Below are 144,179 nucleotides of genomic sequence, written 5' to 3'. Positions count from 1 at the left end.
TGGTCGCGACTCTCAAGCTCGGAGTAAACCATTTATGTAATAAAAAAAAAAGAACCCTGGTGAGAGGTAGTACCTGATACTTGATACTGATACTTGGTTTCTCTCGGGCGAAATGCTAGGAAAATCTGTCTTTTAAGCCCAACTTATGTAGTTTGCACTCAGCGACAATTTTTTCTGCAATGGATTCAAAGTTATGGAGTCGGAACACGCCCTTACATTCTAGGAATTCGCGTATAGTCGTTGCATATAGTTATTAGTTTTCTCTTCAAATACAGTGTATTGCGTATATATTCGTTCTTTAAGGCATATTTCTAAAACAACTTCCAGCTACCGATCTCAAAAGGGTAAAAAAAAAGTTTTCTAGATTGCAGCGAATTTTCTGGGCAGGACTTCTTACAAGAACCTTCCATAGATGGCGCCAGCTACCCCAGAAACGTAGGGTCGAACCACGGAGAGAGAAACGCGAACAGGCGCATGGTGGAAGTATCTGGTGGAACCACACAGTTAGGGATGCTCCGTTTCTGCTGCATTCCCTACCCTGCAGAGAAAAGCTCTCACCGAGTATTGCACAAGGTGCAAAAGTTGTACGAATTCCAAAGGATTGTAAAGAATGCGGAGGTCGCAAAGAAAAATTAAGGCTATATTTGCATTACAGGCTACTTGCGCAGAACCGTGCCGGAGTGCGGGTTTTTGCGAGTGCTGCAGTAAGTTCACTTCAATCGCTATCAGTTTAGAACGCTAGATGTCAGAATGTGAGCGACGCTGAGATGAGCTTTGAAGACAGCCTTTTTTGTGCGCAGTAATCTATAGGAACCCGCCGGAAATGAAGTGGGCAGATCAAAGGACACTTGTGATGTCCGCTTATTGGCCTGTCGAGAAATGAGCGCAGCGTAAATGGGGGGGGCTCGTAATGTTTCGGGTTGCACAAAAAGCTCACATTCCCACTCGAGGCTCGAGAGGACCGTGATGGAGCGGCGACCATATTCAGATCGGCGGCAGGTGCTTGCACCGGGAGAGACTCTAGGCTGAACAACGTGTGTGTACTTGGCGATTAATTATTTATGCACTCATTATCAGCAACGTTCAGAGTCCTTTCGGTTCCATTTTGTGGCTCTGCATTTCAAGTCTCCTTTTCAAATTCTCTTTATTCATGCAACTCTCGCTTTTCGGAGTAAGACGAAAAAATATACATATTATTCTAGATGGCTTTGTGTGATTCTAATGCCCTTGCTTTGCTTTTACTTAGCAAGCGCACCGGCTTTAGCACCCGAAATGACTCACAGAATACGTGCTTTCAGCCGAGATAGTCTCCTATGACGCGCGTAATTAATATGGTGGGAGTGAAGAATCTTCCAAAAGTAAGAACAGGAATTATTGCACGCTCAGAGGACTCATTAAGGTACCGCTCGAGACTCTCAAGACCGTGGACATGGGCTTGCTGGAGCGAAAAGGACATTAAAAGTGTTTTGTTTTTGTTATCTCTCTTCCGGGTCTGGTATGCATTAGATTAATTTTTTATTTAAGTTAAGCTGTGGCCGCAGAAATTGCCCGGCAACTGGTCGAAGTGCACAAGGTGCACTTCGCCCAGTTGCATGCATGCTAGAGCCTCTTTGTTTTACGTATCCGTATTTGGAAATGGCTTCACAAGTAACAGTGAGAGATGGTGTACTCGCAGGCCTAACGAATATCACAAAGCGGAGGAGAAAGTATGGATTATCATGATGTATAGTCCTTGGTATAGTCGCCGTTAATGGGCCCTTCAAGGCCCCTGCAAGCAAAAACAGCTATCGTAGTGAGATCAACAACCTCTCTTGCGGCCTGCCTTAGCTAACGCAGGCATGTCGCAGTTTGCGGGCTTTCCCTGCATGCATTATAAAGGCAGTATTTGCTTGCCTTCTTCACAGGCAGTACTTCATTGAAGCTTCCAAAACAAAGCTGGCGAAGTTTGAGCTGGATGTGCGCAGATAATGCAAGTGAGTACGACGGCGTGCAAAGCCTCTGAAAGGTAGTACGGTATGAGAGAGACATTTGTTGAGAAATATCTCAAAGTGGCGGCTTTTGAAGTGGTGTGATTTTAAAGCGCACGGAAGGCCTAGCAGTCTTAGGGTCTCCCGAGACCCTCTGTAGGTGGCGGAGGCGTACGAGTGTCGTGATGATGTTTTATTAATGAGTTATCATTAGAAGAGTCCGTGCACGCAGAAATGGCGACCGCCGCCTGTCTGTAACAAGTCCAGTGGCACGAGCAGGGGCATTTTTTTCTTATTTTTTCTTCTTACAGTTGGCACCTGCCCACGGGGCTACGAACTATCTTAGTATACTGTCTATGCGAATTTAGTTTACTACCTTGAACTTTCGTATCTGAACCTCGCTTGTAATAAACTTAGTGTCTAGACCTCGGATACGACGAGCGTAAGTGTGTCAACCCGGATATAACAAACTTTAGTGTGTCAGCCCCGGATACAACGAACGTTTGGCTGCTACAGCATTGAAACGATCCTCCGAGAATCACCTAAGAGTTTTTTCTAATGAGCCCTTTCCTTTTATTCCCTGCGTGTTTGCGTGTGTTCATGTTCATAATATGCAGCGTACTTGAGTTCATAATGTGCAGCGTACATCAGTCTTGTAACTTTACGAATCTCTTCCTAGGCAGTGAGAATCGACGCTTGTGCACTTCTTGCCCAATTGCGGAGACTCTGGAGTGAGGCTTGTGAAAAACTCATCTTGTGCTCAGGTAAACATTGCGCTCAGACTGGCTATGTTGTTTTCTTTAATTTTTTTTTTTAGTGACAGAGAGACGTTTACATAACTCAACCAATGTCACTTTCGACTGACGTGGGTGTAAGTAACTTCGGACGACTAGCAGTTAACCTTCAGACTCCAGCGCCACCTCTGACATGATTCTGGGAAGTCCAGCGCTAGCTCAAACACACTAATCGTCGTGTACTGGACCGAGCTGGCTTTATATTAATGCGCTTTAGAAATTCAGTCCCGGCAACGTTCATGCCCTCTATGCAGTAAACTATGATCCTCTGCTACATCCGAAGAGACGAATAATTTAAAAGAAGATATAATTGTCAAATTAGTCAGGCTTTCTTTTTGTTTGCTTTAAAAGTGCATATTTATGGTCGGGAAATGGAGAGGCTACGTAACGCTGAGGGGCAAGAATTTGCCATCTTCTTCCTTAGAAATGCAAACCTTCTGTGAATTGGTTGGTTGGTTGGCCTCAAATAAAATAGAGTTCGCGAGTAATGTACTCGTCATCTGTTAGAGAAAAATGCTAGACTATTCATTCGCTTCTTTTTATCGCTCTTCAAAGCAGCCCTAGACGCCCTTTGTTGGTGCTGCAAATCAATGTTTGTAGGGGGTACGGCGGTGCGAATATAGAACGAAAAAGGTAACTGCCCTTGGGTGGAAAAATCAGTACCGCTTAATGTGGGCAGTTAGGTAAGGGAGGTCATGGTTGAAACGTCACTTTTTTAAATATTTAATTCGGAGAATAATAAAAGTAGGAGAAAGATCAAAGCCACAATTTAATAAACAATTTTTGTAGCTCAAACTTCGTATTGGCAATAAACAAGTGATTTCTATGGCCCGCATTTCTAATTTTGTGGTCTGAGTCGTCATATCTGTGGCTCAACTGTGCCTGCACTCATTATATAGCTTCTTCTAAATCACCGCCGGAAGAGAACACATTGTTACGGCAAGACGCTTCTTCGACCAGCGTACAGAGGCCACTCTGAGTGAGGCCTCAAAATTCCGTCGCGGTGGTCGAAATCGCGACGACAACCAATGTTCGTTCGGAAAAGCTTGAGGTCGCCTTACGACGTCGTCAAAGCGACACGGAGTCACGTAGTACGTGCTCAACCGTTATGCGCTGCAATCAGCATTTTCATTTTTATGCGAAGCATACTACTTTAGCTACCACTTCAGCCCTTCACCGTGGTTATGCGCCTCCAAATCGCGTGATACATGACGTCACACCACGTGACACGATGACGTCACGACAGTGCAGAAACGGGGGCCCACCTCACGCCGTCGCTGTGGTTGTGCGCCTCCAAATCACGTGATACATGACGTCACCCCGCGTGACACGATGACGTCACGACAGTGGAGAAACGGGGGCCCACCTCGCGCCGTCGCTGTGGTTGTGCGCCTCCAAATCACGTGATACATGACGTCACACCACGTGACACGATGACGTCACGACAGTGGAGAAACGGGGGCCCACCTCGCGCCGTCGCTGTGGTTGTGCGCCTCCAAATTACGCGACACGATGATGCTTCGCATTCTCCAGGCTTAACCAAATTAAGCCTCAGCCATTTTTTTCTCTACTGTGACCCTGGCGATGAGTTTATATTCTAAGTATTATTTTTTCAGTGAGAGGAATGTTAGCGAATCCGAAGAATTCAAAAGAAGAAACGAACGAAAAACACTAATCCCCTGGGCAAAGTTATCCCGGCGCATGCAGAATCTTATAGGGTTGACCTGCATCCACAGTCTCTTCTTTGACGTGTGAAAATACATCTCTTAATTGATTTGATATTTGTTTTGTTTTCTTTGTAGGCTTCTGCATCAAATTCTGCTTTGTTGCCCTGTATGACTTCGATACTAAACCCATTACGCTCTGCTTTCCGAGGGAGTACGTACAGCATCTGCTGTTGTGCTAAATAATCAGGCGCACTCAGGCGGCCTCATTTTTTTTTTTCGGGTGTCTAGGCCTATCACGAAACGCATGGTAATTGGCCAGACAAGAGAGCACGCAGCTTTTCATTAGTCTGTCGGCAGTCGCGCAGCACTGAGACATCGTCGCACATGCGCTCTAGCCAGGCACCAGATCTGATGAGAGCATTACCGTGTGTGCGATTGATGCCACACCCATCTTTAAAGAACCAGGCTACTGTGTGAAGCCATTCTAGCGGTGGTTGAACCCAGCCCCGCCAGCCCTGCCAAACTTCAAATATCAATTACCTGCATTCACACGCCAAAGTCTGTTGCATGCACTTCTCGGAACTGTTTTTTGCCGACTTGGTTATCGGTTACTCTGGCTCGACATAGAGAACTCTGCATAGAACTAGCGATGCGTAGTTCCGAGCTACCGAAGAGAAGTTAAAGGGTTCCCAGCCAGTCGAGGCGCTTGACAATGAAGGCGATGCAAAAGTGTGTTGTGCCTTCGAAGAAGTGTCGATCCCAATTCTATCCCACTAGGTGCTCCGTCTTTCTTTGTGTGAGTTAGGAAACACTGAAGTGACGAGCTTCACTTCGAAAGCACTTGAGTGCAGGGCGTCGGTCCCGAAGCGCCCATTGGCTGAAACGTGTGGAAATCGATATGGCTTTAAAGTATAAGCGGGGCCTTGCGTAAACAGCCACTTTCTCACCCCGCATTATTCTAATAGAGGGATAGAGCAGCTTTCCTTCTTTCTCTCTCTCTCTAGCTTGAATACTGCGGATGAGGACGTATCGTGGGCTCCAGTAGCAACTGCGATAAGAAAGCTGCCTAAGGGCACAACTGCAGCCGGCAAGTTCGTGTGAGTTGACGGAAAGTACGACAAGTAGACGTAGGTTGTTTTTTAGTTGTTTTATTTTATGAAGACTCTGAAGAAAGCTGACTCCAAGGTATAGAAAACCACGCTCAAGTCTAATTCATTCACGAGTCGACTATCTGATTTTATGAAGTTTTGAAAACCTTTTGTAACTTCTTTATCAACTTTTTTAAATGTGTAAACTTTTGAAGGGTGCCACATTCTTCATCATCAGAGCGTGTTCTGAGCTGCGATCAGGAACAGGCAGCAGGGCCATGACCGGAAGACAGGAGCGTGCTACAAGAATAAAGTGACGGAGGCTAACAGTCACCGAAACCAAGGAGCATTAGAAATGTAGTTTTTAATATTATTAATTTTCTAGTTTTTATCAATCAAAGATTAATAAAAGCGGAAGAAAAACAACCAAATGCCTCTGGTGGGATCCGAAACCACGACCTCCGCGTCATGCACACTGTATACACTTTCTAGCAAGGTTCTCGATGTGCACCAGTTCCATTCAAGTGCTGGTACGAAAGGAAATGCGAGTCTAATGTCTGCAAAGGTTCCACGGTGCTAGTTATTCGAGCATAGAAATTTTGGCAAATACAGATGTCCCATCTAGCCTTGAGTTCAGTCTTTGTGCTTCTGAGCCCTGCAGTGCGGCTCCTCTTGCATACTCAGGGACCCTAATCTCACGAAGGCGGGAGGGACTTAAGTCCTCAAGCCTCCCAAGCTTATGTCTGTCAAGTGTGCTAAAGAGCCCCGCTATACGGTTTGGACGCAAACCCCTTGGGCTATATATTTATCACAAAAACTGAACAACCAGACATTTACTTTCACTATAATATTGTGCGCAAGCGTCGTTGATTTGCAGGAAGTGTTATTAAAAACCATTTTTTTCGTGTCTTATGAGCCTTCTCTATTGCGTTTATTAATTTTTTTTTTAAGTCGAACTGCGAGGCTTGTCATTGGAGGACAGATCTATTCCTTCGGTCTTGCATGAACACTCAAAAATTCGTTTCATCATCACTTTTTCACACCTCTGACTATGCTGTGTAGCTATTGCGTTGCTTTGGAGAATTAAACAGGAGCTGAAAGGGGTGCGGACGACTTCCTCCAATCAAATTGATCGGAGAACATGAAGGGAACGGAAAGGCTATGCTGATGTCATCTCAGTCTGTTGAGACGGAGTGGTTGAGCGTGTCGACTGAGTTAATGACTGAAGACCGGTGAATGAACCTCGCACGAGGTGTCTTACAGCACTCTACGCATCTTAATGAGTAAATCGGACATGCACTCCTCACAGTTCGCTCGGGGATCGATCAATTTTACCACCACTAGCAATCAGTGTCGCAGATCGTTCATTTTGTTTTATTTCTAGCCACGAACTACACGGCCGCGTTGGCTGTCAGTAGCAATAGGCGTGCTTTGTTTTCGTCGGACGCTCTTGCTAGGAATGTAATTAGTTCGCTACTGGCAAGACATGCGTGGTGTGTGAAAACAAGGGCTCTGCCCTGCCGCCCGCTCATTAAGGATTGAGTGCTAAACAACGTCAATGCCCACATTCGCTGTGCCTTGAAGTCGGATGAGGAAGCAGCAAAACAAAGCTTCTTACCCTCTGCTCAGGTTCGGTCGTTAATGATTTACGCTCTAATCGGCGGGAGTGAATTCTTTGCAACATGGACAACGAATGGAAGCAAAGGAATGACCATAGGAATGATTTCTTCTGGGAAAACACAGTGAACGGTAGACACACGGGCACACATCAGTCCTTCTGGGCCCTCTTCCTTGTCAAGCACACACTCAATACTAGAAATTCACGAAAATTAACGGAACCACTAATGAAATGTTAGCCTTACACTGTACTGACCGTAGTATATGCCACAGCGAAAAGGCAATCTTCATAGCAGGACACTTTCGAGCGAATTCGCCAGGGTCCGAGGTCACATGAGAAAGGCAGCCAACAATGACGTGTTTACTACTGCTCTGGTCACGGTGTTCCGCAGCTGAGAATCAGTTCGCACGCTCGATTTCGGCCGCGGCGGTCGGACGTTAATTGGAAGGCATCCATGTATTGGTTAATTTGGTTAAGTTTTATGCAAAAACCGCTGATGCGAGGACCTAATGCGAAGGCCTCCCATCTATACGAAACGACTGGTTGTTTACAGTGTTACCCTAGACAAAACACTTATTAATCGAACAAGGCCACCATCTCTTTAGTGAATGATAGCCCGAGTAGGCGAAGGTAGACGATTGAGAATGAGGCACAGAATTATATTTCCAATTGTTGCGTTTATTCACCCCAACGTCTCATTTACGTGGCAACAACATCGCGTGATTTACAATGGGACCGGCCTGGCGTCTTGGTTCCGTACTCGTCGCGATGCTGCGCCTCTTAGGAGAATTGTCGTCTTGCTTGATGGCGCTAGCTGCTGAAAAGGCGGCGAATCATTTCTCCATAAAACGCCGCTTCAGGAACAACACAGAATATAATTCTTGTCCGCATATTCCCTGCATTGTGGTGCAAGTTATGTGATGCCCTCTCTCACTCCCTGCATGAGCAAAGCAAGCATTAAGGTTATTCATTCATCAATAATTCGAAGTGGGAACAGTGTTGGTCAAATATTTAGGGGAATCCCTCAAGCTCGAGCAGATATGTAACGAGGAAGTAGTTACTCACTGGAATCCACCCAAGCGCAGCCAAATGGCCACAAAAGAAAGCTATACAGCTTCCTCACAAAACTTCGAAGTTAAAGAAAAAAAAAGTGTTATTGATAAATTCCTTCTCGCCGTACGATAAGCTTGCCGTCCCGGTTAGCTCAGTTGGTAGAGCGACTGCTACGGTGAAGTGGTGGTCCCGGGTTCGAATCCCGGACCAGGAAGAATTTGTATTTAACTACAAAGTTTCTGAGAAAGCTGTATAGCTACAGCCCTATCTCAGGGCTCTGGAGGGTACACTTTGTCCCCCAACTTGCCCCCGCTCCGCGCGCGTGAACCGCAGAGCACTACGCACCGCATTCATTTCGGAGCTAACGCGGTCCGAATTGATCGCAAATGCTATTAGCCTCTGCTCAACCGCAAATCGATGCCCGGCAAATGTCAAGCGCGTAGCGCGTCGGTGGCCTACGCCGAAACGATGAAAAAGAAAATAAAGGCGATGGAAACGAGCTACTCTCGCCCTGTCCAGGGCCAGTGTTTACACAGGGTGGCGCTTTGACCACAGCAGACGCGGCGATAAAATTTTGTGCGCTGTCGGGCTCTCCCAACTTCCGGCTCTTCGCCCGCACTGTTAAGGGTAAACATGTCAAGAACTTCAGCTGGAAGATTTCGATTTTCTTCGGCGAACAATATTTCTTTCTTTCTTTTGAGTTTTTTCACTTAATATTCAGGAAAGGTCAGCGCAGATATCTCACTGGGCCTATTGAAATCCATACCACTTTCAGGCGCGCCACTTTCCTGCGGGGTCGATTTAATAAGAGTGGTTTCCGCGCGGTGTCTGGTTTTCATATATGAGCCGGGATATATGTAACCAGACCTGCTCCAAACCCGGTGTGCTGGGAGTTCACAGAAAGTTTTGCCGCGAACTGGAGCCGTGGTAAGTTCTTTTTTTTTTTGTCTTCTGCCGATGGCGTGCGGTTTGGTTTTAACGCCTCTTGATTTAATCTTTCTTATGGCTTCTTTTGCAGTGTTTGTTTATACTTTCTTTGTTATGGAAAGAAATTGAAGAAGGCGAGTTTTTCGGCAGTGAACTTTCTCTCCACTTGACCCAGTGGGGAAGCTCTATTCGTGAGATCGCTGCTCAAGGATTCGGCAGCATAAAACCAAAGTTGGGGTGAGGCAAACATTGTTTTTGAAGCTCCGATAAAGTTCGCTGTGAAGCCGGTTATGCGAGTAGCTGTGCTGGATGAGGCCATTTTTTGGGCTGTCCCTTTTTGTTTTCAGGATAGGCAAGTGTCAATGTTTGAAACAGAACGGAATCATTTACAGCCGGCACATATGACGACGGGACTGCGAAGTCGCTAGAGTACGCTTGAAAACGGCAGACTCCGAGCTCTCGGCTTCTAGCATTAGTGCGCATTTCCTTACCAACACACTGTTTTCGACAAGCAGGTGCAATCGAAAGTGCGTCTGGCGTAGAGTCCAGACGTGCGTTAGCGCTAAATAAGCCACTGCCCGTGTACCTACTCAGCAGATGTAATATTCAGTAGTGATACAGATGACAAGAGGATATGTAGTACGTAACCAACCGTTTTAACAAGCTTGGGCAAAACTAGGCTGCCATCGAAAAAGAAAATATTGGTTCTAATGAGCAAGTAATTTCATCGCCTGATTCTGCAGCAGCGAGTGTGCACAAAGTTCGTTCAAGAGCAAGGCTCTTCACGGGAACTACGCACGTTCTGCTCAACTTTAGTTCCGGGCAAGAGATGCATTACTTTGATAGTATTTTGTCATGGCTGTGAATCCGGTAGTATGGACTCAATTTATAACTGGATTCAATGGTGTCGCTTTTTTTATTGTGTAACTTAATACAAAAATCACGCACGTTTATCTCATTCTTGCTTTATTCAAGATAATTCAAAGTATCGATCAGAAATCACGCAATGGCTGCAAACTTTTTGGAGTTAGGCGTCACTTCTTAAGTTCCCGATTATTACATGGTCTGGAACCAGTAAAACTGGTTATTTGTTTCATGAATACACGAACACATCGGCACGAATGAAGGCGAATACTTGATTGATTCTGGAACGTTGAGGGCTAAAAATAGAGCATATCCGCAAGCAAGAAGAACATTTAGCAATAAAATGTAGGTAACCGTTTTTAGTTGCTCTAGAGGCTTAGGTAAGCTTAGATAAAAATATATATGCACGAAGAATTCACCTTTCTGATCGAACTTTGCCGCCCAGGTAACCCGCTGGACTTAGCACCGGAAGTGATTTGTTTACGCAATATTCCGTACGCACTCGACCCGTTCCTGGTTTTACCATCTCTCCGGGCTTGCTCCTGCATTGAAATACAGGCCATATGCGTATCTCCTATCTTCAGTCATTGAAATCTACTAGCACATGGAAGTGAGATAAAATTCAGTTGCCATATGAAAGGTTCGTGCACTTAGATCGAAATACACCTGAAGACAGCTCTGATTTATGTCACTGAAATTCTGCACTCGCTAGCAGTCTATCCGAAAAATATTTAAATGCACTTTTGCTAAACATAATTTAAAATTCATTTTGCTAAATATAATCTCTGCCCAGCACCGCACAAAACATTTGCGTCAACAGTCTTTCACGAAACTTTGAAGGCTGGGGATGTTGCCTGAGCATAGTCTGAGCCAACTACTAGACATGGCAATCTTGTGAAAGCTCCAGCCATGAGCAGCCTATAAAACATCAAATTCATGGCCCCAAGTACAGTCTACACTGCAGGTACAGTATAGCAGTGGCCAGTAATTCAAGTGTTCTCTTTCGGTTTGTTTCATGGTTTCGGTGGTTTAACATCCCAAGGAGACTCAGGCTATGAGGGACGCCGTATTGGAGGGCTTCAGATAATTTCGACTATTTTGGGCTCTTTAAGGTGCACTGACATCGCACAGTACATGATCCTCTAGCGTTTTTTGTCCATAGAAATGCGACCCCGAAATGGATCGAGCCCGCGTCTTTCGGGTAAGCAGACGAGCACCATAACTTCTGAGCCACCGCTGCGGATCATGTTCCCTTTCATATTGCCACTTTGCGTGTTAAATGGGAACGCTGTACTTGTGAGTTCTGTTCTTGGTTTTGCTTGAAGGTCAAACGAGTCAGTCCTACTTTCCCGCTATTTCTTCAACGCTCTCATCACTGCCAAAACAGAGAGAAGACAACAGCTGCAAGAAGCGGAAGAAAGTTCAACGTGCACTGGGAGGAGAGAGAAACATAACATAATTTGGATACCAGGCCACGCGGGGGTCTGGGGCAACGAAAGGGCGGACCAACTAGCTCGAGGGCTTACTATCCGAGCTGGGGGGTCACAAGCCCCGGAGGAGCTCTGGACTAGCCTAGGGGCTGGGTACTCTGAAACACTAAGTTTATACAGGGGGCTAAGATACAAATACCCCCCACCACGCAAAGAGCTAAGCAAGGAAGAAGCCGCAAAATGGCGGAAGCTACAGACAGGCTCCTTCCCCAACTTATATATGCTAAGCAAGATGTTCCCGACACAATACCGCGCCACATGCCCTTGGTGCGAAGCGAGGCCAACACTATACCACATAACATGGGAATGCGATAGAAACATACCGTTCCACAAACACGACACACCAAGTGCGGAGCAATGGGAGAGCCGGCTCACCAGCTGCGAGCTAGAGGCCCAAAGGGCACTCATAGCACACACCAGCGAGGTGGCCAGACTCAGTGGAGCCCTGGACTAGGGGACCACCCAAGGCTAAGGAGGCAACCTCAAGACTTGAAGAGAAGACTTGAAGACGACCTCAACCGCAGGCTAAATCTTAGAAATCAATAAAGTTTCTACTCACTCACTCACTCGACCACCTGGGGATCTTTAAAGTGCACTGACATCGCACAGCACACGGGCGCCTCTTGCGTTGCGCCTTCATCGAAATGCGGACGCCTCGGTCGGGTTCGAAGCAAGGTACTCCGGCTCGGTAGGCGAGCGCCTTAACCACTGAGCCACCGCGGCGGGTATCTTCCTTTTGCGCATTTCGCCGTAAACCTCATTATGTTTATCATTTTCGGCTCTATTGCCGCCGCATTACCTCTTTTTATAAGATGGTTGTTGGAGGAGCCCTTGCAGCATTAGACCCTCTTTTGAGCTGTCCGCTCTTGCCGTCATTTGGCGCCACCACACTTGGTTTCAGCCGCAGATCTCTTTGTTCTGCCGTTCAAAATTTCTTGCTGGAATCTCAATGGCTGCCTTGCTAAATTTTTCTAATATCGCCTTTTCTGTCTTTATTGTTACATTTTTAATTAGTTAGTTTTTCTTTTTCCTTTTCAGTCTGTAGACTGAAAAATTTATGCAGTCTATAGACTATCCACAGATTATTGGTTATAAAGTCTATTGGCTTTCAGTAGACAATTCCTATAGACAAGCCTAAAGGCAATACAAACCATGTAGACAGTTTATAGCCAGTCTATAGATTTATGGCCATACACTTTTAGTAGACTTTGTCTACATACAGTCTGTAGTCTAGGAATAGACAAAACGATGTGTCTGCTATAGGAAGGCTACAGAGTCTACAAGAAGTCTATAGACAGTCTATAGACCACTTTTATAAGGGTATGCCCAACTTGAACTAGGACCCAACGGTGTTTCAGTCCCGCGTGCGTTATCATGTGCCTTTTTTTTTCTTGGCCGCGTAAACATACAGCTAGATAGCTATCTATGCCTCCCGATTGTTGGCCACTCCCACACTGTGAGTGTATGCCATGTGTTATTAGGTGAACGACAACAACGTCCTCGTGCTGTTTTCTAGTGCGTTGGTATCCGCTATGCACCCTGGCCAATACTCCGCCGTGGGTATGTGCCATTAAGCCTGAGGACATCATCATCATCATCTCGCCGGCTCTGCCTCAATACCGAACACGGGCGCGCGACTCAAGTCTCGTGCCGACCAGTGAAGAAAACATCGCCCTGTGGACGTCCGCAGTTGGCATCTTTTCGCAGGATTTGGCATGGAGCTATTCTGTCCACATCCCAGATTATATCCCCATATACTTTGCGGAATTCTTTGCTCTTGGAATGGCCCTGCACAAAATTCCGTGTCATGTATCTCACGTTATCATCCTGGCTGATTGTTTGTCAGTTTTAGTCTCCCTTGAAACTTCCCAAAAAGATTTTTTGTGCGGCTTCCTGCGATTTTTTGTCCCGTCCACTTTAAAGGAGGTCCGTTTTGTCTGGGTTCCTGGTCATGCAGGCATTCATTCCAACGAGGTGGCTGATTATTTAGCAAGGTCAGCTCGACGGGCCAGTAACGCATCCTGTCCTGAATTTCAGTCTGCTGGCGATCTCCAGGTTTCAGCGGTTTCAACACATATCAGCCAGGTTACGCGATCCCTTACTAAATACTACTGATTATCAGCACTTATAGCGTATAAATGGAACGTCCGTTCGTGTAAAATCGGGCAGTGTGAGGTATCAATGACGCGTTTGCGGTGCAGGATTCCCAGTTTAAATTTATACCTATGCAGATGTGGGTGGTCACAGACAAACCTATGTGACTCATGCGGGGACGTTGAATCTGTGGACCATTTCCTGCTCTACTGTCCAAAGTTCGCACTTCAGAGAAAGATTTACCTGCAGGTCCCTCTCTCCAGGTGAGGGCTCCCGTTATCTCTGCCAGTGTTGTTATCGTTCGGAGCGAGCGCCAAAGGATTTGCATTGGGTTCAATTTGTGGGAATCTCCATGATTACATAATTGCAACTGGTAGGTTGATTTGCTAACTCCTTTAAAAGTCTCGGAGTTTTTTTTATTATTATTATTATTCTCGCCAAAATGTTCTTTCTTATTTCACTTCAAATATTCTTCTGTCGTTTTTCATGAATACATTTTTCAAAATTCACGTTTGGCTCCGATATTTTGTCGTAATCCTATGAAAATTCCCTTATGTATACCACTATACCTTGGCCAATCCCCCCACGTGGGTATGTGCCATTATAAAGAGGTGAAGAAGAAGAAGAAGTCCGCTTTACGAAGGACGCAGGGTTAGGGTTACTGGGCCGTGAGTCTAGCCACGAACCGGAACTTGACCAGGTCAGTATGTCGACCTCGCGAACATTGGCCCGCTTTGTGCAGGGTATACCTTCACGACGCCAGAGCCGCTGTAGCCAAGCTTTGAGCGTATTATTTTTGTGGGTGGGCTCCGCCATCCGACCTTCTCGATCCTGCTCATGCTGAACCCGTATAAAGCACAATGGGATTCATTGGGAAAGTACGTATCATGTGCACGTCCCCAGTGCATGCGGACCTGGAAGGCCGAATTTTTGGTGTGAGAGCACTTAGGCCGCCGCGGTGGCTCAGTGGTTATTGCGCTCAGCTGCTGACCTGAAGGACGCGGGTTCGATCCCGACCGCAGTGGTAGAATTTTGACGGAGGCGAAATTCTAGATATCCGTGTACTGTGCGATGTCAGTACACGTTAAAGAACCCCAGGTGGTCGAAATTTCCGGAGCCCTTCCCCACGGTGCCTCTCATAGCCTTAGTCGCTTCGGGACTTTAAACCCGCATCAACCATCAACCATTTATCGAGTACTTGTTATGTTGTTATCAGTAGTTTTGCGGCTCTGTGGAATTCTCGACAGCATAATCTTGAGCGGTTGAGTTTCTTTGGAGGAGAAATTCTAGAGGCCCGTGTACTGTGCGATGTCAGTGCACGTTAAAGAACCCCAGGTGGTCGAAATTTCCGGAGCCCTCCATTACGGCGTCTCTCATAGCCTTAGTTGCTTTGGGACGTTAAACCCCATAAACCAACCAACCATAATCTTGAGCAAAGGATGCGAGGAAATTCTGGACCGGTATGCTGCATACGTCTCTACAGGAAGACTTGACCCACTAAAATCTTCTTTTATCGAGATGCATTATGAAACATCGAGCTCAAAAACACGGAATGTTATTAAAGGACACGATGCGCAAGTTAGTGCGCTTTCTGCGTTAGTCTATCTTTTTGTGCGCTGTGTGTTAGTCCTCTTGTTCGTCGTGTCCTATGTGTTGTTCTACCTTTTTGCGCGCTGTGTTATTACCAACTTGCCCAACGTGTTGTAAGTTACCGATCTTTTCGGGCCATTAATCAGCACTGCCTGTGCACCGCCCCCCCCCCCCCCCCCCCTTTCCACACAAATTTTATTTAAACTGTTGCTCTCAATAGACTCAGCGGCCGTGTTGTGCTCCTTTTGAGGACGAACGCTCGTCGTTCGAATTAACAGCCGCATTTCGGTAGAGGTGAAATCGAAAACAGTGCGCTGAAGCTTCGTTTGCGGCATATGTCGTCTCAGGAATTGGTCGGCAGTCCAGCATTACGTCGTTGCTTTTTGCGAGTGTGTGACTTCGGAACGTAGGAATTCTGAACGCTTGTTATATTTTTTTACCAAATGCTGTACTCCTTTGCGTTTGTTCACTACGAAGCTACACTACCTCCTCAAGCCTTCTACCTCACAGCATCTTAGACATTTTATTACCTGTCCATCGAACTCTCTCTTCTGTCCTGTTCAACTTCCTTGCGCACGTCGAGTCGTCGTTCTGCTATGTTCTGTACCGTGAAACCCCAGTGGGTCCGGATTCTCCTGATAATGGAAAGTGATCTGAACTTCTGAAGCCAAATTTACGAATGTCGTATAGAGAAATTCGAATAACATCATCAGTTCCCGCTTTTCTTCATGGCTACTGTGGTGGGGCGAAGGCCCCGAAGGAACGGAGACGAGGCTCATTGCTCGAGTGGAAGACAAAAGACTTTCTTTGACGAGGACGCCGATAATTGTCATTTTTGGCCACATAACAGTCAAAATCATCATCATCAGCCTGTCTACGCCCACTGCAGGACAAAGACCTTCCTCATGCCTCTCCAATTAACGCTGTCTTGTGACAGCTGCGGCCACCCTATCCTAGCAAACTTATTAATCTCACCCGCCCACCTAACTTTCTGCCGACCCCTGCTACGCTTCTGTAACCAGCGGTTAATCTTGCCTTCGCATTACATGCCCTGCTCAAGCCCATTTCTTCCTCTTGATTTCGACTACGATGTCCTTAACTCGTGTTAAGGACACATCTGCACTGATCTACAGAGAGAAGTCACAAAAGAATACACTAAACTGAAACCAAAACCACATATAAAACAACTACCATGTCTCGGCTTTCCCTACCCATTGCCAGTAATGGGCTAGGCTTCGCGCGGTTGCCGCTAAAATAGTGCGTAGCGCTCTTAACAGTTGAACGTGGGCATGATTTGCCTTCTGCGCAGCCCAACGTGCCTCGCCTTTCGGCCCACCCTCTGACAGAGTGGGTCGTGGATGGAACTGTTCCGGGGCAAAGTGCTGTTGACGAAGGACGGCACCAGCATCTCGGCCGACGCGGCCCTGCGCAACAAGCGGATCGTCTGCCTCTACTTCTCGGCCCAGTGGTGTCCGCCGTGCTGCTCCTTCACGCCCCTGCTGGCCCAGGCATACCGGGAAGCCAAGCAACTCGGACTCCCTGTCGAGGTACGTGTATGCGCGCCCGAAAGCTTAACTGCGCCGCACGTCTTGGGCTCAGGTTGGTAACTTGGTGACAATCAGAGAAAACGACGCAACTAAAGACGAAGATTAGTAAGGTGTGGGTTTGGGCTAGTTTGTAATCCAATCCGTGGCACAAAATGCGCATAAAACGCAAGGACGAGTATAGCGTTATTGGTAAATCACCAGGCCATATGACAAGCGCAGTTTTGGTGGCGGCAGAAGTGGTACTCCAGGGGAACAAGTGCTTGAACGCTTCCTCAGAGTCCCGGTCCAATTCGTCTCAAGCGGTCACGATGCATTTGGGTTAGGTCTACATTGCATGTGAACATATAGGCTGCCCTTTTGTGCCTGGACTTGCCGTTCCTCCCCAGTGAATTGTTGTATTAGCAGCGCCACCTGAAGGGTTAGTTTTTGTATCCCTCGTTCAATCTGCAACGAAAGACAGCTAGGATTGGAGCACCACATACCGCCAAGTTCCTTTCGGCCTGGTAGGCATTCGATGCAAAATCGGCACGGCTTCCATTCAGCGGGTAGCTATACTGGTGCAGGCAAGGACCCGTGAAGATTGAAGGCCAAGTGAATGATCGCTATTGAAACTAGTTAGCTAGTAGCTTGCGCTGATACCCGCCATGTTGCTGGAGCAAAGAGCAATGCACAAGATTGCGCTTATTATCGAGCCGTGCACCACCGTGGTTAGCGATAGTTCAGTGGTTAGCAAGGCGTTAAGAGCAACACCGGTGTAAAAGACACGTGGCTGCTCGGTGGGAATTGGCGTGGTTTCGACGCGGCAGGCAGCCAACGGGAGACTGTTCTCACCAACGCAGGTCGTGTTCCTCTCGCAGAACCGAACTGCGGAGGAAATGCGGGACGACCTGAAGAACCACCACGCAGAATGGCTTTCGCTTCCCTTCGGCGATAATCTGCAGTTGTGAGTGACGCGCTGCTCAATGTTTTTTAATGTAAAATACATCGTTGGTCATAAAACTCGCCCATTGACTGGAGGAAAGTGACGTCACCAGACCGGAAGTTCCGTCATTTCCGGTAAAGGCATAAACCGTTTCTAATGCTATCGTATTACCAACATAACATGTTAGGTTTTTTTCGCACTCATTATTTGTGACTCCGAATATGCACGGGCTAATTAATTAGTGACTGAAGAATGACCATTTTGGCTTACGGACCCGTCGCGGTGACTCAGTGACTAGAGCTCTCGACTACCGATCCATAGGACCCGTTCGACCCCGGCAGCGTCGTCTGCGTTTCGATGGCGGCGAAACGCAAGAGGCGCCCGTGTGCCGTGCGATGCCAGTGCACGTTCAAGATCCCCAGGCGGTCGAAATTATAAGTTTCGTTATCAGGAAATGAGTGGTGCAGTGACTGTCTCACATATCTCGGTGGACACCTCAACCGTGCCGTGAGGGAAAGAAGGAAGATGGGAGTGAAAGAAGATGTGTCGCAGTTAGAATGCTCCGGAATGATCTTGAAAACAGGGACCCCCCCCCCCCCCCTTAGTTTTTGTGAGGGCCGGCCCTTAAGAGTCGGACCAGTCATAGCTCTCTGTACCAATAAGATCCTTTTATCATCATCATCGGGGACCCAGAACGATTGTTTTTTGCCTGTCTGTGTCTCTTCCTTCTGGCCGGCAGGCCAGGAGTTTGTTTTCTATGAGGCTACCCTTATTGTTTTGGATGGCTCGACTGGCTGCTTGTGAGTCTGATACTACCCAGTAACTGTTTCGTCTTCTGTTGACTTCCGAGATTGCTAGGGCTATCGCCACCTTTTCCGCCGTCCGGATGCATTTGGTTGGTATAGTTACTCCGTATATCTACTGCGGCCGCCTCTCTGCCCTTATACCTCAATGCATCCACGTACCCGCCGCGGTGGCACAGTGGTTACGGCGCTCGGCTGTTGATCCGAAAGACGCGGGCTCGATCCCGGCCGCGGCGGCTGAATTTCGATGAAGGCGAAATTCCAGAGGCCCGTGTACTGCGCGATGTCAGTGCACGTTAAAGAACCCCAGGTGGTCGAAATTTCCAGAGCCCTTTACTACGGCGTCCCTCATAGCCTGAGTCGCTTTGGGACGTTAAACCCCCATAAACCAAACCAAACCAAACCAAAGCATCCACGTACATCACAAACTGGGCCTTTTTTAGATGTTCGTCCAAGATTTTAGCTCTGTGGCATTACTTCAGCCCTCGTGGTTGGCCGGGTCGATACTCCTGAGCAGCGGTCTAACCACGAAGGTGTCTGATTTCTGGAGCGATGTTTGTGGTTTGATCGCTATGGTCTTCTATAGGTTGAGAAGTCTGAGTTTAGTGAGGAGAGTGCGGCCCGTCCTGATCAGTTTAAGTCTCCTGATCTGGGAGTCGAGCAGATAGATTTTTTACGTTCTTCGAAAGCCCAGTAGAATCCCAGACCGTCCAAGTACTTCCTCTCTGAGACGCATGGGGTTAATCTTAACACGATGTTATGAAGCACTTGTGGTAATCTTAACGCCAGTCTAGAGGCCTTTCTAATTAGCGCGTTTATTTTTCCGTTCCGTCATGATTGATATCGGTTACGGGTGGTGGTGGTGTGACACTTATATTAGAAAATCCTTTCTATTGGGCGTTCAATAGGTCCTGAGCCAAGGCGACGAGGACACGTTGCAGCTTCAGATCTAGGGAGGCGAGCCAGATGAGCCACGGTTGGGGGGGGGAGGGGGGGGAGGATAGGCGGGGGACTGGAAGGCTGCGTGGCACTGAGTAAGGCAGTGCTCTATGGCCGCATATGTGTGTGGACAGTTTGGGAACTGAGTTGTGGAAGTGCGCCGGTATAGATGAAGTTTGGCTGGTGTACGTAGAAGATTAAACTGTATTCGGCGAAGAATGCGAGCCACACGGATCGATAAGGATTGGTGTGGTGGCGGTAAATCAGCTAAGTCCAGTTTTCGCTGCGTGTAGTATTCGTCGACAGTGTGTTTGTAAGCCCTGACCGCCTGCTCCGTCGGTGGACTCGTCCATGGGATCCCCGGCGCCCGGTGTATAGTATCGCAGGCAAGCTGGTGAGCCAGCTCATTGTTACGGGAGAGGGTAGTTGAGGTGCGGCATGATGGACGCTGTCATTATCCGAATAGCCTCTTTCCTTATCATTATCCGCCTTATTAACGCGGCCGCCACGGTCGGGTTCGAACTCAGTAGGCGAGCGATAGGAAGGAGTTTGTGCATAAAGGTACAAATGTAGCCAGGATATGTGCATCTTATACACGTGTATAAAAACTGTCTCGGGACAGAGTAATGGAGGCGAAGTTACTTTGTTCGCAGGACGCTTAAGACTCGCTACAAGGTGGCGGGCATACCAACGCTGGTGGTTCTGAAGGCGGACGGGGCGCTCATCTGCGCCAACGGAAGGCCCGACGTCCAGACCAAAGGCAGCCAGGCCTTCAAGGACTGGCTCACTTGCATATGAACAAACTCGTCAAACAAATGCAACAATTAGCGCGCTTACTTGGGACCAACGCGTTCAACGTGCCCGCGAACATTGCGTAAGGTGTAATGAAATGCGTTGCGTCACCTGTATATCAACAGAGCAGATGTACATGCAATGACGCAACTGGGTGACGCGTTATGTACACCTTGTATTTGGCAAGTATAGTAAACAGCATAAAAACAGCACTTTTTCCTGTACGTCATCCGGGTTTTAACGTACAAAACTCGCGAAGCCTGCATAGTGGTAGAACTTTTCCTAGGTTTCTGCGAAAGCTTACAGTCGCAATCTTTGTACCCAGTACTATCGAATGTGCTTGTGTACGCATTTTTCATATCCATTTGCACAGCTCGACACTGGCTTTTGTATACCTATAATATATTGCCACGCGCCTAACGCGCCGCGCGGCCTCCGCGCTGAGTCGAAGACGACGACGAAGCGGCGGTGGGCTCTCGAGGCGCGCTTGTTCTGTTCGGTGTCCTGGAACCTGGCGCTGTAATTAAAAGAAGGCTCCCAGTCTTGGCTTCTTCCCGACGCCTATCTCCACGGCTTCTCTGGTCGTGACACTGGTGGAGGTGCGGCCGATGCTCCCTACTCCTGAGGACGACTCGACACGTCCGCCTCTTGTGACCACCCCTGTCCATCGTGCCAGCCGGAGGATCCGAGGCTTGTCCCCCGAGGCCCTCCCTTTTGTCGGTGAGCCCTCGACTACCCCTCCACTCATGGCGACGCCAATACCCGCCCTGCCTCCGACTGTCCCTGCCGCCAGCCCCACCTATCTCACTCTTCAGACCCCACGAACGCCTAAGCCCTTTCGCGGTGACCTGTTTGAAAATGCCGAAGATTGGTTGGCGCACTACGAACGGGTTGCGACTTTCAACTGCTGGGACGCCGCTACAAAGCTGCGTAACGTGTACTTTAGCCTTGAGGACTCTGCGCGCACATGGTTCGAAAACCGTGAGGCTACTTTCTCGACGCGGCAGGACTTTCGACGTCAGCTCCTGAGTACGTACGCCAACAGCGACCGCCTGGAGAGCGCGGAGCGCACCCTGTCCTCTAGAATTCAGCTCCCCAATGAGGGTGTTGCCATGTACGTCGAGGATGTGACGCGTCTTTGTCATCGCGCCGATCCGGCAATGCCTGAAGAAAAAAAGCTGAGGCACCTCATGCGCGGCGTGAAAGACCAGCTCTTTTCCGGCCTCGTGCGGAACCCGCCCAACACCGTCGCGGAGTTTCTGGCCGAGGCCGTCCACATGGAGAACTTGCTGCAACAGAGATCCCAACAGCACGCCCGGCAACTGCGTCCGTCGTCGACACTGTCAACGTTGGACCGATTCGACCATGATCCCAGGGCGAATCCGGACTCCCTTCGTGAACTCATCCGTTCAGTGGTCCGCGAGGAGCTGCAGCACCTTCAAGGAACCTTTGCCCCTCGCGTCGATTCCGTCACCAGCGTCATCCGCGAGGAAGTCCGGCAGGCCCTCAGAGCACCAGACGCTGCAGTTGTGCCGGCGCCGCCACCGACCCCATACGATCCCGCGTCGTACCCGACTCCGGTCCAGCCAGTCACGTACGCGGACGTCGTGCGCCGCGCGGCCCCATCTCCTGGGCCTTTGCCTTACACCGCACCATTGGTCTCGGTGCACTCTGCTCAGCCTACTCCTTACTGGGCGGATCGGCGCCAGGCACCGCGGAAGACTGACCTCTTGCGCACCCCGGATCAACGACCGCTCTGCTATCACTGTGGTGAGGCCGGCCATCTCTACCGGCGGTGCCCCTATCGCGAAATGGGACTACGCGGATTTTCTATCGACAGCCCCCGTCCACGGCCTGGAGAGCACCCTCAATACATCGCCGAGTATGTCACCCGCCAGCGCAGTTCGCCGTCTCCTCCGCGCCGCGAGTCGCGATCGCCTTCTCCACGCCGGTCTTCCCCCTCTGGGCTCCGTTTCGCCTCAGGACAACGCGGTTCCTCGAGCCCTCGTCGGGAAAACTAGCTCCGGCGGCCTTTGGAGGCGAGGCCGCCGAACGCCGATCCGCCGCAAAGCTTCCACCGCCGCAGCAACCGAACAGCCCCGACGTCGGATGCTGCAACGCTGCGCAGTTTTCCCCGACGCGCCTTTCGACTCGCCGCGATGCCCTAACCCCAATCGCCGACCCGCTTCCGCCGCCGCACCGACCCAATCGCCCCGACGCCGAACGCCGCATCGCCGAAGAGTTTCCCTCTACCCGCCGCTTGAATCGCCCCGACGACGCAACCCCAGTCGCCGACCAGTTTCCGCCGCCGCACCGACTGAGTCATCCACAACAGCTATCGACGGGCCGCGCTGAACGAAGGGTCTCTTTGGATATCCCTGTTCTCGTCGACACAAAGGAGGTTAGCGCGTTGGTCGATACGGGCGCTGATTACTCTATCCTTAGCGGAGGGATTGCGACGGCCCTGAAAAAAGTGACGACACCCTGGGACGGCCCCGACATACCTACGGCCGGCGGGCATCTTGTCGCACCACTCGGTATGTGTGCGGCCCGGGTTACGGTCCGAGGCTGCAAATTCGTTGCCACTTTTCTCGTTCTGCGCGAATGTTCTCGCGATGTCATCCTTGGCATCGACTTTCTTCGCGAGCACGGTGCTATCATAGACCTCCCGAATCGCTTGGTGACATTTTCGACCGCAATGGCCACAGAAGAACCTGCGCACCAGGGTTCTCGATCCGCCCTGCGAGTTGCCGACGATACCGTTACGGTGCCACCACGTGCCAGCATTCTCGCAAGAGTTACCTGTGACGAGCCACATAGGGGACTGCGGGTTGTCGAGCGTAATGTCTCCCTCGTAGTCACTAAGGGAGTTGCGGTGGCACGAGGCCTTGGATCCCTTCATGACGGTTGTACAGAGGTCCTTGTCACCAACTTCTGCAATGAGCATCGACATCTTTTTCGTGGCACAGCCATCGCTTACGTCGACTATGTTCAGGAAGTGGCCGAATGCTTTGCTTGCGAGGAGGGCACACCTGGAGCTGACACTGAAGCGGTCACCAACGTAGACATCAATCCAGGCCTTCCGCCCGCTGAAAAGAGGCAACTCCAGGACCTCTTGCGGGAGTTTGGTGCGTGTTTCACGTCGTCGTCTAAAGTGCGACAAACGTCGATAGTTAAACACCGCATTATCACGCCTGAAGGAGCACGACCCATCCATCAGCAGCCCTGTCGCGTGTCCCCTCGTGAGCGAGGTGCTATCCAAACACAGGTAGAAGAGATGCTCACAGACGGCGTCATCCAACCGTCAAGCAGTCCGTGGTCGTCTCCTGTCGTGCTCGTGAAAAAGAAGGACGGGACACTACGATTCTGTGTCGACTACAGGAAGCTGAACAGTGTGACCAAGAAAGACGTGTATCCGCTCCCGCGTATCGACGACTCCCTCGACCGACTTCGTCAAGCCAAGTACTTCTCTTCGGTCGACCTCAGAAGTGGTTATTGGCAGATAGAAGTTGATGAGAGGGACCGTGAGAAAACCGCCTTCATCCCACCGGACGGGCTGTATGAATTTCGCGTCCTCCCATTCGGGCTCTGCTGTGCTCCTGCCACGTTCCAAAGAATGATGGACACCGTGCTAACAGGTTTGAAGTGGCAGACCTGCCTTGTTTATCTTGATGATGTCATCATTTTTTCCGCAACGTTCACGGAACATCTGCACCGTCTCAGGACTGTCCTCGAAGCCGTTCGATCCGCCAACCTCTCCCTCAAACCAGAAAAATGCCACTTTGGGTTCATCGAGTTGAAGTTCCTCGGGCACGTCATTAGTGCTGACGGAATCCGAGCTGACCCAGAGAAGCTTGCTTCCGTTGCTGCCTTTCCGGTCCCCGTCCACAAAAAAGCAGTCCGACGCTTTCTGGGCCTGTGCTCCTATTATCGCCCCTTCATTAGAAATTTCGCGCCGCCGCGGTGGCTCAGCGGCTATGGTGCTCGGCTGCTGACCCAAAAGACGCGGGTTCGATCCCGGCCGCGGCGGCTAGAATTTCTTTGGAGGAGAAATTCTAGAGGCCCGTGTACTGTGCGATGTCAGTGCACGTTAAAGAACCCCAGGTGGTCGAAATTTCCGGAGCCCTCCACTACGGCGTCTCTCATAGCCTCAGTCGCTTTGGGACGTTAAACCCCATAAACCAAACCAAACCAAACCAGAAATTTCGCCCAGCTCGCCAGCCCTCTGACGCTCCTAACCCGTGATGACACGTCATTTTCCTGGGGCAACGAACAGCAGGCTGCCTTCGACGAGTTACGACGCCGACTCCAATCACCGCCCATCTTGGCACATTTCGACGAAGATGCCGACACAGAGGTGCACACGGATGCTTGCAACGTCGGACTTGGCGCTGTTCTAGTTCAGCGGCAAAGCGGTGTCGACAAAGTAATTGCCTACGCCAGCCGCGCACTGTCGCGCGCTGAGTTGAACTACTCTACCACGGAAAAAGAATGTTTAGCGGTAGTCTGGGCCGCCGCTAAGTTCCGCCCATACCTGTATGGCAGACCGTTTTGTATCGTCACCGACCACCACTCGCTGTGCTGGCTGAAAATTTTCAAGGACCCTTGCGGCCGCCTCGCACGTTGGGCATTACGCCTGCAGGAATTCGATTTCACCGTCACCTACAAGTCAGGCCGGAAACACACCGACGCTGACAGCTTGTCCCGCGCTCCCGTCGAACCTCCCCCACAAGACACCACCGACGATGATAGCTTCCTTGGAGCGGTCAGCACGTCTGAGCTCGTTTCCAGACAGCGTGCCGACGCCGTGCTGCGTCTGCTCATCGATCATCTCGAAGGTGGGTGCCCTGAAATACCACGATACCTCGCTCGTGGACTGTCGTCGTTCTGCCTGCGGAGAGGAGTGCTTTATAAAAAGAACTCTGCCTCAAATCCGACAACTTACCTGCTCGTCATACCGTCTTATCTACGGGATGAAGTCCTCCTTGCCTGCCATGATGAACCAACTTCCGGCCACCTTGGAGTTACACGCACCTTGTCCCGAATCCGGCAGAACTATTACTGGCCCAACCTTACTTCAAGTGTAAAGCATTATGTCCGGACATGCCGGCAATGCCAGCGGCGGAAAAAACCCGCGCTCAAGCCTCCTGGACTGCTTCAGTTCATCGAGCCGCCACAAGTACCATTCGACAAAGTTGGCATGGACCTTCTGGGGCCATTTCCTCTCTCGTCGACCGGCCACAAGTGGATCGTAGTCGCCACAGACTACTTGACCCGCTACGCTGAAACGAAGGCCCTGGCGCGAGGTACTGCCGCCGAAGTTGCCCACTTCTTTATGCACGACATCGTGCTTAGACACGGCGCCCCATCGGCCATCATTACTGACCGAGGCAAGGCGTTTTCAGCCCGACTCCTACGTGACATCTTAGCGCTTAGCCATACTGCTCATCGACCAACAACAGCGTATCATCCCCAAACCAATGGTCTAACAGAACGGCTCAACAAAACATTGGCGGACATGATCTCGATGTACGTAGACGTTGAACACAAAACCTGGGATGAGGTCTTGCCTTACGTCACCGTCGCATATAATACTGCGACGCAGGAAACCACCCAGTTCACCCCGTTCCGTCTCGTGTATGGCAGAGAGGTACGCATGATGCTAGACGCCATGCTGCCGTACGGCGACGCAGAGCTCCCCCCTGAAGCAGGCCACTTCGTGGAACAAGCAGAGCAGGCCCGTCAGCTGGCCCGCTTGCACATCAAGGACCAGCAATCCGCCGATGCCCGACACTATAACCTTCGGCACAGGGACGTCCACTACGAACCGGGAGACCACGTGTGGGTGTGGACACCAGTGCGCCGGAAGGGATTGTGCGAAAAGCTTATAAATAGGTATTTTGGCCCGTACAGAGTCCTGCGCCGCCTGAACGGCGTCAACTACGAAGTTGTCCCCCGTGGAACTGTGATCGTCGGCCCTCAGCGTCAACGGCCTGAAATTTTGCATGTAGTGCGCTTAAAGCCGTACTTTTCGCGTGACTGAGCGCTGTGTTCACGCTGTGTTTCTTACCTTTTTCCCCTTACCCCACGTGTGACCTTGACTCTCGCCGCATCTCATCTAGCGCACATTGTGTAGTTCACCTCACCCATATTCTTCTTGTTTTTGCTCCTCCTCCTCTCACTGCAATACCCCATTCCACATCGAGACGATGTTTGCTTTCGCGGGGGGGGAATAATGCCACGCGCCTAACGCGCCGCGCGGCCTCCGCGCTGAGTCGAAGACGACGACGAAGCGGCGGTGGGCTCTCGAGGCGCGCTTGTTCTGTTCGGTGTCCTGGAACCTGGCGCTGTAATTAAAAGAAGGCTCCCAGTCTTGGCTTCTTCCCGACGCCTATCTCCACGGCCCCTCTGGTCGTGACAATATTTTACATGTTTTGCGATAAAATGTCTGCGTGTCGGTCTTTTATCTGTTTGTACATCGCTGATAAATGTGTTTAAAATGTGCCCATAATGTTGAATAAACAAACGTTGCCGCATAAAATCAGCAGTCTGAAACTTCGTCACAGCGCATTTTTAATGTTCGGAAGGAGTACGAGGCTAGCAGACGTTAAAAATAAAAAAAAGTCTTGGGTTCAACGTGGCTTGATCCTAGTTACAGCTCTATTAAGCATGACCTCCATTGTCTGAAACCAAATTTCATGGTCAAAGGTCAAGGCCAGGTACCAAGTGGTCAGTCATGTGATCACGTGGTCATACTACCGTAGCTTGGGCCATACCACCACGCAGTCAAGTTCGGTTTGACCTTGTGACGCATTGAAGGTCGTTGTGTTATCCGCATTGAAATCGGAAGCTGCACCCCAAGGAGCAGAGTTCCCACTCTAAAACGCAGTGTGTGTGTGGTTCCTTGTGCGTGTTTGCTACACTAATTTATCCACCTTCTTAGAGCGAAGACAGCGTAGATGAAACAAAAAAAATGACGCGCGATGATCAAACATCTAATGCGACAATTCTGGTGGGTGATGTTGCCTAAGCTGATGCTTCGGCCACCCGGGCCGGCTGTTTCGCAGAGACAGTAGCACTGCATCCGCTGCAATAAATTACTACAACGGCTTATCAACTAACACGAACAATTCAGTGAACAGCTACCCCCGCTGCTACGTTCCGGCAGATGTTTGGCTTTGCGAGCACGGCGTTCACGCGCTAGCACACGTTTAGCAGGCGGCGGCTCCGTATACGGACCGGCCACGGCCAAGATAGCTAGCTGGTAAGGATGCTTCTCTCTTACTCTTGCGATCATCATCATCATCAGCCTGACTACGCCCACAGCAGGGCGAAGGTCTCTCCAATTAACCCTGTTCTTTGCAAGCTGCGGCCACTGTGTCCCCGCAAACTACTTCATCTCATCCGCCCACCTAACTCTGCCGCCCCCTGCTACGCTTGCCTTCCATTGGAATCAACTCCGTTGCCCTTAAAGGGCAACTGCACCACTTTGAGAATTTCGCAATGTTCAAGAATTCAAATCTGTATGGGCTGTAGGCAAATCATACCAAGTTTTGTTGCACTAGTATTTCAAAACGATGACGCAATCAATTTTGCGCTTCTCCAGAAAGCACTACAGGAATGCGGGGAAATTCAGTGGGGTGTCACGGAAGGTATGATTTCAAATTACTGCTGCCGTCAGCCAAACCCTGTTGTGCCTCGTTGGATGCTGCCAAACAACGTTCGGCGGACTGTGCCTTCGATTGCGTCGGTTTTTGCTTCAAAGCAGGCGTTTGTGCGTTGTAAATGTAGTGATACCTTCGATGACGTCATCATGCCCCCCCTTTCCCCTCCCCCATTTGGCGTTGTGCGCTGCGGAGAAGCTTTAAGGCTGTCGCTGTTTGAATCGTCGATGACGAAACCACTTCAAATGCTACCCCCAAAAGGACTTCGCATGCTTTACCTGCAAGTTTCGCACATTCGACCCTCTTAATCTCGTCGATTTCTAAAACCTCTGTAGTTGCCCTTTAAGGACCAGCGGTTATCTCGCCTACGTGGACGACGCCCACGAGCACACCGAATCTCGGCTCCTTACTGCTGCTGAGACAATTTGTCTCGCATCTGCCATGGCGAAGGAGCTTCACGCCACCCACCGCGCAACCTCTGCTCTGAACCGCAAAGACGAAGCAGCCACGTACTCGTGAGGAGTGTAGCTTGAAAGCACGAGCTGATGGGCGAGTTGGTTGTACATGATATGATTGAAACAGCGCAAGGCCGAAGGCCAAAAAAAGAGAGCAGAGGAAAGGAGGAAAAGGACAACACAGCGCTGAACTAGCAACTGACATTTATTTGGCACGCTGCGCGTATAAATACATTCAGGCACCAAAATAGAAAACCACGCATAGAGCAATTCATGCACCAGGATCCCTTCAAGCATACACAAACTAAGAAGTGCGATTCAGGAAGCGAAGTTCTTTTTGTGATAAAGACACTGATGCAGCACTTACACATGTATCACCATACTTCTTGATATTCGAAGCCTCGATAATTTCCCGGCAAAGCTGGTCTTTGTTCCTAGCAACAACTCGGCAAAAATTAAACTGTGGGGTGCAATCACATTCACGGCAATGCATGCTAAGGTTACGAGACTCTTTGTTATCTACATTGTTGCGGTGCTGCCTGAGCCTATCATTTAAGCACTGTCCCGTCTGGCCAATATAAAACCTATTACAAGTGAGAGGAATGGAATACACGACATTTTTTTGACACTTCACAAATTTGCATTCATGGTTTTTGGGGCAATCGGGGGAAGTTTTCCCTGGGTTGTTGACCCGCGTACACAAGCTAGATAACTTAACGGGGGCCGAAAAAACAACATCCACTCCGACTCTTTTACCAACACTTTTCAAATTATGTGATATCTTGTGGATATAGGGAATGGCTGCTACTCGCTTACTTGTTTGACGTTCAGAACTGGCGGAGCATTTCAGTTTCTTCAACAAAACTTCGGCCACAGAAGAAAGCACGTGAAGCGGAAAGCCACTAGCAGTAAGCCTCTCTACCTGGTTACTAAAGCTGCGTTCGGTTAGATGTAGACAGGATTTTGTAAGTGCACTCCTGAAGCTTGACATGACAATTCCTCTTTTAACAAGCTTCGAGTGCGCGGAACTGTAAGGTAGCAACGGTTTATTGGCCCTAGGCTCGAAGGACCAGCACACACTGCAAGGTGAAAACTTCAGGCTCAAGTCTAGAAATCTAATTGTGTCCTCTACAGGAACTTCATGAGTTACGTCCAAAGGGGCAAGAACAGCGGAAAATACACCACAAACTTTGGACACTTCCCTAGTAAAAGCTTCGCGGTCACAAGTCAGTAAAACAAGATAGTCATCCACAAAGCGACGAACTGCCGCAACAGCTGTGCCATTTAAGCGGTTACTTAATTCTCTGTCATGCATTGCTAAAAACAAATCACTCACTGGACAGTGCTTAAATGATAGGCTCAGGCAGCACCGCAACAATGAGATAACAGTCTCGTAACCTTAGCATGCATTGCCGTGAATGTGATTGCACCCCACAGTTTAATTTTTGCCGAGTTGTTGCTAGGAACAAAGACCAGCTTTGCCGGGAAATTATCGAGGCTTCGAATATCAAGAAGTATGGCGATACATGTGTAAGTGCTGCATCAGTGTCTTTATCACAAAAAGAACTTCGTTTCCTGAATCGCACTTCTTAGTTTGTGTTTGCTTGCAGGGATCCTGGTGCATGAATTGCTCTATGCGTGGTTTTCTATTTTGGTGCCTGAATGTATTTATACGCGCAGCGTGCCAAATAAAAATCAGTTGCTAGTTCAGCGCTGTGTTGTCCTTTTCCTCCTTTCCTTTGCTCTCTTTTTTTGGCCTTCGGCCTTGCGCTGTTTCAATCATATCGTGAGGAGTGTATCGTCCTTGAGTGGGATAAGAATGAACAGCCAGGTTGCCAAAAAACAGTGAACCCCCTCATTTATTGTTCGGTGTTATTTATACCCGAAGGTGGAAGGCGGTTAGTGCACGCAGAGGGCGAGGAAAACACGTGGCACTGCACAGTACTGTAATGATCGGAGGCCCAGCCAGCGGAGAATGGCGAGCCAGTCAGGCGCCGTCAGGTAAACGGCCGAAAGCGCTGCTGTTCGGAGGAGACGAAAGAGACACTGCCTGGGGGCGGCTTCTGGCGACGGTGTTGGCGTGGACAAAGGCTCTAATCCCCTTCGCCGGCGATGCTGAATGCGGCTCTGGTGCCGGACTGCGCTCCTGGGGACTGGCAGCGGAAACAGGCGAGCCAATCGGGCGCCATCAGGCCACTTTGGCCGAAGCGCTGCTGCTCGGGGAAGACAAAGGAGACACTGCGTGGGGCAGCTACTGGCAACGGCGTCGGCGTACACAAAGGCGTCTAATCCCCTTCGCCGGGGAGGCTGAGTGCGGCGCTTCTCCCGGACTGCCGTGGACCGACGGACGAGACCCAGTGGAGACGACGGCGGGGCGACGGCGCCGCCAACTCAGTGCCCGCGTGCGCCCTGAGGAGCCGACAAAGCGGAGAGGCGACACGGCTGATTTGTCCCTCCCACCGAACTGAAGAGGTCACCGGTGAGCGGTCAGCGCTCGCGTCCCCATCAATCAAGGTCATCACACAGCAGCAACGACCTTTGGACCTGGTCGGCCCGCGGAAAACCAACAGTTCGCGACTGAGAGACGCCAAGTTCCTCCTTGCCTGTGTGTGTGTGTGTGTCTGTGCGGTGTGCGCGGCCACGTGAGGAGGGCGGAGCCTAGGAAGACGCTGGCGGCCCATTGGACGCTCAACCAGACATCAGATTCCCTAGCCGGGTGCCTGGGGAATGTGAACTGCATTTAAGTAGCAATCTGTGGGGTGCCAGGGATCCTCCCCCATTTTCTGACTTTGGTCTCCTTGCTACTGTACATGATGTAAAATAAACCTTCAAGCTTGCTATTCCTCCCGAAGGCTTCTCTCCGTAGTCTGCTTGCTTCGCCCTAATGCGGTGAAGACCCTGGTCCCGATCCCCGAGCACATGAGTACCCAGATAACTTGCAGACCACGATCTGGTATGATACATCCTCCGGCTCAACTGTTCAGCACCAAACTCGACATCGTTGGCTTGTCTGCCTTAATCGCTGGTAGTAACGCAGACGCTCCGGTGGCCGCATTTGTTGTGTCGTCCTTCGCGGTGGTTGGACCGATGGCCGCTGAGCTATTTAAGCCGGATTGCCCGTTGCCAATGCCTCTTTATGCTGCAACGAGAGCGTCGGTGTTGTCGGTGTAGGCGCAGTGACTGCTGTCTCCAGCCCTTGTGACGAACTGATATTACACCGTTCCCTCGTTGCCAAAAGGTGCCGCCGGTTGCGCCGAAGAGCAGCACCGTTTTCTGTGCGCACATAAAAGACTCGTGGCCGGACCGGTCCAATCACGTTTTCTTTCCGTGCCCAGGACTTTCCATTCAAACGCACCAAGTCGTTGCTGAGGCGAGGTACAGCGCACTCCTTGCGACTTATCCGGCTGCGTGTCTTCACCTGTATCACCGGCATGGGATTGAAGTCCGGCACTGGTGTGCGCAGCCGCCTCCCTTGCAGCAGCTCGCCTGGAGACCGGCCATCTTCGGTGGGACTGGCCCTGTAATTCAACATGTCCATCCAGAAACACTCATTTGCCGCTTTCGATTTCATCCGAATCCGCTTCACGATTTGCACACCCTTTTCTGCAAGCCCGTTAGGTTGGGAATATTCCTGGCTAAATTTAACATGCTTGCAATCATAAAGCCGTGCAAAAAGAAAAAACTCGTCAATGCTGAACTGTGGGAAAAATTAACATGCAGAAAACGAAAGTAATGTTCAACAGTCTAGCAAGAGAGCAGCAGTTCGCAATGGGTGGCGTGGTGCTAGAAGTAGTAAGGGATTATGCCTATGTGGGGCAGGTAGTGACAGCTGCTCTGGATCATGAGAGGGAAATAATTAGAAAAATAAGAATGGGGCGGAGAGCATATGGCAGGTTCTCTCAGATCATGGATGGCAGTTTACCCATATCCCCCAAGAGAAAAGTTTACAACCGCTGTATCTTACCGGTATTCACCTATGGGGCAGAAACGGGGACGCTAACAAAGAGGGTTCAGCTTAAGCTAAGGACAACGCAGCGAGCTAATAAAGGAAAATGATTGGTGTAACGTTAAGAGATCGGAAGCGGGCGGAGTGGATGAGGGAACAAAGCGGGTTAATGACATCCTATATGAAATCAAGAGGAAGAAGTGGGCTTGGGCAAGGCATGTAATGCGAAGGGAAGATAACCGCTGGTAGCTAATATATCTGTGGCATTCGGTTTGCAGCCTTCGGGCTGCGGCCGTGTATCTGTATTTTTCAGCCAGCGTCCGTTCCGGCGGACGCGGTTGTTGCGACGCGCGTCTTTGCTCTGTCCTCTTATCTTTCAACTCTCTTCTATCTGCACGTGGCAGCGGTGGTGGCTCGGCTTGAGCCAGTTGGCAGGCCCGTGCACTTTCCTTTTCATCCTTCTCTCAGTCGCAACCAACTAACCAACCCTAAGGGTAACTGAGTGGATACCAAGAGAAGGCAAGCATAGCAGGGGGCGGCAGAAAGTTAGGTGGGCGGATAAGATCAAGAAGATGCCGGTTATACGGTGGCCGCAACTGGCGAAGGGCAGGGTTAATTGGAGAGGCCTTTGCCCTGCAGTGGGCGTAGTCAGGCTGATGATGAATCTCTCGATCACCGAACTGGCTGTCATGTCGGGCAGCAACTTAACACTTCTAACTTTGAAATCACGGTAGCGCAGTCTTCCTCGCTTTCTTCTCGTGTGAACACGAAGTTGTTGAAAACGTCCAAGCCTTCCTCACCCGCAACGCTGAGCAGCAGGACCGTCTTTGAGGCCTCTGATCTTGGTTTGTCATCGCATGTCATGGCTCGAAGAAAAAATTCGTACTTCCGACGAAATAGCTTCCAATTCCGTCCTCCGTCCGTTGTCAAACGCAGGGGTTCCGACTGCCTTACTTGCTCCATTGCATCCCACTTCTGGCGCCATGTATCGTCCTTGAGTGGAACGACAAAAGTGAACAGCCAGGTTGTCAAGAAACAGTGAACGCCCTGATCTATTGATCGGAGTTATTTATACCCGAAGGTGGAAAGGGGTCAGTGCACGCAGATGGCATGGGAAAAGCACGTGGCAATGCATAGCACCCAGATGATTTGCAGGCCACGATTTACGATCTGATATGATACAAGGAGTGCTCCAGCTGGTGCTGTGACGGTAAGCTAAATTAAGTCCATAGCGGGTAATCTCAATGTAACGGCTTTTCGTGTAATGTGATCTTTCTGACGGTGTCAGTCCGACTATATCAAGTCGACGAGGGCTGCGTCACCGCCGGAAGCGGTCTTGCTGGAGCCAGGGTGAAAAAAAAAATGCCCTTGGACCTATTTACCTATTACATTTACCTATTATTATTAACCAATTTACATGGTTAGCAATGCGGCAGCATTAAAAGCTGGTGGCGTGTTTACTGAAAGTGACGTAACTTCTGGCTGGGGACGTCACTTCTGTCCAGTGGAAATGTTCCCGTCTTGTGAAGTCAGTTTCCTCCAGCCAATAGGAATGCTGCTGTAGAAGCAGCACTGGTCTCGCGCAGCACCGGTGGCAGCGGCCGTCCAGGAAGACAACACCTAGCAGCATCCTGCCTGGGCTCCCTCCTCGCGCTGGACCCTCGCGTATGTTCCTGCTGGCTCAAGGCAGCGCATTGAACCGCGACACTACTGCCACTAAATCAGTCCATGTTTTCCTCATCACGGCCTCATACTTGTTGACGCGACTCTCCCCTATGGTGACGTCAATTCCTTCCAGCCAATTGGAATGCTGCCGTCTGGTGAAGTCGGTTCCCTCCAGCCAATGGGAATGCTCCCGTCTGGCGACGCCACTTCCCTCCAGCCAATGGAAACGCTATGGTCTTGTGAAGTCACTTTTCTGCAGCCAGTGAGAATCTTCATCATCATCAACCTTAATACGCCTACTGCAGGGCAAAGGCCTCTCCAATGTCAGTGGAAATGCTCCCGTCTTGTCACGTCGGTTCCCTGTAGCCAAAGGAAATGCTCCCTTCTGACGACTTCACTTACCTCCAGCCAATGGGCATGATCCCGTCTTGTGACGTCACTTCCTTCCAGCCAATAGCAATGTTCCGGTCAGGTGATTTCAGTTCGATCTCAAAATAGGAGAATTTTTTTACCAGCGAAGCATTTTAAAACTCGCGGGCGATCATACGATGTGACGCTGAAAATGGGCGTTCGCAGTATTGTTTGTACATTTCATTTTTACATTGCCGCCTTCACATTGCGTCTTTGAACTTGACTTCGCCTCCGTTTTCGTTCCGCTTCTTCGTGAGCTTCTGGTGGGTGAAGGTTTTTCTGACCGCTCACCCACCGGCGGATGTTGGTGAGCTCCATTTACTTTTAACGCTAACGCTCCTGTTTTGTAGAAAATCCGGCTTCGTCGTTGGTGTCCTCGTCGGCACCACTTTTTCGCCCAGGCCCACGCCGTTGGGTGGGTGGGTGGCGCTTCTGGAAGGTGGCGATTTCTCACCCCGAGGCTTCAGCCCACCACCGTTTCGCAGGGAATGTCGCAAAGCAGTGGCGTCCCTTCCGGCCGAAGAGTTCTTCATAAACGTCTTCATGGACAACATACATACAGTATTTCTCAAAATTATGCAGCCCATCACCGCGAAGCGGCTGCTTGAGCCGATGGTGGCGCCCGTCTCCACGCGCACTTGGCACCTGGGTATAGAGCGTGAGGGTGAAAGACTTCCGCGCTCTTGGGCGGGCGAGGAAGTCTGAGTCGCGCTGGCTGGACGACAGTAAGTGCGGCGTTCGCGTTATTACTTCGTTCGCAGCGCCTGTGCGGGGGCGCTTGCATTGGTGCACAGTGGAGACTGACCTTCGGGCCGCGCTTCCAAGCGGGCGCGCGCGGTGCGAGTGGCGAATCTGTTCCGGGCGCTCAAAAATAAGCTGTGGCTTCGACCTCGTGCTAGTGCCGACTATGCCTGAAGAAACTACGAAGATCGAGAATATTCCACGCGTGCTTCGCCAGCGAAAAAAACGAACCAGGGTTCAAGCCCACTTAGCAAATTTCAGCCGTCCATGCGCTGCACTCGATTTCTTTCAGGCTCCTTTTCTGTGGTTTGCGTCAGTTGTCGTGAACTTTTCATATCTTAGCTTCCCGCAGTGATCCTTTCCAACTTACTCTGGTGCATGCCCATGTGCACTGCACGCAATACAATCAGTTACTGCCGGCAGCCTGCTGAAACCAATGAGTGCGAAACTCCTTATTTTCACATAGCGAATAAACAGTGGCCACACTCCGTTAACGTAGTTGGGAACTCTCGTACCATTTTTGCCGCGAAGATGAATGAGAACCTTGGAAGGAAAAGCGTGGGCGTAAGGCACAAGCGGAGACTGGTTGCCACGGGAACCGCCTGGAAGGCAGTTACTCCGGAAGAAGGGGGAGAAGGATGGTTACCGTAGAAGGAGAGAGGGTAGTGTGGCGAGAGGGGATGAATGTAGCACGGTCCTGCTGCTAAACCAACACCCTCTTGTCAAAATTCTTCAGAGGGTGTTGGCTAAACGCGCCGCCTGAGGAGAAGGTCACTGGTGACGCCGAGCGCCTATATAGCGGCGGACTGGACAGGACCGCTAGTCGAACAGGGAGTATGCGTAATAAACATAAAAGAGCGCTCTGGAGCAATACAGATATATGAAGTCACTCTCGTATTCTCTACCTCAACATATCGTAAAATATACCATCGTGCGAGTTTTCTTCTCCGTCTCTCTCCTAATGTAGTTTTTGCATTTGGAGGCTGCTTACTTAGAATCTCGGGGCGCGTAATTCACGCTAATGAGATATTTGCGAATACAGGACCTATCTGCCCAACGAACGTTGTGGAAAGCGGGAATGCGCTCAGAGTGCACACGCAGTATTGTCGCCTCTGCATGCAGAACAGCGCCGATAACAAGAGACGATGATTATAAGTTTACAGCTTCGTGACTATTGCGCAGAATACGGTATACAGCCGCGTTTGGGCCGTGCGTGTAAATGCTGTTCCCCCCAAAATGGCACCCGGGCAACTGAAAGAAAGCAGGCATACAGCGCTGACATTGTGTATGATTTTCCTCGTCAAGCACATTCCGCATGGAGCAACAAACAACGCACTCTTCATAATATGATGAAGATGCCATATTTCCTGAGTTCCTTCATCAGCGAGCGGAAAACAGGGCCAGATGAGAGCCTCCTCTCAACTACGGCCGTGGGTCCCACGAGCGAAGCACCGATTCGAGCCGTCAGCCAAACCGTGATTATGGTCCAACGACAAATCCCACCACTATACGCATATGCCTTCGCTTTAATTCTAAGTGAGAACAACTTGAGGTGACGCGACCTTCGGCAATAAAGGGATCTACCAGTCTGGTAAATTTATTGGAAGCAGTTCTGGCTGGACGTCGCACATAATCCATAATTTCAATGGGCTCTCTCCGTAAAGGGTCCCCCAGACCAACGCTGAATCGTTTTAAAACAAGGGTGGCCGCACAAACAGTATACACATGCATAATCTCGCCTACACTGTAATCGCTAAAAATGAGTAGAAAAATTACGCTTTCTTGCAAGAACAGCACCCCGTCAAAATCCCGAAAAAAAAAGTGCGGCCTCGACGCACGTGTCTACACACGCTTTACTTAAGGTTTGGTGCTGCTGGCAGTAATGTTCTTTCTCTTTTTTTGGGGGGGTTAACATATTCAAATGCTCTGCCGCAATTCATTTCCGCAAGAAGAGCGGAAAAATATATGCGCATAGCTGGCCCCTAACCTTCGTTGCACTGTTTAAGGAAAGTGATCTTCACTCTAGAAAATAGTAGTTCGACCGCTAGAGGTCTGCCAAAGGTCGAAATGGATATTTTTCAACCTTCCTGCCACTGTTCTCGTGATAGTATGGTAACGCTACGGAATCCCCAGTCAAGCGGACTAGCAGTTTCGGCGACAGCCAAGCATGCTCTGTTGCCGTCTTTCCAATCGCGGCGGAAAGGTTACGTGGCACTGGTATGCTCCCGTCTGCTAAAAAGCAAAGCAGTCGAGCGCGACTGAACGTGAGCTTCAAACCGAGATAAAACAGTGCAGTCTGAAAACTAAAAAACACGAAAACAAAAGAGTCGCTGCGGCCTCAGCTGAAGCACGCGCTATCAACTCTGCTATCAGGCCTCCCGCTTGTTCCCGCCCGGCGGACGAGAATTAGCGAGACTAGGCCTAAGCCTACCTGGCCGAGACAAGGCGGCGGTTTCGCCGTTACAGCGGTGTTCGGATGTCATTTCGTTAATTACTTGTGACGTAGTTCGAAACTGGCATTAATTATTGGACTAATGCGCCCTTTATGTATCTCGTCGTAATGTGACCCCAGCCTCTGTTTGTCATTTCTGTCAAGTTATGGCTTGAAAAATTCTGAAGCTCCAGCTACCACCGGCGCCTGACAACGTCGTGTTCGTGTGAGCTGTTCGCCTGACCGTCGCCATTCACGGTGGATATTCTGTTCTGCGGCGGAAGAAAGAACTCTTGCCAACGTGCCAGTGCCGGCTTGTCTTCGAAGTGCGGTGTTGTTGGCGTGATATCTTCAATGTGTGAACACGATCGGTTTGCGTGAACTAAGCCTTCCCCAAAGCTTCAACCTCAGCAGCAAGAGTGGTAAGTGCGATGGCATCTGGTCAGTTCTGTAATTGGCATTGCTGAATACGCGAGTCTTGCAACAATCGAGAATTTTATTAGCGTAGAAAGTGCTTTTAGTGCTCACGCGAAGAACCCGTAACGACCTATATTTACTCCGTGAGATTTGTTGCCCAAATCGCAGAAGCACTGGTGAAAGAAAGTGACAGATACAGTCATATGCCGCTGAGGGTGGTCGCGTGGCTGTGGCCGATGTAGAAGTGAAACTCAGGCCTTGACGCGATCACGGCTCGCCTCTTCTAGAAAGCACGGATGGAAGTAAGCGCCGTAGTTCTTCACTCAGCGAGTACTGCAGGTTTTCAATTTAGAAGCACTGTTCCTGCCGGTGTTAACACCGGGAAGGTTAAGGATGTTTCAAGCGAATGAGTGGCGCGACGCCGCGAAAACTTTCGTACTTCTCGGAATATCGTCACATTGGCCCCTGTAGCTGTCGCGGCCGCTCGAAACACGTTTTTCTGCTTCGGGGACAGAAATCGCAAGCGTTTTCGCTTGCATGCATGTGAAACAGGCTTTAACTGTGTGAAGAAGTCATTTTGTTATCCGGTACTGAGGGAGAAAAGATTGTGTTTTCGAAAGCCATTTTCATCCACATCGAAGAAGCCTTCAATTTTAAGTTCAACCACCGGCGCTCGCTTGAGCCGCATCTGCATGCGTTCTGTTACTCACTCTTGCATATCGCTCGCAATAGCGCGCATATGTTGAGAAGCAGGGTCTTTGTTTCGCCGAGACTTGAGCGTACTGATGTTACTGCTGACTACCTGCCTAAATCTGATGTTTCATTCTAAGTGCACGCCACTGAGCACGCATCGCAATTATCATCCAATAATTAGTATGCGCACGCAGAGAGCCTTCGCGACGTTCTCCCAGTTAAGTCCTTGTCGTGAAATTTCCAAGAGTTTGGCGATTGCACACATGACCGTATCCTATGTCGCGCAAGGTGGCATTGAATCGTCGCGTTAGAAAAGATTTTTGGACTCGTAATTTTTTTTTATTCCTTTTGAGTTCGGTCGCCTCAAGAAGCAGAACTGCATTCATGCATGTTATCGTAGATGCGATGGACTGCCAACGCTGTTGGGATTCATAAGATTACAGAGAAGCTTAGTGGCGTTTATCTTCACCCTCGGCATTCCTATTCATCGCTGCACGTGCGGCCTTTGCGTTGTCATTCTGCCACGCCTTTCATGCACCCGCCAGAAGAAACCAGGAGGCTGGCAAGGTATCGCAGTTCTTCGCAGGTGATTACGCTTTTTTCGGGACTGTTCGCGAAGGTGTAGAGCCTTTGTCAAAAATGCACACCCCAACGGGTTTGCTTCCTTGCCACGCAGTATGGATCGCTCGTGCAATCCAAATCTTTCTTGGGCAAGGAGGAATCTCGCCTTCGTCTACCCGAATTTCTGGTTTTCCTGGAATGCCAGGGGGTCCACTACTCGGCTTAGAAGCGCACCTTTCCTGCTGGATATTCATCGGCGTCGGCTGTACAGTATAACGAAACATGAGGGTTCGCTGTCGTTTAGGCCAAACTGCACCAAATTTTTGCTGCTTTCATGTTCACTTAAGCTCTTCAGTAAAAATGGCGCTGCAGGATAGTGCGGACCGTGGGGTGATGGTCCAGCGTCTAGCTAAGCTCCCGCGTATTGGTCAGTCTTCCTGCGATATTGAACCGCGTTAGAGTACTTTAGATTAGGCCTCGAGCAATCATCTTCGGACTGTGTACAACATTGTGTTCGGCGCGTGCATTCGGCGTCGCGACCATGCAGTGGCATGCGCTTGGTTGGTTCGCTTTTCGGGAAAGGAAATGGCGCAGTGCTTTTCTCACATCTCGGTGGACACCCGAACCGTGCCGTAAGGTATGCGGGTCGTATGCAGTCCAAGTGAACGGACTTAAGGATGTTTCAGGCCGCTCTGAATGGGCCACAAGCAGCTCCGGCGGGTACTGCCGCTCGCTTGCGCCGAGGATAGAGGGCGAGAAATCGATGCCGCTCGCCCTCGGGTGGTCAGCGGTAACCAGTGAACACCAGTGTTGTCGGTAACGCGTTACAAGTAACGGCGTTACCGGTAACGCGTTACTTTTTTCGGTAACTTAGTAACGTACTCGTTGCCATTTCGGACCTGTAACGGGCAACGTACTTACGTTAACATTTTTCGGTAACGTGACGTGTCACGTTACTAGTTACTTTTTATTTCAATTGTTCCCCTCCGCCTCTTTTTCAAAAAAAAACGCCGAAAATGATGGTGCAAATAAACAAAATCTACCGGTGCTCTCGACGACCCTTGTTGCTGCTCGCATGCATGCCAGAAAACACCTGCCCTTGACGACGCACTCAACTAAAAAAGAAAGCACGAACACGCAGTCACCCACTTGTATTCACCCCCAAACCACCCACACACACAACTCTCTAAAGAGTGGACGCATGCCAAGCCACCAATGAACCATTTGGAGAAATCTAAGTGAGTTTCTGCGTAAGCTTGTTTTTCAACCAAAATGTATCGTTCCCAGGCGACACTCTCGCATTCTTGGTGGAAGCAGTTCCCTCTTGTGAGCAAACTCATGAATGTCGCCAGTTCACTTCAAGTTGGCCCCAAGAGAGCCATAGAAAGAGTACAATGATACAGCACAGAAAAGGGGATTGCAGTCAACCATTTGTTTCTATCTGCAACTGCGGCTAAGTTTTGCGAGCGAAGCTGACCTGAACACCTTGACGCAAAGACTCAGCATTTTTGCAATAATTATGCAGGTTCAAGTAAAAAAAATTGTTTGTGTGCGCAAATATATTTTTCTGAACTATGACATTTAAGCATTTCGTTATTGCTACACAATTTCCGCGTAATTTCGTAAGCAGAAGCACACCAGAATTACTGTAAATTTGTTCAGTTCAGCTATGTTTTCTTTGTGAAGTTGGAATTATATGAAGTATGAGCTTTATAAAATTGTTATCTTGAGTTCTTACAGCGAGGAACCACTGATTAAAATTTATGGCCATGGAGTAACGGCAAAGTAACGTGCGATCCTTTTTTCGGTAACGGTAACGGAAATGCGTTACCTTTTTTTGTAGGTAACGTAGGGCGGTAACGCGTTCTTTTTTTGTTAGTGTAACGAGTAATGCATTTAGTTACTTTTTTTCGGTAACGCCTACAACACTGGTGAACACCTAGTGCGGCGTTCGCTTTGTCCGCTGCGTCCATGTCTTGCGGCCGCCGCGCTACGGCGCTTTGCGCGAGTGAACACAGTGGCCAGGGCGATGCTGCCCGGCGCTGTAATGATTTCTAGCGGCCGTGAACATCCACGTAGCCGCTGCAGCACAGATCATCGGAGCGCTATTTCATTACCTTCTCATTTTTGCATTCCGGGCTCATTCACATGGCTCGTCTACGTTTATACACTTTTTTGTTTTTCAAAAGAACGGAAAGGAAAAATTTAACGTCCATTACCTCGCTAACAGGGACGCGTTCATCACCTCGCATCTCGTGGCCGTGGCCTTTACGCGATTCCGACTTAGCGGTTAATGTTAAGGGTGATAACTTTCACGTTACCGTGGACCCTAATGAGGACAGTATCCACTTGTGCCTCGACAGTGTGTACATTGAAGTTGGCACTAAAGGCATGAGACAGCATTGTCGACGTCATCAAAAGAGGCCGATGCTGTGGCGCCATATGCTCTGTGTCGCTCCGCTCCCGCGTAACATGGACATGACTTCACATAAAGGCAGACTACAAGCCCGGGTTCGCACGCTTGAGAGGCAATATGGATCTAAACAGGGCGTCTACTACGCAGACATCACAGGGCCGTCGGCCGCGGGATTCTGCACGGCTGTCGTAGTCCCCCGGGGAGTGAATGTCGATGGCCTATCGTTTAGGGCCCCGAATTCAACGCGAGCGGAGGAAATAGCAATAGCTCTCGCTGCCACCGATCCAAAATCGAGAACGGTTAGCACAGACATTCGCCGGGTCTGTGAACGCTACCTTGCAGTGGAAATATCACCTCTTGCCTCCCAAATTGTAAGACGGGCTCTCGCCGATCCAACTCGTTCAAATGTAATCTGGGCTCCTGGCCACCAGGGTCTACGAGGCATTGAGGCCGCTGATGCGGCCGCCCGAGCGATCACACACCGGGCTCCTCATTCTAGCTCTCCTGGCTGAGTAGCTCATAAACCGCTTCTGCGGTCCCGCGAAATCTTAATTCATTACTGCGACAGCCACCGTCTCTACCCAACACCTGCCAAGGGGCTGAGCAAAGCGGAGGAGCGAACTCCACGGCACCTGCAGTGCAGACAGGAACTCTTCTCTGTTCTGCCATCGCCAAACACTTTGATCCGTACATAGATGGGCGCTGCCCGCACTTTGGGGAGATATACGATAGCTTTGACCTGGTGTGGCCATGTGCTCAGAATCCTCACCTTCCCCCACACCCACCTGAGAGGCATGGGAGACTGCCCTGCGTTTAAACGTGTCAAACTGTTCAGAGTGGAAAGCCTAACACACTACGCTATGGAGTCGTACACTTTTTTGCTAAGGATCCGTCGGATAAGGTGTGTGAGATCACGGCAGTCTTTTATAACAAAAGCTTAACGGCGCCGGAGCCTCGAGAGGAGTAGCAGGCGGTTAGCAACGGCGTGCCTAGACAACGGATATGCGTCTGGAAACAGGTGGTCGCAGCGCCGAGCTCCGCGCTTGGCCGCGGAGTAGCGCCGCAGGATCGCTAGTCTTATTGCATCTAGGCGTGTACTAGTTACTGTGGTTGACCATGATGACGTCATAGTATAGTAATGACAATACATTGGAGTAAACAATGTCCACATGTAATGCATCATTGTAAAGATGAAGTTTTGCCTAATTAACATTAATTATACAATTTAATTGCAACAATTAATGAGTTGATATGTTTCTATAGCAGTGGATAACTACAAGTGCTAAACACGATGTGACCTTCTGCTTGACTTTAAAAAATTTAGCAAAATGTAAGAATAACAATGGGTGAATGGATGACGTCATATACCCTATAACAGAGTGCAAGTCACGTGACCTAGCATAACGTCACTCTGCGCGTTGAAAAGGTGCCTACCGGGACTGATCTCGCCGCAGACGGCGCTGACGTGGAAGGGAACGAAGACGCAGCCTCTTCGACGAGCTCCCGTGCTGGTGGTTGTCCGGAACGTTCTCAGCGTTACTGACGCCAAGCCGCTTCTAGTTACTCGGTACACTAGAGCTTTCACTCTCTAACTAGGTTGAGCAGTAGTTAAACCACAGCTAATTTACTTTTTTCAGTCCCACCTTCCCCTACGGCGTGGTTGAGGTGTCCATCGAGGCGTGAGACAATGACCGCGGCTTTCACTTCCTGATAACCAGTCATTAGCCTGGAGCTGCATAGGCATGATGCCACTCGCGGTCACTGAATTTCCGTTCGCAGCGCAGTAGCCCTGGCTTCAACTGTCTTGCGTTCTCATCCTGTGAAGTTCATTGCTCGAGTATCGTTTCATAAGAAGTAGTTCGAAGAAGTGCGTTTGGGCGCTGCATCAACCGCACCGTATGGTTTGTTTTCCGTGACCCCAGGTGGTCGAAATTTCCGGAGCCCTCCACTACGGCGTCTCTCATAGCCTCAGTCGCTTTGGGACCTCAAACCCCATAAACCGTTGTTGTTAATGTTTCGTGCTCCTTCAGTCATGTGGCTCACGCATTGTGCGGTACGAATAGGAAAACTTTTTTGAAATTGTACAAGGTTGCAGTTTGTATTGTCGTAATCGTGTATTAGGAGTCCGAGTATTCTACACGCTGTCACCTTTGGTACCTGTCTGCCGAGTAGGGTGAGTTGTAACAGGGCGGTGGTTTTGTTTTGGTATTGCATTCGATTCATCAGGAGGAATTCCGACTATTCTGCTGACGGTTTGAATCCGGTTACGTGGAAGTGATCCACTATGGTGTGTATGCTTTCCTGGAGGGTCGTTTCAACGTCCCCTGGACATCCGGATTCGTTCCACAAGGTAACGGCGTAGAATGTGGGATGACGGTTTCAGATCGTGGATAGAGCTCTCAGGCATATATTAATGAGGGTTGGAGATATAATGGATCCTTGAGGTGGTCCACGGGCAATGTTGACTGGGGAGGAGAGAGAGACGGCGCTGCCTTGAAAAGGGCTACCCTACCTTTGAGAAAACTGCGTATGTAATTGTACATGTTGGGGCCGCATCGTGTGTCTTGAACGGACTTGAGATCATGCGTAACATTATCGAGGGTCTTTATATGTCTGTTGCGAAAAGTGCCTGTGTCTGTGCTGTCTTTGGCTGCAGAAGCGTGCTTTGTAGTATGAGAAATACGTCCTGCGTGCCAGCATTATAGCGGTATGAGCTTGTGCGGAAAATGTTTCGTGTTTCCTAGGTGTTCTCCTTGCCTCTTTTGCGACTGAGAAATGTACGCCATGTTTTCGCAGCTAAAGTTTTCATTTGGGAGAAGGCGTTCAAGCATGCTCTGGCGTGTTTCGTTGCGTTCGTTGGCTGAGTCAAGTTTCTTTGCAGTGTCAGTCAGGCGGTGAAGTCTGTTCAGTCTTTTCAAAGCACGTTAACGGGATCTCTGTTTTGTTCATATCAGATTCTAGCATTGACGGTATGTGTTGGATATGTTGTTGATATTGTGGAGCTGCGTAAATGGTAGTAGTAGTGTGTGGTTGTAACATCGAAGAAGGAGTGCTTGGCTTACCAGTCGGCGTAGCTGTGTCAGTTTTTCTAGATGCTAGGCTGCGCACAGGGCCTTTACTCGAGGCACATCGTTGCAGGATGTCAGCAGCATTTGCCGATGCCATTGGCTACGACAGTGGTGCGTTAGGCTGCTTGTCCTGTGCTTCTGAGACTGCGGCGTCTTCGCTGTTTGCGATGGCTATTCTAGATGGTAATCGGGTGGCGTTGCGTTGCTGGGTGTGCTGCAATAAAGTGGAGTCTGGTGCTGGTTGCGCATTTTGATGCGTTGTATATAGATTCATTCAGTCTGCTTATGGTTTTTATGGATCGTTGGCTCTATGATCTCCGGGGCAGTGCAGGCAGAGGAGAAAGTACTGGGTCTTCAGAGTGGCCGAGTTAGATAAGTGAGACGTCACGAGAAAGAATATCGTTCAGGCGTGCTACCGGCATCATCATCATCATCAGCCTGACTACGCCCACTTCAGGACAAATGCCTCTGCTATGTCTCTACAGTTAACCCTGTCCTTTTCCAGCTGCGGCCACCGTATCCCCGCTAACTTATTTATCTGATCCGCCCACCTAACTTACTGCGTCCACTGCTACGCTTGCCGTCTCTTAGAATCCGCTCCGTGACCTTTAAGGACCAGCGATTATCTTCCATTTGCGTAACATGCCCTGCCCAAGCCCATTTCTTCCTCTCGATTTCGACTAGGATGTTATTAACCCGCATTTATCCCCTCACCCTCTCTGCCCACTTCCGGCCTCTTAACGTTACACTATAATTATTCTTTCCGTAGCTCACTGCGTTGTCATTAACTTGAACTGAACCCTTTTCGCTAGCCTCCGCGTTTCTGCCCCGTAGGTGAGTGCCGGTAAGATACAAGTGTTGTATACTTTTCTTTTGAGGGATATTTGTAAACTGCCATTCATGACCACAGAGAACCTGCCATATGCGCTCTGTCCCATTCTTATTCTTCTAGTTATTTCCCTCTCACGATCCCGATCTGCGGTTACTACCTGCCCTAAGTAGACGTATTCCCTTACTACTTCCAGCACCTCGCCACCAATTTCAAACCGCTGTTCCCTTGCTAGAGTGTTGAACATTCCTTTGGCTTTCTCGTTGTAATTTTTAGACCCAATTCGGGATACCGGCATGGATGTGGAAAAAAACAGAGGTGCCCAAATCTATATCTTCCCAATCGGAAGTTGAGGATAGCTTTGAATAGTTCGTACAAAGCAGGTTTTGAGACAGAAATGAGCTAGGCGAGCCTGAAGGCAGTCAGGAAGATGCGCCAACGGCAGAGGACAATCATCCAGCTTATATAATCGACATAAGCTAACATAATCAAGTTAATAAGGGAGTAATTACTCATTGACGTCCACCCGAGCGCAGCCGTACGGCTACAAAGGAAAGCTATACAGCTTTCTCATAAACTTCGTAGTTAAAGAAAAATTCGTCCTGGTCCGGGGTACGAACCCGGGACCACCGCTACACCGGAGCAGTCGCTCTACCAATTGAGCTAACCAGGACGGCAAGCTTGGACCTCAATGAGTAATTACTCCCTTATTACAAATCTACTCCACCTTGGGAGATTCTCCGAAACATTTGGTCATAATCAAGTTAAATTTGAGTAACTTCGTTCTGTTTCATTACCCTCACAAATTACTTCCTCGGTATTTTATGCTGCCGCTTCCAATCGCTTTTACGAGTTAAAGTTCCCATCTAGTTGTTCATCTTGCCTCATTCATACATTATTTTGTTTGTTTGTTGTTCTTTAACGTGCACGGGGCTTTAGCATCTCGCTCCCATCACCGCAACGCCACCTTGAGTCTCAAGGTGATGGTGCTTGGTGCCACCACGGACCCTTAGCCCCCTTATACGGAAGCTGTCATCCGCTCCGTGGCGATAGTTGTTAAGGTGAATGTTAGAAACCATGAACGGCGGCGGTTGGAGCCACGGTCAAGTTCCGGCCGACGGGCTCCCCGTCTGTTTACGAGTCAGGGGCTCCGGGACCTTTCTGTAAATAAGAATGGGCAACACAGGCGACATTTCAGGAACCGTCAGCATACCTATATCGCATGAGTTCCTCTTCCTCCAAAAAGCCTGATGAATTCCTGAAAAGCAACTGCACCGTAGAAGGCTCCACTAGAAATCGACCGCACTGTGACTACTTTCCTCGTTTCCTGATATTTTTTAATTATTTATTGCAAGTACCTACAGCGCCCATGAGGCATTATGGGGGGATATTACTACATACAATAACACATGCACAGAAGATATTGGGAAACACGTCAGCAAGGATAACACAGCATACTAAGAGAAGACTAAAGGAGTTCACAAGTAGTATGAATGGTAACACATCGGCAAAGCGCTGGTAAACGCATGAGACCTGGAAGAAATACATCAGGTTATCATTTCAACAGCACTTTGGAAACCAGGTGAACAAACCACATCAATCGGAAGCGTATTCCAGTCCAGAATTGGGGTAGGAAAAACGAATACTTAAATACATTAATGCGGAATTGATAACTCTTCATCTTTTTCGTGTTGTCTAGTCTCTCCGAAATGTAATACGGCTGCTTTAGATAAGTGTTTTTATCAAGACCGGTGCAATCATTGTAAATGCGGTTATTCTCACTCCCTAGTAGATAACGACAAAGTTCCTGCAGTGTCTGTTTTTGTTATTGCTAGAACCCTTGAGAGAATGATAGGAAAAAATTACAAAGCAAAAACACTTTCATCCGATGACCTTCTGGTTGAAGTTTCGCAGGAAGATCACTCTGACATCCTCTCAAGCAAAAGCAGTTTGCTCACCTTCTGGTGACAGTCACCCCTCAAACGGAATCTAAACACTGTACAAGGTGGTATATCAGAATGCGGTCTGATCTCCTGAAATGCTTCCGAAATCAAGGTGCCCTTCGCCGCATCACTATGAGGCGAAACGAGGAAGAGGCGTCCGATATCGCCTTAACATTTGAACGGTGCCGTCTATCAGATACTGTGAAATCGGAATCATCCACTGTAAAATCTGTCCCTATATCCCAAACCCGAGAAGATTTTTCAACTACGAAGAGTACGGACACGGATCCAAAACATGCCGTGGAAATCTCATCAATGCGAAGAGCGGTGCCCATCAGCGCCTGACTGATAACTGCAGTGCGGGTCAAGCAGAATTTCCCAACTGTCACAGGACACACGCTGCGCATTCACGAACACGTAAGGCGTTCCAGAAAGAGAAAAAAAAAGTAATCCAGATAAAGGTTACAGAAAAGAACGTTTTCTGAAGCCCGGACGAAGCTCTAGCTTCTCTCCGGAAGATCCTACGCTGACGCAGCGTGCAGAGGCGGGCGCCGTCTGGGCACGCAATACACCATCGCCAACATTCCCTGTCCCAGAGGTCAACTTTTCACAGAGCTCTGAGAAAATACAGGCACGCGAGAGAGAGTCTCTCCCTCTTGACGAATCCACATCTGCTTCCGCGTCTCCAGTGGAGGTAATACCAGGCTTCTCAGCGTCGGAGACGCTGAAGGAGTCCCCCAAATAGAGGCAGATTTTCCAAGACCGTCTCAAACCGAAGACATCTGTCAATTTAGCAGGATAATAATTGCGGCTATATGTGAATAACTCCGGCTAGTTTTCGCGTCCTCGCTTACAACTATGGCTGTCGAAAGCATTATGCACTGGAACTGCCGAGGGCTACAAAGAAGCTGGTTGGCATCGAAATACTCGCGCAGTATCAACCAAAAATAGTTTGCCTACGGTAAACTCAACGAAACTTTCTGGAGAAATATGTAGTGTACCGGAAGGACTGGCAAGGAAGTACCTCCTCATCAGGTGTCGTTGCTGTTGTTTTTCAGAATTCAATTGCCTCTCAGATTTAGAGGCAGTGGCAATACGAGCACTAACATGTAGTAGAGTAATAACCGTATGTTGCCTATACATACCACCACATCATCAACTTTCCATTGACTAACTTGAAAAACTCATTTACCAGCTTCCGGAGCCGTTCCTGTTGGTCGGCGATATTCACGCACACCACCCATTGTGGGGAGGTATTAGATCCGATTCTCGAGTTGCGCTAGTCGAAAAATTCATATTGTTATCTGGGTCATGCATATTCTATAGAAGAGAACCAACATGCTTTAATGCAGCACACAGCTAACGCGCTGCGATAGACCTTGCTATTGGCAGCTACTGTGAGGGCTGTTGTAGATAATCTCTATAGAAGTGACTTCTTTCCCATATCTCTAAAATGCACATAAAATATAAACCCGAAGGTAAATAATCCTAGTAAGTTTAAAGAACGGATTGCTGATCGAAAGATGCTCCATTGTCATCTTCATCAATTTCATAACTAGGTATAGATGAATTTCAATTCTTGGTCGCACTGCGTATTATAGGCGCTGCACAGAAATCCATCTCAAAGACACCAGTTGAAATACAAAGCAAACGTAGAGCAGGGCAGGATGCACACTGCAGAAGAGCTCGTGAGAACGAAAATAATTCGTTGTAAAAGTTTCGCTATAATTCTACGGTTGGCAACTTGAACTTTAAGCGAGCTATAGCAAATGCAAGCGTACTCGATGTATCCAAGCGGGAAAGTTAGCAGTCGTTTCTCTCCTGTGTAAATTCTTACGCAGATACGCATAAAGTGTACTGTACACTAAAAGCACTTCGAGGGCATAGTGCACGTACATTACCTCTTGTTATCACTGCTGGAGGTACATTTCGGCACCAAGCAGATGCACTAGGCAAACACTTCTAGCTCAGTGCATTATGCAGAAAAAATCAGGGGGCACTTTGGCTCACTAAAGTGCTGCAAGGCGAAAGCGTTTCCTGGCCACTGTTTGTTTTTATTTACTTTTTTATTTTTCATATCCTGTTTTTTATTTATTTTTTGCTCCTATTCTTAATTTTATTGTTTTTTATTTTTATTTTCACATCTTATTTTTAGTTTTTATTTTCCTTTCCTTGACTTTACTCCTTTTATTTTATTTATAAAGCCCATGCATTCACTAGATGCGCCTTTATTAATGCTGGAACCTTGAGCCTATTAAGCAGTGACGCCGAAAGGCGGACGAATCTGCCGACGCGTCTGTCGACATTCCTGCCGACGCGTCTGTCGACACGGCTGCCGACGCGTCTGCTAACAACAGTATGGGGCATTAAAGGCTTTCGCCTTAATAGCCGAGCGTTCGTTATATCTGTCGCAGTTATACGTGTAAATCAAACGTGTGTTGGATCGGTAAAAATGAAAGTGCTCGTAGGTTGGACAAGTCCAGATCTTGCAGAGATCGTCCTTCGATTAATATTTTTGCTTCCTACGCTGAAAAGCAGATTTTAAGGATTGCTAATTAACAAAAAGAAAGCAAAGTTAGCATTTAAGAGGATTTTTGGGAAGGGGTACGCAAGGAAAAATAAAGTGTAGGGAGTTTCGCTAAAATCAGTGTCGAAGAAGTCAATCTCACGCACGATGCTTCATAAACGGCAAGAAATACGTGTACCACGGTAATAAAAGCCAGGTCGCACCGGTCATGTGAAAGTCAGCATAATGAAGCGGTGATTTCTTTTCTCAAAATTAATTTCCGATGCATTAAAGAAAAAGGTTTATGAAATTGGTGTATTCGTTGATATGGTTAGGCCGTCCGTTAATCTGGTCACGGGATAATGGTTAGGTAGTGAAGTTGCTGATTAAGTATACTCAGATCGCTTTCAATGTTACAGAAAGCATAGAAACTTGTATGGCAGAGGTGCGTTCAAGATGTGTTGTGGGTTACATGAAATAATGCTTTCTTGTCACTCTTGTGAAGCTGCACTCTTTTTTTTTGTTTCCTGTAGCCCCACTATAATGCCTTTGGCGCTATGGGTTTCTGGAAAAAAAACCCTAGATGCCCTACAGGTGCATCAACGTAGACGTGCTGGACCAAAACTGCTGAAGCGAGCATAACGCATTAAAAGGACTTACCGAGCGCTAAAACTTATATTGGGAAATTGAAAGCAAGTTCCGGCATTGGCGTCGTGGCATTCGTTGGTCGCTCCGTTCGCACAGAGAACAACCGTGGATGTTTAAATCGCGACGAAAAGGAATATAAATAGGCACCCTACGTCACGTAGAAAGCACAAACAACGTATACTAGTGCACGGAGTCAGAAACTAGCCAGCTGATGTCCATGGACGTAATGCAAAATATGCTACGTTTTATGCGCAACAGGAGCTCTGTTATTGGTAAGCGCAACATGCGTTGATGAGGAATTCTATGAATGGCATCTTCTATTAATTTCCTGAACATGGTCGTCTTAGTAAATTACAAACGCTACTGAAGTTTCTTTCTCAGTCTCCAGCCAGCAGTAGGAAGTTATTTTCTCATTTTTCAATTTCTGTTGTTTGCAGTCTATTAACCAATGAGTTTTATTTCATCATCAGGTGTCAGTGTGGTGCTAGGTTCGGAGACATTCTCGCAGAAAAAGACGTTGCCTGCTACAAAGAGTAACTGAAAGTACAAAGCGTCACTACGAGCTATGCGTGCTTAACAAAGCACCCTCCGTTACAGCTGTACTGTCTGAATCGGGAAATAGTGGAACTTGAATACTTACAGTTGACGTATTACTGCCCTGCAGCCTTGGGCAGCGGGAAATGCTTTGGTATACTAATCAAGACAACGACAATATGCAGCGCATTCTTCTATTTATTTGTGCACATGCCAAGAGGGAAACACTATTACACGAATGCAGGCACTGTTGCTTCTTCCGTTGCTGGGTTCATAGGGTCTTCCAGCAGCTGCTCGAGGGCTTGCATACCAGAAAGAATGGACCGCCAGATTGCGCGCAAAGAGGGAAACTATAAACATTTGAAAAAGTCCTAATTTGTAAAGAAAAAACTTTATTCCGCTATTCCAAACCCCAAACCTAACTCTGACACTGAAATGAAAGTATAGGTTGCAGCAAGACAAAGCACGTTTCATTCATTGCCCCTTCAGTCCTTCGAACACTTTGCCTCAGACAGGATCCCCGTCAGAAAATCGACAAAAGAGAAGAAAAGCAGCTCGGAATGTTGCAACGGTAGCTGTGTGCACCGCGCTGGAAACTGCGGTTTCACCCTGCTGAAAAAAATCTATGATGCAATAACCTCATAGAGGCTTCCTCATAAAATATTACACAATTCGTATAATATTCTGTGACATCTTTTTGATGATTGCACGACTTTACAGAAATGTATGACATTTGTATGATAATTTTCTATGATTTGTATGATAATTCTATGATATTTGTGTGACGAACTCTATGAGCTTATTGCATCGTACAACTTTTTTCAGCAGGGCAAATCATCAGTGGCCAACGCTTCCATAACTGGCGAAATGCTGGACACCAATCAAAGATTGTGTTTAGATGTGGTGACAGGCCAACCATTGGCCATTCTAAGGAAGGCCAAGCATGGGCAACAATTGGAAATGCCTTGACCATCATAAGGCCTTCACTCTAACACCACGTTAAATCCAAGCAGTTTCTTTGATTGTAGGCCAATCATCTTGGTCAATTAGTATTTTAGCTTTTTCCTAGAACCATTTTTTTCACTAACTGCAGCTGCTTCTAGATCCCTGGACCCTTCTGTGAGATTTATTAACTGTACACATTAATTTTGGGGCCACCACTTGCCAAACACCTCAAATATATACAATCCCTTCTAGAAGATCTCAGTCTCAAAAAACACCAATATCACCACATGACCGGATGGTGTGAAATGCAGCAGTAAGCAGCTGACAGCATTGCTGCAAAAAGACTTCTGTAAAGAAAGGTGCAAAGTACTATTTGAGCCAAGCACCTAAAGAATTACACATATTTGTAAATTTGCCAAAGGCTACACGCATGTCTTTTTTTTTTTTTGCTTCGCATTTACAGCACATTTCAATTATGGTGAGGCACCGTAAATTCAAGGACTGTTAGATCACTTAGTTAAATCACTTAATTTCACAAAAGCCACGATGACGGTAACGCTACCAAGGCATTCAAAAATCTTACCCGAGTATAAACACTGCTAATGAGTTATCTCGGATATGTCGTTCAAATGCAATATAAATATTATTTTACGGAAAATACCGCTTCTCTTGCTTGACAAACCGAAAAAGTAGCCGTAAACTCGCGTGTCAGCATACAAGCCGAGAGTATCTGTCAGAAGTGCTGGTAAAATTTTTTTTACTTATTTTACAGGCCTAAGATACAGGACTTAGGCAGGAGTGGACAATACAAATCAACAAATTCAGAAACAGCAAACAATTAGATACAGGACGTTGAATGATAAATCAGAAGACACAAGATACTGTTTACAACATGAATGCATTTTGATGGGGGGAGGCACAAGGGCGCAGAGGAATCACGAAACCGTTGTACAGTTGACCGTATCGGCGGATAACAATTCCAGTCGCAAATAGTGCGCAAGGAAAGGAATTTTTAAATGCGTTAGTCCTGCACGAAAAATCTAGGACTCTTTTGGTGTGATAGGGCGCGTAGAGCGGCGGCGCAGGCTGCCGAGATTTCGGCTTCTACCCGACGCGCTGCCACAGCTAGCTCGTTCAAGTCGCCGCAGTGACTTCTTCCGCAAATAGAGAGCAAACGTGGGGTGGCTCTGTCGGACAATCCTTTCCACTCGCTCCGCATTCGAAGCTCCGGGATCGGCGTAGACGTATTGCTCCTGCATCGCCCTGACGTTCTGGACCAGTTCCAACTCCCTCTGCATCCGCAGCACCCGCACACGAGCGGACCGGATCGCGGATGGTCCGGGCGCGTCAGCGCTGTCCGCGTGCCACGTAACGTGAACGTCCCTGCTCTGAGCGACCTTGAGCCGGCGGCGTGCACTTTTCTGTTCCCGGACCGCGGACCGAATGAAAAAGGCTAGAGCCTTTTTCAGTCCGAGGGCTTGTCGGCGGACCGGGATTGTTTTTGCTTCTAGGTGCGCTCGTCTGGGTAGCTATCCTGAATCAAGTCGGCTTTGCTCCGTGCTGGCGCCTTTCGTTTTGGCGCGCTTTTCGCCGCATTTGCAGCTCGAGTGCAGCATTGTGTGTCCTCCTTTTCGTATTTCTCTCACTGCGTCGTACTGTGTATTTGAGCGTGTGCGTAAATACCCGCTTAGCTTTGTTGTTTCTGCTTATTTGAGTGAATATGGAGAGAAGGAGCTCTGTGAGCCAGTATCTGGTAAAACTGCACTGGACTGAGCCGCAGCAAGCGTTTGTACTCTCCGGGTCGCATTCAAGTAGGTCCTCGTACAGCAGGTCCTGCATGGCCAAACACTGTTTTTCCAACCTTGACTTTGTCCAACATAACCGTTTTAGACGCGAAAGCTTCCTTCTCGCCCTCAGACGCTTTATGGCGACAACCAGTGCGGCGAGACGACGTTTTCGTTCGGCGTTCATGTTTAAACTCTCGGCAGCTGAGTTTTCGAAGCCACGCTAACAGCGCAAGCCCGCTGTGGGCGAGAGTATGCGCGGATTGTCCGCTGCGTTCGTGTGAATGCCCGACGTTCAGACCGACTCCCGGATGCACGTGTCACGATAACCGCGCTGACGCGCGCGTACCATCCGCGATTCGGTCCGCACGTCTGGACCCACCTTCATGGAGATACGATCACGTGGTGGGTACACCAGTAATGGCAAGGCTTTGGGTTCGGTTCAGCTACGGTTTCGGGTGAAAATTCGGGTTCTGTTCCTGTTTCGGGTTCAGGTTCGGTTCCGGTTCGACACTATGCTTTAGACAGTCAAAGTGCCCCTGAATTATTTGCTGTCCTTTTCGCCAAAGGTAGCTTCATATTCGCTACTGAGAGCATAATTAGCATTCGACTCGAAGAATTTTTTCTACTGCTAATTGCAACGAAAAATTTAGCGGCAACAACGCGGCACATAAGAGAGCGCGAAGAGTGAAAGAACATCTGGCGAGCGCGGCGCCTTGGCTTTCATGCTCATTGATGGCAAAATCACCGAGGTCCTTATCTGTGGGAATGAATGAACACCGTCCTGACGAACTTCCATCTCTTGGGGACACAGCTGGAACACCTTGGTTACTCTACTGTTGACTCCGTAAATGCATCTCTCAGTCAGACCGCTATCTCATATGCGGATCTGTCACGCAAATAATGTCAACTTCGGCTTCAGTGCCCATGGGGATTCTAGAGCACATCAGAATTAAGCGCTCACCGTCAAAAACGTGACCGCTTTCCACAAACCAGCGCGAATTTCATCGCAAGCCAGGAACAGCAATACATTTTCAAAGCGACCAGTTATATGCATGGACACATCCACAGACCACGTACGGACCTTTGCAAATACATCATCTTGCCCAGTGTAGCAATATATTTATGATGACGATGATCACGTCCACGTTCACACCCCTTTTCAACGGGCTGTCACGTTGTTGTGAGCTGCCAGACATCACAGTGCCCCCTTACGCTGAGTTTGCTCGCGAATAGAGGGCAGCGCGAGATGAGCGAAGAGGACAGCAGTTCCTAGAATTTTCCTTCCCTCGGTGTGTTGTCGCACTCGGCACATCACTCACGTGACCTTTTCTCCCGTGCTCCGGTCCGTCGTGTGGACACTGACGTTCTAGAAGACCGTGGTTACCGCTCCAAACAGTGCACATCTCGGAAATACGGTCACGTGGTGGGTACACCAATAATGGAAAGGCTTCATCGCTCTTAGGCGTTTTTCAATGCCAAATTAAAATTATATATTTTTGTTTCCTCCGACATGGCACTGCTCCACTCTTACATCATGGTACTTTTTTTTCGAATATAATCTCATGACACGTGTTTCAGTCAGTAATTAATATACTGTCTCTTTAATGAGCACAGACCTCGATGTTTCATAAATGCTGCACTTACCTCCCAGTATCCAGCGACCTAGTACCATGCACCCATTGCCAGTAACCCTGCGTTATTCCCAACACTGCTTCGTTATCAGATATGGGAGCTGGTGACTGAGTTCCAGTTGCTCTGGGAATGGGTATTCTAGCCAATATCGACGAGCAGTGCCAGAAAGGAGACAAATGCAAAACAAACCTGTTCATTTTGGCGAAAATGGTGGAGCGAGAGCTGACACGCTGCATGAGACACATTCACTCAAGGCGCAACGCTGACACAGTGCAAATGGTGAGAATTTTGTAGCCCTCCAATCTCCGAGATTAGACATGAAGGCATGCTGATGTCCTGCTGCATCCCAGTCTCCATGGGTCACACATGAAGTATTGCTGATGTCCTGCTCCATAAGGTCGGTGGTCATGTCTTCATGCAGATGATGTTAAACTAGTCGCGAAACCTATGCCGGGTTTTCTATCAGTGACCTCACCACATTGCATACCTTGAGAGCCATCCCTAAGCTCATACCCATGACATTTGTTAGGTAGTCCTCAGTAAACATAAACAAACCTTCCCTGTCAGTTAGCTGTGCAGTGAATTCTTCGACGCATCCTGTGCAGCTTGGAATTTCCGCGATGTGGGAATAGCCTCCGGAACCGTCCAGCCACGAGGGCTTTCAGACCAGCAACGCCAGATGCTCCAGCAGGTTTTCCACTTTCTCTTCGTCAACCATGTTCCACTGAGGATCATAGTCAGCAGTCGTGTTGTCCGGGACCCAGGCAGCAGGCGGGGTAGGGGTCCTGAAGCCAGTGTACTCCTGCGTAGAGTAAATATGCCTGTCGTGTCCGGTCGCTGTGTTGAATGCAGCGAAAGACGCACACGGTACTTTAAGACTTCGTTTATTTAAAGCCGATGAGGGTGCGACCAGCGTCGACCGAGGCAGGAGCCGAACTGGCCGCCCGAAGAAAGGAGGGAGTGGAGAAGCGTCCACGGCAGGGAGTGGCTTCCCAGAACAGGAGGAGGGTGCGGGGGCGCACCGTGGGGGGGCATCCGGTGACAGCGTGCGACGAGGGGCAAGCGGTCGTTAGGAGGAGGATTGAGTGGTCGTTAGGAGGAGGATGCGAACTGTCGTTAGGAGGGGAATGCGAGTGGTCGTTAGGAGGGGGCGCACACACACAAAAGCAATAAGGGGACACAACACTTCCTTCCCCCTTAGAAAGTTGCCTGGTATTGTGCAGGGGGTCGGCGCTCACGCGTGGAGGCGCGCTGGCTTTGTGCGCTCGGGGGAGAAACACTTGTAGGCTGGCTGTTGTTCGCTGTGTCTCCTAGGTCTGTCCTGGGCGAAGTCTCTTTTTCCGAGAAGAGGTGCCAGGCTATGTGGGAAGATGGTGCACGTGTTCTCTCCGCTGGCGGACAGCTCTCAGACGGCGTCGTAAATCTACGCAGCTGGTTGAGATGTCGGCGTGCTACTGTGCCATGTATGTTGACGAGCCAAGAGCGCAGGCCTATGCGTCTGACAATTGTAGCTTCCTCCCAGCGTGGCTTTTTCAGAAACTGTCGGGCGAGGATGCGCTGCCCCTCATTAAGCGTGCCGCAGCGCGGAATTGCTTTTTCTTCCCGGAACGTCTCTGCCTTTGGCTCGGGGAGGATGGCTGTGAGCTGGGTTCGCATTTCACGCTCGAACATCATTTTCGAGGGGGTCTCGCCTGTTGTGCTCTGAACCGTCGTGTGCTGCTTGAAGAGAAAGCGCGCAAGGCGGCGCTGCAGCGAGCCTGTCTGATCTCTTTCAAGGGCGCGTTTTAGCTCGGCTACGTAGCGCTCGGCTTGTCCGTTTGTCGCTGGGTGGTAGGGGGCCGGTGTAACTGATGAGATCCCGTTGTCGCGATAAAACTTGAGGATCTCCGCAGACACAAACGGTGTTCCGTTGTCCGACACTACCTTGCGCGGCAGGCCGAACGTTGCAAATAGTGATCGGAGGTTGTCAATGACTGCTGCCGAAGTCGTCTGTCCCATTTGCCTTATCTCAAGCCACTTTGTGTAGGCATCTACGACCACAAGGAAAGTGCAGCCCTCAATTGGTCCTGCAAAATCAATGTGCAGTGTGTGCCATGGTGTGTCTGGCTTTTCCCATTCTGGGATAGGAGCTTTCGGCGGGGCGCTCCGGCTGCTCTGGCAAGGCTTGCATTCTCGCACCACTGTTTCGATGTCGTTGTCAATGCCAGGCCACCACATGTAGCTTCTGGCACACTTTTTCATTGCAACGATGCCCCGATGTCCGGCGTGGATGAGAGACATAGCTTGTGCGCGTAGTTCTCTCGGCATCACAACTCGGGACCCAAATATGATGCAGCCGCGATGGGTGCTCAACTCTGTAGCTCGCCTGCGGTAAGCGTCGAAGTTGTCCCCTTTGAGTTTATGCACGTTGCCTTGTTGAACAGCTGTGTAAACTAGCCGGAGAGCTGCGCACTTCTGCGTAGATGCTGCAACTGTGCCTGCTGTAAACGGAGGTTCTGGCAGTGCTTCGAACATCAGAACGTCTCCTGGTGGAAATGGTTCGTCAACAGTTGCGTCTAGTGGCAGACGGCTTAGCGCATCGGCGTTTTGATGTTTGCCGCATATCATCACGCCTAGTGGAGAAAACCAGTTTCCCCCTAGAAGGCTTGATCCTGTGCCCTTCACAACAAGCAGAGGTAGCGTATGGGTCTGGCCGTTGTAGTTAACCTGCTCGTTGGCAGAGCCCAATAGTGGCAGATTCTGTCCTGACCACGTTCGCAGGTGCGTGTCGTCTTGTTGCAGGGCGGGTGCGTCAGATGGCCATGAAGTTCGGAACGTGTCCTCACTGATCAGAGTACAGGCTGCGCCGGAGTCCACCTCGAACTTAATCAGCTGGTGATGTACGCTTACTTCTGTAAAAATCTTCGGTCGCGTGCCGAGATTCATGGTGTTCATTCAGGTCGTACAACACAGATGGTGTTGCTGATGTTGCTCCATGGAGATCAGATAGCGGCGTATTCTCTGAGGCGTTGACGCTGTGATTAGGCTGGGAAGGTGACTTTATCTTGGCAAGTCTCCGTTTCGTAATGCATGCTCTTTCGATATGCCCTCGCTTGTGGCAAAAATTACACGTGGCTGACTGGAATCGACATCCCTGGGGGTTGTGTTGGTCGTCACACCGCCAGCAGCGTTGTGCCTTTTTGACCGATTTTACAACAACAGAAGGCTTGCGCACCTGGTTGCTTGTCTGGTGTACCGGCTCGGTGTTCCGGCGAATCCCTCTCTGCTGGTGACCGGCGCTCTCCGCTCGAACGGCGATGTCGTAAGCTTTGCTGAATGTGAGGTCCTTCTCAGCGAACAGGCGCTGCTGCAGTGACTCGTCACTCAGTCCGCACACAAATCTGTCGCGTAACATCACGTCCAAGGGAAGCATGGTGGTGTTAGCAGAAGAAGCTGCGTCTCCCTCCTGCGCGGTAGCTGTTGTCGACAGCATTCCAAAATTGCAGTCGGCAGCGAGCTTCTTGAGCGCGGCTACGTAGGCGCTCACAGTTTCTCCTCCCAGTTGATCTCGTCGTTGGAAGCGAGCCCGGCTGTAGACCTCGGATGGCCTTGGGTCGTAGTGCTTTTGCAGCGCTTTTACGATGTCGTCGTAAGACACTGCCGCTGGTGTGCTTGGCTGAATAAGGGCGCAGACAGTATCGTAGGTCTGCTCCCCGCACAGCGTCAGCAGGTTGGCCCTCTTCAAGGCTGGGTCTGTGATGTTGTTAGCTTCAAAGTAGAACTGAAGGCGTCCAACCCACGATGACCACGATGAGCCGTTGAATTCTGGTATCTGATTGGGAAACCCTCGCGTAGCCATGGCTTGTCAATAGCGTTGCGTAGCGCGGGTCGAATCCACTTTCTCGTCGCCACTGTCGTGTCCGGTCGCTGTGTTGAATGCAGCGAAAGACGCACACGGTACTTTAAGACTTCGTTTATTTAAAGCCGATGAGGGTGCGACCAGCGTCGACCGAGGCAGGAGCCGAACTGGCCGCCCGAAGAAAGGAGGGAGTGGAGAAGCGTCCACGGCAGGGAGTGGCTTCCCAGAACAGGAGGAGGGTGCGGGGGCGCACCGTGGGGGGGCATCCGGTGACAGCGTGCGACGAGGGGCAAGCGGTCGTTAGGAGGAGGATTGAGTGGTCGTTAGGAGGAGGATGCGAACTGTCGTTAGGAGGGGAATGCGAGTGGTCGTTAGGAGGGGGCGCACACACACAAAAGCAATAAGGGGACACAACAATGCCGACTCTAGATCGAGAGCTCCACATTCTTGGAACTGCTGTCGCAGCCTTTATGGCAACACATCTTAGCCAAATTATAGTGGCAATGTATTCTAGACACAGTGAACAAATATTACTATGCAGACCAAATACAGCGCGTACTCAGTAGTGTTCTCCAAATTATAGTACCAGTATAATGTAAGCACTTTGAACAAATTTTACTGCACACAAAATGCTGAGCGTACTCAGCAGCGTCCTGCCCCACCGCGGTGGCTCAGTGGTTACGGCGCTCAGCTGCTGGCCCGAATGACGCGGGTTCGATCCCGGCCGCGGCGGCTGAATTTCGATGGAGGCGAAATTCTAGAGGCCTGTGTGCTGTGCGATGTCAGTGCACGCTAAAGAACCCCAGGTGGTCGCAATTTCCGGAGCCCTTCACTACGGCATCCCCCATAGCCTGAGTCGCTTTGGGACGTTGAACCCCATAAAACCAAATCATAAACCAATCAGCAGCGTCCTGCTCCGTTGATGTGATCACGTTATCTAACTATTTCCGTGATAGCAGGACTGCGACGCTTTTAAGTCCTCAAATAGGTAAAAAGTATTCTCCTTAATAATACTTAACTGGGAACGCGGGCAGAAAATTTTTTACTGGGGAGGAGCGGAGAATTAATTTTTACGTAGGCATGGTGCCTGCGTGACTGTTTTTGCCGCTGCCCGTCGCGTACCCTTGACGCCGTCACTGATTTTCAACGCTTGTTGAGCCTCGTTTTGAGCAAGCATCGCAGGAGTTAACTAACACGACTTCCCCTCAGCGCTTTGCCACCCTTCTTCCTGGAGCACAGCCAGTAATTTTTTCTAGGGCTATCTGTTGTTTGTTTTTTTTCAAAACATAATGACATGACCATCGACCCGCAAGCGCTAGATTGATTTGTGATTTTGTGACTTGTGATTTTTTTTTCCTTTCAAGAACGCTTGCAACATCTAATGGCGATTCATTCCCGCCACCTGCATAGAGGCGATTACAAACCCCGCCAGCCCAGGAGAAATAAGCCGGGTGCCGCTTCCAAACCTGTCTTCCAGCTTAAAATAAATAGAATTTGCACATGGCATGCTTACACGGAGAAAAATTTGGGATTTACCTTTCTCAGCTCGAGCAGAATACGCCAACGCTTTTTCGAGGTGGTGATCCTGCTAAAAACAATCGCCGCGAGAGGCGTCAATCGTCGAAAGCACGTTGTGGGCATTTAAAGCACTGTATCCAACGCAAAACTGTCGCAAAAGTAGGCCCTCACAGCATACATGTATGTTTAGCCGGGGTATGTTGCGTATTTAGCGAATGGAACATATGTGATCGTGCACGGTGGCCAAAGAGTTGCGAAGTCATCTGACCAATGGTCGTCCTATGTAGTTTCATTAGCATGGTATGCAAACCATTTCCTATCAAGGAAGTAGGCTGCTAGCCAAGTGTGATGGACATTGAGAGGATTCCGAGACGTGTCCAATGATAAATCATCGGCCACTGCAGTGTCCCCTGCGGGAGAGGAATCAACGCTGGTTCACAGGGCTTGTACCCCACTAATGGATGAAATAGCATGCACTTCTTTCCATCTATTCTTCCGAAGCGTACAACTAGTCGAATATTCTTGAGAAATTGGAAGGACCAGCATCAGGTTTGAAGTGCTCTCGTTTCAATGATGCTTTCCGAGGGTCCTCAACAGTGTGAGACTTGTCCTGCAGCCGACGTTGACGAAATGGCCCGAGCAAAGAAAGACGTTTTCGGAAAGTGTCTTATGTCGATCGAGATAGCTGTGCCGCACTGACCCATGCCCTCTAGAGATTGCTATCCTTTCGAAAGGGTATCACAGCTCGTCAGCGCCACACACGATGTGTTACACGGTGGAGGCACACTCTAATTAACTTTTGCAACAATTTTTATCCGAGCAAATACCCCTGCGTCCTGTTTCGCCGGTCACAAAACTACATATTGCAATGCAGCAGATTGAAGTGGCCAGCTACCATATAGTACACCAGGTGACTGTGCTATCCGTGCTTCTGCTACTTGAAGGACGCATCGATGCAGCTGCAGCAGGGGCGCGCCGTAGGTGACACCGGGCTAACCGCGTGCTGTGAAAAAGTGTGACGTCATGGCTGCCAAGAGGCTGCTGTGTCAAGCCCCCCTAATGAACTTGCGCAGGTCACGACTGTACGCAAAAGCGGCGTTGGATGACTGAAGGTGCTGGACGCGTTCTCCAAATGCGGCTTCGGACGGCACAGAGCTCACCGTCGCCGAGGACAGGCACACGGTGAGCAGCTCGCTGATTTCAGCCCGCGCGAGAATGCCGCACCCACAGCTATACGGTCTGTAGACGAAGCACGAGCACGTACAGTCGGACGAGTAAAAGCAGGACAGCGTAGAGGGAAATTTTAGTGCGAAACACCGACTAAAAAATTTGGCTGTGGCTTAGCTAAGGTTAAGCCTGGATATCTCAAAGCGAAAAGCTCTCGCTGCTTTTCAGCCAACTCCCAAGCTACTACTTCTGGATCGGTGTTGATGATGATGACGATGTCCTCAGGCTTAATGGCACATACCCATGGCGGGGGATTGGCCAGGGTGTTTCTGCGCCGTCCGACTGTTGCTTTTTCTTCTCCTTCTATGGCGAGTGTCTGCGCCTGTTCTATGGGGAAGCGCGCCTTATGTACCCCTCCTTACAAATGCGCACTGCGCACGGATGTGGCGAAAGGTCAAACGCTAAACAGAGCGTATTTCTCTTTGACCAAAAATGCCCTACATGAGGCACACACCCTGCCCACGGTTTCACTCAACTTTGTACCAAAATCTATGTCCAACCATAATTGACCAAGCCAAACACGATGGCGACCTCCAAATTTGAATTGAGGCATTTCCAAAGTATGACCCGGGCCACACCCGAAATTTGACCTTAGCCTATTGGGACCAAAGAATACTTGGTATAGGCAAAAACTAGAGCTTTCGCACTAGTAGGTTTAACCAAGTTAAAACCCTGACATCTTTTCTTGGATGCGTTTAGTATGCGCTCCCCGTACTGTCAGACTTGTGTTGTAACCATATGTTTATGAACTTTCACAAGGCAACCATTTTTGCTGTATTAATGATGGACCAATCAAGCTCTTCAGTGTGATTTTTGCAATGGAATGACTAATTTTCACAAAACTACCTGGGGCAGAGAGACGACGACAGAACGAGCGTTTTCTCTCAAGTGCTACTTATAGTATACAAGCCACGAAGCTATCCAAACTTGCATTACTGGAAAGACGCGCCGACGCAGCTGCAGTAGGGGCTCGCCGTTGCTCGCACCGCGCTAACCATGTGCTCTGGAAAAGTGTGACATCAGGGCTGCTGTTTGAAGCCCCCGTAACGAATTTGCGCAGGACACGACTGTTTACGAGCGCGGCGTTGGATGCCTGGAGGTGCTGGACGTGTTCTCCACGTAGCTCCAAGTGCAGCTTCGGATGGCAGAGCTCACCGAAGACAAGCACACGGTGAGCACATCATTCATTTCAGGCCGCGCAAGAATGCAGCACAGTTTACTGAATGGTCTGTAGACGAAGCACAAACTCTGACAGTGGGGCGAGTAGCAACAGGACTGCGGAAAGCGCAGTTTTTTTATATGTCTATAGTATGTGCTCCTCATGCATACAGCGACAGCGGTGTTGCAGCCGTGATATTTATGAAGTATCACAAGGAAACCTGTTTTTGGTATACTGAGAGAGCAATCATGCTTGTGTGTGATTCTTGAAGTGAAGCGATAACCTTGACAGGAAGGCCTGAAGCAGAGAGACGACAAACAGAACGAGCGATTACTTTCAACCATTTTATTTTTTTGGCGGGAAAAGCTTTTCTAGGAATGGCGGAGGGTGGGAACACACAGTTATGCCTGTGCTGTCTTGGTGAGCTTGACGGATAGGCTGCTCACATAGTCATCCGTCAGTGCATGTCAGTAGGACACGCACGAAGGTATACGTCGTCCAGAAAGCGTAACAACCCCCAAGAGGCCATTCACAACCAACAGGCTCATCTCCACCGTCACGTACACCATATACCACTCACCAAGGAGTCGAACAATACATTCAGACAGAAGAATTCCACACCAAACGCAGTTACGCAGGAACAAGCAACCTGTACATTAAAGGGGTCATTTATGATCTCCCAACAAATCGTGGCGTTCTAGCCACGACCGTTGTTATGCATACTTAAAAAAAGAAGCAGGGCTCTACGTGGGCATTTTAGCTAAAAATTGCAATTTGAAGTTGACTCTAAGCCCCTCCCCCGACAGCGCCGCCGTCTGGTGGAAAACCGATGCAAAATCACCTTGACACATTACAGTTAAGCCGCCGAGGTCGGCAGTAGACAGAAAAGGGAAGGACACGGACCTCTGTTGCCTTTGTCCCCCTGCCGTCACTCCCCCCCCCCCCCCCCCCTTTACCCTCAGCACTCCTATCCCGAACAGCGAGCCACCCACTCCCCTACGCTCGTTACGAGGAGTGCGCAGTTCACTCGTTCAGTTGAGAGAAAGCACGTGAGCGTTGGTTCACGGCGTCATGAATCGCGAGCGCGTTAGTCTTACCTGACTACCACACGGTACAGCACAAGTTTTAAAAATTCAATTACAAATTACTCGTTGCACCAAATGACCTCATTCCCAGTTGTTCCGAGAGTCATAGCGAACAAAATGAGTCTGAAAAACGCAGTCATAACCCATTCAAATGTTATTCGGTGACAGCACCCACACATCACACAGCCATCCTCACTCCTTAAACCTTACCAGTTATCAACAGTACACCGACACAAACCTAAACACACCCGCAAGAATCGGCACGTGTTACATGCGGGCCCTCGGTGACCTTGCTTACATATGCAAGCCCGCACGTCTTGGTTAAGCCACAGGGTGTCTTAGCAGATTATCTCGGCAGCAACCTCCCCATCTTTATCACTACCCATACATTCAAAACCAAAATATTTCTTCCCCACTCTTCTCTTCCGTGATATGTCAGTGCACATTAAAGAACCCCAGGTGGTCGAAATTTCCGGAGCCCTTCACTACGGCGTCCCTCATAGCCTGAGTCGCTTTGGCGCGTTAAACTCCAATAACCCAAAGCACTCAACTCCTCTGAGAGCGAGACAAACTTGGCTCTCATCTTGCGCCAGAACCAGCTCCCTGGGCGAGTAGGATTGAGCAAGCTTTACACACCCCCAGCAAACGAGTCAAGAAGATTATTCAATTTGATCTACAAAAGACACAAAGTGAACAAGGAAGGGGAAGGGGGCTTCTGTTCACCTGGGCCATACGAAGTCTTCTTGCCGAAACGCTGGTAAGCACCCTGAGGCTTTCCTCTTCCTTGTTCTCTTTGTGATTGCGAGAACCGTCTCGCTACCTTGATCTACAAAAAGGGCACTGACATCAACCGAACTCTACAAGACATATGCACTGCGAAAACAATTCTATCGATTGGGACGGAATCACTTGTCCTGGGCCCCCTCGGCCTAATCCGAACCTCGACAAGGACAACACCCTTGATGAAGTCGAACGATCACTGATTACCATACGCCGCCCAACAGCCCCCGGACCAGACCACATGACACACAAGGTCCTCCGCAACCTTGACGACACCTCACTTTAGGAACTGATGGAGCGCTGCCCTCCACCTGGAAACATGCACACATCACTTTTATTCCCAAACCCAGCAAGGCAGTCATCCTCCGAAACATTTGCCCTGTCTCCCTCATCAGTTGCGTGAAAAAACGGTTTGAACATGTTTTCCAGCCAGCACTATACCATCCGTCCCCATCCAGGTCAGGTATGTTGGTGAGTTGTTTAGCCAGAAACTGCACCTTGTGGAGTGTTCTGGATTGGGAGGGTTAATAAAGGTGACACTCCACAAGGTGCAGTTCTCTGCTCCCTCCTACTGAAAATAGCATTAGCCCACTATCATACCTGACCTCCGCGCGGCACTATACACCTACGACACCACTTCATGGACGACAAAAGGCTCCATAGGAGAGGCAGAAAATACTTTACAATATACAATTGATATTATCACTTCGAAACTGACCTTTATGGGCCTTAAGTGTTTTCCATTCAAATGATCACTCCACGTGATCAGACAACTTCCTCGGGTTCTACGCATACGCTGCAACACACCCCTGGCCAACAGACTCGGAATCCTTGGCCTCTATACATACAAGACACTTTGGGTGCCACCCTCATATAGAACTCCTAGACAAGGAAACCGAAATTAACGGCAGGCTTAATTCGCAGATTTGCTATATGCAATCACGGCCTGTCGAAGAGGGGAACCCTTAACATGACAGACGCCCGAATCACCAGCCGATTGAGTTATCACCTTTCCTACCACTTTCTCATCAAAACACAACAAGATAAAGCTGATGTCCTTAACATAAATGCGACCGCCTGAGCACTCCGCCTGCAACTGTCAGTTTGGTACGTTCCTTATTAGATTATGGGTTCACTGTACGGTTGGGCAGGTCTGTCATGCCGTAAAAATTGGATCGAGTACAAAACTGAGGCCTAGCGCTCTCATGTGGCGCATACAGAACAACTCCCATAGTCAACCTCTGTGCAGAAATAAATGAAACCTCCCTTGAATACAGAAGAATCGCTACCAAAACATATATACTATCCAGTTGTGGCGAAGTGTCGTTGTTGAATATTATTTACCCACAAACCGCAAGCTACCTGGCCACTGGTATTGCGATTCGAAGAGATATGCCAGAATCTCAATATACAGGACACATTACCTGACAAATAGATTCACAACAGCGCTACGGAACGAGGACAGAAGGAACACGAAAAACACAGGACGGGCGCTGTCCTGACATTTGTGCAGCTCCAGGAAAAATAGTAAACGAGAATCTCACGAACAGTATTATTTACACAGGCCCCCTAATGGTACTGACATCTCTTCACTCTAGAAGTGCAATCACTCCGTCACTGGGTGACACCATTCACAACATAGCAAAAAGCAAAAGACAAAATTATGCTGGGTCCCCAGTCATGTCAGAATGAAAGGCAACGACAGAGCAGATTTTTGCGCTGCTGAAGCTTGTGGGAAGACAAAATAAACAATGTATACCATTTAAGGATTGCACGAATTTAGTACAACGTAAATTAAGAAAAAAAAAGGGCATTCGCCTTGGAAAAACGAAGTAAATAGCAAACTGCGCTTGGTAAAGATAGCTTTAGGGTGAATGGAAGTCATGAGTGCAGCAAGAACGTTTCAAGCAAGTTGTTCTCTGTCATCTCCGAATGGGCCACACACACCTTACGGACCAATTCCTGCTAACAAAACAAGACAACAAGGATAGCTGCTGAGGTGTCCAACCCCCTTTAAAGGTTTTAATATTAGCCACTTCTAGAAATTCTTTCCTATGTGATCACTAGGTCGCACTAACGTTTTAGGCCCCCTACACCACCGATGATTCTTCACTTTTCTATAAAATTCAGCGGAAAATTTTTCGTAACACCGTATGCTTGGCGCATGATGGCCTTAGTTGCCTGTGCGCCATAAAACACTACACACACACCAACCGCCCGATGCATCCCGAGGTCTGATGGCAACATCAGACAAACCGTTGCATCTCCCCCTCCGTCCCAAAGCAGAAGAAGCCCCAGCTTGTTCATCCTCAACACGTACAGCGCGCCAAAAAGCAGCGGAACCCCCCCCCCCCCTTCGCCCCCTCCGCTTGCGGTTATTACAAAAGTGCTAAACAACCGCGCGAAGAACCCGAGGGGATTTTAACGCAAGAAACGTAAGCTGGGGTTACAAGCAAAAGTGCAGAAAAGAATCGCAACATTGGACATTAATGCAAAATGAGGCCCTAACCCGTTAACGATACACAACAGCGCGCAGCTAAACACCAACCCAATCCCACGATCACCAAAAACATCGCACAGTGTTTGTGAACCAACACGCAGACCTCCCTAGGCAGCGACGACTACAACATTCAAACAACTTCCGCACTGAAGTCAATCTCTCCCTCTGTAAAAAGGACACTAAAAATCAGAGACTGGGATAAATTCAGGAATCTCCGGAAGAAATCCACTACTGAGATAGAGAACCTTGCAAACTGGGTGAATGCACTCACATAGGACGTCGGAAGTGCCACATCCCGAGTAATCGGGAAACGAAAATCGTGGACAGCAGACTTGTCCACATATGGGAAACACACTCCAGTATGCAAAAAAGATGGCTGAAAAACAAACACGGCCTCTTAAACTAAGGATAGCAGCCTTAGGAAAAAGATTGAAGCACACGCAGTACACCTAACCAGTCAACAGTGGGACCAGATTTGCAACTGCATGGAAGCAAATCTGGATTTGCTTCCATGCGGTTGCAAATCTGGGACTGAAAAACACGTGGAAGCTTCTACGTTGCCTCTTAGAAGCATAAAACACTAAAGACTCCCAACAACGTAACGTAAATCGCAGCGCCAAGAAATTAAATGTGGAAGACAGCGCTTTGATCCAAAACTTAAAAGACGGGTATCTCACAACCACAGCTAGAAGCCTACCCCTCAAATACTCAAGCCCTCTGAACCCCGTGTTTGACGAAGACATATCGACAAGGGAAGTGAGAGTAGGTATGCACAAGCTGCGCACCATGTCGGCGCCGGGCGCGGATAAAATCACCAACAAAACATTACTGAACCTGGACGAAAATTTGGTTCAAGCCGTAACCAAGCTTTTCGATGAACACTGGAGAGGGGCACCCCCTCCCGGAATGGACCTACGCTAAGGTCACCTTTATTCTAAAACCAGGTAAACCAGTTCAATTGGCAAGCCTCCGTTCCATGTCGGTCACCTCGTGCCTAGGAAAACTGTACGAACACGCTATCCTCGGCCGTTTCCAAACCCACATGCAAAAACACGGCCTCTTCCCCCATGCGAGGCTGGGATTTAGAAGCAAACTGTACACGACGCAGGACGTGATGCTTCAAATCTCAGAAGTAGGGGTGTGCGAATATCAAATTTTTCGAATACGAATCGAATACGAATAATCAAGGACAGACACATTTAACCACTACAAAACATTTATTTGAGCACCCAAGAACATCACAGTTCAACTATCAGTGATGAAATGAGCACGAAAGGTGCGTGTGGCTGCACAAAAAGTATCAGTCTCGAGCACTGTTCTTAGAAGAGTGAAAATATCAGAGAAGGTGGCTAGGACACAGCATTGATCAAGGCTAGCTTGCCATAAGCACAAAAGCGCGTTGCTGGGATGAACATAAAAGGTTGTCGGCTGCTCTACTTGGTGAGGCAGAAGTAGTTCCCTTCTAGCTGAAACAACTTCTCCAGCTACAGAAAATGCCCTCTCAATTGGCACTGAACTGGCTCGTATTGCGAGGTATTTCGTGCACTGCTCTGACTATACCAGCTTCGCAGGTATAGCCACAAAAAAGTTCACCAGTGCAGTCAGCTACTGCATGGCCCAACTGTAGTGCCTAGAACCCAACGTTACGCATTGCTCTGGGCGCCGCCATGTTGTTATGTCTCTGTCGATAGGACTTGCGGACCGAAATGAACGCCGGTGCTCGCAGTAGAATATTCGGCTAGATACGAATATTCGCGTCGTGTCGAATAATCGAAACAACACGAATATGTGGATTTCGAATCGAACACGATTAATAAAAAAATAATATTTGAATTATATTCGAAAATTTCGAATATTCGCACACCCCTACTCACAAGAAATTCTACACCTGAGACATGGCAGACGCACGAAACCAAACTAAACGCACTATCTTACTGAGGTGTAGGGGCTAGAACACACGCGTATGTAACCGCCTTTATGAGTAACAGGACGGCGGAGATATGGTTTGGGTCCACACAATCCCCCTCGTTAGCTCTAGAAAGCAGGGGCACATCTCAAGGCTGAGTTTTATCTCCACTACTCTTCGACACCACTCCCATACCCATGGGCTGAAAATTAGAGCGGATCCCACTCCTACGCAGACGACCACGGCAAAATGCCGGCGAAATGGAGGAAAGCCTCCAAGCGGAAGCGGTACGGACTGCGTGGCCTGTATAGGCCTTGCACACTCGCTGACCGAATCCTGCTGCTCCACCCGACTGCGGGCCGTCACAAAAAGGGAAAACCCTCTATACAAGTGACGGTCGACGGCCTCCCAGTATCGGAGGTACAGAAACTCCGCATCTGGGAACGTTTGTCCAAACACACGGTCATGACACATCAAAGCATCAGGCTAATCAAAAAAATACCAAACAAGCATTCGTGATTAGCAGAATGGTATACTCACTGCCCTATATTCCACCTCACAAAGATAGAAGAGGAAAGAGTTGTGGGTTTCTAAGTGGACACAAGCCACCACCCACCGCGGGTTCGAGCTTCGCGCGAGCCAAGGGCCCCGATCAGCCGTCACCACACACACACTGGGACACCGATGCGGCGCACTCAACCTCCGCTGGGAGGAGAGCGATTCGCCGCAAAGAAATAGGCCTCCAAGTTCACAAAGGAGACGTTTATTCACGTCGTCCTTCAGCAGGTACACAAACACTCAATAGTCACCCCGTCCCGGGGGCGCGCGAGGAGCAAGGCTCCGCTACGCGCACGAAGCGACTCGAGTAATGCGCGCCGCTAGCACGCCGCTGCAGGAGAATGTCCCAGCGGCAGTGCTGTGATCTCCCTCTCGTGTCGACCGTTGGGCCGGTTGCGAGAGAGAGTGGGCAATCAACGCCTGTCTGAGGTCGCTGGACCCCGCTGGACAGGCTCGAGCCGCTGCAGGTCAGAGGACACGTGCGGGCGAGCTCGAGTAAGCACTGGTCCGAGCGGCAAAGGCCGGCAGGGACAAAAAGTAACGTACGCACCTTTCGCTGTCTCGGAGGGATCTCTCTCTCGGCCCCGCTCGGACGGTCGCGCGGCGCGCGGCCGCCCAAAGCGGTTCCCGAATTCCCGCCAAAAGGCGCCAATGGCAAAGGCCCTTGGCGAGCCGGGGCGGAGCTGTGGCTAAATGACAGTGATTAGTCACCCAGCCGCCTCTCCACCGCCTGAGGCGGGAGCAAGGGAAAGAGGAGAAACAACGCGGGAGGCCGGCACAGCCGCGCAAAGGCGAAGGCAGAAAGCCAGGATTCCCACATCGTAAACGTGCTAATAAAACAGGGAGAGACGATCTCGCCTATGCTATTAACCGCATGTTTACAGGAGATATTCCGGGGCCCGGAATGTGAACAGATGGGGATAAGATTTAGCGGAGAATACCTTAGTAATCTGCGATTCGCTGATGATATTGCCTTGCTAAGTCGATCAGGGTATGAACTGCAAAGTATGATCAATGAGTTATACTCAACCGTCTAGGAAGAAAATATGGCTGTTTAGGGCAGACAGCTGATCATGATCATGAGAGGGAACTAACTAGAAGAATAAGAATGAGGTGAAGCGCATATGGCAGTTTACCAATACCCCTCAAGAGAGAAGTCTACAACCAATGTATCTTACCGGTACTCACCTATGGGGCAGAAGCGTGGAGGGTAACAAAGAGGGTTCAGTTTAAAGACAACGCAGCGAGCTATGCTAAGAAAAATAATAGGCGTGACGTTAACAAATAGGAAGCGGGCGAGGGAACAAACGCGGGTTAATGACATTCTAGTCGAAATCAAGAGGCAGAAATGGGCATGTAATGCGAAGGCAAGATAACCGCTGGCCCTGATGGGTAACGGAGTGGATTCTAAGAGAAGGCAAGCTCAGCAGGGGGTTGCAGAAAGTTAAGTGGGAGGATGAGATCAAGAAATGTGTAGTAATACGGTGGCCGCAGCTGGGAAAGGACCGGGTAAATTGGAGAGACATGGGAGCGGCCTTTGTCCTGCAGTGGGCGTAGTCAGGCTGGTGCTGATGACAAATCGGGCCTAAATCCGCCTCAAGGAACTTCAACCAACAGGCTCCTCCGCATGTGGGTCCGTAACACTCTACAAGAACTGTCTGAAGCCCGTTGTAGTGCTGGCTATCCTCCACAAACACAGGCAGATACATCCCAAGCCCCCCCCCCTCTGGACAACACCCTCCGCAAATCACGGAAAACCTAATCGTCCACCCAACCAACAACCGGGAAAGAGCTGATTTCACTTCATTTGTTGCTTGAAAGTAAAGTTGTTACTAACACCATGCTACAAATGCTTTTCCCGCCTGAAGAATAAGTAATGGAAACCGAGTGCTCGTTCTGTCAAAGGTAACGTTTACATTTCGAAAATGCTATAGCAACTGGCCCGAATAATCGGGTGAGTGTAAGTGTCAGCTCCGAACTGAATTCTCGAAAACTGCACAAGTGTGCTTTCGGTGAAGAGTGAGTGTTATGAAAAGTACGAGAGACTGATGTTATATTCCGAGGGTTGCCTTGCGTGAGCAATTCGAAGTCGAAGGCAGGATGAACGTTATAATTGTAATAAAAAAAGAAAAAGAAATGAGCACAGTTTTTGCATTGACTGCTGCGCAGTCATACAGGCCGGAATGTATTGCGAAACCTCCCCCGGTCTGGTTCCGGTCCTAGGCCCGAGCTAAATGATGCAAGTGCTCTCAGCAGGTGTGTGGACGACCGTACGCAGAAAATGTTTCAGAAGGCTAGGCCATTAGGGTGTGTCCCCGAAGACAGTACAGGATTTCTTAAAAATAAAAGTAATGAGTTAGAACACTTTTTTTCGGCTTAGAATTGTCAGCTGAGTATTACATCAGAATACAGCTAACACATTCTAAATAGCAGGCTGATTAACAAATACTCATTAGCTGTCTTTTTAACTATTACTAGTAGGCTGCTTAGTTATTTATTTATTTATTTCAGATACTGTCAATCCCATTGGGATTTTTACAGGATGGGCACATAGTAAAAGCGAATACAAATGGAATGGTATACATTAAAAACACTGTTGTTTGCAAGTAATTACATGAGTATGGGAAAAAAACACAGATAATAGAAAATAAAACACATAACTTATATTTCACAGAAAAGGGTGCAATTTTATACATTGTAAGTAGTATGTTCATACAGGTGCTGTTATATGCAGTGATACGAGTGGTCTGTTGAACTTGTGTAATTATGATTTATTTATCTATTTAATTATCGCGCAACTGTTCTTCTACCAGAGTTACAAATTTCTGCAAAGATGTATTAGTAGTGATAGAGGGGTTCAAACTATTCCATTCTTTTATGGCAAGCGGAAAAAATGAATATCTAAAACAGTCGGTTCGGAATGCGTACTCTCTAAGGGTTAATGGGTGCTTATGCCGGGATGGTCTCGATTCATCTACAGATATATATAACGAAGTATCTATGTTTAACGAGTTATGAACTAATTGGAACAATAATTTTAGTCGTGCTAGTCTGGCGCGTTTCTGTAAAGTAAGAATACATGCTTGATTTAGTAGTTGGGATGGTGAATCATTGGTCCTGTATTTGTTAAAGATAAATCTAATTGCCTTTCTCTGCACTCCTTCTAGTTTGTTAATGAGCTGTTGTGTGTAGGGAAACCAAATCGTGTTACCATATTCGAGAACTGATCGTATAAATGTGTGATATGCTAACAGTTTGGTCTCCGGTGGCGCTTCTCGAAGCCGTCTTCTAAGGAAGAACAATCGTTTTAAAGCAGATGATACTATACTGTTAATATGTGATTCCCATCTTAGATCATGTGAAATGATTAATCCAAGGTATTTGTGTTCGTGAACTCGGGTGAGCGGTATGTTATTGATGCTGTACACATATTCGGACCTTTGTTTTTTACGGGTTACACATAGGAAGGCTGTTTTTTTAATGTTCAATTCCATTTGCCATTTGTGACACCATATTACCACTTCATGAAGGGCGCTGTTTAAATCATCGTGGTCATTTACAGAGTTAATTTCGTTGTAAAGGACGCAGTCATCGGCAAAAAGTTTAATTTTAACTTTTATGTTAGAGGGCAGATCATTAATGAAGATAAGAAATAAAAGTGGAGCAAGGACGCACCCTTGGGGTACTCCCGACGTAACGAGCGCAGTAGAAGAAATTTCATTGTTAACTACAACATACTGAGATCGGTTAGTTAAGTAGTCCTCGATCCAATTGATAATAGGGCCGTTACCTAAAGTTGATCTAAGTTTGCTAATTAGTTTTTTATGGCTTACTCTGTCAAACGCCTTAGAGAAATCAAGTGCAATCAAGTCAACTTGCTTTTGGTTATCAATGCTCTGGAACAAATCATGTGTTAGCTCGAGTAATTGGGTGATAGTCGAAATTCCCTTCGAAATCCATGTTGAACAGGCGATAAAATGTATTCTTGCTCAACATAACTGGTGATATGCTTTAGTATAATGTGTTCCAATAATTTTCCTACCGTGCACGTTAGTGATATTGGTCTGTAATTTGAAACGTCATCTTTGCCTCGTGTTTTGTGTATAGGGTGTATAGTTTTGTGTATAGTTATTGAGACCCCTGTAGCCTATCGTAATTTCTACATCAGTTTTTATAATTTCGAAAATACGCTTACCCTCGACGGTGTGGGCCAACAAATCTTGGCTATTTCGACGAGTTACGTGGCTACATCGAGGCAAAATGCACGCTCTTTCAAGAAGCTTGGAGGCACAGCAAACTCCCTAGTGCATGTAAGACGTCGAAACAGACAACGTTTGTTGTGCCACAGCGCTGAGGGTAGCCGTTATTATTGTAAAAACTTTGGATGCTACTGTGGGCTGCAGGCCTCTTAAAGGTGCAGTGAAGCGAAATCTGAACTCGTCTTTTTGCCGCGGGAACTCAATCTACACGTTTCTCGCATTCTTAGAAACTGCGATTTATTGCCCTGTGTGGTCGATTTCCCTAATTAAATCAAATTAACGTCCGGCTACCACCTTTTTTTTTTTGTTTTGAATTCTCCCCGTACGGTGGGCGGAGTCGACCAACGCGCCACCCAGTGCCGTGGCGGCTTGCCGCTGTGCCATCGGCGGAGTAATACGTATGCTTCGTCTCACAAGATGTTTGCAGCACTACGGAAGGCAAAGCACTCTCGTCCAATCAGGGCTGCAGGAACACAAAAAATAGTCCCTCGAATATTTGAGCAGTGTAGGACTATTAATCAAACAATGAGCACAGCAATTGAAAGCATAATGTGGACTAAGCCGCCGCGGTGGCTCAGTGGCTATGGTGCTCGGCTGCTGGCCCGAAAGACGTGGGTTCGATGCCGGCCGCGGCGGCTGAATTTCTTTGGAGGAGAAATTCGAGGCCCGTGTACTGTGCTATGTCAGTGCACGTTAAAGAACCCCAGGTGGTCGAAATTTCCGGAGCCCTCCACTACGGCGTCTCTCATAGCCTTAGTCGCTTTGGGACGTTAAACCCCATAAACCAAACCAAACCATAATGTGGAATGGTAGATTTAGGTGGTATAGAGTGCTTCAATCACTGGTGAAATTAACAAAGCCCGTACGAACACAGCTCTGCGGAGGCTTGCTGCGAGGTAGTGATGCATCGCCATTTTCCAACATGGCGCCGGCCGAGTCGGTTGTGTCGTCAGTGTGCCCTACACCGACAGTGCGCTGTTTTTCTAAGCAGACCATCGCAGTTGGCTTCTTGAAGTGCTTCGTGTCGAGAACGGGGGCAGTTCAAGTACGAATGCGCTCACCAAGAGGAGGGTAAAACTCACTCAGGTGAGCGAGCGAACGCTTTACCAGTGGACAACGCAGACGTTGAAGACGGGCCGAATGTTGTCCCTGAAGAAGCCGGCTGCGTTACAGCGATGGACAACGCGCCATATCATTCTGTGAAGCAGGATAAAGTGCGGCGGATGAGTAGCCTCAAAAAAAGACATAGACCTGGAAAACGGGTCGCGTGGAGTAGCGACATGGTGAAGGCCGAGCTCATGAAGCTTGGCAACAACGTGAACACAGGTGGGGACCGATACCGTGTGGACTGCAGCGCCGAAGCTGCTGGCCGTCTCGATGTGCGCCTGCCACCCTACCACTGCCAATCGAACCCGATAGAGTTTGTTTGGAGCGATGTCAAGGGCTTCGTCGCCAGTCAAAACAAGACGCTTATGCTCTAAGACGTGGAGCCTCTGGTTTGGCAAGGCATCATGCGAGTGACTACTGAGAAATGGAAGAATTACGTGCAGCATGCTATTAGTGAGGAAGATGGGATGAGGAAACTGGACCATGTCATTGACGATGCTGTTGACCAAGGACCATCTGTTGTTGTCAACCTGGACGACGACACAAACCAGCAGAGTTGAGTGGAGTTGTGATGAGCCCCATTAATGTGCTAACGTACGCGCGAAAGTCGGAGTACCCTCGCAGCGTCTCTCATGAGATATTGCAGACACCGTAGCAGACGGCTCCGGATTAATTTTGACCGCTTGTGCGTTGACTTTAACGCAGCGCATGGGGTTTTGGATTTCGCCAACATCGACATTCGGCTGCCCCGGCCTGCATCTGACCCTTGCATTTGCTTAATAGTGTAGTGGCCATGCTGGAATAAATAAATTCATTTAAACATAGCAGGAACATTGAAAATAACTGTGACGTGACAACAGAGGAAATGATACAAACAGGTGGCGACAGAAAAAAAAAAAGAAAAAGTGGGGCCAGTGCGTCTGGAACGGGCGTCTGCCTGTACAAAAATAAACAGACATCAAGCGTCCCCTGCTAGATGTAGAAATCAGCTAATTAGCAGTACGCCTTCTTTTATATGGAACGAGCCACCTGATGTCCAGCCAGGTGGATCGAGCAACAGGCGCGTAGGAACACACTAATGTAGTGCGCGCCATCCTGATTGGGCGAGAGAGCTCTACCTTTCGTAGTGCTGCAAACATGTAGCGAGACGGAGTATAGTAGCAAATAGTCCGCGCGTATTTTGCGACTATATTATCTGCGAATGAAACTATTCGCGGAAACCAAAAAGACAAAATAAAGCGAAAGCAAAGCTTCCACGGGACTGGCTGAAGGCACTCCACGCATTGGTCGACTACGCCCACCGAACGGGGGAGAAGTCAAAAAATAATGGCGGGAGCCGGACGTTAATTCGAGTGAATTAGAGAAATCGACCACACAAGGCAATAAGTCGCAGCTTCTAACAATGCTCGGAACGTGTTCAGATTTTTCTTCACTGCACCTTTAATAAGCAAGGTTCGTAACAGTTTAGAAGATAGCTATTGAATATTGATTTATCGTCTTGCTAGATAGCACGTAGTAGCTGCATTCTGATGTACTACACCGCCGACAGTGCGAAAAAAGTGCTTTTTGAACACAGAAAGCCTATTTTAGAAGAAAAAAAGATGTGTAAAGTCTGAAGTTGAACACTCACTATATACATCCTTCGCGGTCGCGTTTTGCTAGTTTCCCGGCAGCTGCGCACCACTGCCTGCAGGCTTCTCTAGAGCGAAGGAGTTGCTATGGAGGTTAAAACATGCAGAAAGTGCAAAATCGAAGCGGCGGAATGTCGGCGCGAGAAAAACAGGTGTCCACGGGCCAAACCAAAGATACGGTGTACGCGAGACGACTGCGCTGCATGAGTAAATTCAGCGGGGAACTACTGATTGCGACCGCAGGACGTTGATTGGCACGGTGCTGGAGGTGCCGTGGAGGACAGCTGCGAGCGTACATCGGCCGGACATCCGGAAACGCGACGTACGCGTCTGGTCTTTTGTTCCTGGATAATTGTTTTAGCATCCTCTCATATCCTGATGTCCCGTAAAAAAAAAAAAAAGGTCTGCCTAGTGTCTTTCTGATGTGTGCTCGCTGCGGTCTATTATGGTATTTGCAGCGGCATGCCTATTAGTATAACGATATAAAATGATCATCATAAAAGGAAATTGTTTACAGTGGCTGCGGTCCTCATCGACTCTCTCTGCACTTTCCCCATGTTTGTGACATGAAATATTGCTGTAGCACCGCGTGAACTGCACAATGTAGAACTACGTAGCGCATTCAAGACGGAGGCCAGTAATTAGAGAAGACTCGCTAAGTGTTAACGGTTCCACTTACCGGATGCTCGCAGACTTTTGTGACAAGTGGCCATCAATTCGGCAGTTGCAACGGACTGTGATAATTGGAAGTGGTGAGCCGTTCGCACAAGGAGAGTAAATTCCAATGATTGTCTGCAGCCTGCACCTTACGTTGCTCAGTTGTAGCAAGGCGATATGGACCAGCTGGCAAAGCAATAACTAGAGCTAGTGAATTTTACGTTCTGCAGTGCGCGCGCTAATACAGCGACAATACAGGGCACGAAGATGTTGACAGTGCAGAGAGAGACAATGAGGAGTGCAGCCGCTGTATTGTGCGTACTTTCATGAATGTGCTAGATATTATGATACGAAAGGGCACGCTGCTGCAGGTGTCTGAAAGACCGCAGCAAGCACACACTGGGCAGAAATACGAATCACACTGCGTACGCCCTTTTTATCTTTTTTTTTTATGGAACATCAGGATATGAGTGCATTAAAAAAAAACCGTACGTAGCGTTTTCGGATGCATTTCAGTATCAACATGCTGCTGCAGGTACCGTAGAAGTCCGCAATAGCAACCAAACACCGGCCAGACATACGAAAGGCATCACGTACCCTTCTTTTTTTTGTTTGCTGGACGTTTTGCTTTTCATGAACGTTCATGGAACAAAACGTCCAGTAAAAAAAAAAAAAAAGAACGTGTTTACGTGGTGTCTCTCGGACGTCTCGTCAGTGTGTGGTTGCTGCGGACTTCTGCGGTGCCTGCAGCAGCGTGCGCGCTCCTCCCTCGAATTCGGAACGGTGGGAAAGAAAAAAAGAAACATCCTCCCCCGGGGAAACCTCCGCAGGAGCAACGGGCATCCGCCCTCTGGATACCCGGGGGACAGCGAGAAGAAGAGCTGTGCGAAAAAGCACAGATCCTCCCCTTGTCCTCCACACACGGCGGCCGAGCTGTGACGCTGGTGGGACGACCAGCCGCAGTTTTTTCGACAGCGATCCGCTGTGCCTGCGCTGGGAATCGAACCAAGGTCGGTGGGGATATTCGCCCAAGCATTGCCAACTGGCGCGCTAACCACTCGGCTACCGTGCGGCTCTGGTTCTTGTAGGCGTCCGCGAGTGCTGATAGAAGGGAAGCGAAGAAGACCGAAAGCGAGCATGCGCGGGGGATGCGGTTATCTCGCCATCGAGCGTGGAGCGGCCGCACTAGGGCGGAAGTGCGATAGCGCGTGGGGCACCAGCCCCGGCATGGTGGTTCGTCCGTGCAGATAAAAGAAAGGTCGGAATGCCGAAGCCGCAACTTGAGACACGATCGGTGCGATTGTTCGGCGGTGAAAAAGGTAGCCGCGCGGCGAGGCAAGATGGCCGGGAACCTTTTGAACGGGTAAGGCTTTGTTGTAGGTGTAGAAGCGCAAGCCAAAAACTTGTGGGATGCTTTAGCGTACGTATACAGTAGCACGCAAAAGCGTTGGAGGGTTGTCACATTTGGGATTCCTGGTGCCCCGTATCGGCGAGATTGACAGGTCGGGAAGGGACCTGTCGGTAATGGCGCGCGCAAAGGAGCGTTGTTTCTGTGAGCGAAACGTATGTAACCTCCTGGTAATTAATGATTCGTGAATGGCACACATTCTCTGGCATGTGCGTGGCCTACCGCACAGAGATGCTGCCGTACTAATAATGGCAGTGTCACGTGCATTGAATGAGGAATGCGTCATCGGAGTTGTAACGACCTTATGTAATCTCCACCCTCGCAGGCAGTGGCACGGATGGGAGGAGCTGAGATTTCAGTCCCAGGCCGAGGACAAGGAGGTGCGTGGACATTGGTCGTGGTGGGGCCACTACCCAGCGTGGAGTGCTCTTTCACACCTGCACGAAGGGGCAGCAGGATATAAGTTACTGCAAGAAATACAAGGTTGCAACGGCAGTGCCATCGCGAGAGACCACTTCAAATTCGCAGGAGTTCGTAGGATTTCAGGTGCTAGACAGAGTGTGATGCGTTTCATTTATTCATTATACACTGTTCACTTTCCATTTCAGACACTAGACTGTGTAACTGGTCTCTTTCGTTCAGTATACACTGTTCATTTTCCATTTCAGACACTAGACTGTGTAACTGGTCTCTTTCGTTCAGTATACACTGTTCATTTTCCATTTCAGACACTAGACTGTGTAACTGGTCTCTTTCGTTCAGTATACACTGTTCATTTTCCATTTCAGACACTAGACTGTGTAACTGGTCTCTTTCGTTCAGTATACACTGTTCATTTTCCATTTCAGACACTAGACTGTGTAACTGGTCTCTTTCGTTCAGTATGCACTGTTCATTTTCCATTTCAGACACTAGACTGTGTAACTGGTCTCTTTCGTTCAGTATGCACTGTTCATTTTCCATTTCAGACACTAGACTGTGTAACTGGTCTCTTTCGTTCAGTATGCACTGTTCATTTTCCATTTCAGACACTAGACTGTGTAACTGGTCTCTTTCGTTCAGTATGCACTGTTCATTTTCCATTTCTGACACTAGGCTGTGTAACTGGTCTCTTTCGTTCAGTATGCACTGTTCATTTTCCATTTCAGACACTAGACTGTGTAACTGGTCTCTTTCGTTCAGTATGCACTGTTCATTGTCCATTTCAGACACTAGACTGTGTAACTGGTCTCTTTCGTTCAGTATGCACTGTTCATTGTCCATTTCAGACACTAGACTGTGTAACTGGTCTCTTTCGTTCAGTATGCACTGTTCATTGTCCATTTCAGACACTAGACTGTGTAACTGGTCTCTTTCGTTCAGTATGCACTGTTCATTTTCCATTTCAGACACTAGACTGTGTAACTGGTCTCTTTCGTTCAGTATGCACTGTTCATTTTCCATTTCAGACACTAGACTGTGTAACTGGTCTCTTTCGTTCAGTATGCACTGTTCATTGTCCATTTCAGACACTAGGCTGTGTAACTGGTCTCTTTCGTTCAGTATCCACTGTTCATTTTCCATTTCAGACACTAGACTGTGTAACTGGTCTCTTTCGTTCAGTATGCACTGTTCATTGTCCATTTCAGACACTAGACTGTGTAACTGGTCTCTTTCGTTCAGTATGCACTGTTCATTGTCCATTTCAGACAGTAGGCTGTGTACCTGGTCTCTTTCGTTCAGTATGCACTCTTCATTGTCCATTTCAGACACTAGGCTGTGTACCTGGTCTCTTTCATTCAGTATGCACTCTTCATTTTCCATTTCAGACACTAGACTGTGTACCTGGTCTCTTTCGTTCAGCATACACTCTTCATTTTCCATTTCAGACACTAGACTGTGTACCTGGTCTCTTTCGTTCAGCATACACTCTTCATTTTCCATTTCAGGCACTAGACTGTGTACCTGGTCTCTTTCGTTCAGCATACACTCTTCATTTTCCATTTCAGGCACTAGACTGTGTACCTGGTCTCTTTCGTTCAGCATACACTCTTCATTTTCCATTTCAGGCACTAGACTGTGTACCTGGTCTCTTTCGTTCAGCATACACTCTTCATTTTCCATTTCAGGCACTAGACTGTGTACCTGGTCTCTTTCGTTCAGCATACACTCTTCATTTTCCATTTCAGGCACTAGACTGTGTACCTGGTCTCTTTCGTTCAGCATACACTCTTCATTTTCCATTTCAGGCACTAGACTGTGTACCTGGTCTCTTTCGTTCAGCATACACTCTTCATTTTCCATTTCAGGCACTAGACTGTGTACCTGGTCTCTTTCGTTCAGTATGCACTCTTCATTTTCCATTTCAGGCACTAGACTGTGTACCTGGTCTCTTTCGTTCAGTATGCACTGTTCATTTTCCATTTCAGGTACTAGACAGTGTAACTGGTCTCTTTCGTTCAGTATACACTGTTCATTTTCCATTTCAGACACTAGACTGTGTACCTGGTCTCTTTCGTTCAGTATACACTGTTCATTTTCCATTTCAGACACTAGACGATGTGATGTGTCCCATATATTCAGTACACACTGTTCACTTTCCATTTCAGACACTGGACAGTGTAACTGGTCTCTTTCGACCAATTTACCCTTTTCCTGTTTTGTTGCCTCTTTGGGTTAGTGCAACACGATTACGTGTGAGCGTTCATTTCTCGCGATATTTTTTCCGCTTCGGTCCGGCTGCAAGGGCCAGAAATCTGTATTATATTTAATAAACAGTACACAGTGCTTCAACGCTTTGGCTGAATGTGTACAGCGATGTACTCCGTGCCATGTTGGTCCCATCAACGCTTACATGGCACCAATCGAGTTTCAGGTTGCGGCTTTCGCATTCCCAACTCTCTTTCATCTGCACGGACGAAATACCATGACGGGGCTGGTGCCCCACGCGGTATCGCACTTCCACACTAGTGCGGCCGCTCCACGTTCGACGCGTAGCACGTTTCTGCTGGCACGCCCGATCTCGAGATAACCGCATCCCCCGCGCATGCTCAGTTTCGGCCTGCTTCGCTTCCCTTCTATCAACACTCGCCGACGCCGTCCAAAGCCAGAGCCGCACGGTAGCCGAGTGGTTAGCGCGCCAGTTGGCAATGCTTGGGCGAATATCCCCACCGACCTTGGTTCGATTCCCAGCGCCGGCACAGCAGATCGCTGTAGAAAAAAAAACGGTGCCTGGTGGTCCCACCAGCGTCACAGCTCGGCCGCCGTGTGTGGAGGACAAGGGGAGGATCTGTGCTTTTTCGCACAGCTCTTCTTCTCGCTGTCCCCCGGGTATCCAGAGGGCGGATGCCCGTTGCTCCAGCGGAGGTGTTCCCGTGGGAGGACGGTTCTTTTTTTTTTTCCCTCTCATCATTCCGCATTCGCAGGAGGAGTGCGCACGCTGCTGCAGGCACCGCAGAAGTCCACAGCAACCACACACTGATGAGACGTCCGAGAGACACCACGTACACACGCTCTTTTTTTTTTACGGGACGTTTCGTTCCATGAACGTTCATGATAAACAAAACGTCCAATAAAAAAAAAAAGTGTTCGTGGTGCCTTTCGGATTTCTTGTCAGTGTTTGGTTGCTATTGCGGACTTCTACGGTACCTGCAGCAGCACGCTGGTTGATACTGAAAGCTAACACTCCGATGCCGAATAAAATATTGCAGAGGACACTTGAGCTCCACCTTGAAGGTGGCGCGATAGCATACCGGGTGTTTTTTTTGAGAGGTTCAAAATTTTTAAAGAAAGGTAAATTCCTTTAGATTTATTTTAACCCTGGGGCTATACCGAGGGCTACGGCGGACAGCAGGTAAGAGGCAAGCTACTTTAATTAGTTCGCTGATTAGCTGAATACGCTAATTAACTTTTATTTTAGGGGATATGTTGTATTAGCAGAATTGTAGATCGTCTTCCAAACAGTCCAGCCAAGAAAGAAGATTTTCATGCAAAAATTTTTTGCGCGCGTAACGAAGCGAAAAAAAGTCACCCTGGTAGGCAACTTCACACTGTAACACAGCGTCTGTGAGCGCCTGTGACGTAGCTCGCTCCGCCCTGCACTTTGTGTCAATGGCCGCATTTGTTTTTCCAGTCCCGGACTACTTGCTGGCAGGTCTCGGCTTCCGCTCGGACAGGAAAAGCGTCATGGTCACATGACCTACTTGCCATAGGCTGCTTTCGAACACGGCGCCAGAGTCGGGCTCCCCCTCGGTTACCGTACAAGGACGCTGTCATCTGCTAGCAGACGATGCAAGCCACGGCCACTGCAACGCCGAAGCAACGCCGTGCGCTCGATCATGATACTGAGTCGATTTAAAGACTGTACTGTCAGCTTAGCGTAGGTGCATTACAGAACTCAGCTTCGGAGGTATGCTCGCCGCTACTGCTTGCGGCGAAGTTCGCACAAAGTAGCCCAACTCGTTGCAGAAAGGCGGATAGACGAAAGCCTCCGCAAAAATGTTGACAACAAGCTCTATAGCTGCTCCAGTATACGAGTGGTTCACCTGCGATGCTTTCAGGTAAGCGTACAGACAGCATGTGGCAAAACAAGCGAACAAGAACCTCTTGACGACACGAGCAAACAATACGCGCTCGCAGCTCCGAACGCGCGTCCGTGTGCGGTGGATTTCAAGAAAATAAACGAAGATGCAAGAACAAAAAGTCTTGCGATGGCTCAGAGAGGAGCTACGGAGCTCATGTGAAGGTTTAACGCATGATATCGACCTCCAGGGACACGAAAAGCACTCAAAATGCACACGGAGTCTAACTTAATATGGCTGCCAGCGCGGCGCGCAGCTATCGTCTGCTGCCTTCTCAGCAGCCCGCGGACTGCCATAGGCTAAAAACGAACGCGTTGCTATGGCGATGCAAGCAGGTGGGCGGAGCTTTCGGGCTGCCCGAGAAAAACAAATACCGGACTCGAGTCCGCAAGTAGTCCCGGACAGTCCGGGACTGAAAAACAAATGCGCCCAATGCGTTTTTGTTCCAGCGCGGCATTCCGAGAGGCCGCGGAGCGAAGCGAGATAAGCAGCGATAGCGCAGGGCGCAGTGAACTACGTCAGAGGCGCTCCCGCCGCTGCGTTACGGTGTGAAGATGCCTACCAGGCTGAATTTTTCGCGCCTCTTAACGTGCGTGTAAAATTTTTAATTGAAATTGTTTTTTCTCGGTTCGACTGTTCAGAGGACGATCTCCAATTCTGCGAATACAACATAGCCCCTAAAACAAAAATTAGAAATGTTAATTAACATATTTAGTTAATCAGCGAACTAATTAAAGCAGTTTTCCTCTTGCCTGGCGCCCGCCGTAGCCTCCAGTATAGCCCCAGTGCTAAAATAAATCTAAAGCAATTTACCTTTTTTTTTAAATTTTGGGCCTTCTAAAAAAAACACCCGGTATAGTTGGTTAGGCTTTCCATTCTGGGCAGTTTGGCACCTTTCAACAGATTTTGCATTTTTTTTAAATTATTTCAACTGCTTAATCGATCAATACTGATAGTAATAATAGTGAGTTTATGCTGCACGACGCGCTGAATCCTATGACACCATCCGGAACATTCCGCGGCAAACGGCTGGCATGACACTATTTCTTTTTTTTTTATGCAACCCCCAATTATTGCCGGCACGAGGTGCTGTCGGGTAGAAGCCCTCCTCTAGCTTAGAGCATATTCTTAAAAACTGTGCAGAGTCTTAGGTGAAATACCCTTATTCACAATCTGCAAGAATGGCGGCCACGCCTCCGAAGACAAGATTGAGCGATGATGATGATGAGAGGGAAACGTACCAAACGGTTTGCGGTTGCAACTAACCCCGCTCTTAATGCCGACGAGAAGCCTGAGTGGAGAGGTATTCTACGCAACCGTTCAGTATGCATTGCAGACCTACTTATACGGCACAGTCAACGAAAAACAATCGAATTGGAGCATACCCGTCGCTAACCGGATCTCACGGCGACAGAAATAATTAAGGAAAAGAAATTCGAAGAACGAAAGTACTTAGGAAACCCAGGCAGGCTGGTGTCACAACAGTGCCCCGTTCCCTGCCTCCTACTAGAAACACGTCAGCCCTGAGAAGAACTGCGCGACTATTAATAGCGAGTCTTCCATTAGATCTGATAACATGGTGAACGTATCCAGCCTGGCACTCAAATCATCGGAATGAGTTCCTCTCTACGTGTCTAACCTTCTACCCCATGACGGGAGAAATTTAGTCAGTTCCAATTATACCAGGATCCAGATAAGTTCGCATGGAACTTACGCCTGCGTGAGTGTTTCCAAAACCGCGAAACAGACAGTGAAATGAACGTACCAGGGACACCCGGCAAATCATGGATTCCAGCCAAACACAGAGGTAAACATTTACATATGCATACATCACTGGTATTCAATAGCATTTCCTATCATCATATTCAAAATCTAAACCAAAAGCAGCCCACAACAACCCCTTAAGTCATCAAGCCTGTGGACCAAGGCGACGCTATCGTTGTTAAGGACAAGACCGATTACTTAAAGGAAGGTTTCTGACAATTCCAAAATAAACACTTTTACACTGAACTCACTGGCGACCCCATAGGAGACTTCGAAGTCGAAGTTAACAATCAGATAACATCTCTCCTTCAAAAACAAAAGATGTCCCAGGATATGTTTAAAGCAATGACACCGGCCAGACCAGTCCCCGCACGGTTCTACCTCCTCTCGAAAATTCACAAACCAAACCGTCCCGACCGTCCCATTGTCTCAAGTAACAGCGAAAGAAGCTCCGAGGAATATGCACTCGTCCCACTATGACCAGCGCCGCAGAACACGTGCGATGGCACTCCATCGAGCGTACGGCTCCGAGCCAGACGCCGTATGGGTGGACGCTGCCTGCACGGATGATGAAGCGACAGCGGGTGTAGTGGCCTCCTCACACTACCTCTCCCTCCAGACACTTCCCCAGAGGCTGCAGAGGAAGCAGCCACTGCGCTTGATATCACCCGCACGGAAGCCCGGTACATTTTAAGTGACTCTAAAACTGCGATTCTAAATTTTGCTCGATACCGAGTCTAAGTCCCTGCTTTTCGCATACTGGACTCGCCCGATGCACCCCCACCCTGCCAAATGGAGCTGATATGGGTGCCTGCGTACTCCGGGAATCCCGGATACGAGGCCGCCAACCATTTAGCCCGAGGTTCTTTAGACCGGGCTCAGGTGGTCTCGGATCGGGGATTCACGGAGAAGCGCATACACTCGTTCAGCGTGCTGACGTAGGCCTACAGGGCCTCACGCCAGTTCTGCCCCCTCCCCACCCCTCCCTAGATAACAAACAAGCAACACTCTGGTACAGACTACACACTCTCTCCCTTCACTCCTTCCCTATGCTCAGAACCCTTCGCCTCTGCCCGGCGGACCCTCCCCCGTGGGACCTAGAGAACCTCAAGACATGGGAGGACTGGGAGACCCGGCTGGGCTGCCAGTGTTATCGACCTTAGGATCATAACACTTGAGTGCAGTGGTGTCGTGCGGGGACCCTGGGGCGTGCCCCGAATTTCTCTTACAATAAAGTTTTTTTCTTTTTTCATTTATCCCCCCCCCCCCTTGTCCGTGTTCGTTCTTCGTTCGTCCTGTCCACCCTTGCGCCTTGTACCAATTGGGATATTCGTAAACCGCCATTCATAATCTGAGAAAACCTGTCATAAGCGCTCCACCCCATTCTTATTCTTCTAGTTATTATCCACTCATGACCCGTTCTACACTGACTGTCTAGCTCAATGATCATGCTTTTCACTTCATCTCCTGGGTGACTTAGGAAGGCAGTGACATCTGTGGATGGGATACTACTTGCATACACTCCACTCAAGGTTACCGCTTCTCAGTCGCAAGCTCCCAAATGCAAAATGCAGTTAGTGTGAACGTCTCTAAAACAGCTTATCTCTTTCCACAATCATTTGAAAAAAGTTTAACTCTTCCACTACTGTTGCACTCGCTCGCTGGTTCCGTATGGCTCATCTTTTAAATGTTCGGATGCCTTACTTGACACTGAGTTCGCCTGGAATGACCGCCTGATTTATGTATGCTAATGACTTACGATTCTCGAATTTTAACTTCCTGCTCACAGAACCGTATTCTGAGCCATTTTTGGTCTCATACATCCTCATCATCAACCTGACTACGCCTACTGCAAGGCAAAGGCCTCTGCCATGTCCCTCAAATTAACCCTGTCTTATCCGCAACTGTTCCCAAATCAGGCATCGGAATACCTCGTGCAAACAGGCGGTGAATAGCATTTGCGGAATCGTGTCTCCCTGCCTCACACACTTCCTTATTGGAATTTTATTGCTGACCTTATAGAGGAATGCGGTAGCTGTGCAGTTGTTATAGATATCTTCCAATATTTTCACATAACACTCTTCTACACCCTTAATCCACAATTGCTGCACGACAGCTGAGATTTCCACTCAGTCAAACGCTTTCTCGTAATCAATTAACGCGATGTACCAGATGTCCCAGCTAAATGTAACCAAGCTTTTAAAAAACACACGGTGGCCTAGCCGTCTGAAACCAAATGAGGGTTGTTTATAGTCGCGTGACCTAGTCTGCAGTATTTTTTCGTTATTCAAGGTTGACGAATTAGTTAAGCTTAATTAACTAACTTTTTAATTATTGACTTGAGGAACACGGTGTCAATGGAGAAGTTCTAGATCGCTTTGAGAAACAGCTTACTGAGACATTTGCAGCAAAGTAATATTTACGTAAAGCAGTTTTTTTACCAGCCTTTAACCATAACCCGCACAATAAGGAAAAGCTTCCACATGACAACTGTGCCACTTCAACGTCCCAAGACGCGCCTTAAAGAATAAAATCCATTTTTTCTGAAGTCCTCTCCTCGATGAGACTTTGGGTGCACATTGGGGCAGAGAAGTGAGCGAGCAGCTGGTCACGTGACAACTTTCTTTTAATGCCAATAAATGAATCTACGTAAATCGTAACTTGACAGAAACAGCACTACTAGCGGTTTTTCGAGGTGATCTAAAACTTTTGTATTGACACTTTCTTCTTGAAGTCAATAATTAAAAAGTTAGCTAATTAAACTTATCTAATTAATTAACTTTGAAGGGCGAAGAAATACTCAAGACTAGGCCACGCGACTTATGAACAACTCTCAGTTGGTTTCACTAGACTATGACACTTCGCCTTTTTTAAAAGTTTGGTTACATTTAGCTGGGACACCCGGTATATATAGGGTTTGGTTATATTCTGCTCATTTCTCTATCACCCGATCAATAGTATGAATATGGTCTGTGTGAAGTGTTTTTTTCAAAAGCCTGCTTGATCATTCAGTTGACTGAAATCTAAGGTTATACCTACTATTAGCGATTACTTCAGTAAATACCTTATAGGCAACGGACAGTAAACTGACCAGCCTGTAATTTTTCAAGTCCTTGACGTCTCCTTTTCTATGAATTAATGTTCGCGTTCTTTCAAGCTTCTGTTTTGACGCTACCCTATTCTTCTTGCCATTGTTGGGAGTTTTCGTACCATGTGCCACTGCACACACACTAATGCATTTCTATACATTACCGACTTCCCTAAAAATGTAACATCTTCAATAGGACTCTTTGCAGACGACGTTCCATCACTCCAGGCAAAGCTAATACCTATCTCTAATTGGTGTTCGCAATGGCAAATGACGCTTAACGCGGCTATGTGTAATGTAATGCACATTTGCGTCGCAGAAATTCATGCTACGTTTCCTATTTTATTTCTTTTTCTATTCTGACACCCCTAACACCTTACAAACCTCTCGGCGTCATTCTAACCGCATGCTTGGACATCTGAAATTTAATTTTTATTTAGCACCGGCACCTGTCAAGCTTCTTGTGTACAAGTCACGTGTCCGCGCTAAATTCGAATGTGCTAACTCTGTTATGCTAATAGGGTCAAGACAACCATAGACTTACATCAACCAAATTGTTGGTTTGATTTATTGGGGTTTGACGTCCCAAAGCGACTCAGGCTATGAGGGACGCCGTAGTGAAGGGCTCCGGAGATCTCGATCACCTGGGGTTCTTTAATGTGCTGTGACATCGCACGGTACACGCGCCTCTAGAATTTCGCCTTCATCGAAATTCGAACCCGCGTCTTTCGGGTCAGCAGTCGAGCGCCGTAACCACTGAGCCACCGCGGCTGGGCCAATCAACCAAATGATCAGGCAGGCTTTCGTAAAGGATACTGGACGGTAGACCATATTCACGCTCTCAATCAGGTGATAGAGAAATGCGCAGAATATAACCAGCCCCTATATATAGCGTTCATCGATTACGAGAAAGCATTCGACTCGGTAGAAAACTCAGCTGTCATTCAGGCATTGCGGATTAAGGGTGTAGAAGAGTTTTATGTGAAAACATTGGAAGATAATTATAACGATTGCACATCTACCATAGTCCTCCATAAAGTCAGCAATAAAATTCCAATACGGAAGGGTGTCCGGCAGGGAGACATGATCTCGCCTTTGCTATTCACTGCCTGTTTACAGGAGGTATTCTGGGGCCTGAAGTGGGAGCAGTTGGGGATAAGAGTTAATGGAGAATACCTAAGTAATTTATGATTATTTGAATTAATTGGAGAGACATGGGAGAGGCCTTTTCCCTGCAGTGGCCGTAGTCAGGCTGATGATGTTATTGATGACCTGGAAGCAGTACAGAGCCGAGCTGCCCGTCTTATCACCCGTAGCTATGACGGGCTGTCGAGGGTCAATGAAATAAAAAAAATAATTGTCCCTAACCCCTCTTTTCCTTAGCAGGGCAGTATCACTCATGTGTCTGTTTCTTCAAAATTTACAGGATGAATTGAATTCTTCGAGATGCACTGACGACGCACTTATGGTTCACCCCACATTGGTCGATCATGCAAAGTTGGCGTTCCCCGGTGCTGTACAACAATATGCATTAATTATTTCATTCCAAATGCATCGTCGGCGTGGAACCACCTTCCACCACAAGTTTTACTCGGAAATGAGATTGAAGAGTTCAAGAGGAAGATGTCAGTATATGATTGCTTGCCATAGTCATTTTTGAATTTTTCTATTCTGCGTTTCATTTGGTTGTACCCATGCATTCTGTTACATTATAGCCTTCTATAACGTGCCCATCTGAGTGTTCAACATTTGCACAAATGGCGTTATTATATTTCTCATATCAATTTGCCTCCTTGTGTGAATTTTTTCCTCTTGGCATATGTATTCATTCTCGTGCTTCGGTTTATCGACTGACATATTTCCGCCAGTTCATCATCAGCCTGACTACACCCACTGCAGGGCAAAGGCCTCTGCCATGTCTCTCCAATTAACCCTGTCGTTTGTCAGTTGGCGCCACTGTATCCCCGCAAACTTCTTAATCTCATCCGCCCACCTAACTTTCTGCCGTCCCCTGCTACGTTTGCTTTCTGTTGGAATCCACTCCGTTACCCTTAAGAACCAGCGGTTATCTTGCCTTCGCATTACATGCCCTGCCCAAGCCCATTTCTTCCTCTTGATTATCTTTCATTGTGTCACAGTAGTGGTTTTTTTTTTTTTTGCTGTATGCGTTATGCCCTCCTGTAACCAATGAATTTTTTGTTTCTATGTATCGCTCAAATCAATAATGCCCTGGGAGTATCGGAACTGAATAAAAAAATATACGCCGCCCGTTTTTATCGTAATTGAGCTAGTAAGGCTTTCGATTGAAAGGTTCCTCGCGCTAAGCTTGCCGGCTTAGCGCATTAATCTGCGAAAGCTGATTGGCATTAGCGGATTTGTGCTCAAGTGCACACTCGGCCTTCTGCCGCTCGCGGATTTCCCAGCACACTTCACGGACTCAAGGGCCAGCTTACACGAAAAAACTGCCTAGTTTCCAGTGTTACCTTTTCCGCAGCATAAAAACATTCGTTTTTGAGGAACGGAAATGCCGCTCTAACTTCCTGACGTCTCGATAGACACCCGAACCTCGCCGAAATAGAAGTAATAAAGGAGGGAAGAAACGTGTACTCTGGTAAGGCAATACGTCTACCTAGGTCACGTAGTGACCGCTATTCCGGATCATGAAAGGGAAGACAAATTTTTATCTCCTGGCTTGTTATATCTATTCTCAGAACAAATCCCATCAAATTCTGGTGTATCCTCTACCCTATAGACATAAATCTAATCGGCTCGATTAGATTTATTAGATTAGATTAGACGTTTAATATCTACCCCATCATTGCACACGGGAAGTATTCCTGATGATCGTACGATAGCCCAAATTGCTCCCATCTTCAAAACAGGTGATTGCGCATGCCCAGCTATCATATAATATCCCCTACTAGCATAAATTCTAAACTTCTAGGGAACATTATAGCATCAAACTCAATGTCCCACCTAGATTCAATTAACCTCTTTTATCCGCATCAGTATAGCTTCAGGAAATCGCTTTCACGTGAAACACAGCTGGCCGTGTTCACCCAACACATACTTAAGGACATGGACCATAACCTCCAGACAGATGCAATCTTTTTAGACTTTTTCAAAGGCATTCGAATGCGTATCTCATCATCGTCTGTTTGCGAAACTTTCGTGCCTCGGGATTCCTACCAATCTAATTATGCTGGCTTGAACATTTTTTTAAAAGAGCGCTCGAAGTTCAAATCCGCAAATGACATCTACGTAGTCACCCTTACGAGATGTAACATCACGTGTCCCTCAAGGGGCCGGCTTATCACCATTACTTTTCTTAATATACATTAACGACCTACCCTCTAACATTCAATGCAAATTACGAGTCTTCGCGCATGATTCGCCATTTATAATGCAATAAATATCCCGACTGATAACCTTGTTTTGCAACAGGACCTTGACGTTATTGCATCATGGTGCGAAAAATGGCGAGCGCCATTACATCTATCTGAATGCACATCATTTTCCTTCACTCACAAACCCACCATATCGCATGTGCACACTAACAGTATCTCATCAGTGCCGATCACCGCTGCAATATCTTATAATCACCTAGGTGTACATCTCGCACCATCATTTTCATGGGTCACCCACATTACAACTATTTGCTCCGATACTTCACTCACACTTGGCTGCCAGAGAAGTAATCTGAAATCTGCATCCCCTAACATAAAACAGCTGGCGTACGAAACATTTGTACGGCCAAAATTATAGTGTGCATCATCCATCTGGCACCCATGGCAATCATATCTCACCGTCGATTTGGAATCGATCCAAAATCGTGCAGCTCGGTTCATTACTTCATGTTACTCAAGAGAAACCGGCGTCACCGCCCTCAAGCAGTCCCTCCGAGTCACGCCCTGTCATTTCCCGCCTATGATTACTCAATACATTTGTCATAGCACGAGAACACGACACACTCTATTAACCACGTCACTACGAACGTCCTTACGGCTCAGTCACGGAAACCCGATAGCACGCATAGGGTGCCCGCACGAATGCTTACAACAACCCATTCTTTGCCAACGCGAGAACACTCGAATTCACAGCCTAACGACATCGCTTCATGCACTGATCACAAAACATTCCGGGAGAAAATAAAAATTCATCTCATACAGATCCTGGTCGCATAAGCGCACTTTGCAGCAAATATTGTTTAATCTGTCTTTCAAGAGTGGTGTATCACCTGTTGTCGAATCCTGTCATGGTTGGAGCCCTTGCCATGTGAGTGTGCACGTTTGATTTCCTGTTTGTTATGCATGTTCACATCGCCTTACGCCGTTTCAACAATACGTCCCCCCTTATGTAATGTCTTCAGGCGTTTAAGAAAACAATAAATGAAATGAATTAACTGAAAGAATAAGAATGGGGTGGACCGCATATGACAGGCTATCTCAGATATCATGAATGGTAGTTTACCAATATCCCTCAAGAGAAAAGTATACAACGGATGTATATTACAGGTACTCACCTATGAGGCAGAAACATGGAGGCTAACGAAAAGGGTTCAGCTTAAGCTAAGGACGACGAATCGAGCTATGGAAAGAAAAATCATAGGTGTAACGTTAAGAGATCGGAAGCGGGCGGAGTGGGTGAAAGAACAAACGCTGGTTAAGGACATCCCAGTCGAAATCAAGAGGAGAAAATGGCCTTCGGCACGGCATGTAATACGAAAGCAAAATAACCGGTTGTCGTTAAAGGGCAACTGCATTGGTTTCAGAAATCGATGAGCTTAAATGGGTCGGATGTGTGAAACTTGCAGGTAAAGCATGCGTAGTCCTTTTGGGCTAGCATTTGAAATGGTGAAGTAATCGCCGATTAAAATCGCGACGGCCTTCGGGCTTCTCCGCAGAGCACAACGCCAAGCGGGGGGGGGGGGGGGGGGGCATGATGACGTCATCGAAGGTATCGGTACATTTTCAATGCATACACGCCCAATTTGAAGGAAAAACCAACGTCGCCAAAGGCAATGCCCTCCGAACGTTGTTAGGCAGCATTCAACAAGGAACGCTAGTGTGTGGCTGACGGCAGCGGTAACTTGAAATCATACCTTCTGTGACGTCACGCTAAACTTCCCCGCACTCCTTTGGTGCTTTGAGGAGAAGCGCAAAATTCAATCGTCGATTACGTGATCATTTTAAATGCTAGTGCAAAAAAACTTGGCATGCTTTACCTACAGCCTATATACATTTGAATCCTTGAACATCGCGAAATTCTCAAAAAGTGGTGCAGCTGCCCTTTAAGCTTACGTTACTTTATATGGGGTTTTATGGCGCATAAGTAACTATGGCTATCATGCGCCAAACACATGGTTAGATGATGTTATGTCAAGTGTACAGAGGTTACATTATAATAGATTTAAAACATTGGCTTTCTTTAGAAACTTACAAACAAGTGAAAACTCGACAAGTGTTTGCTCGCCTAAAAGCAATGCGGGATGAAATGGAATGTGTTCATTGTAAAATGCCGTAAAAAACTTTTTTCTAAGTACTTCGAGATGCGAACAAGAAATTAAAATGTGATTTACTGTGAGCTCCTCACCACACATTTCACACAGAGGTCTGTCTTTTTTTGTTAATAAGAAGTTATGGGTGATGTGTGTGTGACCTATGCGTAAACGACATAAAATTACTTCGATAAAACGCTCTTTATGGCGGCATGATTTCCATTCTTTTAAAATGGGCTTTACAGTATGCAGCTTGTTGTTTCCTTCATTTTCCCAAGAGGCTTGCCATTTGGCTCTTAGTTTGCTACGTACTAACTTCATGTAATCCCTAGGAGGCAAAATCACATGTTTTATTTCCATGGTTCCGGCTTGTGCAGCACACATGTCGGCTCTCTCATTATCCCTAATGCCAACGTGACTGGGAACCCAGCAGAATTTTATAACATGTTTTTGTGTTGTGATCTTTACTGTGTTGTGTATGATGCTTCCTATCAGTGACTCCGTGGCATTTTTGGATTTTAATGCTGTAAGAACGCTCAGTGAATCTGTATAAATGATGCTGTTTTTGATGTTTTCATTTGTTATTTTCTGTACCGCAACACAAATGGCATAACACTCAGCGGTGAAAACTGTAGCACAAGACGGCAGTCGTACTGCATTTTTATTTTCTCCTTGTATTACTGCGCTTCCTACATGAGCATCAGTATTTGACCCGTCAGTATAAAATGACGTGTAATTTCTGTATTTTTCTTGTATTGCTAGATATTCTTGTATTATATGGTCATGTGGTGTACAGGTTTTCCTGAGGCGTGTTAGTGTGACGTCACACACTGTGGGGAGAGTGTACCACGGTGGTAGCGCTTCGTGTCTTGGGGCAATATTTTTGATTTCGTTTAGTATGTTCAGAGTTTGACATTTTTCTTCGAAGCGCAAGAGCAACAGCTTAATCGCATGGGGCTTGTTGTTGAAGAGTATTCGGGATGGGTATTTCGTGACAATTGGGTAACAGAGATGTTTGGGCTGAGAAAGGATTTTGAGGATGTATGTACAAGTTAGTGCTGTTCTTCGATCTTCTAAGGAAGGTTCATTAGTTTCCACATACAGACTTGCTATTGGTGAAGTTCTGTAAGCACCGGAAGACAACCTTAAACCAAAATTGTGGACAGGATCCAGTCGTTTTATGTAGGACGGTCTTGCTGAGCCATATACTATGGACCCATAGTCTAACTTAGAGCGAACCAGAGAACGATATATATGTAACAAAGAAGCTCTATCAGGCCCCCAGCGTTTTCTTGATAGTATTTTCAGCACATTGAGGGCCAGGGAAGCTTTTTTCTTTAAGCTGTTTATATGTGGCAAGAAAGTGCGCTTTTTATCGAAAGTTATCCCTAGGAATTTATGCTCTTGTTTGACAGGTAGTGGGGTTTGGTTTAAATATAGTGTGGGGTCGGCCTGTAGGCCTCGTCTCAAAGAGAACAGAACCGCTACTGTTTTCTGAGGGGAAAATCTAAATCCGTTTCTATCTGCCCAGGTAGCCAGTTTATTTATTGTTATTTGTATTTGCCGCTCACAGGTAGGTATGCTGGAAGACGTGCATGCTATTTGGAGGTCGTCTACGTAAACTGAGTACATTATCGATTTTGGGATTACTTTTCCTATGGAGTTCATTTTGATGACAAATAAGGTCGTGCTGAGGATGCACCCTTGGGGCACTCCAGTTTCTTGGATAAAAGTCTTGGAGAAGGTTGCGCCTAGGCGCACTCTGAACGTTCGATTGGTCAGGAAGTCGCTCAAACAGCTCAGCATCCTGCCGCGGATACCTAGGTCCGCTAGGTCACGGAGGATACCGAACCTCCACGTGGTATCGTAAGCCTTCTCCAGATTAAAGAAGACTCCGATACAGTGTTGGCTGTGGATGAACGCTTCCCGGACTGTGTTCTCAAAGCGTACAAGGTGATCGGTTGTGGAACATGTCTTTTTAAAACCGCACTGGTGTATATCTAAAAGTTGCTGGGACTGAAGTATGAAGGTTAGTCTGATGTTTAGAATGCTTTCGAATGATTTTGCTATACAGCTAGTTAGTGCTATTGGCCTATAACTGGTGGTACTAGTTTGTGGTTTGCCAGGTTTTAGAAAGGGTACTATGATTGCTTCTTTCCATGCTTGGGGGATTTCTCCACTCATCCATATTTTATTGAAAAATTTTAGGAGAGCCTCTATGGCAGCCTCAGAGAATTGAGCAAGCATGGCATAATGTATATTGTCTGGGCCTGGTGCTGTCATTTTACCGGATGTTAGTACTGTGTTTAGTTCCTGCATGGTAATAAGCTGATTGTAGTCTTCATGTATGCATGTTCCGAAGGGCAGCCTTTGTTGTTCTACTATTGTTTTGTGCTTTTGAAATGTGTGTGTGTAGTTGGATGCGCTTGAAACTGTGAAAAAATGCTCACCCAATATGTTGGCCTGCTTTTGTAATGTTGTTTGAGTACCGGGTGTTGTTAGCATTGGAAATGTGAACGGAGTAAAATTTCCTGTGAATTTCCGCACCTGCTCCCACATTTTCTTTGATGATATTGAGCTGTTTATGGAGGATATGTACTCTTGCCATGATGCCCTTTCTGCGCTGCGTCTAATGTATCGTGCTTTGGCTCTAGCCCTTTTGAAGATGAGCAAGTTTCCTGCAGTGGGATATCTGCGAAGGTTGCCCCAAGCCTTGTTTTGCTGCTTTTTAGCCATTGAGCATTCATTGACCACCAAACTTTATGTGTTTTTCGTGAAATTTCAGATGTTTGTGGGATGGCTTCTATTGCTGCAGATATTAAGCATGTGACAAATTTTTCATTTAGTTCTTCTATAGTAAGGGTTTCGGCATATTCTTTTTCTAGTGTGGCCTTCGTTCTGAAAAGTGCCCAATCGGCGAGGTGAATTTTCCATCGCTGTGGCTTCGTAGGGAGGACGAATGTAGCTGATGTTAGTTTTAAAACCGTAGGTAAGAGATCACTTCCCCGGGAGTCATCTAAAACATCCCAAATAAAATCATTAAAAACAGATGGTGATGCAAATGCTAAATCGAGGCAGGTCATTTTTCCAGAGCTGGGGCAGCAGTACGTGGCTTTTCCCGTATTCATTAAACATATGTTATTCGAAAGAATAAAATCCTCGATGAGCTGACCCCTGGAATCAGTATGCTCACTTCCCCACAATGAGGAGTGTGCGTTAAAATCCCCTATTATTACATATGGCTCTGGCAACTGTTCCAGAAGTTCTTCTATGTCATGCATGGCTATTGTGTTGTGTGGTGGTATGTACACAGAGCATATTGTTATTGTTTTATGGCTAATGATGTTTACTGCGACCGCTTCTAAGTTCGTCTTTAATGATACCTCTCTTGCAGGGACATCGCTTTGCGTTATGATAGCGACGCCTCCTGAGAGTCGGCTAGCTTGTACTCGGTCTTTCCGGAAAATATTATATTTTTTTAAGATGTTTGTGTGCTGTGGCCCAAGGTTCGTTTCTTGCAGGCACACAGCTGTAGGTGCCATTGTTTTGAGCATATCGGTTATGTCTGTGTAGTTTCTGTGTAGACCTCTACAGTTCCATTGTATTAGATACGCCATTGTGATAAGTTGGGGATTGGGGAAAGTTACTTATTCTCAGGGGCAGTGATTCGTGGTTTCCCTCTTTTCTCTAGGGAGTCTCGCCGCCGCTGCAGCGGTGGCGAACCAGGATTTGTATCCATCGCCACTTTCGTGGCGCCGGATTTTCGCGGAGAATCCGCGGATACGTGTGTTTTAGATGTCAGCGGACTTTCGCTGACATCCATCTCCTCCACGGTGGACGTGGAGGATGTTTCTTGTTTGCGATGGCCCGTGGCCTTCGCATTCGTCTTTTTTGTTGGCAATAGTGAATCATGCTCTGCTCCAGGGGCAGAGTCTCTTGGGTCAGCAGTTGCCTTCTTAGAGGGGTGGGGCAACAGGTCCAGTTCAGCAGAGCTGTTCTGGGTGTCTGTCGCCGAGGATGCCGCTGCTGAAAGTGGGGCCTGAGGGCCTCCGGCGAGGATCGCGTGGTCTTCCCGCGAAATTTTCAGCCCTGTGGACTGTGTCACCGACTTCTGTGGTGGGGACTTGGTTGTCGTCCCCAGGTCCTTCGGATCGACCTGTGTGCCGACAGAAACTGAAGGCGGCGGCGGACCCCGCGTCACCGCTTCAGAGTATGTCCCTTTCTGTTGGAAAGAGACGCGTTTTTTTGCTTCAAGGTAGGACAGGTTTTCTGTGGTCTTCAAAGTTATGATTTGTTTTTCTGTTTTCCAGACTGGGCACGACCTGGAGTGCGCGCCATGTGCGCCATTGCAGTTGATGCACTTTGGTGTGCGTTCGCATCTTTCTTCTGTATGTGCGTCTTCTGCGCATGTGACACAAGTGGGTTTGCCTCGGCAGGCCAACATGCTGTGTCCAAAGCGCTGGCACTTGAAACATCGTCTCGGATTCGGTATGTATGGGCGGACTTTACAATGGAGGTATGCGGCATGGATGGAGTCAGGCAGAGTTGTGCTATTGAAAGTTAGTACAATATGTTTGGTCTTGATTTCAGCATTGTTTCTCCGGATGGTTATTCGTCGGGCTGCTATTACTCCCTGTTCGGCTAGTTCTTCCATTTCCGCATCGGTACTCTGTAGGAGTTCATATTCAGATATGACGCCCTTTGAGTGGTTCAGGGTGCGGTACGGGGTTACCTGTATGCTCATTTCTCCAAGATTCTGTAATGACATCAGTTTGGTGCTCTGTTCTTTTGTGTTTATTTCTACAAGGAGGTCTCCGGTTCGTTGCTTTTTTGCTTTGTAGTCTTTGCCTACACAACTTTTTAGGGTGTTGGCGATGACAAATGCAGATAGGTTGGCTACCGGTACATTAGTGTTTGAGTGCAGCATAAAAAACTTCGCAAACGTTTCTGGCTTCTGTGGACTCAGTTTCTTCACATCGGTGCGACCCCTTTTCGGGGGTCGATCAGATTTTTTTGCAGATTTTTCCATACGGCATGTATAAACTAAGGGTTCCTGATACTTTGTCGCCTCTGATTCACCCTTATACACAGAGGAAGGTCCCGGGACTCCCCGCCTGGTAGACAGACGAGGAGCCTATCGGCCGAGGATTGACCACTTCCTCGACCGCCACCGTTCAAGGTTTCTTCCCTCCACCTTTCAACCTATCGCCACGGTACGGATGACAGCTTCGGTATGGGGACTAAGGGTCCGTGGTGGCGCCAAGCACCAACACCTCGTTACACAAGGTGCCCTTGCGGGCTGCCCTTTAAGGGTAACGGAGTGGATTCCAAGAGAAGGCAAACGTAGCAGGGGGCGGCAAAAAAGTTAGGTGGGCGGATGAGATTAAGAAGCTTGCGGGGATACGGTGGCCGCAACTGGCAAAGGACATCGTAGATGAAATCAAGAGGAATAAATGGGGCCTAAGCGGAGCCGCGGTGGCTCAGTGGCCCTCCCTTGCCTGGCGCATACTGCAATTTAGCTGCCGATGCGAAGATCCAGCTTCACGCAACCTGATTTGGGCATACGGTCACCAGGGACTCCAGGGAAACGAACAGGCCGATCAGGCCGCTCGCGCACTCTCTCCCCGGGCTATCTCCCTGTCCTTGGAAGCCTACTCCGAATCAGACAATCTGACCCTTACATTCAAACAAATCACCGATTACTACAAGGAGGAGCACCGGCACTACCCGACCCCTTATAAGAGACTGGACGCGCTGACGAGCGCCTCCTCATCAAAACTCTAACACTGTACTGTGCCCGGCGGGGCTTAAGTATTTCAACACATCCTTTGACGGCGCGTGCCAGCTCTGTGGGGAGGTGGTTGACACCTCCCGCATGGTTTGGGAGTGCCCATCTATTCCCCCCCCCCCCCCCCCCCCCGCCTCAACCCCACCAGAGAGGACTGGGAGGCGGTCCTGTTCGGCTGTCAAGACCTCAAGACCCAAAAAAGGTCTCGGTTCAACGGACGAGGATGGCGTTGCTTGCCAATGCGATTACGGAATAGGGGCTTCACCTAGTATTGTGAGGGGAAGGTGCCAATAGGGCCCTACCCCAATCACATCTCTGTAATTGTTGAATTGTTGATAAATGTTTTTCGCCACCGCCACGACGGCCCCTCTTCCTTTCTTCAACCAAATTCTTCACCATAGTACTCGCGACGGCGATCCAACTCATCGCTCAATCGTATGGGTCCCCGGCCACCAAGGCATGCCATGTAACGAAGCCGCCCATGAGGTAGCCCGCGCACTCACTCACCGGGCACCAGGCATTCCTTCGGAGGACCTTAACCCAGATCACAGCCCTCTTATTTCTTCTCAAGAATTTGCTGAGCACTAACGTGCCGCACGCCGGCGCTACCCGGTTCCTATGAAGGGACTGGGTAAAGCTGGCGAACGAACTCTCCTCAGGCTCTTTACAAACATTAAAAACACCCTGCTGTGTCCGGCGGTTCTCAAGCACTTTAATCCTTTTTGGAAGGCCGCTGCTCATTTTGTGAGGAGGTGGCCGACACCTTCCACATGGTTTGGGCATGCATGAAAAATCCTTCTCTGCCCCCATCACCCCTTCCCCTACCCGCGAGGACTGGGGGGCGGCCCTGCCCGGCTGCCAGGAACTATCCGCCCAACAGGGCCTGGTTCGGAGGACGTGCGCAGAGGTCATGGCCAACGAGATCCCGGAATGAGGGAGTCCGCCAAGTATTGCAAGGGGCGAGACCCACTAGGGGCCTCTCAGGGGCAAGCACCTCTCTGTAAATATTGTAAGGGAAGACTTCACGTAAGACGTTTATTCTAGCCCTTTCGCCAGAGACGTCTTCCAAGCGAACAGCCTCAAGCGATAACGATGGGAATCATCAGGTGAAAGAGAATGAAGTCGCAGCCAGAGAGGCGACGACGACGAAGGCGAATAAATTGCTTACAATATAGCCGAATAAATGCTTTTCACCACCACCACCCCCTTTCTTTTTTCACTCCCTCCTTTATCCCTTTCCCTACGGCGCGGTTAGGGTGTCCACCGAGATATGTGCGACAATTACTGCGTCATTTCCTTTCCTCAAAACCAATTTTCATTTTCAGGGAATGTAATGCGAAGGCAAGATAACCACTGATCTTTCAGGGTAACGGAGCGGATTCCAAGAGAAGGCAAACGTAGTAGGGGGGAGGGGGGCATAAAGTTGGGTGAGAGGATGAGATTAAGAAGATTGCGGGGATACGGGTGCCGCAGCTGGCAAAAAGAAAGGGTTATTACATAGAGAGACACGGGAGAGGTCTTTGCCCAGCAGTTGGCGTAGTCAGGCTGATGATGATCAGGAGGAAGTACGTTGCTACAAAAAACTGAATCGATTCGTTCTAAACCCCCTCTACACACTTAACAGAACGCACGTGCCTCTAAAGTGAGTATTAGGAAACTTGCTTAATTTGATGCTTAACTAATTAAACAGAATTTTAAAGATACACTGAGGAGCGCCACACGACGGGAAACAATATGTCTTTGGTTGCACCCAAATCCGATTCACCACTTTTTTTAATCACTGGTTCAAGTTACGTGAAACACCCTGTACAGCAAGCTTTCCAAAATGTAAATAGACGAGGAGGGAGAGTATAGCCTAGGATGTGATCATAGATGTATTATTCTGCATATGCGTGCCCTGATCAAAAGAGAAATGTATGAAACACAAAAAAAAACGAAAGCAAAATTCAACGTCCAACAAATAGCGCTAATAGCAGCAGGCGTTGAGAAAGCATAAGATTAACGCCCCATGGAAAAGTGGAATTGTAATTAGAACTACTCAGCAGTATGGAAATGGAACAAGCAAAGTTACAAACCGCTGGGAAGGAAAAGGAAACCACGAGGCTGACGCAATAAGGAATTTAAGGAGGTCATTGAACAACTACGGGTGGCTTCAGGGAAACAGAGAGGAAGGAATAGACCGAAAATGGGAATCTTATCGATGATAGAAACTGCTTGTATAAGTCCTCGTCCAGAGTAAAATAAAGTAATCCCTTGATCGCGCAGCTAAAGGTGGGCCAAGGAAATTTTGGAACCATATAAGTTGTTTGGGTAAAAAAAAAAGCGAAGTGCAAGAGGAGGGTGCACGCTGCTGCAGGTACCGCAGAAGCCCGCAGCAACCACACAGACTTTTTTTTTATACTGGACGTTTTGTTTCATGAACGTTTATGAAACAAAACGTCCAGTAAAAAAAAAAGCGTGCGTGGTATCTTTCGGATGTCTTGACCACGTGTCCTTGCTGTGGCCTTCCTCGGTACCTACAGCAGTGTGCCGATCGATATAGAAATATAAAGGTACAGTCGGGGACAAAAGTCTCCGGACCACGTGTTCCTCAAACAAAGCTTATAGCTCTACTATCAGACAGCAGCTGGAGACCGCACTTGTGGAGATGAAAGAACAAAAATTTAACTTTTGCCTCCACAAGGGTGGTCCCCAGCCGCCGACTATTAGCAAAGCTATCGGCTTCGTTAGAGGAACACGTGGTCCGGAGACTTTTGTCCCCGACTGTACCTTCATTAAGCAAAGTTATAAGTCGGAGTCCCTCCTGTCTTCATGTTCACGATATGGGCTATGCCTTAGTTAATGTCTCCGAAGGTTTTAATCGCCTGAGGTTCTTTAACGTGCACTGACATCGCACAGCACATGGGCCTCTAGCATGTCGCCTCCGTGGAAACGTGATCGCCGCGGGATCGAACCAGCGTCTTTTGGGCCCAGCGGCCACAGCGCCGGCTTTCGTCATGTTGATGTCTTGTAATTTTGCAGTAGAAGCGTGTGAACTAAACAGTGCAGAACGAATTGGTGGTAAGTGCTGCTTCGCTAGCCAGTTAAAAATTACTGTGGGCACTTCGTTTTCGCAGTTTGTACGTGTCTTCGTCTATGGTCCCCAAAGCGACAAAGCGAATAATTTGTTCCAGTGAACCATGCCGGCAGCCGCCGAACAACGTGCAAAACCCGACCGAAAAGGCGGGGAGAACACGATACCAGGAACCACCCTGATGGTCACCATTGGACGCTAGGGCCTAACCTTCTTGTAAGCTTTCCGCGTGTAATGAGGCCATTACGTTCATTCACTTCATAAGCGGTTACAAGCCACATTATTTTTTTTTAGCCTCCAGCAGCAAGGAATTCTTGTTCCGCGGAATCAATGCAAGGATGAGCCTGATTGTAAGGGAAAACGTTTCCGTGGGGCCGTCGCTATCTCCAAACGATTCTGCAATGTCTCTGCGCGTCTTCAACAGTCCGCGCGAAATCCGCGTTCCTTTCCACCCCCCCCCCCCCCCTCTCTGATTATGATGTTCATCCTGTCTCACAAAAGTAACTGCTCGGGCGCTGTCACCCTCGAAAGAGAAGCTAGGCCTCTTTCTCCTCACATCATGGCGCCTTGTGTTTCGCAATACACTCCAGAATGCGTGTGGTGCGGAGAGATAGCCACCCTCTACCACTCCACATTGGGCTGTCGGGCGAGCCCGATAGAGCCCAAAATTACAAACCCGTCAGTCGAGCAGCGGGAGGAGCTTCTGTCCAGCTCCGACCCGCAAGATCAGCTTGCGCTGGTTGAGCGGGCCGAGGAGGCAGCAAGAACCAATGGGACCCTGTACCTAGGAACACCACCTGCTGCTCAAGACCCCAACCCCTAAACCCCGTCCCATTTTGCGGAATGAAGTTTATACTACTACTCCATAATGCTCACAGTTGAGCAGTCATAGAAAATGCAGTTCGAAATTCCCACTGACGAGCATGATTGGTCCGTTCATATACCGAACATCATTGCCTTGAGATATATTATAAACACCCTGGCTACAACACAACTGTGGGAGTGTGGGGAGCGCAGGTACTTTGTGCAGCCAAGTCAAGTTTGCAATTTCCACAATCCTGCTGCTTCTACAGACCATCTCGTTGACGCTGCGGCATTGTCGCACGGAATGCAATAAGTGACGTGCTCACCGTGTGCCGGTCCTCGGAGACGGTGAGCTCTGCCGTCCAAAGATTCTCGTGTACGTAGAAAACGTGTCCTGCACCTCCAGTCATCCAACCACGTGTCTGCCTACAGTCGTGACCTGCGCAAATTCGTTATGGGGGTTTGATTCGGTTTTGTGGGGTTTAACGTCCCAAAGCGACTAAGGCTATGAGAGACGCCGTAGTGAAGGGCTCCGGAAATTTCGACCACCTGGGGTTCTTTAACGTGCACTGACATCGCACAGTACACGGGCCTCTAGAATTTCTCCTCCAAAGAAATTCTAGCCGCCGCGGCCGGGATCGAACCCGCGTCTTTTGGGTCAGCAGCCGAGCACCATAGCCACTTAGCCACCGCGGCGGCTTATGGGGGTTTGAAACTGTAGCCCATTGTCAACTTTCGTCACGGTTAGCCCGGTGCCTGCTACGGTTCTCTTCAGGTATTTTCTTTGTTCTTTTCTGTTTCTGGAATTTTTTTCTCTTTTTATACATGCGATCAATTAGCATGCCACTATAGGGACCTTAGAAGACAGGAGTAGTGCGATGTTTAGGGAAATCCCCCACGGTGAAGTAAATTTATAATAAGGAAGTAATTACTAAATAGCAGCCATACGGCATCACTGCTGAATTGCAGTGACGCCTGACATCGCACCCAATTACTCAATCATTCTCAGCATTTTCGCAGCGTATCCGTGACTCACGCATCATTCCAATGTGTCATCACTAATTTCACTTGCAACTAGTTCAGCAGGCCCCGGGGTTCCAAATACTCACACAGCACCCAGTCGTCCGCGTAGTTCATGTATATGTAGTTTCGCACACGGATCCTCGCCTTTTTTTTTCCCCCTGATGTGTCACCTCCTTGCTTTTGCACTGCGCGTATATCTTCTACTATAGCGCGCTTGCAGCAGTGCACAGGTGCCAAACAACATGTAAAGCAAGACTGCAAGCATGACCAGTCCTTCAAATATACCAAACGCAACTGATCTTTTATAATTCATGAACATCATGGCCACAATACAACTGTGACAGTAAGGGGAGTTCATATACTCTAGACATCCAAAAAAAGTTCGCTTTCCTTAGTCCTGCTCCTGCGGACTATGCATTTAGATGGTTCCGCAGCATTTTAGCTTTGGCTGAATTGCGCGATGTGCTCACCGTGTGCAGGTTCTCGGAGACGGTGAGCTCTGCCGCCCAAGGCTTCAGGCGCAGCAACGTGGACAACTTCTCCTGTTCCTCCGGTCAACCAGCCCCACGCTCGGGTACAGCACGGACCTGCACAAATTTGTCACCAGGGGGGGGGGGGGGGGGGGGGGCAGTAAGGGAATTAAGGGCAAGATAAGAAAAGATCCAGGCAACCCCTGGATCAGCTACAGCTTTTATAAGGTGACAGTGCTACATGCTGTGCTCAGTTTAACGTCCCCAAACTGCTCATGAGCTATGAAAGACACCGCAGTGAAGATCTTCACAATAATCTGGACCACCCGACGTTTTAACGCGCCCGGACAGGGCACAGCCCATGGCTGCTGTTGCATTTTGCCTTAGCCCTGTGGTAAGGGTGTTCGGCTACTGAGCCGGAGGACTCGGGTTCAATGCCGAAGAATGCCACTGTCTTCACACTAGAACAGCTTATGAAGGGAATATTGGAAGCCATCATATTGCTGAATTATTGTAATGAAAATCATAGTGGCGGATGGAAAAGCATGGTGGAGGGTAGAGCAGCACGACATTGGGAGAGCGCCCAGGGCTACTTAGTCGGCCAGCTGTGCCGATCCCAGCCAGGCACGCTAGGTGGATTTTGAGAGAAGTATAGGTATTGGGAGGGCGATAAGACAATGGAAGTGGCATTGTCCTAGGTCGGCGTATGGAAGGGGGCAGTTTCTATAGGACGAGTCGGAACGCGCCCGAAAAAACTACAACGGGACTCCAGAGAGCAGTGGGCCCAAATTAATTTTTCGGGGGATGGGGATGCGAGTAACGGAGGGGATGAGGTCGAGAGAAGGAAGTGTGTGCAAGCGAGAGTAGCACATGTTCCGTGATTTGCTTATTTTAGAGGAGGGCTTCGCCCTCCGAGGGTGCACTTGACTAGAGGATCGCAGGTGTCCTCCATAACCACCGCAATAAAATTGCAGTACGGAAGGATGTCAGACAGGGAGGCACTATATTTCCAATGCTATTCACCGCCTAGTTGCTGGAGGTATTCGGAGACCTAGATTGGGAACGGTTGGGGATAACAGTTGCGAGCATCCAGTCTACCCTTCGACCGCCCTAGGCGGCGCATATCCTGCCGAACTCTCTCAAGTGGCCTACAGCGACCCTTACCCTCCCGGCTCTCTCGGGGTTGGCAGAGAAGAAAGCTGGGAAGCAGCATGCACATCGTCACGTGGGCGACCCTCCTTTCCCCCTCGTGTATTCGGTGGCCGCACGGGCAGCCCACCACGGGGAGAGAGTTGAAGGAGCCATGAGACAACGCGTGACGGGATGGACGGAGCCATGAGACAAACGCGGCTTTTCCAGGTGACATCGAGCTTTCCCCGTGCCCGTTTCCTGCTGCCTGCGCTACCGAGGGCGGTTATCGTATTTTGGAATCACCCCAAATAAACGATTTGCCTGCGGGCTATACCTCGGTGTGTTGGTCCTGTCGACCTCCACAGTGTAATCGGGGCTAGCGGAGTGGCATTGGTCCTGAGTGCTCGCTGTGTCGTCCTTAACATAAGCAGAACCCTTTTCGTTAGCCTCCTCGTTTCTGCCTCGTATGTGACTACTGGTGGGATACAGCTGCTGTGCAGTTATCTCTTCAGGTATAATAATGGGTGGAAAATGATCCATTCCGCGTGGGTTGTCCAGAAGATCTCATTTAACATCATTAAAAGGTGATGGTGAACTAAACGATAAATCTAAACTGCTAATTTTTGCAGTTTTTAGGGAGCAGTACATGGGCTTTCCTGAATTCAGTAGGCACACATTACTGCACAGAATAAAATCTTCTAAAATGCGACCTCTAGGATTAGTTTCTCCACTTCCCCAGAAAGAGGAGTTCTCCGACTAACAGATATGGCTCTGGTAGCTTTTCTAGAAGTCTTTCTAAGCATCTGAGGTTGAGGTTTCAATTAGCGACCTCAAGGTCGGATACCGGCTTCAAAAAAATCAAAAATAAATAGAACAAATTGGAGTAGGCAAATAAAAATATATCGACCGAGAATCATGTGAGAAGCTTGGTAACAACTAGTTACGGCACCTTAGATATGTGGTGTACTGTGATCGAAGGAGACCGTTTTGATCCAGAGGCAAGTCATTTTGCTCGTTTCGATGAGTGGCGCTCCAGCTTGGCCTAAATGCCGAAAATGGCCTCAAAAGCAGCAAGCCATACAACCTCTAATGTTGCGTACCACTTTTTGCACCCGACATTGCATACACTATCCAAAGTATACGCAAGAAGAAAAGCCGGTATTCTGGCATGAGAGCTCGGAGCGTTTATGTATGGCTTCTATGTCGACAGCAACTAATACCGCTTTTTAAGGTCGCTTTTGAGGGATATTTGATGATACGTGTTATATTACTGGTTTGATAAAAAACACAATCATGAGCAAACATATAAATTTTGCAGGACACACGCGACAGGAATAACGCTCATTAAGGCACGACAGAACCAAGTTGTATTCATTTATATGTATTTGTAAGCGGCTTCGTTGTATATTTGGCTGTTATTTTTTATTATTTATCACAAATGTCCACTTTCTTTAAATTACACTCGTGAAAACAGGTAGGCCACAACGGCGCATAGGTTGGAATGCGCGTTTTTTACATCGGCTCGCCCGTCAAAGTCCACCTGAGCGAAACCTCTCGCTTCTCTGCAAGGCATCTGAAGCCCCTGCAAAACGCCTGAAGAAAAGTGTAGTGTGCTGCCGATCCTTACGAAAACAGCTCGCCAACCTAACTTATGTCCTATGATAGAATGAAAGGGAAAGAAAAGAATGATGACGAAGCCATGCCCACGAGAATCGCAAACTAAAAACAGGACTGGTGCCGGAGAAATTAAAAAGGAGAGGACAACTGCGCGCCTATGCACTCCATAACGCCTCTTTGTAATCGATTCGATTCACTAACTGTGAATGAAAAGAATAAATTGAGTGAATAGATTTGTGCGACACCGACCACGAATTTTTCACCATGATCAGCCCAATGCAAAATGTGGCGAAAAAAACACGTGGTAGGTGAACTATTCGTGATGTAGCATCTGGAATATATTTGTTCAGCGTCTAAATAATAGTTCCCAACGCAAATGGTCCGGGAAAAAGTGACGCTGCTTACGAAGCAACCGAATCAGTCAAAGCTTATGCATTCGACGTGTATGTCAGTCGCATGGTATTGGCTAGACCTTCCCTTCATTCCTTCTTTATTCATTTGAGTTGTTTTCCCACTAGCCTATTTTACCACAACGCTATACTATGTATTCATCAAACATGGCACGGCGTTTCACCCTCATCGTGGTTCGGAATTATATATAGTCGTACCTCGCTAGTACGGACTTCGTTATGTATACGTGGAGAATTTTCGCAAGGACCTAACTTTCTCAGTGTGTTTACGTCTTCTTTGCATGAAAACAAACTTTGGGCAATGGAATAACAAAGCTAAGAACCTCACAGCAGCGGCGTTCATAACGCTGTACTTATCCGCCGCATCAGCACCCGCCGAAGAGGTATGAAGGAGGATGACCTCTGTCGGCTCACGCAAGCTTTCCTCATTAGCAGGATAGTCTACTCCTACCCCTACTATCACCTCCGCCGGAAGGACGAGGAAGCTGTGAACAGCATTATACGTTCAGCGTACAAAGCGGCCCTGGGGCTACCTCAGTACGCCAGCACACAGCACCTCCTCCAACTCGGCATCTACAACACGCTCACAGAACTCATAGAGGCACACAAGACCGCCCAAATCCACCGCCTCTCCCGCACTAAACACGGGCGGCTCATACTTGACCGTCTCAACATCAACCCCTAGGCGACGTCCACCCCACGACGCCCATTCCGATAGGGGTCTATAGCCGCCTAGTTATAAAACCAATCCCCAAAAACATGCTACCTGGCCGCCATGATACGCGCCGTCAGCTGAAAGCCCAATCACTAGATGCCACATACCTTGCCGACGAACACGCAATATACGTAGATGCTGCACGGCAAAGTGCAAACACATACGTGGCTTGTGCAACCACGCCACAGTCTTCTCTCGTCACCGCCGCCACAGTAGTAGCTCACTCTCCGACAGCGGCAGAAGAAACCGCCATCGCGCTGGCCATCGCTGACCCACGTACCCGCACAGTCCTCAGCGACTCCAAAAGAGCAATACAAAATTACTCGGCAGGTGTTATCTGCCACCCCGCTGCACGCATCCTTCGCGGCTGCACTCCCGACCATAAAACCAACCTGTTCTGGGCACCCGCCCACGCGGGAAACTCTGGAAACGAAGGGGTCGACCGACTAGCCCGAGGACTAACCAACCGGGCGGCCGGCCCCACGGACCCAGACGCTCTTGCCGAGGCTCCCCAAACCTTTGCCGAAATTACCAACCTCCACAGAGAGATGAGACGCCAGTTTCCGCCTCCACACCCCGACTTGAATCGAGCGCAAGCCACCTTGCTCCGCAGGTTGCAGACACACTCCATCCTTAGCCATTCTAGGCTTTCACTCATCACAGACGGGGAATACGACCCCGTCTGCCAAAATTGTTACCAGGGAGAAATCGCCACCCAGGCGCACATCCTCTGGGGTTGCGCTCGAAATCCGCCCCCTAGAACATTACTGCCAGCTCCCTCCGAGGAAGGATGGAACCAACTCCTCAGAAGGCCAGACAAGAGCATCCAACTGGCACTCATTTCGTGGGCCCAGGAAGTCGCCCCACCTGGGGGCCACACCAAGCCCACCTGCCCTAAATCCCGCCACTCTATGGCAATAAAGTTCAATAACACTTTTTGCTGGGCGAGTTGGTTCATTTTGCTTGAGTGGATGCTTGTAGCGCGACAAAAACAGACAAGGGACAGAAGACGAACGGGACAAGCGCTAACGGGACAAGAACGGGAGCGCTTGTCCCGTTCGTTGGTTGGTTGGTTTATGGGGTTCAACGTCCCAAAGCGACTAAGGCTATGAGAGACGCCGTAGTGGAGGGCTCCGGAAATTTCGACCACCTGGGGTTCTTTAACGTGCACTGACATCGCACAGTACACGGGCCTCGAATTTCTCCTCCAAAGAAATTCAACCGCCGCGGCGGGATCGAACCCGCGTCTTTCGGGCCAGCAGCCGAGCACCATAGCCACTGAGCCACCGCGGCGGCTGCTTGTCCCGTTCGTCTTCTGTCCCTTGTCTATTTTTTGTCGCGCTACAAGCATCCACTCAAGCTATGGCAATAAAGTTGTTTCTCTCTCTCTCTCTCTCCTGCCTTTCAGTAAGCATTTCGACCAATGCAAAGCAGTAACCTCGTCTTTGTCGCAGCGCACGAGTAAATTTTTTTTTCTCTCGATCCCCTACTCTTAATTTTCCGGAGGCTGACGTGATTTGTGGCCGATGAATTTCCTCACCAGGGAGGGAGCTTGCTAGATAGAGGCAGAACGGTACTGGAGACCAATAACTTAGGTTTACGTACAACCAATATAAAATATTCGAAAAGAAAACAATAGCTGTCACGTGGTTGGACCAAATGAGCAATCCGTTCGCTGCTGTCTCCCGTGCGGCGGTTCTTCCAAAAGCAAAAGGGAGAGAATGAACGCCTACAGCTTCCTTGCCTTCGGCTAGGCAGGAAACTACGACCACGCCTTTGCCTTCTACTACATGCAGAACTCGGGAGAAGCGCTCAGTAATTTCTTCGAAAAGCGAGACAGCACTTGCCTCCAAGTCATAAGTATCAACAGAGCAGCATGGCTGTCTAAGCGTCTCTCGGGTTACTCGCACGGTCCACGGATCCGGAGCCCTCAAAGCACCCCGCTGCAGCCCGGCCGCGGCTCTGAAACCTTTAACGGCTCGTCAAGGAGACCTGAGCTGATCTGCTGATAACTTCACGCCTACTTGTGGGTTGCCCCTCCACTGTTCTGTTCTCCAGTCACCGCCCTAACAAGCGGAGGGCAGGCAAGAATGCACAAGGCGCGGGTATTCAAAGGCAGCAAGCTGTTACGTCGTCTCGTGGCCTGCTAAAGCGGCGTACAGCGCATTCCGTAGGTCGACGTGTCCACGCAGAAAATTTACAGCAATGGTGAACAAACCTCAGAATACAGGCTGATGGGCTCGTTACTTGGGTCAACTGAGAATGCCGATGGCACACTTTTGAAGTCAACAAGGCGGTACGAATGCGCGCGGCGATGATCTCGTGGCACTGAGCTCGTGGCTACGTAAACTCAGCACCTGTTTGTGCCCCGGCCACGGTCACATCTAGTATAGGGAGGTATACGGGGACACCGGAAACGAGCAGGGCGCGAACACTCGTCCAGGGAGTTGAACTCTGACGCCACCAACGCTAAAAACAACCTGCGGCATTCCTCGGAGGAAAAAGGAACGCAACCACTCGCCTAGACCAAGCTGCACAACTTCGTTTTTTTTTTGTTTATTTACAATATTGTAAGCTTATCTTGTGATGTTGCACTTCGACCCACTGATGCACATCGACGGTGTCAGTACACTAGCTACCACTCTTTCTGAACAGCCAGAACATCCTACATCTCAACCAAGCAAGCTGTTCATGAATATGTAGAAAATTCTTTGGAAGCTGTCTAGTGAAGGCGATGCGAAGCCAGTCGAAAGCCTGACAATGGCCTGCATGAAGTTCGGAAGAATGGAACTGAATGTCCCCAGTGCCGCCGGATGCCCACCGGCGATACAATGGGCACAAGATTCCCCTGGCCTGGTGCTCGGCTTCTTTAGGGTGAAATACTTGGGAAATGGGTCTTTGACCCCACCTTGTGCAACGAAAAAACCTCGTGCCGTGTCGCTCTTTGACCTCTTATGGCCTTGCGCCATAAGAATTCATCGTCATCATCAAGAATGGAACTGAATGCTTCTATGAAGAGCAAGAGTGGTGAGTACACATGCGAATTTAGTGCGCTTATGAAGAAAACAAAAAACACTTGGATTAAATCTAGCCATCGAAGAGTGCTGCCATGGCTTGGGTCTCCACAGAAAACGCTTCAGTATCTTTGGGACAATGGTGACCGAGAGAACGCCCTTCACGTAGCTCAGCTTTGTCTGCATTGAATAATAATGCTCTCCTCGGTATGCACAGAGGCAAACTCTCGTCACCAACTTCTTTTCGTAATAAATTGGCTTCTTTTTCCAGGATATTCGTTTCTATGAATAATCAACTTTATGGACACATTCACGGGGACATTATCATCACTATCAGCATCAGCCTGACTGCGCCCACTGCAGGGAAAAGGCCTCTCCCATGTCTCTCCAATTAACCCTGTACTTTGCCCGCTGCAGCCATCGTATGCCCGCCCACCTAACTTTATGCCGCCCCCTGCTACGTTTGTCTTCTCCTGGAATACACTCCGTTACCCTTAAGGACCAGCGGTTATCTTGCCTTCGCATTACATGCCCTCCCAAGCCCACTTCTTCCTATTCATTGCAACTAGGATATCATTAACGTCCGTTTTTTCTCTCACCCACTCCGCCCGCTTCCAATCTCTTAACGTCACACCTATCATTTCTCTTTCCCTAGCTCGCTGCGTTGTCCTTAACTTAAGCTGAACTCTCTTTGTTAGCCTCCACGTTTCTGCCCCATAGGTGAGTACCGGTAAGATACACCTGTTATATACATTTCTCTTGAGGGATAACGGCAAACTGCCATTCATGATCTGAGAGAACGTGCCATATGCGCTACACCCCATTCTTATTCTTCTAGTTATTTCCCTCTCATGATCTGGATCAGCGGCCACTACCTGCCCTAAGTAGAGCCATTCTCTTACCACTTCCAGCACCTCGCTACCAATTGCGAATTGCTGTTCCCTTGCCAGACTGTTGAACATTACTTTGGTTTTCTGCATGTTAATTTTAAGACCTACCGTTCTGCTTTGCAGCTCATCTCTTGAGAGACTGAGCAAGACAATGTCATCAGCGAATCGCAAATTACTCAGGTATTCTCCATTAACTCTTATCCCCAACTGTTCCCATTCCAGTCTCCGGAATACCTCCTGTAAGCATTCAGTGAAGAGCATTGGCGAGATCGTATCTCCCTGCCTGACACCTTTCCTTATTAGAATTTCATTGCTGACCTTATGGAGAATTATGGTAGGTGTGCAATCGTTATAAATATCTTCCAATATTTTCACACAACACTTTTCTACACCCTGATTCTGCAATGCCTGCATGATTACTGAGGTTTCTACTGAGTCGAATACTTTCTCCTAATCAATGAAGGCTATATTGCCACGTATCAATGTAGTGTTTGTTCGTTCACGCTCAAGGCTGCAGGAAAGGGTTGTTATCACTTTTTTTCGTGACGCGAGAAGCGACCGGACTAATCTCGATTGTTCACAGCCATGAACAGCTGCATCTACTTGTTTCTAGATTACTCTAGATGATATCGACCTGTTATCTCGAAGTTTCCTTGCCGGCTTTAAATTGAACGATGCCGCAAGCAGCGGGCATTCGTAGTTCGACGACCGCCGAGCACGCCTGTTGCTTACGCCGCCGCCGAGTGACTCAGTTCTTTTGAGGGCGCAAGTCAGCCCAAATAAAGAGCTTCGTTTACAAGTCTTTCTGGTGCCTCCCTGACCGCTGGACTGCCGTCACTACATTGTGACATCTGGTGGAGGTGCTGGGTATTCCCCTCGATGACGCCTTCGGCAGTTTCGACGTCTCCAGTACCTATGCAGGCGAGGACACTCGATCGGGGCGGCACGCTCAATGCTTCGTCGAGGACGTTTAAGGCAACGTGATGAGTTGCGTTCGTGGCAGCAGGTATGGCATTCTCCGTGGAAAGTTTGATCGACGTAGATCGAAGGTCGATGATCGCCCGATGTTCATTCAGGAAGTCCATTCCCAAAATCACGCCTCGCGACCATTGCTGTAGGACCAGGAAGGTTGTAGCATAGGTTCTCCCATTTACAGTAACTCTCGCGGTGCAGCGTCCTGACGGCGTAATCAGGTTACCACCTGCGGTGCGGATCAACGGGCCATCCCAAATTGAAGGCAGCCACACGGTCGAACTGTTCCAGCCATTCTTCGGGGTCGGCGCCAGGCGAAGCGTCGAAGGTTGGTGGCACCCGGGGCTGGTGAAGAATGATTGGAGCCGTCGGCTGGGGCAAGCTCATGGTGGACGTTCCTGCTGGACGTTCCTGCGTTCCTGCTGAGTCGCCCAAATCCGAAATGGCCAAGGCCAGGTGTTGCTAACCAACTTCACCGAAGAATACCGGCATCTAAACAAAGGCACGACGATTGCTTTCCTCGACGAGCTGGCAGACATCAGAGACGTATTTGCCCTACCCGACCAACCCGCAGAACCATCAGACCAAGGCCGTCAACCCACGTTCGACATCAACCCGGCATTACCCCGGAGCAGACAAGACCAAATACGCAGTCTTCTTCAAAAGTACAGCGATTGTTTCTCATCAGCATCGAATGTGCGACGAACCCGGCTTGCCAAGCACCGCATTGTCACAGACGAACACGCCCGACCACTGCGGCAGAGCCCCTACCGCGTATCGCCGATAGAACGCCAAGCTATCCGCAAGCAAGTAGAGGAAATGCTACGTGACGACGTCATCCAGCCATCAAGGAGTCCCTGGGCAGCACCAGTTGTCCTAGTGAAAAAGAAAGACGGCACCCTTCGCTTCTGCGTCGATTACCGCCGCCTGAACAGCATTACGAAGAAGGATGTCTATCCCCTCCCCCGCATCGACGACACACTGGATCGGCTATGCAACGCTAAGTACTTCTCATCGATGGACCTGAAGAGCGGCTACTGGCAAATTGAAGTCGACGAAAGAGATCGCGAGAAGACTGCGTTCATCACGCCAGACGGACTCTTCGAGTTCAAGGTGATGCCATTCGGCCTCTGCTCTGCCCCAGCGACGTTCCAGCGAGTAATGGATACAGTGCTCGCAGGCTTGAAGTGGCAAATTTGTCTAGTCTACTTAGATGACGTTGTTGTCTTCTCCACAAGCTTTGAAGACCACCTCAGAAGGCTTCGGACAGTGCTGGAAACAATCAAGTCTTCGGGCCTAACACTGAAACCAGAGAAGTGCCACTTCGCCTACGAGGAGCTGCTGTTCCTTGGTCACGTCGTAAGCAAGGATGGAGTTCGCCCAGACCCTCAGAAGACGGCTGCGATCGCACAGTTTCCACAGCCTAATGACAAGAAAGCTATACGCAGATTTCTTGGATTGTGCGCTTATTACCGGCGATTCGTCAAGAACTTTTCGCGCATCGCTGAGCCTTTGACCCAACTTACCAAGGCGGACTTGCCTTTTAAATGGGAAACGCCGCAAGAGGAGGCTTTCAAAGAGCTAAAGCGCCGATTACAGTCCCCTCCTGTGCTCGGGCACTTTGATGAAAACGCCGAAACCGAAATCCATACCGATGCAAGCAGTGTGGGCTTAGGAGCGGTGCTCGTTCAGAAAAATGGTGGAGAGGAAAACGTTATTGCGTACGCTAGCCGTTCACTGTCGAAAGCCGAAGCCAACTATTCGACGACCGAGAAAGAATGTCTCGCTATTATTTGGGCCACGTCGAAATTTCGCCCCTACCTGTACGGACGACCATTCAAGGTTGTGAGCGATCACCATGCTCTGTGCTGGCTAGCCAATTTGAAAGATCCCTCCGGCCGCCTTGCCCGTTGGAGCCTGCGTCTTCAAGAATTCGACATAACTGTAGTCTACAAATCTGGCCGCAAGCATTCCGACGCAGACTGCTTGTCGCGAGCCCCCGTCGACGCAGCAAGCGAAGAAGAAGACGACGACGCTTTCTTAGGACCGGTAAGCGCCAGCAGTTTCGCGGAGCAGCAGCGCTCGGATCCTGAATTGCAAAGCCTTGTTGATAACCTGAAAGGCAAGACCGCATCACCTCCCCGAGGGTTCAAGCGCCAACTGTCGTGCTTCGTCGTTCACAATAATATCCTCCTGAAGAAGAACTTCGCGTCCAACAGGACAGTACATATTCTTGTCGTGCCCAAGGATCTTAGGCAAGAAATTATGCAGGCATGCCATGATGAGCCGACTGCGGGGCATCTCGGGATTGCTCGCACGTTGCACCGCATCCAGGAGAAGTACTATTGGCCGCGGCTAGCTACCGACGTTTCCCATTGTGTGAAAACGTGCCGTGAGTGTCAGCGACGCAAAACGCCTCCGATTAGACCAGCCGTACTCCTGAACCCCATACCACCTCCAACTAAGCCCTTTCAGCAAATAGGAATGGACCTCCTCGGCCCCTTTCCGACTTCATCATCAGGTAACAAATGGATCATCGTGGCCACCGACTACATGACCCGATACGCCGAAGCAAAAGCGTTGCCTAATGGTACCGCAACGAAAGTCGCAAAATTTTTTGTCGAACAAATTCTCCTGCGACACGGCGCCCCCGAAGTGCTCATCACAAACAGAGGCACGGCATTTACAGCGGAGCTGACGCAAGCCATTTTAAACTACAGCCAGACAAGCCATCGGAGGACCACTGCCTATCATCCACAAACCAACGGACTCACAGAGCGTCTGAACAAGACCATCGCAGACATGCTCTCCATGTACATCGACGCCGAACACAAGACGTGGGACTCCATTCTGCCCTACGTGATCTTCGCTTATAATACTGCCGTCCAGGAGACAACCAGGTTTACCCCATTCCAGCTGGTATACGGCAGGAAGCCCACGACAACACTCGACGCAATGCTCCCGCACGTGTCCGACGAAGACAACCTCGACGTCGCCGCCTACCTTGATCGCGCCGAGGAAGCCCGAAGACTTGCACGGCTTCGCATTAAAGACCAGCAGCACGCCGACGCCCGACGCTACAATCTGCGCCGACGAGACACGAATTACAAGCCAGGTGATCGTGTTTGGATATGGACGCCAATTCGCCGCCGTGGATTGAGTGAAAAGTTGCTTCGACGCTACTTTGGCCCGTACAGGATTCTCCGTCGCATCGGTGACCTCGACTATGAAGTCATCCCCGACGGCACTACAGCATCTCAACGACGACGCACACGCCCGGAAGTCGTACATGTCGTACGCCTTAAACCTTACTATGAACGCTAATGGACTCGATGTTTACATTGTCCGTATTTTTCATTTTTTAAGCGTCGAGGCGACGCTTCTTTGGAAGGGGGGTAATGCCACGTATCATTGTAGTGTTTGTTCGTTCACGCTCAAGGCTGCAGGAAAGGGTTGTTATCACTTTTGTTCGTGACGCGAGAAGCGACCGGACTAATCTCGATTGTTCACAGCCATGAACAGCTGCATCTACTTGTTTCTAGATTACTCTAGATGATCTCGACCTGTTATCTCGAAGTTTCCTTGCCGGCTTTAAATTGAACGATGCCGCGAGCAGCGGGCATTCGTAGTTCGACGACCGCCGAGCACGCCTGTTGCTTACGCCGCCGCCGAGTGACTCAGTTCTTTTGAGGGCGCAAGTCAGCCCAAATAAAGAGCTTCGTTTACAAGTCTTTCTGGTGTCTCCCTGACCGCTGGACTGCCGTCACTACATCGTGACAATATATAGGGTTGATTATATTCTGCGCATTTATCTATCACCTGACTGATTGCGTGAATATGGTCTATTGTCGAGTATCCTTTACGAAAGCCTGCCTGATCATTTGGTTGATTGAAGACTAAGGTTGTCCTGACCCTATTAGCGATTACCTTAGTAAATACCTTGCAGGCAACCGACAATAAGCAGATCGGTCTGTAATTCTTTAAGTCCCTGACGTCTCCTTTCTTATTAAGATAATGTTAGCGTTTTTGCAAGCTCTAGGTACGCTCGAAGTCACAAGGCATTGCGTATACTGGGTGGCTAGTTTTTCGAGCACAATCTCTCCTCCATACTTCAACAAATCTGCTGTTATCTGATCCTCACCACCTGCTTTTCCTCTTGGCATTGCTCCTAAGGCTTTCTACTTCCTCCTTTGTTACTGATGGGATGTCCCATTGGTGTGCTCTACTGCCTCTCTCAGTAACATTCTGATTGCAATCGCTACTGTATAGATTTGTGAAGAACTGTTTGGCTACTTTAACTATCTTATCCATATTGCTAATGACATTGCCCTCTTTGTCTTTTATCGCATAAATCTGGTTTTTACCTATGCCTAGAATTTCTCTTCACTGCTTTTAGGCTACCTCCGCTCTTCAGAGCATGCTCGATTTTCTCCATGTTAAACTTCCTGATGTCGGCTACCTTGCGCTTATTTATTAACTTCGACAGCTCTATTAGTTCTATTCTATCTATGGAGTTAGACGTCCTCATGCTTTGCCATTTCTTAATCAGATCTTTAGTCTCATGAGATAGCTTCCCGGAATTACGAGTCAGAACAAGGGAGAGGCCCCTCATCCATCGCTCACGGTGCCGGAGGCTGGCCTTCTTCGGCACATCCAAATGAATGCAGCTATCACCCCGTCTCGCCTCTTTCTCTATCGCTATCGATCAGACCCTTCCTGTCCCAACTGCCCCTGTATCTATGTGGACCTGTCTCATTGCCCTTCTATTGCCCGGCTGCTCAGCAGTCGGGTTCCTACCCCCCACCTTCTTTATCCATCACCACCTGGCTCGACTGGCTTGGCGCTGAAGGGGAGGCAGAACAGCGACTCCTGGTCGCCCAGGCGGTCGACATGCTCGGCCTGTAAATTTTGGCCGAATAAAGGTCTTGTACTACTACTACTACTACTAGGTTATGCGGGTGGAGATAAGAGTTCATTATATTTATATTTACTATTTATATGTATGGAACGAGAATACACGGAAATATTGTTCACGACTCGAAGGGAAGCACTCCGATTATACCTGAAAACCTGCGATTCTCTTGCTTTTTCGTTCTTTTTTTTTGTTAAATGAACGGCTGTATGTGTTAAAAGCTGCCGTAATTACGTCCCCCTGCTAATGTAGTCTGTGTAAATAATGCTATTTGTGAGGTTCTTGTTTAGTATTCTTTCAGTGGCTGCACAGATGGCGTAACATTCGGCAGTGAAGATGGAAGCACATTGCGGAAGCCTTACTATTTCATTCAAATTCCCTTGTGTCACTGTGCTTCCAACGTAAACATCTGTTTCTGAACCATCTGTACAAAAAGCTCTGAAAGTACTGTACTTTTCCCCGAGCGCAAGAAGTTCTATTACATGTTGCTTTGTGGTTTGTTTTTTTACGGAACTCTGCAAGAGTGAAATCACAGATTGCACGAAAATTGTACCAAGGGCCGCAGTGGATCTCGTCTTCGATCAATGCCAGGTAATGTGTCTTCTACGAAGATGTTTTGGCACATCTCTTCAAAACGCAAAAGCATGTGGCCTGGTAGTTTGCGGTTTATTGTTAAAAAGTATTCTAGAAGGGCACATTGTAACTATTTGGTGACAGACGTGTTTAGGTTGTGAACGAATTTCTAGAATATATGAACACGTAAGCATGGTTCTTCTGTCTGTAAATGATGGTTGGTTAGTTCCTACATCAAGACTATTTATGGGCAACTACCTGTAGGCGCCAGTGGAAAGTTATGTTTATGATACGATGGTCTCGCTGACCATGCAATATACATCCATAAACCAGGATAGAGCGTTCCACAGAGTGGTATATTGCTAAAAGACATGTCCTATCTGCCCCCCAGTGTTTTCGTGAAGGTACTTTGTGTAGGCTCAAGGATCGGAAGGCTTTCTTATTCAGCGTGTTTATGAGAGGCTGGCAAGGGAGCTTTATGTCATACGTTATGCCTAGAAATTTATGTTGATCTTTTACGGGTAGCTCAGTTTCGTTCAGGTGTAGGGTGGAATCTGCCTTTAAGCCTCGTTTCAGAGAGAAAAAAAATGGGCACTGTTTTCTTTAAAGAAAAGCGGAAACCATTTCTGTCTGTCCATGTTGTCAGTTTATTTCACTTGTTGGCACATTGGACGATGTGCAGCCCATCTGAAGAACGTCTACATAGAGTGAATACATAATGCACCTTGCAATTATTTTAATAACAGAGTTCTCCTTTACAACAAAAAGTGTTACGCTTAAAATACGCCCCTGTGGTAATCCATTTTACTTAATGAAATTCCTCGAAAGGGTTGAGCCTAGGCGTACATGGAATGAACGGTTAGATAAGAAGTCTTTTAGGCAGGTCAACATTCTGCCTCGGATACCAAGCTCGGCAAGGTCTTAAATAATTCCGATCCTCTAGGTTGTGTCGTATGCCTTCTCTAAATCAAAAGAGACTGCAGTGTTGTTTGTGTACAAGAGCTTCCCGGACAGCATTTCAAGACGAACTAGGTGATCTGGAGTGGAGCATCCCTTTTTAAAACCACACTGACGGATGTCAAGAAGTTCGGAGGATAGAAGGACAAAAGTTTATCTCATATTCAGGACACTTTCAAAGTATTTTGAGAGGCAACCGGTAAGGGCTATGGGTCTATAATTGTTAGGAGAGGTTGGTGGCTTTCCTGGTTTAAGAAACTGCACAATAATAGTTTTTCTCCCGGCTTCGGGTACTTTCCCCAATGCCCAAAATTTGTTACAAAAAAGTCTTCAAAGTGTATCTACGACATATCTGGAGAGATAGGCTAGCATTTGATAATGGGCCGTCTTTGTCAAAAGTAACCAGGCTGCATGGTTTGCTTCTAGCTTGTATAGTGGAGCCCATGGGGCTTTCCAAACCAAACCAAACTTTATTTTATTTTACAAATGTGCATACAGTCTTTAGGATGAGCCACAGGCCAAAAGCTAAAGAAAATAGCTTGAAAATGCCTGTGGCTCATCTAAGAGCCATTACAAAATAATAAAATAAACACATGCATACAACGGTGGCAGATCGCATACGAACACACTGTAGAAAGAATTTATAATATTTACGATTGAACTGATGGGTACACAGAGATGTAGTTTGAAACTAGAAAAAAACAATTAAAACTGAACAAATGCATTTGAAAGTTATACACTGCTGGGTTGATTACAAAGGGGAAAAGGACACCGATACATACACAAACTACAATATATGAAAAGAAGTTATGGAATATTATTTACAAAGTACACTTTTAAATCATGTGGTCTGAGGTTATACATGCTCAGCTGGTTAGATTCGTAGCTGTTTAGAACATTAGGTATAAGGAAGTTAAGTGCTTGTTTACCATAGTTAGTTCTAGCTCGTGGAAGTGTCCATTTTGCAGTTGATCGGGTTTGAACATACTTTTCTACGGGCTTTAACAATGCGATATTAAGCAAAAAATTACATATTGATGGTGAAGAAAATTTGAGATAGTATAATAGGCGGTACTCAAGAAAAACATTGACACGAATTATTTCATACTTAGTAAACAATTCAGCCGTATGGGCAGTAAAACTGGCACCTGCGATAATCCTGATAGCTTTCTTTTGGAGAATTAGAATTTTCTGTAGATTTGTTTTGGATGTGGTAGCCCAAACTATGTGGCAATAGTTAATGTGTGATTGGAATAGGGCATGATAAATCATTCGTTTTATACAGGGAGGAAATTCAGTGCGGTACCGAGCAAGAAAACCAACGGAAGGAGCTAATTTCTTGCGAAGATGTGTTGCGTGTGCGGTCCAGCTCATACAGGCGTCAAAAATTACACCGAGTGATTTGAAGGTGTCCACGATTTCTATTTTATGATTCCCAAGTTGAAGATCATCGTTTAAGTTAATTTTGACGTTTTTAGGCCTGAAGAAAACAGCTTTAGATTTATTGGTATTAATAGACAACCCATTTTGAACGGACCACGCATGCAAAGTTTTAAGAACAGCATTACCGCGATTTAATAACTGATCTGTTGAGGAGCCCGTTAAGAAAATACTGGTGTCATCTGCGTACAGAATGAATTTAACGTTACTGTCAATGTTTATGAGATCATTTATGTACACGTTAAAGAGAAAAGGACCTAAAAGGCTGCCCTGAGGCACTCCACAGTTTATAGCCTGAAGAGTGGATCCATGTCCATCACAGAAAACAGCCTGTTTTCGATCAGTGAGGTATGACAGTAGAAGATGGAGACACATTCCTCGAACACCATACATTTCTAGTTTAGCAAGCAAAATAGTGTGGTTAAGAAAGTCAAAAGCCTTACTGAAATCAACAAAGATACCGAGAGTTAGACATTTACGTTCAAAATTTTGCAAGATAAATTCTTTTTGTGAGAGGAGAGCAGATTCGGTAGAGCGTCCTTTTCGAAACCCGAACTGTGAATCTGTTAGCAAGCTGTGTTTAGTAAAAAAGCTATCCATTCTTTTTAGAATAATCTTCTCATATACCTTCGAAAAAACCGGAAGTACAGAAATCGGGCGGTAGTTGGTTAATACGGCTTTATTACCTCCTTTAAAGATAACTGTTACTTTGGCATTTTTCATTTCATTAGGGAAAATAGAGCATGAAAGGGACTGATTAAAAATGAAAGCTAGATACGGGGCTATTAGGTCTGCAACAAACTTCAGCGGTTTTATTTGCAGCCCATCATAATCCACACAGCGTGTTGATTTCAGATTCATTAATACTGAGAACACTTCTTCCGAATCTAAAGATCAAAAGAGGTTGGAAGGTAAGAAGACACCCAGTCCTTACCTTTAACGACCATTACAGCTTCAGGGAAGCCGTAAGGGCTCCACTGCACGAGCTAGAAGCAAACCATCCAGCCTGGTTACTTTTGACAAAGACGGTACTTCATATGGGTCGGGTGCAGCCTTTTTATCAGTGGAAATTAGTTCATGGATTTCTTGAAGCGTGATTGAACTATTGCAAGGTTCATTTGTGCTGCCACTTGTTGTCAGTGTGTTTTTCAGCTGTGTTTTTGTATTTTAGGACTGTTTCTGTGTACTGTGACGAACTGGAAACTGCAGAAAAGTATTCACCCGAAATGCTTTCCTGTTCTATATCTGTCTGTACAGCAGGGGCTGTCAGAAGGCGAACTGTGAATGGGGAATAGCTGCCATTTATCTTTAGAGCTTTCTCCCATATGTGTTTTAATGTTGTTGAGCTGTTTATGACGACACATAATTTTGCCGAGAAGTTTTTGCGGCACTGTGACGGATACATCGGTCTTTCGCTCTCGCCTTCTTAACAGACCCGTGTACTGTGCGATGTCAGTGCACGTTAAAGAACCCCAGGTGGTCCCAATTTCCGGAGCCCTCCACTACGGCGTCTCTCATAGCCTCAGTCGCTTTGGGACGTTAAACCCCATAAAAAAAACCAAACCAAAGTTTGTTCAATTATCCTGCGTTGCATACCTACGGGAAAATCCCCAAGCATTCTTTTCTATCTTTTTAGCTTCCCTACGTTCTTGTATGCAATACTTTTTTACTCTGTTTTACTACTCCAGAGGACTGAGGGATGACTAGGCGCGCAGCGGTAATAGTACACGTCGTCAAAAGTTCGTTAAGGTTGTCTAAAACTGAGGTTGTCGGTAACTATTTTTTTCTAGGCTGGCCTTTTCTCGGAACGGTGCCCTGTAGACGAGATGCAGCTTCCAACGTCATGATTTTGATGGAGTGACTTCTAGTGAAGATGTTGATTAGTATAGGCAGATGATCACTTCCATGTGGGTTATCTAGGTCATCAAATTTTGTATCCAAAAATAGATGGCGAACTAAAAGATAAATCTATACAGCTCATTTGTCCTGAGCTAGGAGAACAACAGGTTGGTTTTCCAGTGTTTAATAGATAGAGGTCCTTACACAGTATAACATCCTCAATGAATTGTCCTCTAGTGTCAGTTTTGTCAGTACCCTGAAAGCTGGAGTGCGCGTTAAAATCTCCAGATATTAGATATGGCTCTGGGTGCTGCTCCAAAAGGTCTTTTAATTCATGATTGCTTAGATTAACATGTCGCTCCAGGTACACGCAGCATACCGTAAATGTTTTAAATGTTTGTAGGATGGCTGCCACAGTTTCTAATCTAGTTTTAAGCTTGTGTTCGCGAAATGCAACTCCATTTTTAACGATGATGGGAACGCCATCCGAACGTCTGCTAACCTGCTCTCGGTTGCGGCGGAAGATATTATAGTTTTTTTTTAGAATGTTTTCGTGCTTAGAGCCTAAGTTTGTACCTCGATCGCATGGCATTTGGAGAGCGTTGGGACAGAGTAAAAGAAATAGAAAAGCGACAAGCTAGAACACACCAGGTTCTGGCACGCATCGTAGCTTCTTTGTATAGTGGACACCGTAGCGTAAAAGCCCATCGGCATTTCACTTTTCAAACGAAGCGCAGCCGTTTTAACGAAACGCTGGGCCGCGGTTTCGTTTTCTGTACGGAACCAACACGGAGGACTTGGTTCTCGGAGCGGCGAGAGTTGGCGCTGCGTATTTCGCATATCGCTATTAGGCATGCACAAGAGTACGTCGGATGGCTGCTCTCACGATTTACGCACAGATGTGGTTCAAGTGTACAGTTATCAGAATCATGTTCGTGTGAAGCATGCTTCGCGCAAGTCAGTTGGCTTCGGCAGCTCTGAGAGCTGTCGCCATACCGTTGGCACTGAAAGCAACGTCGTGGGTTTGGTATGTACTGCCCGAAGTGAAGTTTCATACAGCCGATTTCTACGGATTCTGGGAGTATATGCTTGATGCGAAAGTCAGGATGATGTGTTTCGTGGCTATTTCTTGGTCGCCTCTCCTCATTTTTATTCTCTACACGTTAGTCACGTTTTGTTCCTCTAGTCCTTCAAGAAGTACTTCTGTTACATGCCTAAGGCCGTCGTCTGCGTTAACTCCTCGCACTGTGTTCAAGGATTGGGGTGGGTTGAGTGTCACAGGTGTGTCTCCAAAAGAGGTGACTTCTGCTTACTTTTCGTGCTGGTGGTTATACAGGATTACTAGTAGGAGGTCACCGTTTGCTGGTTTTTTTTTATCTTATAGCCCTGGCCTATGCTATCTGTGAAAGTTCTGGTGACAAGAAATGGTGTAATGCATCTAGCCGTTCTTCTCTGTGTGTTCAGAGTGCACTTCGTGGAACCGTTTTAAGCTGTTTTGGTTATTTGGGAAGAATTTTGCTGTCTCGGTGCGCCCTCTTTTGCAGAGGAGATCGGCGTTAAAAAATGAGAAGCCATAAAAAAGTTTTGGTGTTCAACAAAGGCGCCAGCCGCCCACCGCGGAGCCCAGCATGGGGACTGGACAGGAGCCCTTAAAAAGCCCTACGCACGCCAACTGCGCACCACCACTGTAACCTAATATGGCGCGAAACAGGGTCGTCAGCCACACAATGTTAGCCCTCGCCGCCAGGAAAAAAGGGAAAACCAAGAAGAGAGTAGGAGATAGGACAGTTCTAAGAAAGAAGATCAGAACGGCAAGCGACAGCAGATCGCAAACGGCCAACTACAAATCGCCCCCCCCCCCTCCCCCCCCCCCCCCCCCCCCCCCACTCCGAAGGGGAGATCGCACGACAGTGACCCTTCCGGTTTACGGCAACGTCTTAAGCGTGGGAAACGCTCGGGAGGTCATAATTGAATGTGTTCTAGGAAGGCGCCGGATAGACCCGTGTAGAACTCAACTCCGGGGTCAGTTTAGTTTGTTTTCTTTTTAATTTTAAGAGAGAGTGTAGTGTGCCCTATCAAAGTTGTAGGGCGGGACGCGCGCTTCGGAGAGCCAATCGCTTTTGTGGAGACCGCTCTGTGCATCGTATTTTGGAACTGATTTGATTACTTTTTTTAATGTGTTTTGAGGAAGAGTTAATAATACGATCAACATGGAAAGGGGCAGCACGCAACAAGGAATCAATCGTGTTGAGGCCGGCTGCTACTGGATGCTTCCTGTATTTGAGACGGACTTCGAGGTTTTAAGCCGAGCCCTGAAGAAAACAAAATTAGTTTGAGAATTGGTTCTAAGGAAAGGAAATGATGCAGTAACTGCATCACACATCTCGGTGGACAACCGGAAAAGCGCCGCAAAGGAAGGAATAAAGGTAGGAGTGGAACGGAGGTAGCCTAAAAGCAGTGAAGAAAAAACTACTCATAGGTAGATACTAGATGTATGCGCTAAGAGACAAAGAGGGAAATGTCATTAGCAATATATATCTTTTAACCACTCAAAATGCCCTTCTGAAACTTGCATTTGTGACTATTTTAGATCTGACGAAGATGTATCTCGGAGTGCTTTTATAGCTGCATGCATGAATTTTAAACATATGTATGTACGTAAGCTGCATTTGTTCAATGCTCTGTAACAATTTCTTGTACAATTTGCTTTTGCCTCCCTGCTTGGACCAAAAAGGTCTCCAGTATCATGTAAATAAAATAAATAAAAATATGGATAAGATAGTTAAAGTAGCCAGAAACAATACTAGCCACGAACATAACCTTCGGAAATGTGGCGCTACATCCAAGCCTTCTTAATAAGACACAATCAACGGCCCAGATCCAACTCGGCACTATACCGTCACCTCCGTTCTCCCTCCCCAACCGGGGCACTCCACAAGGAGCTCTTCTCCCCCCCTCTTATTTAATGTAACTCTAGCCCCGCTGGCCAAACAACTGACCAACATACCTGACCTCCACTCGGCAATATACGCCGACATCAACGACTGAAGGCTCCACAGGAGAGGCGCAAGACACCTTACAATTGGCAGTTGATATCATCACCTCGAACCTGACCAATATGGGCCTTATGTGCTCCCTGCTCAAATCGGAACTGCTGATGATCAGACCACTTCCCCGGGATCCACGCATGCACCTCCGAATGTACGACGACCACATACCGCTGGTCCCCTGGAGTTGGTCAATAGACTCCTTGGACTCCAACGTCCTTGACTCCATAGGTCCTTGGACTGCACATACAGGACGCTTTGGATGCAACCTTCCCTGTACAACTCCTAGAGAAGCGAACCAAACAAATCGAGGGCCTTGTCCACAGTGTAGCCACATGCAACCATGGACTGTCGGAGAGGGAAACCTTTAATATGACAGACGCCCTCATCACCAGACACGACTTTTCACGTTCCTTACCGCTTTCTCACAAGATAAAGCTGATGCTTTTATTAGAAAGTCAATAATCTCAACGCTCCGCCTACCACAGTCGCTTAGCACAAATCACTACTCTCAACGGGCACCTACAAAACTATCTCGGAACTCCACGAAGCCAAACGAGACAACCAGATACTTCAACTAACCCGCACAGAAACCGGCCAACATCTCTTACGGCATCTTCGCCAGGCTCCAATCTACCTGCTGACCTGCCCCCAACTACCAAATCATTGCACCTGACATCCAGGGTCCAATGCGCATCAAACCTCTACCCAGAAATATGAGCCCCGAGCTACACAGGGCCAGACGCCAGGCACGAGCCTAGTATTACAACAAGCACTACAGAGGCAGACCCGACATGTATGTAAACGCGGCACAACACACCCTACCGGGCTATTATGCCGCTGTCCCCGCCTACTATCGAGGATGGCACCATCGGGGCCGCAGCCACCTTCCCCACGGAGGCTGAAGGCGCGGCCATGGGCTTGGTGCTTATACACTATGCACAAGATCCCAACATCACGGATATCTCCACCGTCTCCAAAGCTGTGTACCGTCACTCAGCAAAGCGTTATCACGTCAATCGCCCGACGCATTCTCGCATCAGGACATACGCTTACCCAAGAGAAAACCCTCACGTGGGTTCCTGGGTAAGTCTCGATCCCCGGTAACCAGCGTGTTCATGCGCTGACTCGAGAACTATCCTTCAGGCCCCAAGAAGATGGGACACCCAAACCCACGCAGGAATCCTCTCGGGCTCTTCTCACATAAAAAAACCACTTATTACAAAAACAGGCGCTTACCCTCCCACCACCTCACCGTACACGAAATTCAAAGTACAGTGCAGTCTGGCGGCAACTGCAGACATTCATCGCACCTCCTTCATCGCCACCACCCCACCTTGACCTCCCTACTCTGCTCAACATGTGGGGCGGCCAAGGCACCCTCATACACAACCTGTGGGACGTTTTATGGGGGTTTAACGTCCCAAAGCGCCTCAGGCTATGAGGGACGCCGTAGTGGAGGGCTCCGGAAATTTCGACCACCTGGGGTTCTTTAACGCGCACTGACATCGCACAGTACACGGTGTGGGAATGCCCCCAACCGATGGCAGGTCCCCCATACCCAACCGGTCCGCCTCCTCATGGAATGACATTCTGCTAGTTGCTCAACCAGCTAGCCAATCATGGCAAGTGTACAGAGTTCTCAGTGAAGCACAGACGCCTGGACTCTTGGTCAAGAACAAAGGATCCTTTTTGTTAAAATAAAGCTGTCCCTCCCACATCCCCACACGTGTCAAAGGCGATATGCTGGCCACGCCCAGGTAGCACGGAAAAGTAGAACAATCTTATGAAAAATTTATGCAAGTTCAGTAACATTTTTTTTAATTTTTTCTTTATTTATTCTCAGAAAGAGTACACAAACTGTTGTTTGGACCCATAGCCTTTACGGCTAGTGAGGGGTCCAAATACAAAACAAGTACAATATTACTGCAGAACGTGTAAAATAAAAAAACTTCAAGATTAACACACACAATTGAATTCATTCCTACATTTCCGTGGAAATTAAATAGTGTTTTAAAGATGCCGAAAAGTTATTTTTTTCTTTAACTTCATTAGGGATTTCATTCCACACATGGGCTCCGCTGTATTCTAGGAGTCTCCGGCCGTACATATTGTAACAAGGTGGTAAATTAAATAGATTGTTGGTTGCAGCTCTTGTTTGTTTCATTGGTAATCTAAATAAACTAAGGGGCAGGGGGTTGTTAGATTTTATTACATTGTTTACTATTTCAGCTATCTTCAGTTTATATGCCATTGATAGGGGTAAGATACGAAGCTGCTGAAAGAGTGGCCTGCTGGGGTATGTATTATTTGAATAAGTTATCATACGAATAGCTCGTTTTTGAAGGCGAGAAACAGGCTCTAGATATGTTTTATATGTACCACCCCATGCTTCCAGGCAATAAGATAATTGACTGTGCACAAAGGCGAAATACAGAATGCGTAGAATTGGAAGATCAAAGCAGTCCCTGGCCTTTAGTAAAATATGACAACCATAGGCTAATTTGGAGCAAATATTATTAATTTGTTCTTTCCAGTGCATATCAGACGCGAACAGGACACCTAGATACTTGTATTGAGGCACCCTCAGCAGAGTCGTGTTGTCGGTAGTTAGAGATATATGTTCGTAGTTCATGTTCTTCCTGCGCGAGTGAAACACGGTGTACTTTATTTTCTCAGTGTTAAGGGTTAGCCGATTACTTTTAAACCACTGCGAAACTTCACTAAGCTCTTCATTAATTATACATTTAAGTGCCTCTAAATTTTCCCCTGTAAAAAGTAATGCAGTGTCATCGGCATATATTACAGCTTTCGAATATTTCAGCATTGATGGAAGGTCATTAATATACAGGGAAAAGAATAGCGGCCCAAGCACGGAGCCCTGAGGCACACCTAGATTAATGCTTTGTGGTAGTGAGGCTAAATTGTTCACGACAACATATTGCTTCCGTCCTGTAAAATAGCTTCTAATTAGATCACAAATTTTCCCTCTTAAACCGTAGGTTTCCAATTTCTGTTGTAGTATTGTGTGATCAACCGTATCGAAAGCTTTTGATATGTCTAAATATACTACTATGGCCAGCTTATTATTATGCAGTGCAGAATTTATAAGTTGTGAAAGAACAAGAACTGCGGTTGACGTTGACCTTTGGGGCCTGAAGCCATGCTGATTATGACATATAATGTTATATTTATTTAGAAAATTTTGTATACGTTTACAAAGAACCTTTTCAAAAACTGTATTAATTGCATTTAATACCGATATTGGTCTGTAGTTTCGCGGATCAGATCGCTCACCGCCTTTATAAATAGGTACAACCCTTGCAACCTTCAGCTCGTGGTGGTGGTAGTGGTTTATTTAAAAAAATAAAAAGTGAAGCAAAAGAGTGTTGCCGGCCGCGGCAATTGCTATCTAATATCTTAAGCACCCGAGCTGCAGCCGGCGGAAACGAAAGGGAAAGGAAGAGGATAGTGAGGAGAAGTATAGAGGGGAGCGACAGCGAGAAAGGACAGGGGAGAGCTTTGTACACTATTTACAAAATACAAAAGTAATCAAGTTCGCGCCGCTCGCGCGCTAATGTCCAAGCATTGTCCGAAAATAAGTGCGCGCGAGCGGCCACTGCGCACAATCACTTAAACAAGAAGTAAACTGTATGTACATAGCCGCGCGCATGTAGCGTCCTGTCTCGGACTAATCGCGCGCGCGGCACACTGCACTAGCGGCCGGGGTGGGGCGCCCGGCCGCGTATACCGTCCGAGGTAGCACCCACGGAGCGTTCGTGTCACGCGTGCACTACCTGGCGTAGAGCAAGCGGGGAGTCAAGTCCGCCTGCTCGATGAACGCACAGAGGCTCATTCAGCTCGTCAGGATATATTCCATTTGCCAATGAATGGTTAAAGATGTGTAGTGGATGGATCGCTAGTATATCAATGTTGTTTTTTATCAGTCTAACGGGTATTGCATCAGGTCCTGCCGCCTTGCCGGCTGAAAGGCTGCCGACTGCAGTGATTATTTCTTCTATGTCTATGTCAGGCAAAGCAAAACTGTTGTTAACACGTTCCGGCCTCTTCGCCGTAGGTGCGTCAGCATGAACCTGCGCGGCAACCGTAGGCCCAATGGAGGTAAAATAGGTATTAAACGATTCTGCTGTGTCTTCGTCAACTGTCTCAGGGAGTGTTGCTGTACTGGATCGCAAGCCGATTGCGTCGTTCACTATATCCCAAATTTTTTTTTGCATTTCCATGCGCCTGTTTCACCAGTGATGAATAATATTCCTTTTTTCTTTTTCTCATAAGAGATACAGACAAGTTCCTGCAACGCTTATACTGGCTTAGGTAGTATTCGTTTGATCTCAACTGCTTCCATTTGTGATACCATTTGTCCTTATCTTTTAACACGGCTAATATTTCAGTATTCATCCAAGGGCACGTTGGCTGGCTGTATTTATTAGTGTTCGGCAGAGAGCTCTGTTCAATGGCATTTTTAAGGATATCTAAAAAGTTCTTACACACAGTATTGACGTTTTCATCATATGCCGTAGTGAAGTCGGCTTGTTCTAGTGTTTCACGTAGTGCTACATAGTTTATCTTACTTCGAATTTTACACTGCGTCAGCTGCGCTTGTGGAGGCAGGTCTTTTTCTACTACAAGAAAAATAGGTGAATGGTCAGCTACCACCTCAGCGCAGGTACCGGCCGGTACACCTGGGACAATATTACAGAGGGCGTGATCTATTAGAGTACTTGAAGTACTTGTTACGTGGGTAGGTTCTGTAATAAGGTTGCGTAAGGCAAATGATTCGAGAAGGAAAGTGTAGCTGTTCTGTACTCCATGTGTTAAATCTAAATTGAAATCGCCCATTATGACAATATTAGAGCGACGCCCATGAAAACATTCTGTTAGAATCATTTCGAACTTCTCAAGGAACTGCGTTATCGATGTGTTTGGTGGCCGATAAACCACACCAACCATCAAACCATCTTGAAGTTTTATGAACAGGGTTTCAATGCAGTCAAAACTAACAGACGCAACTCCCATTAGCTGGTAGGAGACACTATCTCTGACAAACATCCCTACCCCACCTCCCCTTGCTCGTGTATCCCGTGGCTGGGATAAAAAATTTATAACCCGGGAAAGAGACTACTTCATCACGCTTGAGCCACGTTTCACTTACGGCTATTACATCAAAACATTGTTACATTGAAACGTTGCATTAACTGTTAGAAATTAATATTTAAGTTTATATGTTACACATAAAAATTAGTTTAACACTGAACATAAATATTATTCCAATCCTGGCTTTCAACTCTTGTTATAATGTTAAAAATGAACAAATGATGGTAAACGCTGCAGCATAAACATATATTTAACGTTCCAAGTCAGCAATGTCTCCTTATTGTTTATTAAACATTATTATATTTGAATCATAACTATAAAACACTGCAGATATATTTCTAGCACCGAGTCCCAGAACACTCTCCACTAATTTTACAGTAAACATGTTTTTCAACTAGCAGTGCTTCGCGCAACTAAATCTCTTAGATTGTGCCCGCCATAGGTAACATGCTCAAGCAGAATATTTTGTTAAACTGCTGTCCGGTGGCGGTGCAAACTTGCCTCGCCATTGCAATGAATGTGGCTGTTATCCTTTGTTTAGCAATGCCACCATTCTTGGTAGAGGCAAGGGAAAACAGGAGCGGGAAATACTGGAGGCATATCATATCGGTTTGTTAGGCTCTGATTGTATAAGCACAACTTCGGTGCGCCTACTTGAAAAAGAATTTGCTTTTTTAGGTCGTCCATGATAGTTTAGATTTCTTGTCTTTGTCTCTTTTGCGCAGTGATTAGTGATGATGCTGTTGGGCATGCTCTGCTGGCCTTGCTCGGACCATGTTTTTTCCAATAAACTTCAGTTGTTAGTCCAGTCGTTGTGGTGTGTACTCTCTTCTTGTCCGTCGTCTTGTGTGACTGGTTTTTTCTCAGTTTAAACTGCTTATTATCCTTTCGCTACTACCACTCATGGGACACCTCTCAGTAATGGGCGTGTAAGCTTGACTCCACTGCATGCTTTCGGAGGTAAGTACATTCTAGTCGCATGTTGTGCTCTACTGTGGAGACGAAGTGTCGCCTTCGTTGCTGGTCCTTGCAAAGCGTTGATTAAATTGTCACAATGGTGGGCCTGCATACTAGTGCAGGGTTGCTTCATTATTTTCGACAATATTACATTTACGTTGTTATAATGTTTAATTAATGTTAGAAAAAGTTTACTAGGATGTTCATCTGTAACGTAAAGAAATTATTAAAAAGGTCATTAAGAAAACTTAATTAACGTTTGACCAAAAGAAAAATGTCACATTGGTCTAATGCTTCGGTGCTACCTGGCAGGCAGAGGGAACTGAGGGTGATTTTTAGGACGCCATAGGTAATGACGATCAAGTGCCTCGGTACTGATCCGTCTACTGCCGAAGCACTAAAAAAAACTGACTTTGCGGTAAAGAGAAAACGTCACGGTCATTCACCAGAACTGACAAGCCCCTGCACGCCAGAAAACGTCTCAGCATAGAGTTACGTAACGGTTACAAAATGCAGGCAGGTCTGTAAATGTGACTTCCAAAGCAAACCATTTCTTGGGTGAATTAACTTTTGCCTGGGATCATCGAAAGAAAGTCGACATAGCAGCGACAGTGACTCGTGTACCATACAGTCGTGGGGATCCCACGCTGTTCAAGCGAAACTCTGAACACTGTTGCCACAGACGCCATGAACGGACACCATGGCGCTCACTATGTCTTGAAATACTCAAGTTATAGGCGGAGCTCCAATCACAAAGCAGCGGTCGCCCGGCGGTGTCGGAAAGTTATACACGCAGCTGGTATTAGAAAGTGCATGGTCTTCTGCAGTGTCCATCACGACACATTCAAGCGGTGTCTATCTAACAAAAGGTAAAAACAGGGCTAATTTAACACACAGCACACAGAAAGGCGGACAGGACGGGCGCTGTCGTTCGGAGCCCGTCCCGTCCCGTCAGTCTTTCTGTGTGGTGTGTGTTAAAGGTGCACCGAAGAGTAATCGAAGCTAGTCTTTTTAGCGCGGGAACTCGATCTACACGTTCCGAGCATTCATGGAAACTTCGAATTATTGTCCTCTGCGACCGATTTCCGTAATTTAAATCGGATTAAACGTCCCGGCTCCCACCTTTTTTTGAACTCGCCGCAGACGGTAGGAGGAGTCAACTAACGCGTGAAGTGCCTTTCAGGCGGTCGTGTGGCGGCTTCGCTTTCGCTTGTATTTTGTTTTTTAGGTTGCCGTGAATAAATTACTCCAGCCAGAGGCTACATAGCCGCAAATTAGGCCCACAGAAATAAAAATACGCGCGGACTCTTTACTTTCGCCGACCGGTACGTATCATTCCGCCGATGGCAGAGCGGCAAGCCGCCACGGAACTGGTTGAAATATCGGTTGACTCCTCCTACCGTCTGCGACGAGTTCAAAAAAAGGCGGGAGACGGAAGTTTAATTCGATTTAAATTGAGGAAATCGGTCTCACAGGACTATAATTCGAAATTTCTAAGAATTCCTAGAACGTGTAGATCGAATTCCCGCGGTAAAAAGACGAGTTCAGATTACTATTCAGTGTACGTTTAAATTACAGCTATATTTACTTTTTCCTAGACAACACTCCACCAACTAACCTTGCGACCGCGTAGCGCATACCGCTGCATGGTCGACGTCGAATGCAGGCGCTGAACTGCATGCTGAGCACGATAATACGTAGTCTGGCGATTTGCAGGCGATCACTTCGGGCCTAATTCACCTAAAATAAAGTACTCTAACGCTGTGCAATGCCTCAAGAAGGCTGAGTACAGCACACATCAGCACAGCTAGTCATTAGGTTTCTCAACACTGTACCGCCATTTTTATTATTGGCTGGCGAGTAAACGAACCTTACACCAGTAAAAAGTTGTTGGTGCCTTTCGGCCTAAGCGACAGTGAACCTTCATGTTGCGCTGGACTATGCAACCGCTGTAGGAAAACAGCCAAAAAAAGTTTGTTTATATGTCATGTACTGGGGCTGTCTATAGCACTCTGGGAAGTCCCGGACAGGTGAGCAACAGTTCGCCTCACAGCCGACAGATTTGGACCGCCAAAGCGAGCCACGGTGCATGGCCCGGATTCGAACTAGGCAGGCTGTACTACATACCGAGTTTTTCACTTAAGAAGACCTGCGAGTTTTGAAAATGGGCTTTTTGAGCTACACGAGCGCTTTTTCAGCACAGCATTGTCCGCAGTGTAGCGCATCAGAATACAGTTAAGAACTACTAACTAGTAGGATGGTAACTGATATAAAATAGTGAACTTTTAATTATTACTGTTAGTCTCCTTATTTACTGATAGGCATGTGGCCCAGCGCAAATAATATGAATGTCAGTTTTTAGAATTGAAACGCAGCTGCTCTCCGCGCTATGGCCCAACATATTTTGGCTATTTGGACGAGTTACGAGCACTGCAGGGGTTGCTTCGCCTGCAAGCTTTTCGAGAGCGCGTGTATTTTGACGCGACGTAGGCAAAATTGTTGGCTCACAGCACCGAAAGTAAATGCTTTTGGTTTATTGGTTTATTGGGGTTTAACGTCCCGAAGAAACTTAGGCTATGAGGGACGCCTTAGTGAAGGGCTCCGGAAATTTCGACCACCTGGGGTTCTTTAACGTGCACTGACATCGCACAGCACACGGACCTCTAGAATTTCGCCTTCATCGAAATTCGGCCTCCGCGGCCGGGATCGAACCCGCGTCTTTCGGGTCAGCAGCCGAGCGCCGTAACCACTGAGCCACCGTGGCGGGGCGAAAGTAAATGCGTTTTCGAAATTCTAAAAACTGGCATGGATATTACTCACGAAGGATTTCACGCATCTCACTAAATAAAACTGAGCAACAACTGCAAAGTTTACTTAACCAGCCTACAAGTTAGCATGTTTTAGCAGTACTCTGATGAGCTATACCGCTGACAATGCTATGCAGATAAAAAGCACTCTTCTAACTGAAAAAGCCCATATTAAAAAATTGCTGAACATCTTAGGTGAAACATATATGGTGTTTTTGGCAAAGCCCGTATACATACTTCTCTGCGAAAAGTTTCTAACATTGCGAAATCATAAGTGAAAAAAAATGGCAGTGGCTTAGCTCTGGTTAAGCCTGGATATACAAGCGAAAAGCTGCAGTTATGCGTTGCTTGACGTCATGGCTGTCGCAGTTCGCGCACAATGCACTGGGAGCACCACGATAACGGTGTAGGCAAGCGCGTTATATAGCCCTCCTTGCGCATACGTATAGTAACTGTGGTAAACACGCGGCTGCAGCGAAAGGTCAAACGGTGTCGAGGAGGCGAGCGCGCAGTAGTAGCGGCGGTGAGGAGGCGGCGCACATGCGCAGTAGCGCGCGGCTGCGCCGAACGGTCAGGCGGCGGAGTCGGCGCGGCGGCGGCTGCGGCCACCTGCGCCGCGCGTGACGTCGCTCGGTTTCGCGCATGCGCAGCTGCGGCAAATCTTGGCTCCGACGGCTCACGCTAAGCGCGGCTGTAGTGCGGGTAGTGAAGCTTTTCGCTTCAAAACTGCGATATTTCGCCAGCCTTCTAATCACGTCTGGCGCGCATACGCGAGTCCTGGCGAAAGACGATTGCTAAGGCCGCGCGTCGGCGGTGATGAACCTGAATGGTGACTGTAAAGATAATCGCAACAAACCGCTACGTAGATAGGCGAACAAATCCCGATAGCATTGGAACTTGGCAGCGCATCGTGTCTGCGACAGCTTGGCATGAATCTGGTCCTACTTCTTGCTGTGGCCGATCAAAAGGTATCAGAAATAAAAGAACGCGACGAGTTAATGAAGATCTGTGCGATACGATCATGTATGCCGGAGCCGAATAGTTAGGAATTTCACGCCAAGGGCTTTTTTGCGACAACGTTGCGAAGGTTTTCTGCTTCTGCGTACACATTGTGGCTAATTACAGGGCCGCGTACTCTGTTGTGCGAACGCAGAGCGGCACATCAAGCTGAGGCAGGCAGCCGGCAGCACAATGCCCTCCACGCAGTTCAACAAAATGCCCACCCCCCTCCACACAGTGCCAACAAAATGCCCTCGACATAGTTCATAGTAGCGCAACTTGAGTGGGCTGAAGTCTCGGCGAAACTTCGGGCCCCCTCGTCAATATATGCGTGCCAGTGCAATCGATGCAAAAGACGGAGCATTCGGGCCGATGCTAGCCAATCTCGTGCCTTTATATCACCTAAAAAATGAAGGCTTCTAAGGTGTTACGAAGTGGAACGGCTCTTTCATTCTTTAGAGAACAGCGCTTTACCGTTTCTCGTGCACCTTGACATCCTCTCATCCATTTCCCCCAGTGCAGGGAATCGATCCGGTGTCCTCTTCCAGCTAACCTCCCCACATTTCCTTTTCTCTCCTAAAGGAGAATGCTTAAACCCACTGGTACGAAAGTTCCATCCCTGCGGTACCGGGAAAAACAGTGCTTCTAATTCCTTAATCTGCAGTAATCGCTGAGCGACAACTTCGGTGCTTACTTCCCTCCCAGCTTTCTAGAAGAGACGCTCGTCTCAGGGCGTGCCTTTGACTTCTAGATCAGCGATCACCTCTCAGCTACACATCACTGCGTGCTGCCTATCGTTGCTTGCAGCTGTGCCCTAACTTCTAGACCAACAACAGACACGCGATCACCCCTCAGCTACACATGATCGCATGTTGCCTATCCCTGCTTACAGCTAGCTGTGCTTCTGCGACTGGCGCCAGAAATCACTCCGGATAAAAGTTGTTACGCTATCTTCGTAAGTGCGTTCAGCGCATTTTCTACGCTAACAGAAGCTCGAGTATTGCAAAACTCGCGAATCCAGCAGTGCGAGTAGCAGAACGGACCGATTGTAATCGCACTTACCGTTCTTGCTGCCGCGGATGAAGCTTTGGGAAGGCATCGTCCATGCAAGCCGAGTTCCCCCTTTGAAGGGGCGACGCCGAAAACACCGCACTTCGTTGACAGGCTGGCAGCAGTGGCACCTTTGCAGAAGTTCGTTGTTTCGTGATTGAAGAGGTTATCCGCCGTGTTTAGCGATGGACAGGCGAACAGGTGGCACAAACACGACGTTGTCAGGCGCCGCGGTAATAGCTGGGTTCTTCAATTCTGGTCCGACTCTAACTTGACAATAGTTTCAAGGCCCCAATTAATGCAGGGCTTCAGGAGACATCACAGTTCGACGAGCGAGGCAGGAAGGGTTTCATTAGTTCACTCAGTCAAGGTCAGTTTCCAACAACGTCACCAATAATTAAGATAATTACACCCGAGCACCACTGAAAGGGCGCGGCCATGCTGCCGCCGCATCGCTACTGCCCGGTAGACTTAGGCCTAATCTCGCGAATTCTCGCCCGCCGTGCCGAGAACAAGCGGGTGTGACCTTATCTTTTGCCTTACTTCGCACGTGTTCCATCTGAGGCTACAGCAAAAACCTTTGTTTCTTTTTTTAGGCGGCGATCGCATTGTTTCACCTAAGTTTTAGGCTCTCGCCCTACAGCGCTCGACTGACTTTTTTCAGGCTGCTTCATGCAAGTGCAACGTCACCTATTCACCCCGATAGGAGAGACGGCAACGGAATAAGGCAGGTTATCGATGAAACCGCGCTCACTTGAACGGGCGCCTTGGAACGTTACCATTATATCACTAGAGCATAAACAGTGAAGGAAAGCACATTGCGAATATTGGGGATATTGCGAATGTTGCGAATGTTGCGAATATTGCACATTGCGGGGCCAGTGCCAGAGCACCCCTTCCCCCCCCCCCCCCCCCGAAATTTTCTGAGTGCCGCATCTCCTCTCTCTCACACACCTTTCGGCCTTTTTATTTCGCCGATGCTATTTACACACCGCATCGATATATTAAAATGTAAAAGCAAAAATAAGAAGAGTGTCGGTTTATTCCTGAAAAGATCGATGTATGTACTACGTTGTCGTGGCTCTAGAATAGGAGGCGGAACTTATTGCTGAGAAGAATCACACCTCTTCGCTACCGCACGAAGTATGGCACTCCTTTTAACAGTAGGCACAGTTCACCCGATTAAACATACCTTTTCACGTCAGCCTACTTTTTCATCCTTTGCGTTGTCCTCAAATGATCATAAACTATTACGAAAATAAAAAGTGCTTTTTTTAAGCGCCTCTGCGGCCGGGCGCAGGTTTACATGCATGAAGTATAAATTTTGACAAATACCATTCGTTCGCAGTTGCTGACTTTGCTATTGAGCAGAAGCTCTTGTGTTGTAAATCACACGAAAATAGTTGAAACTGCCGCGACTTTTCGTTTTTTACGTATGTTCTCTGCGAATCAAGTTCACGCAATCCTGTGTGCACAAGTATTTTATGTAGAGATTAGAGTGAACGAAACGACGGACCCTTCGGCTTTATGAAAGCAATTAAAAGTATTTTAACTCTATGGACTACGATACTGTTTGGGCGCAGGCTTTCTTTTACTTTTCTACCGGCGGCGAATACACCCTCGAAAAATATTTCTGGCTACCTCTTGCACTCTTGCCACGGCCTTGGACTGTACGCTTCCCATGCTTTTGAGGGAGCTATAACCAGGCCTGCTGGAGACAGATCCTCCGCGCAATCCCAAATTATGTGATCCAGCGTTGCTAGTTCACCGCAACGCTGGCAGTAAGGATTTACTAGATCAGAAATATATTCGCACTGATCCATGAATTTGGCAGCGACCGTGTCTGCAGTCGCCTCCCCGTGGTGGCTTGATCTCGGCTCAGCGACGTATTCGGGGGAGGCTGACTCGCCCCTAAGATCTCTGTAATAACTCGCAATGGCCTGGCAGCTGTCCAGCGTCTCAATTCGCAAGGTCCCCGCGTCGGAGTCTTCCTCACCAGCACGGCTGACAAAACCTCGAGCGTACTGGTGAGCGGCCCCTTCATGAGCCGGGACCCAAACCAGGCCAATAACTTTCCTGCCTTTTGGCATCGTGGTACTCGGTGGCGGAGATTCGCCCTCGCGCAATGTTGCGGAGGACCGTCTTGTAATCGCAAAGAATGGTGCTGGCGCCTTCCTGAGTAATTCCTAGCGTTGTAGTATCCTCTTCAGCCATCCCAACTCTGCTCGCGTAACTGCCGAGGCTACTACCTTGCGGGAAATGCTACCAGCGGAGACCCACGGTGCTTCCATCCCCCGAGTATTTTTCTCTAAGGAGCTGCGCCTTGGCCCACTCCGTCCATCGTGACGACCCACCAGCACATTCTTACCCGATGGGCACTGAACCTCCCATGGACGTCCTGCAGACATCCTAAACATCCGCAGTACATCCATGGGACTTCCAATGCCCATTGGGTAGGGAGCGCTCCGACTCTAATGCATTGACGGATTTCTACCGGCAAAACTACCCGGTCGAGGTAGTTTCCGTCCCTAATATCCTGAGACGAGTCCCGCCTACGTCGTCCGAAGCCTCTGTTCATGCGACGTCAGCTCAGTTACTACATGGTACTGTGCACCCGCGGTGCCGCAGTGGAGGTCTCCGGAATAATTTCGACCACCTGAGGATTTTTAACATGCAATAACATCGCAGAATACGGGCGCCTTCCGCATTTCGCCTCCATTGAGACGCGGCCGCCGCGGTCGGGTTCGCGCCCAGGTACTGCGGCACAGTAGCCGAGCGCCTAACAATTGAGTCACCGCGGCGGGTGCAAAGCAGTCACCGACAAAGGCGTTCCAAACAGCGGACACGTAAACCGCGCTAAGCCTTCCCGCGCATGTGCAGCCCCTCGGCACTTTGTAGCAGCATGTATCAGATTTAATATAAAGGCGCAAGTTTGCGCAATCGCCGCAGCATTCCCACCACTGACTTTTTTGTTTGCCACTACAAGTAAATCGTTATATTTAGCTCTGATTTTCTAGATATATTTTTTTTTAAGTTACGACTGCCACCACGGTAACAACGCAGTGACATCACGTCCACAACTGGGCGCCTCGATGGGGATACGAGTCACCCTAGTCCAGGACCAGCAAAATAACAGTTGCCGATATTGGTGACAGAAATAAATAACATTGTTTCAGTGATAAACCACTCTAGTGGTTTAAACTGGCTGTGTATGTGATTTCAGCGCTGGTGACAGTCTTCACTCCTCTAATGTAAGTCAATGTGCGAGGGTTTCCACAAAAGCCGCGGCAGAGTTTCGTGAGACGTACTCGCCGTCTGGTATCCCAGTGTTGCCATACTATTCTCACGAAACTCTGCCCAAAGCCGCTTACCAAGCGGAAAGAAACGTTCCTATGCCCAAAACATAGAATTTTAAAATGTTTTGCTACGTTTCTCAGCAGCACAGCTGGGCTTACGTTTATGTTCGCGAGGAGCTTTCGGTTGCCGCAAAGAAACCATGGCCAATTTCAGCGCAGCAGACTGCGCGTGGCAGCTTATGCAATCGTTCGCCGTGGTTCGCCGTGGTTACTCGTTCGCCGTGCGACCACTCAACTTCTGGCCTGCGGATGCCCGATGGCAAATCTCAGCTCAGACTGAGCGAATTAACAGTGGCACTCGCTCGTGCATTCAAATTAGTGGGCATTTTTTCTTACTGAGATACACGTAATTCAGACGCGGCCAATTCGTCAGTTCGAATGAACCAAAAGCTCGATTCTGGCGAGTTCGAATTTTCGATATTCTAATTTGAGTTCAGCTAATGCAAACAAGGAAAATATTGGATGAAAGTACTGTGAGCATTGAGCTCCACTTACTAACAACCAATTTTGCTTCTTGAAATCAACCAAGCTGTACACTTTCCATATGCAGCTAATGCCTGTTGCTTAAAAGCTTATAAGCTCAAAAGTCATCCAGCAAAATGAAAACGGAAACAGAACAATTCACAAGGTCACTTCAAAAGGGGTGCTGAAGTGGAGACAGTCCAGGTGTTCAGAGTTAAACATTCATGTTTATTGAATAAAATAAAGAAATAAAACAAAAACAAGTCAGTGATAATGGAGTTGTTTCGGCTTTGTCTCCTGATCAGTGACACGACGCACAAAGATGGCGTCGTGCGGTTTTTTTATGAATCTCGCCCTGTTCGCAGAGGAATGAATAGCCAACAGCGAGCCATCATGGCTAAAGGCCAGGGATGCAATGCTCGATGGGTACTTGTGGAACTGACAGAGACGCTTCTTGTTGAAGCCGTCCCAGATGTTCACGTGGCCGTCACTGTCTCCCGCCGCAAATGTGTTGTACAAGTTGTGGAATGCGTTCACAGTTGCGTTCACAGGGTAGATGAGCTCGATGCCATTGCTGTCTTTGGCACGGTGACACTTGAAGGCGTACTTCTTCTGCACTTCGGGGTTTGGATCCAAGTATTCAATAGCCACGCGCCCTGTGTAGAACCATACAATCAGCAACTTGATGCAACAAGTGAAGCCAGGACAGACAAGAGGGTCAACCACTGGAAGTACAGTGAGAAGTGCCCTTCCTGTTGTGTTCATTATTCTGACTGCTCTAAGTTCTCTCTCCAGTGGATAGACAACTTGGTCGAAATGAAACAGCCTAATACATCTTGCCACCAGAAAACAAAGTTAGGCAAGTTGATTACTAAGAGGCTTATTATACTTAGCTAGTACAAGCTAAGCGCCCTAATCCAATGTTTACACAAAAACTCAGTGGCTTAGGCACTTAGCTGACGAGCACCACACCACGGTTTCAATGCTCATATGCATTTAGCTAGGGACAAAAACCTGATGGAGCATTTAAGCCCCGCCTTCAGGGTATGATGTGATAGCGTAAATGGTCCCTTCAGTGGCCTAGGGTTTTCTTGGCATATCACTTCACAGCCATGGAAACTATTCGTTCCTTCGCCATCATGTAAAGCTTAACCTACCCTTAAGAATTCCTACGCCATCATGTAACGCTTAACCTGAACTTAAGAATTACTTCGCCATCACGTAACGCTTAACCCACACTTAAGGATACAGTGCAATAGCATTACTGATACCTCTCGCACAAGTAGTCCTTCTCTGTCGCCTAGGTTCTACCTACATGCCCAAGTACGCAATATTGGCCATTCCCTACTTTACATTTATTGAACGGAGGAAGTCCTCCTACCGATCCTGGCACAGTGGAGGAGCGGTTATGTGATGTGCCACTGCCACAGAAGGTGGCTATGTTTGGAACAGCGGCTGTTTCAAACACAGCCACTGGTGGGGTTTCTGAGATCCAGGTTGTGATAACGTCACAAGGTCACGTGACTTAGTGACAGGAGGGCCACCGGAATTTTTTCTCTTAATTCCGACTACACTGACAGCAGCATTTATGCATTTTAACAATATTTTCTTAAAATGCATGAATGCCAGTACACATTACAAAACTGCCGGTGGTCAAAAGTAACCTGGACCCCGCAGCAGGGCATCCTTCAATGTCCTCTGTCTAGCTTTGGAGCATTAATTGGCAAGTATTATGTACTTTCCCACGACTTTTCTTTGAATAACAAATAAGGAGATCTGGTGCAAAGCCCACAGTTTGCATTTGTAACGCCTTGATGGATGCACAGTCTTTCTTTCTACTGTGTCAAGCTACAAATTTGCAAAGGACGTCGCCCGACAGTGAAGCAAGAGCATTACGTTTTGCCCCAAAAAATAATTGATTAGTACAAGAAAATGATAGCAGACTGCCAATAAATTTCGACCACCTGGGGTTCTTTAACGTGCACTGACATCGCACAGTACATGGGCCTCTAGAATTTCGCCTCCATCGAAATTCGACCGCCGTGGCCGGGATCGAATCCGCATCTTTCGGGTCAGCAGCCGAGCGCCATGACCACTTATTCACCGCGCCAGCAAAAAAAAAAAAAAAAGAGGTGCCGTTTTGGAGCTCTCGGGAATAATTTCGACCACCTGGGGATCTTTAACGTGCTCTGAAATCGCACAGCATATGGGCGCATTTTTGCATTTCGCCTCCATCAAAACGCGGCCGCCGTGCGGCTGGATTTGAACCCGGATACTCGGCTCAGCGCCAAGCACGCTCACCACTCATCCAGGACTTTAATTCTGCTATTCAAATGCGCCTCGTGAGGGCAGTAGTAAACGTTCATCGTGTAGTCAAATTAATTTTAACAACTTTTAATATTACCCTCTCGGGGCGAGTGTTTCTATTTCGTAGTCGCTGCCGAAGCACCCAGCTCGACTGTAGGAAGCTAGCTCAGCCTGCTTTTCTTTAATGCGTTAGCATTAAAACAGTGCTGCGAACAAAAACCTGTCTGTCGGCTTGTGCACGGTGTCAGTGAAAAAGGAGAGTAGGCGGCGCACGCAGCGCGCTGCAATTTAGCTGCAATGCAGCCTCGCATGATGTCGGTCGGCTCACGCGGCTCCTCCGTGGCGTTCGGCGCTCGGGCACCGACGGACACGTGTCGCGCGTTCCAAGAGTCCCGTAGTGTTTTGTGCGCAAAACTAAAACTAATGCTACTGCGTTACTGTTACACGAATCCCATTGATCGCA

At 48.2% G+C, this 144,179-nt stretch overlaps 1 protein-coding gene, 2 long non-coding RNA genes and 1 pseudogene across 6 annotated transcripts in view; 2 read left to right on the top strand and 2 right to left on the bottom strand.

Moving 5' to 3' along the window:
- The first annotated feature begins 16,461 nt into the window (after nucleotides 1–16,461).
- Nucleotides 16,462–20,925, top strand: LOC149336274 (nucleoredoxin-like protein 2). Its single transcript, XM_089552797.1, has 3 exons — nucleotides 16,462–16,699; nucleotides 17,539–17,642; nucleotides 20,017–20,925. The coding sequence occupies exons 1-3, from the start codon at nucleotides 16,511–16,513 to the stop codon at nucleotides 20,159–20,161; spliced, it is 438 nt and encodes a 145-aa protein (XP_089408923.1). The 5' UTR covers nucleotides 16,462–16,510; the 3' UTR covers nucleotides 20,162–20,925.
- A 10,329-nt stretch (nucleotides 20,926–31,254) lies between these two features.
- On the bottom strand, nucleotides 31,255–33,183 carry LOC149336273 (uncharacterized; annotated as a pseudogene).
- Nucleotides 33,184–37,628: 4,445 nt separating this feature from the next.
- On the top strand, nucleotides 37,629–86,611 carry LOC149336272 (uncharacterized). 3 transcript variants are annotated; one of them, XR_016284244.1, is made up of 4 exons: nucleotides 37,629–37,890; nucleotides 61,877–61,985; nucleotides 63,091–63,201; nucleotides 86,461–86,611. It is a non-coding gene; the product is annotated as an uncharacterized LOC149336272 (long non-coding RNA). The 3 variants fall into 3 exon arrangements; XR_016284245.1 differs by lacking the exon at nucleotides 86,461–86,611 and adding an exon at nucleotides 79,406–79,737; XR_016284246.1 differs by lacking the exon at nucleotides 86,461–86,611 and adding an exon at nucleotides 78,503–78,604.
- Nucleotides 86,612–141,616: 55,005 nt separating this feature from the next.
- The window catches only part of LOC149336271 (uncharacterized), a 12,914-nt gene continuing 10,351 nt past the window's right edge, over nucleotides 141,617–144,179 (bottom strand). For both annotated transcript variants that reach the window (XR_016284560.1, XR_016284559.1), the window contains one exon: nucleotides 141,617–142,065. This is a non-coding gene — a long non-coding RNA (uncharacterized LOC149336271). The remainder of the gene's footprint in view (nucleotides 142,066–144,179) is intronic.

This window comes from Amblyomma mixtum, chromosome 7 (assembly GCF_055824585.1).
Source record: "Amblyomma mixtum isolate Tamu chromosome 7, ASM5582458v1, whole genome shotgun sequence".
In the NCBI taxonomy this organism is placed as follows: Eukaryota; Metazoa; Arthropoda; class Arachnida; order Ixodida; family Ixodidae; genus Amblyomma; species Amblyomma mixtum.
The sequence above is the reverse complement of the archived record's forward strand: the minus strand, read 5'-3'. Positions and strand labels throughout refer to the sequence as shown.

What these genes read in the sequence shown, in the direction of transcription:
- LOC149336274 (XM_089552797.1), top strand. Translation starts at nt 16,511, where the DNA reads ATGGAACTGTTCCGGGGCAAAGTGCTGTTGACGAAGGACGGCACCAGC. An exon ending in AACTCGGACTCCCTGTCGAG is followed by an intron (nt 16,700 to 17,538) that starts GTACGTGTATGC and finishes TCACCAACGCAG; the next exon opens with GTCGTGTTCCTCTCGCAGAA. An exon ending in TTCGGCGATAATCTGCAGTT is followed by an intron (nt 17,643 to 20,016) that starts GTGAGTGACGCG and finishes CTTTGTTCGCAG; the next exon opens with GACGCTTAAGACTCGCTACA.